General features: G+C 41.8%; 1 long non-coding RNA gene across 1 annotated transcript; it reads right to left on the bottom strand.

Annotated features, from left to right (window-relative positions):
* Positions 1-80313: 80313 nt before the first annotated feature.
* LOC109027664 (uncharacterized) lies at positions 80314-143948 on the bottom strand. Its single transcript, XR_002006693.2, has 3 exons — positions 143863-143948; positions 104380-104480; positions 80314-83756 (listed from the first exon to the last, which is right to left on the bottom strand). It is a non-coding gene; the product is annotated as an uncharacterized lncRNA (long non-coding RNA).
* Positions 143949-144179: the final 231 nt, after the last annotated feature.

The following is a 144179-nucleotide window of genomic DNA, read 5'->3' as shown; positions in this document are numbered from 1 at the left end:
TTTCCAAGATGTTCATTTGAACTGATATTCATCTTGTCAACATTGCTCAACTAGAGTGACAGATTCTTTCTGACCTGGGGCCTGGGTATGGATCAGGGAACCCGAAGTGACATGCAAGCCCAAGATATACTGCACCCTGACAGCTACTGGGTTGTGACCACTTCCAGGGCATCAGTGTAGGAATGGAGGACCTGGCCTTGCCTGAGAGGCCACACCATGGAATTCAGCCTCAGGGACTTCAGGACATCTTAAACATACAAGGCACATGGAAGGGGGAAAAGGCTGAAAAAACAGGGTAAAGGTGAACATAAGAAAAAAAAAAAACAACGGGAGAAGAGACTGGAGTCTAAACTTTTACTGGCATCTTGACCTTGTTTCTAGTCTTGCCATTACGAACTGACCTTAGAAGAGTCACCTCACCTTTCTGAGTCTCTTTTCTCCCAGCACAGTTAATCATCTGAATCTTTTGCATCAAACAATCCATGCTTTGCATGCATGAAGGTTTGGCTTTAAGCACAAAGGAGAAATAAATTTGAGTCTTGAGTCTGATAAAGACCTAACATGCCTCAGAGGTTCTGCCTCTGACCTGGTCCTGGAGACCCCTGATCCTTCCTGTGGTTGCTTGTCAGCTGCAAGCATAGACCCACGTTACTAGAGAGTGGATATCAAACCATTTCCCTCTTAGTGGCTGGCTCAGGTGGGCCTCCCAGCATGCTGGTGTCTCAGAGATTCTCAGGCATAAAAATAGTCATGACCCTGGGAGAAGATACTTTGCTACATACATTTCTTTAGGAAGATAAAAATCCAAATCTGCATGTGATTTTCATCCTTTCTAAAACAATACAACCTTAAAGTACTTGCTCTAATTGGGTTCCTACTGAGTAACAAGCCCTAGAAAATAGCGAATATATACAATAAATCACAATACATCTCATATAGCAACTCCGGAGTTTTAGTATTTTGCCCAAATTCACCTTACTAGGATGGAAAGGTCTGATTCACCCAACCTGAAAACTGAAAAAGCGTTCTTCTGGAGATACCCTATATTCAAACTCTGTAAAGTATCCGTCCCTTGAGGAGAGAAGGAAAACACATTTCTAGTCATGCCCTCTGGCTGTCAGTCTGAAATCCTAATCACACCTGGCCTTAGAGAAACATTGGTTGACATTTAATAACTGTTGACTTGGGTGGAATCTAAAACTCACTGACAAGCAAGACAAAGGCCTTCTAGGTAATGCTTGTATTAATGGGCCAAATGAAGAGAGGACCACTCTTTGGGCCTGTGGCCCATGGGGTGATTCGAGGTGGTTGCCCAGGCACTTTGAAACGTTGTTTGAAAACCTATGGCCTGGAGAGTGTCTGAGGCCTCTCCCAATACTGATATGCATCCGGTTCTATGAGAATGGAACTAAATGACCTTGAAAAAGCTGTGTATTCCAGGAGAGTTGTGGTGTAGTGGGCCACTGAGCAGGCCTCCAAAGCTGCCAGGCCAAGACCCCAGAGACACTTGTGGTTCCATTGCCAACTGGCTCAGGGAACCAGCTCAGACTCCTCCCTCAACTCTCTTTCTTGTGGGTCTCTTCTTCCAGCTGATGGCCCCAGTTTTATTCTGTGGCCCCACACCTGGTCCTGCCCAGCCCTTCAGGGAGGCCTCTTAGTTGGATAAGATGCTGGCTGTGTGGCCTCCATGTGGTTCTTGGTCATTGACCCTCAGCTTTCTGTATACTCCTCAATATGCTTCCCAGTCCAATTCCACACATCTCCTCACCCTCATACTCCCAGTCTTCTATGGAGGGCTTGGGAAGTCTCTGCCATAGGACTGTGGACAGAATTTCAAAATTAAAAAAGAGATTGGGTTTGATACCTAAAAGCAGTAGGGTTTTGTCATATTCTTAAGTGATGGCTAAAACTCAATCTTGGTTGACTCTACACGAAGAGAATATAGAGTGGAGATTAAAAATCTGTGCCATACACTCAGATGGCCAAGGCTCATTTCCTGGCTCAGCCACTTACTCACTCTGTGGCCCTGAGTAGGCTGTTTCTCCTCTCTGAGCTTCAGTTTTTCATCTCAAAACGGGAAATACTAATTCCTACCTTGAGCTCTCCTGAGTGGTAGTGAGAGGAAGCAAGCCTAGTGCCTGCCCTATAGAAGAAATTCCGTGAATGTTCCTTTTCTTCCCTTTGTTAGACCAACATCAAGAGATGGTCTCCATAATTAGTGTTTGAGGAGCCATCGTTGAAGAAACAGTAATAACTTTCTTCATTCCCATTAAGCATATTGAGCATAGGAGGCCTGATGAGTACAGGAGCTAGCAGTTTGAAATAATTGATTAGGTTTATTTTAACTTTGTAGAGGTTTTCAGATTTCAGTGACTTAACTGGCTTAAGGTGTCAAGTGTTGGGCCTCCTCCCTTATGATAAAAACCCCAGAGCGTTGTCCATGGGACCATGTAATACCACAACAGATGTATTATCATGAGGCTGCACTTAGTATCCTGATTGCACTGCCTTTAAAACAAAACAAAACAACTTCTTAATAGGAGAAATTTTAAGCATTGACAATAGTTGAGTAATAGTGTGATGAACCCCACGTAGCCATCGCGGGGACAGTCTGGTTTTATCCATATTCTTACCTACTTGCCCCAACACCCAAATATTTTAAAGCAAATCTCGGGCTTCATATTATTACATAAATATTTCCATATGTAGATGTAAAATAGGACTGCTTTTCAAACATAACCACAATACATTTTCACCTCTAAAATTATTACAATAATTCCTTAAAGTCTAGTGAATTCTTCTCCTTTTCCCTCTCCCTCACTTTCTACCTTGCATATATAGTTTGTTCAAGTTGGAAGCCAAGTAAGGTTTATACATTGTATTATAATTGCTTGGTTTTTCACATGGGCTGCTTTTTTTTGTATTAAAAAAAGACTGTTTTTTAGAAGAGTTTTAGGGTCACAGCAAAGTGGAGCAGGAAGTACAGAGAGTTTCCATATTGTCCCCTGCCCCCACATGTGCACAGCCTCCCCAACTGTCAACATCTCATGCTAGAGTGGAACATTTGTTGCAGTCGATGATCCTATATTGGGACATCATTATCATCCAAAGTCCATAGTTTACGTTAGAATTCACTCTTGGTGCTGTTCATTCCATGAGTTTGGGCAAACATTTGCTTAACATGTATCTACCATTCTAGTATTATCCAGAGTAGTTTCACTGTCCTAAAAATATGCTGTGCTGTGCCTAGTCATCCTTCTCTCCCCACACATAATACCCGACAGCCACTGATCGTTTTACTCTCTCCATAGTTTTACCTTTCCCAAATGTCATAGAGTTGCAATATAATGTGTAGCCTTTTCAGATTGGTGTCTTTCACTTAGTAATGTGCACTTAAGGCTCCTCCATGTCTTTACATGGCTTGATAGCTCATTACTTTTTAAGAAGTGAGTAATATCCCATTGTATGAGTGTACCAGAGTTTAATCATTCACCTATTAAAGGACATCTTGGTTGCTTCCAAGTTTTGGTAATTATAAATAAAGCTTCTATAAACATCCATGTGCACGTTTTTGTGTGGACATTATTTTTACAACTGATTTGGGTAAACACCAAGAAATGTGATTGCTGGATTGTATTGTAAGAGTGTGTTTAGTTTTATAACAACCCGTCAAACTGTCTACCAAAGTGCCTGTGCCATTTTACATTTTCACCTGCAGTGAACGAGAGTCCCTGTTGTTCTGTGTCCTCACCGGCATTTGGTGTTGTCAGTATGGGTTGCTTTGTAATTTATAGGTTTCTTCTTCATCTTGCTCTTTTTACCTTTCAGTTTATTTGTTGAAGAAACCAATCATTTGTCCTGTAGCATTTCCCAGAGTCTAGGGTTTACTTATTTTATCCCCATGGTGTCATTTAGCATGTTTTTCTGTCTCTGGATTGCCTGAAAATCAGCATTTAGATCTAGAGCTTGATCAGATTAAAATGTGATATTTTAGGCAAGACCATTTCATAGATGGTGGTGTGCACTTCCATCAGGAGGCACTAAATGATTGTCTCTATTTTTATGCTATTAGTAGCCATTGATCATAGATGCTTAGATATATTAATTTACGCAGATTATAACATAGTGATACCGTATCATCACTTCTTCATTCTTTAGCTGGAAACTCTATAAAGAGAAATCACCCCTCATCAACTATTTGGTTACCCTAAAGTATAGGGTCATACTGAAAAGGTGAGATAAATGTTTCATTCTTTCTTTTTTACTTACCAGTGTTAAAAATAATGAATTGGTTTCCTAGAATACATTTGGTATGTTTCAGTCCATTGCAGCAGTTATCATTCCAATTGATATTCAGATTGCCCCATCTTTGGCCAGTGGGAACCTCTTCAAGACAGCTCCTGAGTCCTTTTGACATGACCCTAGTAGACTCTGCTAACTTCCTTACTATCTGGTATGTCAAGAAGCTCCAGGTTTATCCTGTATATTTCCTGTCCCAGACCTTGAAGCGTCTTTTTTCCAAGGTTACTCGTAGTGGGTGACTGCTGCTTTTTGCCTCATGTTCTTTAATGTTGATAAAAATGCAAGCTGGGACGATTAGCTAAGCATAGAATTATATTAGTGTTGTGGATGTTTTACATCTGAGGCAGCCTAGGGCATCTTGAAACTCTGAGGGGCATTCCCTGTCTTGGCCATGTTCAGGGGCTTCTGTAAAGACTGTTGCTTATTGGCCGGGAGTGGTGGCTCATGCCTATAATCCCAGCACTTTGGGAGGCCGAGGTGGGTGGATCACAAGGTCAGGAGATCAAGACCATCCTGGCTAACACGGTGAAACCCTGTCTCTACTAAAAATACAAAAAAATTAGCTGGGCGTGGTGGTGGGTGCCTATAGTCCCAGCTACTCGGGAGGCTGAGGCAGGAGAATGGCATGAATCCAGGAGGCTGAGCTTGCAGTGAGCCGAGATCACACCACTGCACTCCAGCCCAGGCGATAGAGTGAGACTCTGTCTCAAAAAAAAAAAAAAAAAGACTATTGCTTATTATTTCTTATGAACTCACAGTCAGCTGGGTCTTCTTTTATCATAATATTACAAGTATAATAATAATAACACTCATCAAATTGTAACTATGTTCCAGGTACTTTACATGCATTTTTTAATCCTCCCAACAATCCCATGAGGTAAGTATTATCATTAGTCCTCCCTCTTTACAGATGAAGAAACTAAGAGATTAAATAGCTTACTCAAGATTACAGAGGGGGAGAATTGGTAGTGCTGGGGTTTAAGCTGAGTAGAAATAATTAGGGCAATATACTCTCAGCAGCAAAACAGGCTTGGCCTGGAAGATGTGCCTGTAGGGGAAAGCTGTTTTTCTTAGTGGTTAAGGAGATTTCAAATGGGAGATGTGTATTTAAGACATGGTAGCAGTGGAGAGAGAAAGACCATAGTTTCGGAAGCTGATAAATTGTTGCAGCATCTTTCTAAATCCTCCATGGAAGATTGGCCTAGCTAGTTCTTTGGTCCAGGAACCTTCCTGGCCTTGACTCTGAGCTTGCTGCAGGCCTCTAAAGTGGGGGAAAGGCTAGAAAAGGAGAAAGTGGGCATGTGGGAAGAGATTACACCAGGTTTCCTCCAGCAGATGGGTCATGTTCTAATTTATTGATGGCTGTCCCAGTGGAGCCCATTGCACTGTCAGAATGGCATTTGTTGAGCCTGGCAGAGAGACAAACCATGCCTATGTATACCCCTTAGTCTCTGAAGCCAGCACTTTTTTCTTTAACGGCCCTTTGATGTGTTACAAGATCCTAATTAGGGCATTTCAATAAATCAGTCCCTTGGGCATTGACACTTCAACACAGGCCTAATTTGCTAAGCACTGGTAGACATTAACCAGTTGTTGAAAATTCGCTGTGACATTCCTTAAAGACTCATGTGGGGATCCTAGTCCCATGTGTGGACCTGGATGCCAGATTCCGGCCTTGAGTGTATGTACCCAAAGGTTGATCTCAGATATTCCATGACTAATAATACCGCTCACAGGCCTTTAGTGGATTAAGCTATTGTTTGCCTAACACTCCAGGATAGACAGAGATATGTAAAGTGTTAAGTGGCAGCCTCATGGCTCCAAGTTTCCTGTGGTTACTGCCCAGCCTTCAGGATTAATTTGGGGCCTATGTTTTTAGAGAGTCAATTGTCCTGTGCAATCCTTATTCATAACTTCCTGCTACATCTGGCGAGACACCAGGACACTCATTCTTTGTCCGCTAGGCCCGAAAGAGGGAAAAAAAGGGGGTGGAGAATTGCAGAGGAAGGAAGGGAATTAGCGATGTCTTATCTTCAGAGAGTTAGGCTAGCCTTCCTCTGCATAGGATAAGAATGGTAAGATTTATCCTCATTGGCATCCTGCATGTCCAGCCTGGGATGGCACAGTGCAAGAAGGATGTGACACATGTAAGGATGAGACATTCCCATCTGATACGAGTGGTGCACTAGCACCTGGGCAAGTAAAATTATAACCAAGATTTTTTTTTTAGAACTTGTTCTAAAAGGCCCTGTGCTCATGCCTTTCAATGCAATAGTTTATTTAAACTAAAAGGCTCTACACTCATGACTTTAAATGCAACATTTTAGTTAAACTACCTGCAGTCCTACATGGAGTAGAAATTACTACTATTTACATTCTACAAGGGATGAAATTGAGGCCAGAGAGGTGAACACCCCTACCCACCATGCAACTAGGAAGTGGCTTAGGTGGGCTAATGCTGAACTCCGAATTATGCACATTGAAGGAGCCGTTTCCAACCTGTCCCCGGGAGAGCCCCTGTGAGTGTGATGGCTGGACACTGGACCCTGCACAAGCCCTGGAGGACCAGTTATGAAACTCACTCATCAAAGTCTGGTGCAATAAAGTAGTTTAGGAATGAAGTTATTCCAGAGGGAAAAGCCTGGATCTGCTCTAATTTATATTTAAAAAGCAGATGATTTTCAAACTTCAATTCCTACAAGCCAGACACTACCTGCATTTCATCTCACCACTGATCCTGGTATACCTGTGGATCTCTTCATCGTGTCTCATGCATAGGGTGCTTAGCTTCCATCTGTCTTGTTAGACATTACTTTTGTTCCTGCCATCCTTTCTTACACACATCTCTGTTTGGTGTCGACATACATGTCAGGCCCTGTGCTGGCTGAGAACAGTCCTGAGGGCAACAGGCAGGTTTCTGCTATTGATGTGAGCCCAGGCTAGGACCGAGTCCCAGCGTAGTGTTGTGCTTATGAGCAAGGGCTGGGTCAGATTGTCCAGGTTCAATCCTAGCTCTGCCATGTATCAACGTCTTTGAGTCTTGGTGGTTCTGTCATCTGTAGAATGGGGAAAATAATATGACCTACTTAACTGGGAATAGCAAAGATTAAATGAGATAATTCATTTGAAAACTTGACCCAGTCTCAAGTGTAGAGTAAGCTCAAACAGATATCAACTGTTAGTGTTTTCTGACTTTCTGGGCTTACCCTCTTTTAATGACAACCAGGGGTTCCTGGTTTACTGGCCCTGCCTCTTGAATCTGTGTTTGATTGATGATCCTCTAACAACATGGTCTTGGTGTTAAACTTGCCCAGGTTAACAGTACAGGACTTTGCAGGATCTCACAATACCCAGCTAGTCCACAACTTGGGGCAGCTGACCTGGGTACTCCTGCAGGCTCATCCCCTGCCCATCTTTGTCAGGCACCACAGTTATCTCCACCTCAAATAATATATTTGCAGTTTTCCACAGTATCGGTGACATATTTTTACATTGGCTGGAATCTTCTTGCCATTTCTTTGATTTCCTCTTTTGAAATAGGAAGATCACTGTTTATAACTTGACTGAGAACTGGATGAAATGCCTGTTTCACATAGTCTGTCTCAGGCTCTAATGCTGTTTGGCACTGTGTGAAAAATACAATGTGGGAACATGGGATGACCCATGTTCCTCTGTAGAATATTGCTCTCGCTTCTGTGTCCTCACAAGCTGTGCTCACTCTTGCCTCTGTGCCTTTGTTGGCTGCTTTCCTGGGCTGCCTTCCTGTGTCAGCTGCTTTCTTTCTTCAATGTGCATCTCAAAGTTTTATTCTGGCTGTGGAGCTTGGCACCTTGCACCCATGCTTGACTTCTTTCCTCCCTGTATAAGTGGAGTACTCATTGTGACCCATAATCTGACACTGTTCATGTGCTTGCTTATGTTCAGATTATTCAGCAAACCTCCTAATATTTTCCAAGCCTTGTGCTAAGTATTTTTCACATATATTGCCTCTTTTAATCCTTACAATAACCTTGAGAGTAGATATTATTAATTTACCCACAATGTATATGTGACAATTGAGGTTAGATTCAATAGCTTAAATAACTTATCCATTAAGAAAATGAAGTCCAGGTGTGGTGGCTCAGGCTTATAATCCCAGTGCTTTGGGAGGCCAAGGCAGGAGCATCGCTTGAGACCAGGTGTTTAAGACCAGCCTGGACAACATAGCGAGTCCCCATCTCTACAAAAATAAAAATAAAAGACAATTAGCTAAGCATGGTGGTGTGTGAATGTAGTTTCAGCTACTTGGGAGGCTGAGGTGAAAGGATCATTTAAGCCTAGGAGGTGGCCGCAGTTAGCTGTGATCATGCCACCACATTCTAATCTGGGTGACAGAGACCCCCATCTCTAAAAAGAATAAAAAAAAGAGAAAAGATAAGCCACCAACTGGGGGAAAATATTTGCAAATCTTATTTCTAATGTGGAACTTGTATCCTGAAAATATAAACAACCCTTACAACTCAGCAGTAAGAAGATAGATAGTTCAACTTCAAATGGGCCAGATTTGAATAGGCATTTTTTCCCAAGAAGATGTGTGCATGGCTAGTCAGAGCATGAAAATATGTTCAGTATCATTAGCCATTAGGAAAATGCAAATCAAAACCACAATAAGATACTATTACACCCATTAGAATAGCTATAATTGAAAAGAGAGGCTGGGCACAGTAGCTCATGCCTGTAATCTCAGCACTTTGGGAGGCCAGGCAGGTGGATCACTTGAGGTCAGGAGTTTGAGAACAGCCTGGCCAACATGGTGAAGCCCTGGGAGTCTCTACTAAAAATACAAAAATTAGCTGGGCTTGGTGGCAGGCACCTGTAATCCCAGCTACTCAGGAGGCTGAGGCAAGAGAATAGCTTGAACCTGGGAGGTGGAGGTTGCAGTGAGCTGAGATTGTGCCATTGCACCTGGGCAGCAAGAGTGAAACTCTGTCTCAAAAAAAAAAAAAAAAAAAAAAGAAAAAAATGAAAAAGAAAAGAGAGATAATAACAGATTATAAAGATGTGGAAACTAGAACCTTCATGCATTGCTGATATGAATGTAAAATGGTAGAATCATTTTGGAAAAGAGTTTGGCAGTTTCTTAAAAAGTTGGATATTTAGCTTACAACTCAACAAGCCTACTCCTGGGGATTTACCCAAGATAAATAACATATATCCACACAATAATTTACATGTGAATGTTCATAGAAGCATTATTCATAATGGGCCAAAACTGAAACAATCTAAATACACATCAGCTGGTGAATGGATAAACAAAATGTGGCATATTCATAAAATGGAATACAATTCAGCAATCAAAAGGAATGAATGTATGCTAATACATGCTACAACAGGGATGGCACTCAAAAATGTTATGCTAAGTGAAAGAAGCCAGACACAAATGACTACATGTTGTATGCCTCCATTTATATTAATTTCTAGAAAATATAAATCTATGGAAAGAAAAAGCATTCAGTGGTTGTCCAGAGCTAGGGTGAGAATGAGGATTGCCTACAAGTGGTCATGAGGGAACTTTTGTGGGATAATGGAAATGTTCTAAAACCAGATCGAGGTAATGTTTGCACAACTCAACTCTATAAATTTACTACAAATAACTTTACTAAACTGTATACTTCCAATGGGTAGATTTTATGGTATATAAATTATGCTATTTAGTTAAAAAAGAAATAACTTGTAATGATATTTTGAAAATAACTTGTCCAAGATCTCACAAGTAGCAGAGTAGGGATTTGGGTAGAACCTTCCTTCAGTGCTCTTCTTGGCTCTTCATTGCTCTTCTTGCCAGCCTCTGCCATTTACTGCTCGGGTATGGCTTGTCTCCCAACAGAGGGAAAGCTCTTTGAGAACAAGGAGCATGCCTTTACATCTTCGGGACTTTCTCAAGTGTCCTCAACAAATATGTGGAACCGAGTTGATAGCACATCGTAATATAATGAGATTATTCTATACCAGAAGGAGCTCCATAGGGCTGCTATTTCTCCAAATGCTGCCTGGAGTGTTGAGACAGGAGGGGTAGATAGTCCATCAAAGGCACGCCGCCTGAAGAACAATGTAGTGACAGGGCTGGCTGACAGCAAGAGACAAAGAGCTGTGCTGTTGAACACTGCCCAGAGCAACCTGTCTCTTCCTGCTCAGCCCAGCAGACTGTAAATGGACCACAAAAGGCTGCTGGAAAGAGGACAAGAGCTTAAGAATTTGCTGAATGTGTTACTCTTGATAGCAGGAGTAAACCCGAGTGACCTTCCTGGGACACACAGTAGAGATCATTAGAATATAGGCCAGACCTGAATCCAGGCAGGGAGGTGGAAATAAATATTTGAAGACATTGGAGTAGGCTCACACATATTTGACCAACTCAAATTTTTCCAACTTTGTTGGAAACCAATATTAAAATTAGTTGTTCATAACTTAAGGTGTTACAAGGAAAATTCGTCTACAACTTGAAAACAGGCAAATGAGACTGCTGGGTGTCCTTTCAGTGACTTGCTGGACATTGTCTAGCATAACCTATAAGGAGTGCACTTTTGATTGGCTCTCCATTGATTAGGCTTATTTTACAGCCATAGGGGTAGGAGTTAGCTTGTAGAAAATTTGATAATAATGCCAATGATTCTTGTCCACAGCAAAGCAAGTGATTTAGAAAAGCAGCAGATTTAGAAAAGATAGTCCTAAACATTAGGTCTTATTGCCCTTTCAGATGTTAACCAGTTTTGCATCTGTTATTAACTTTAATTCAGCATTCCTGACTGCCTTTAGATACCTCTGTTCTTCAAGTTCTCCTTTAACCAGTGTTAACATCTTATGGGTTCTCCCATTAATTAGTGAGTCAAATAAAATATTTTATATTGGCACGGGAGTCATATTTTTAACTTTTTGAACATTATATTTGAAGAGTGTGCATGTATATAATTCAGGTTCATTGCTATGGAGACCACAATTTCTAAACCAAACATGGTCGTCTAGCATCTTATCAGACAATTAAAGGAGTCCCCACCTTCCTACAATCTTGAAACTCTCCTGTTGCTTCTCTATCAGTCTAACAGGTGTTACTTTCTTTACCAAGAATCTTTCTCTAACCTTTAGACTGAGCTAGATGTCTTTGTTCTATGTACTCTCTTTACTTGCTTTTCTCGCAGTACTTAGCATAGGCACACCCAACTGAAAAATGGTAAAACTCCAATGAGGGGCAACAGTCAGAACAATTACTGAGGAAACAGTGGGCAGGGCAGGGTCTGCGACCAGTTTAGACCATGGTTAAGTGCCAGGGGTTGGAGAGTTGTCCGAGATCACACAAGTAGCAGAGTAGGGATTTGGACCGGACCTTCCTTCAGTGTTCTTCTTAGATCTAGGAGGTCAAGGCTGCAGTGAGCCATGATCATGCCACTCCATTCCAGCGTGGGCAACAGAGCAAGACCATCTCAAAAAGAAAAAGAAATGATTAATAGTGGAAGTGCGGTTGAATAGCCAAGGTTCAAGGAACAGTAGGGCAATCTTGGATTGGGCACCAGGTGGGAGCCCACCTACTGCTTTTTTTGGAAGATCATTTTCTTCTTCAGTCAAACCATCTGTGGTTTCATTGCCCACAGCTGGTCCAAGGAACACAGAAACCAATGGTGATAACTTTTTCTGTCAAGATTAATAGTGAAAGGTTGGGTGCAGTGGCTCACACCTGTAATCCCAGCACTTCAGGAGGCTGAGGTGGGAGGATTGCTTGAGCCCAGGAGTTTGAGACAAGTCTGAACAACATGGCAAAAACCCTTCTCTACAGGAAAGTTAAAAAATTAGACAGGTGTGGTGGTGCAGGTTTGTAGTCCTGGCTACTCTGGAGGCTGAGGCGGGAGAATTGATTGAGCTCAGGAGGTCAAGGCTGCAGTGAGCCATTATTGAGCCACTGCACTCCAGCCTGGGTGACAGAGTGAGACCGTCTCAAAAAGAAAAAGAAAAATATTAATAGTGGAAATGTGGTTGAATAGCCAAGGATACTTGTCCTAGACAAACGGAGAGAACTCGTTAAACTAGTTCAAAACAATTACAAGCATTTAAATAAGCACATTCTAATTCTTACATATGAACTAGCTCTACAGCACCTGTTTCTCTTCTTTTTTTGCAATCAAAACTGAGTCTCAGAGAGATTATCTTTTATGTGTTTAAAAAAATAAGTTTATAATTGCCTTTTTCTGTTTTTCATATAAGATTTAGGTGAACTTTAGCAATGGCTCCAGCCCTCTTGCGAAGTATCGACACTTCAGTTGGAATTAGTTGGCCAAAATATTTCTTCAAAGTTTAGTAAGGATGGATAATTTCTACATTTGTGGATAGCCATGCCTATCTGCAAATTGTGAAATTTATAACAGACTATATTATTAGTTAAAAGAAATGGAAAAGACTGTGCATGCATACTACACATACATAACAGAAGAACTAACACAATGACAAGGACATTAAATTCACAATACCTAGTCATGATTTAAAAACTCTCATAAAACATAAAAATATTTAGAGATTGCTTGAACCCGGGAGGCGGAGGTTGCGGTGAGCTGAGATCACACCACTGCACTCCAGCCTGGGTGACAGAGCAAGACTCCTTCTCAAAAAAAAAATTTAGAATTCATTAAAAATAATGTACATTTTGTTTACAAGAGACATACTTAAAGTGATACAGAAAGTTTGAAAATAATTTTTAAAAGGAGATAGACATGAATATACATGCTAATACAGGTAAAAAGAGAATAATGTTGGCAGTATTAATATTGGACAAAGGAAAATTCAAGGAGAAAACTTCAGGGGAGCAAGTGTGTTTCGTATAACATTTTTAAGAAAATGATTTGCAATGAAAGAGTGCCTCTTACACATCTGATAGGGGCAAATGCTATCATCACAGTGTAATTACCAATTGTGCTTTAGCCAGTCAACATATTTTTAAAGTCATTTTTTTGACATTCTAACTATTGAGCAAACATCAAATCGTCTGAGAAGAAACTTAGAGGTACAAGGGAAAACTAAGATTTTGATTATAACAAGAGTTTCACACACTCAGCTCAATCACAGACACAGCAAATAGACAAAATAAATAAGGATATAGAGGACTGGGATAATATGATTAATGATATTTGCTTAAAAGATCCATGTGGAAAATTACAGGTTACAAATAGAGAAAATATTCTGTTCAGTGTCAATGGGATTTAACACAAATTAATCATTTATTGACACACTAAAGAAAACTCAAGGCTTTCCAAAAAGTAGAAATCATATGGGCTATGTTTTCCATCTATGAGGCAATAAAACTAGAAATAAAAACAATATTAAAAATTTAGAACAAAAAAGGTCTCAGAACTGAAAAATTTTAAAATGAGTTTCTAAAAATGGGTGAATGAAAAAAATAAAAGTCGCAGTTAAAAAATGACAGTAAGAATATTACCTCTCAAACAAAATACATTACCAAAGTTTTTGGGTTGACTGTGTTCATCTTTCCAGTTATTTGCCGTCCTCCCTGTGACAGCAGTATGCCCTTCTCTTTGAACGTGTGACATTGGTTTGACCACTAGAATGCGAATGGGGGCAATGTTTGCCTTGTCCAAGCAGAAGCTCCAAGAGCCTCTGCATGTTTCAACCACAGGAACAGCATGTCCCAGAGAGGAGGCCGTTTGTTCAGCCTGGATCTCAGAATGAAGACGTTAATCAGAACTGCAGTCAACATGCAAAGGACGTGTAATGTAAAAGATAAATAAACCTGGGCTGTTGTAAGCCAGTGAGGTTTTGATGTTATTTGTTCCTTCAGCATTACCTAGCAAAAATTAACTAATACAGCTATATGCAGTAAAGAAAACTATAGTCTCGAGTATGTTTATTATTAAAGAAAGGAAACAACAAAATAATCTGAGCTTTTAACTCCATTCAGAAAGAGAAATATAAGGGAATCAGGAGGAAGATAGCATGAAATTGAAATTAAAATTAATTACAAGAGTGAAGGAATGATAGTAAATCCAAAATCCATTCTTCGAAAAGAGCCGATTATGTTGGCAAACTCCTCACGAATCTAATCAAAACAAAAAAAGAAAGAAAAAAATACACAAAAATTCCAACGTAAAATATCAATAATGAGAAGTAGACTTAGGCAAAAATACAAAAGAGACTATGAAAAATTTTGTGAAAATACCATGCATATTTTTATGTGGATAAACTCAAAAATCATGATTAAATCAAAGATTTAAAGAATAAAAATGAAAATGATCAAGTCTTATAAAAGAAGTTGAGAATCTTAATAGAGAAAATAAAACAAAAAGCATAGAAAAGGTAGGAAATTTTGTTAAAGATCTATTGTTAAAGGTACTGGATCCAGAGAAACTTAGAGACAAGTTATTTTAAATCATCAAAGAACACATAATTCCTGTGTTATTAAAAGCCAAAAGGAAGGGAAATGGAAATCTTTACCATTTATTTTAGAAAACTTGATAACTCTGATACCAAAACTTGACATATTAGAACCCCAAAGAGAGCCAACTATAGATGAAATATAAAATTATAAGTAATAGTCTGTGATGGTTAATACTGAGTGTCAACTTGATTGGATTGAAGGATGCAAGGTATTGATCCTGGGTTTGTCTGTGAGGGTGTTGCCAAAAGAGATTAACATTTGAGTCAGTGGGCCGGGAAAGGCAGACCCACCCTTAATCTGGTGGGCACAATCTAATCAGCTGCCAGCAAATGTAAAGCAGGCAGAAAAACGTGAAAAGATGAGACTGGCTTAGCCTCCCAGCCTACATCTTTCTCCCATGCTGGATGCTTCCTGCCCTCAAACATCGGACTCCAAGTTCTTCAGTTTTGAGACTTGAACTGGCTCTCCTTGCTTCTTAAGCTTGCAGACAGCCTATTGTTTGAATTTGTGATCATGTAAGTTAATACTTAATAAACTCCCATATATATAATATATATATGATCAATACTATGCATCCTAAAAAATACTATGACAAAGTAAGTTTATTCTAGAAATATAAGAATGATATAATTTCAGGAAATTTATTAATGTAATCAATCATATTACTAGAATGAAGAAAATTACTAGTACTTTAGTATCAAAAACATTTGATGAAATTCAACATCCATTCCTGATTTTAAAAAAAATTCTTAGAGAGAAATAAAGTTTTTTTTAACCTAATTAAGAATACTGGCTGGGTGCAGTGGCTCACACCTGTAATCCCAGCACTTTGGGAGACCAAGGTGGCAGATCACCTGGGGTCAGGAATTCGAGACCAGCCTGGGCAACATGGTGAAACCCCGTCTCTACTGAAAAAACAAAAATCATCTGGGCATGGTGGTGCACACCTGTAGTCCCAGCTACTCAGGAGGCTGAGGCAGGAGAATCACTTGAACCCAGGAGGTGGAGGTTGCAGTGAGCCGATACCATGCCATTGCACTCCAGCTTGGGTGACAGAGTGAGACTCCTAAAAAAAAATAAAAATTTAGTATAACCTGAAATTAATAGTAAAAAAGTAAAAATATTTCTCTTCAAGTTAAAAACAAGGCAAAGGAAGATACTTACTATAACAATTATTATTAAGTATTGCTTTCAAAGTTTAAAGAATGGCAATAAGGTAAGAAAACAAAACGAGAGGTATAAATATTGATACAGAGGAAAAAATAAAAAAGACTTTACAGAAGACAGTCTATCTGGAAAGACTAATAAACTCATATGTAAAGAATATTGAGTAAAGTGGCTTATTAAAAATATGTACAGAATAATAGCTTTTTAATACTAGAGCAATAACCAGTGAGAAAGTAAATACAAATGAAAGAAAAAATTCCATTAAAATGGTAATTAAAATATAAAATACCTAGGAATAAATTCAATAGAGAATGTTCAGGACACATGTAAGGAATCTATAACATGCTTTATTAAATTCTAGACACATGATATCCCTGTATAGGGAATTTTTATAATGATCTATTTTGTCACCAAGTTAATCTATAAATGTTATGCAATATCAATAAAATCTCAATGGGGACTTTTTTTTGAGATTGGCGGTCTCACTATGTTACCCGGGCTGGTCTTGAACTCTTGGGCTCAAGTGAGCCTCCTGCCCTGGCCTCCCAAATTGCTGAGATTATAGGCATGAGCCACCAATACCTGGCCCTCAATGGAGATTTATAAGAAAATGTGAACATATGATTCACATGTGTTCCTGAAATAATAAACATGAGAGAATAAATGAGAATTTTTAGAAAAATGTATAATGAGGAGAGAATTGCCTATGCTGATGTCAAAACAATTTTTAAAGCAGCATGATACTGGTGCAGAGAGGCAAGCCCAATGAAAAAATAGAAAGTTCAGAAAGAGATTCAAGTTTAGATAAGGACAAGGCATTTCACATCAGCGACAATGGCAGTTTGATTTGACTGAGAAATGGCACGTAATTCAACAAATACTTTTGAGACAAATTGCTCACTATATGGAAAAATGAAACACTCTATTTTGCACTCTAAAGAGAGCAAAATAAGGCCCACATGATTTAAAAACAAAAAGTAAAATAGAAAAAAAATGTATACACACACACACACACACACACACACACACACACACACACAGTCTTGGTATATATAATATCACTAATCCTGAGGCAAGGAGAGAGAAAACATGAAGGAAAACATTCATTTGATTTTTTAAAAATTCATAAGTAAAACTGAAGGGCACATGATAAACTAAAAAAGGTAAAACTCATCTAAATGTTAATTCCTTGGATAAAGAAGTCTTACAAGTGTTGGACATCATCCATCCAGTAACTACTGAGCACTTATATTTGTCAGGCACAGTTACAGATGCCCCAGAGACCTAAATGAACAAACAGGCATACGTCCTTCCATCATGGGGCTTAGCTTATCAGGCAACTTATTTAAACAAATTTAAATAAAAATGAAAAAAAAGAAAAAGACCTTCATTAGCAATCAAAGGAATGTGAATGAAAATGTTTTAGTTTTTCACTATTTTAATCAGTAGAGATTTAAAAAAGTCGATTATACTCCATGTCGCCAAGGATATGGGAAAAATGTTTTCATATGCTTCTCGGAGAAATATAAATTGGAAGAACTTTCTGGAAGGCTGTTTGGCAATCTTAAGAAGGTTGACTAGCAATTCCCCTTCTAAGAATTTATATCAGGTAAATAAACAGGTAATTGTAACAACAATTTAACTACAAGAATATTTATTGTTTATAAGACCAAAAAATTTTGAAACACTCTAAATTTGGTGTACACACACAATGAGTAACACACAAAAATTGTATCATGGAAGAATAATGATACAGAAATATTGTTAAAGGAAAATATAGGTTATAGTATATATTGGATTGATTCCATTTTAAATAGAAAATATATTGCTTAAAACTAGAAAGATAGACAATAAAATGTTAATGAAGATTCTGTCTTAGTGTGCAATTTTGGATGCTTTTAATTTTCTTTTTTGTGTTTTATATGGTACAGGTTTTGTAATTTAAAATAGTGTTGTTTCTTTAATGTACAGATTAAAGATATCTACGTGCCTTAGGTATTTTATATTTTATTGGGTCTGATTTAATTATTGCAGATGTAGCTCCTTCAAAACTGCATTAATTCTCTCAGGCTAGAGAAAATGCTGCCAGAAAGAAGGGATCGGCAGGGCCAGGATTAGGTGAAGGGAATGAGGTGAGTTGTGCAAGACAGAGTCAGATACTGCCTTTACTTACAATTATGATATTTTGTTCATTATAGTTTTTTTCATTCATTTTTATTTTTATTTTTATTTATTTATTTATTTATTTTGAGATGGAGTCTTGCTCTGTCCCCCAGGCTGGAGTGCAGTGGCGCAATCTTGGCTCACCGCGAACTCCACTTCCTGGGTTCACGCCGTTCTCCTGCCTCAGCCTCCCAAGTAGCTGGGACTACAGGCGCCCGCCACCACACCCAGCTAATTTTTTGTATTTTTAGTAGAGTTGGGGTTTCACCATGTTAGCCAGGATGGTCTCAATCTCCTGACCTCACGATCCACCTGCCTCGGCCTCTCAAAGTGCTGGGATTACAGGTGTGAGCCACCGCGCCCGGCCTCATTTTGATTTGTAAAATATTGCATTAATATTTTTTCTTGAATACTGAGTTATTTGGCATCCCTTGCACTTTGCACCTGAGGTGTGTACCTCACCCTAGCCTCAGCCCTGCTCACCAGCAGCCCTCTGCACCCTCCATGCTCCCCAAACAGCATCTCTTCATGTCCTACATCTGCCTCCTGTCGAGCAGCTGCAGTGCCTTCCTGACAACACGGAACCAAGCCTGGATGCTCTGGGTAGAGGGGGGATGGCAGCAATCCCAGCCATTCATGGAACATTTCCTTTGGCCTGGGCTCTGTGCAAAGCACTTTACCAGCATTATCTTGTTCAGTCCTCATGATAGCTGGATAGGTTGGGTAGCAGAGAATAATGTGTATCTCCTTATATCATTGTTTCCTCTCCATAGTAGTCTTTCCCAATTGCATCTGGGTATGTGGACATCCAAAATAAAGACTTCATGTCCCCGGCTCTCTTGCAGCCACATGTGGCCATGTGACTAAGCTCCAGTGAAAGAAGATAAATAAGAGTGTTGTACAGTTTGCAGACATGTCTATAAAGGGAAAGGCCATTCCCTTCTTTCCCGTTCTCCTAATTCCTCTGTGTGGAATGTGAGTGTGAAGACTGGAGCTGGAGTTCCATCTGCAACCAGAAGATGAGAGCCACAAACTGAAGATGGTGAAGCAAATAGGTGAAAGAAGACGGAGTCCTTCCTGATGTGGGGTTGCAATTCCCAATCTGGACTGCTATGTTTACATGAGAGAGAAATAAACTATTTTGTTAAAACTACTGTTGTCTTAAATTACCTGCCGTTTGCAAACCAACCTAGTCCTAATTCATTTGCATAAATATTACAGTTAATGTCCATTTTGTAGATGAGAAAACTGGGACTCAGAGAAGTTAAGTACGCTTCACAAGATTACACAGCTATTAAGTGATAGATCAGAATCTGAAACCAGGATGTCTGACTCCAATGTCCTACCTCTTAATCCTGTGCTGTTAAACTTCTGTGCCCCAGGAAGATTTCCAAATCTGAGTAAAGGGTTTGTGGGCCTAGAGTTTGGATACTCATCCCTGTATTTTTCTCCAGCCAAATTCCTAAACCCTTTGGTAGCTTCAGGGGTTGGATCACATGCCATTTTCAGAGCACTGTTGAAAGACTAGGAATACCTTGGAAATGTCTTAGTTACTACCCATATGTATTTTGCTCAGGCCACTCTGTGGTCCCAGCACTGTTGGTTTGCATCAAGACTTGAGGATCATTCATCATTGTTACCTAGGACAAATGTTACTCTGCTCTTCCTACAATGAATGGTGGGAGTGGCGTACTGGGGAGGTCTGCATCTTTGCAGACAGTTCAGTCAGAAATCCCACTGCTTTAAAAGTCTCATGGCAAACCCAGTTCCAGCCTTGCAACACTGGATAGCCCTGTGGCATTTTGACATTGGGTGTCTCTGCATTGTCGAAGTAACTCAGCACATTGCCATGCATTTATCTTCTTAGGTCAATGCTAGGGGAAGTTCCTCACCTCTGCTTCTTCAGTAACTGATGTCTGGTGCATCAGCTGAATGCATTTCAGGCTTATAAGCAGTTCCCCCGGATCTACAGGCAAAAAAGCTTTTCACCATCCCCACCTCCCCCACGAGTGACCAATTTCCCAGCATTAATGCATCTGATGGCACCGAGCCTTAGTGGCCTGAGGGAGGACAGTCGCCAAGCAGAGATTGAAATCACATTTTTATTTACATTATTACTTTTCCACAGCTTGATTTCTTGCAGGGTTTTGATCTATTAGGCCACACTATTTAGTCTGGACTGAATCCTTGAATTACTTTACTTTGTCTTCCAAGACTCTCAAAGAACTTGATAAACTTGTTCTAATTAATCTACATATTCATCCATAGTGTCCATATACCAGATCTAAAAATGAAACATTGCTTAATGCACACAGCATGAAAGACAATCTGGACATTCTCAAGTGTAGACTTTGCTTGTGACTCTTTCGCGAAGAATAATCATTGTTATTTTAGGAAGACCCTAGTTTATCCAACTCTTGTTAGAATTGGGTAAGTGTGAATCTCTGCAATAGAATGGAAATGTGAGATCCAAGCTTATAAAATAAACTCATATTGTCATTTATACATGTCTGGTCATTGTGTTAATAAAATCAGTTTGTCTTGGATGAAACACATGGTTGGCCTTTATAATAGATGTGAAAATGGGATTATAGATCATTGCTCTTTTTATTCTGAACATTACTTTGTATTTATTGCCAAACTCTTTCGACAGCTCCTAAGGAGTAAATTTTAAGTGCCTTTTTGTTGTTCTCCAAGAACAAGCTGCCACTTCAGTTTCACCACATTCCTCTTCCACACACTGATGAAAGATATGGAGACAGCAGGAACTGAAGTAGAACCAGAGGGATTTGTTAGGACAGACATTCGCATTCATTCATTCTGATTCTCACTATGGTCAGACAGTGAGTAAAAGTTCACTGAATTTTTCTTTTGATAAATAAAATGGACAATTTTCTCAGTGCAATGCCTTAGTTTTAGAAGAGCAACCTTAAATGTACTACTGATTAGTAAACTCTAAACTGCTTTCTGTGTATTTTTTTTTTTTTTTTTTCCAGTCTCGCTCTGTCACCCAGGCTGGAGTGCAGTGGCGCCATCTCGGCTCACTGCAAACTCCGCCTCCCGGGTTCATGCCATTCTCCTGCCTCAGCCTCCCGAGTAGCTGGGACTACAGGCGCCTGCCACCACGCGCGGCTATTTTTTTGTATTTTTAGTAGAGACCGGGTTTCACCGTGTTATCCAGGATGGTCTCGATCTCCTGACCTCGTGATCGGCCCGCCTCGGCCTCCCAAAGTGCTGGGATTACAGGCGTGAGCCACTGCGCCCAGCCTCTGTGTATTTTTAAAAAAATTTTCAACTTTTATTTTAGATTGAGGGGTAGATGTGCAGGTTTGTTACAAGGTATATTGTGTGATGCTGACTTTTGGGGTAGGATTGAACCCATCACTAAGGTAGTGAGCATAGTACCCAATAAGTAGCTTTTCAACCCTTTCCTCCCTCCCTCCCCCTTCTTGTAGTCCCCAGTGTCGACCTTTCCGATCTTTATGTCCATGTGTACCCAATGTTTAGCTCCTACTTATAAGTGAAAACATGTGGTATTTGGTTTTCTGTTTTGCACTCATTTGCTTAGGATAATGGCTTCCAGCAGCATCCATGTTGCTGCAAAGGACATGATTTCATTCTTTTTTATGGCTTTTTTATATATAGTATTCATATGTATATACGCCATATTTTCTTTATCCAATCCATAATTGATAGGCACCTAGGTTGATACCACGTATGCTATTGTAAATAGTGTTGTAATGAACACATGAGTGCATGTGTCTTTTAGATAGAATGCTTTATTTTTCTTTGGGAATATACCTAGTTATGAGATTACTGGATCAAATGGTAGTTCTATTTTTAGTTCTTTAGGACATCTCCAAACTGTTCTCCATAGTGGCTGAGCTAATTTATTTTCCCATCAACAGTGTATAAACATTCCCTTTTCTCTGCAACCTTGCCAGCATCTATTGTTTTTTGACTTTTTAATAATAGCCATTCCAACTGGTGTGAGGTGGTATCTCATCGTGGTTTTGATTTGCATTTCTCTGATGATTAGTGATGAGGAACATTTTTCCATATGTTTGTTGGCTCCTTGTATGTCTTCTTTTGAGAAATGTCTGTTCATGTCCTTTAGCTAGTTTTTAGTGGGGTTGTTTTTTGCTTGTTGGTTTATTTAAGTTCCTTATAGATTCTGGATAGTAAACCTTTGTCAGATGCATAGTTTGTGAATATTTTCTCCCATCCTATAGGTTGTCTGTTTACTCTGTTGATAGTTTCTTTTGCTGTGCAGAAGCTCTTTAATTTAACCAGGTCTCACTTGTCAAATTTGGTTTTATTACAATTGCTTTTGAGGACTTAGCCATAAATTATTTGCCATGAATGATGTCCAGAATGATGTTTCCTAGGTATTCTAGAACTTTAATAGTTTTCGGTCTTATATTTAAGTCTTTTATCTATCTTGAGTTTATTTTTGTATATGGTGATAGCTAGGGGTCCAGTTTCATACTTCTGCATATGGATATAAGTCAGTTATCACAGGACCATTTATTAAATAGGAAGTCCTTTCCCCATTTCTTATTTTTGTTAAGTTTGTTGAAGATCAGTTGGTTGTAGATATACAACTTTATTTCTGGGTTCTCTATTCTGTTCCATTGGTTTATGTGTCTGGTTTTGTACAAGTACCATGCTGTTTTGGTTACTGTAGCCTTGCAGTATAGTTAGAAGTCAGGTAGCATGATGGCTCCAACTTTGCTCCTTTTGCTTAGAATTGCTTTAGCTATTTGGGCTCATTTTTGGTTCCATATAAATTTCATAATACTTTTTAAAAATTCTGTGGAAAATGGCATTGGTAAAGTTTAATAGGAATAGCATTAAATCTGTAGATTGCTTTGGCAGTATGGATATTTTAAAAATATTGATTCTTCCAATCAATGAGCATGGAATGTCTTTCCATTTGTTTGTGTCATCTATTATTTATTTGACAACGTTTTGTAGTTCTCCCTGTAGAGATCTTTCACCACCTTGGTTAGATGTATTCCTAGGTTATTTTATTTTATTTTCTTGTGGCTATGGTAAATAGGATTTTGTTATTGACTTGGCTTGTGAGCCTGGAATAACTGACTTATATCCATATGCAGAAGTATGAAACTGGACCCCTAGCTATCACCATATACAAAAATAAACTCAAGATAGATAGAAGACTTAAATATAAGACCAAAAACTATAAAAGTTCTGGAAGAATACCTAGGAAACACCATTCTGGACATCATTCATGGTGAATAATTTATAGCTAAGCCCTCAAAAGCAATTGAATGTTATTGGTGTCTAGAAATGCTACTGATTTTTGTACACTGATTTTGTATCTTGAAACTATAAACTTTCTTCTTAACACTGCTTTTGCTGCTTCCCAGAGATTTTGGTGTGTTGTGTCTGTTTTCATTTATTTCAAATAATTTTTAAAATTTCTGCCTTAATTTCATTGTTTACCCAAAAGTCATTCAGGAGCAAGTTGTGTAGTCCCCATGTAATTGTGTGGTTTGAGAGATCATCTTGGTATTCGTGTTTTTATTTCATTGTGGTCTGAGAATATGTTTGCTATGATTTTGATTTTTAAAAATTTATTGAGATTTGTTTTATGACTGAGCATGTGGCCGATCTTGTTCCATGGTCTAGTGGAACATGGTCAACTGAGCATGGTCGAGTACATTCCATGTGCAGATGAGAATGTATATTCTGTGGTCCTTGGATGGAGAATTCTGTAGATGTGTTTTAGGTCCAGTTGGTCATGTTTTAAGTTTAAGATCAGAATTTCTTTGTTCATTTTCTGCCTTGATCTGTTTTAATGCAGTTAGTGGAGCGTTGAATTTCCCCATATTGTGTGGCTGTCTAAGACGTTTTGTAGGTCTACAAGTACTTGTTCTATGAATCTGGGTGCTCCAGTGTTGGGTGTGAATATATTTAGGATAGTTGAGTCTTCTTGTTGAATTGAGCCCTTTATCATTATGTAATAGCTTTTTTGTTCTTTTTTACTATCGTTAGTTTAAAGTCTGTTTTACCTGATACAAGAATAGCAACACCTGCTCTTTATTGTTTTCTGTTTGTGTGATAAATCTTTCTCCACTCCTTTACTTTGAGCCTATGGATGTCATTGCATGTAAGGTGAGTCTCTTGCAGACAACAGAAGGTTGCGTTTTGGTTTTATATCCAACTTCCCACTCTGTGCCTTTTGAATGGAGCGTTTAGACCATTTACATTAAATATTAGTAGTGATATGTGAGATTTGGATCCTGTTTTGGTGTTATTTGCTGGTTGCTTTGTAGTCTCAATTGTGTAGTTGATTTATGGGGTCCATGGGTTATGAACTTATGTGTGTTTTTAGGGTGGCAGGTATTGTTCTTTCCTTTCCGGGTTTAGAACTCTCTTGGCTGGGCATGGTGGCTCATGCCTGTAATTCCAGCACTTTGGGAGGCCGAGGCGGGCGGATCACGAGGTCAGGAGATCGAGACCATCCTGGCTAACATGATGAAACCCCGTCTCTACTAAAAATAAAAAGAATTAGCCAGTCTGGTGGCGGGCGCCTACATGTATTCCCAGCTACTCAGGAAGCTGAGGCAGGAGAATGGCGTGAACCCAGGAGACGGAGTTTGCTGTGAGCAGAGATCGCACCACTGCACTCCGGCCTGGGCGACAGAGCGAGACTCTGTCTCAAAAAAAAAAAAAAAAAATAGAACTCTCTTAAAGATATCTTGTAAAGCTCATCTAGTGGTAATGAATTACCTTAGCAATTGCTTGTTTGTAAAGGATTTTATTTTTCCTTTGCTTATGAAGCTTAGGTTGGCAGAAAATGAAATCCTTCATTGGAATTTCTTTTCTTTGAGGATGTTCAACATAGGCCCCCAATCTCTTCTGGCTTGTATGGTTTCTGTTGAGAAGTCCACTGTTAGCCTGATGGGGTTCCTTAGTGATACGATCCTTTTCTCTAGCTGCCTTTAAGAATTTTTTCTTTTACACTGACCTTGGAAAGTCTGATGACTATGTGTCTTGGGGATGGTCACCTTATATAGTTTCTTGTAGGGATTCTCTGAATTCCTTGATATTTCATGATGACCTCTCTATTGTAGTTGGGGACATTTTCATGGGTTATTTCCCCAAATATGTTTTCCAAGTTGTTTACTCTCTCTCCTTCTCTCTTAGGAAGGTTAATAAATTGTATGTTTGGTCTCTTTACATAATCCCATATTTGTTGGAGGCTTTGTTGTTTTTTAAAAAATTCTTTTTTCTTTATTTTTGTCTGACTGGGTTGACTCAAAGGACCAGTCTCTGAGCTTTGAAATTATTTCTTCAGCTTGATCTAGTCTGTTGTTAATGCATCCAACTGTATTTTGAAATTCCTGTAGTGGATGTTTCAATTCTAGAGGTTCAATTTGATTCTTTCTTAAAATGGCTATGTAATCTTTAAAGTCTTGGATCATTTTCCTGGCTTCCTTGAATTGGATTTTAACTTTCTCTTGAATGTTGTTGAACTACCTTGCCATTCAGATTCCGAATTCTATGTCTGTCCCTTCAGACATTTCATTCTGATTAGGATTCATTGTGAGGGACTAGTGCAGTCCTTTAGAGGTAAGAAAATACTGACTTTTTGAATTGCTGGAGTCCTGGTGCTGACTCTCATCTGAGGGCTAGTGTTGATTTTTCTTTTTGAAATTGCTGTCATTTGGCTAAAGCTTTTTGTTTTTATATATTTTTTTCCCTTGAGGGTTTGACTATGGTGTATGTTGTGTATAGCAATTGGCTTCATTTCTCGGTGGTTTCAGAGGACCAAGGCTTTGTAGAGGACCTTTGTGTCAGAGAACCTGAGTTTTGAATGGGTTTCATAGCCGTTGCATGCTGAAGATGTTTTTGTTTGGTGGTGTAATGCAGGCTAAGGTGCAGTAGATGGCGCTTAAGAGTAAGGGCCAGAAGATAGGCCCTTACTGAGCTGCAGGCCTCTTGTATTTCAGCGCATATGCAGCAGTGCTCTGAGGAGGGGAGGAGGAGGTGGCAAGGGATGACTCCATCACCAAGTCTGTTCCTGGGCCTTGGTGGAACCCCCTTCAATTACCGGAGCCGAGCTTGTATTTCCTTAACCTCAAGGGGGCTTTGGCAGGCTGTGTTCCCTCCTCCCACAGGAGCAGTCCAAGTCAAAAGTTAGGTCACCAGGAGACCCACAACTCCCTGGGGACCTGCTGGTCCTCTGGACTTGTCAGTGTCAGAGCTGGTTGTGGGGTATGTCTGTGGTTGGACTGGTGATGCAGTGGGTCAGGAGTGGAGGATCCCCAGGCAAGATGGTGGTACTGTGGGTGTGTAATGGGTGTGCCACCCATGGCCTGAGGTTTTTAGCCCAGCAGACTGTTGTGGGACCCATGCAACTCACACTCCCCTGATCAGGTCTCTCTCCGGCATCTGCCTCAAGTGCAGACGCAACCAACTAGACTTGTTCCAGCCTTCTGTGCCCAGATCACTGGACTGTTCCAGGTGTTCTAGGCTGTGAGGCTTTTTGGGACAAAAGCTGTGGCTGGCTAACAGGCTACATCTTTCCTAGACTGGGCTTGCAAGTATAGGGATGCCCAGCTTCTACAGTGGCACATGAACCCACGTCACAATCTTCTTAGTGTTCTGAGAGAGGGGGCCTCCTCCTCCACTTAAGCTCAGGCCACAGATCTCAGCTCAGTACCCCTGGGTGACATGCTCAGATCCTCGGGTGGGTCGGACCAGGCCTGCATTTTTTTTTTCCACTGACCCCTCAGGGTTAAGGGCCAGCCATGCTTGGGGGACTGAACCACTCCCAGGCTGCTGGCAAAACACTCCGGTGGGGCAGTGGAGGCTGTGTTGTAGGTACCCTCCTGTGGGAGTGGCCAGGCAGGTGGTCTTGGGAGGGGTCAGTGGACGAAGGGTGCATGCAGATCAGATGCACTCTGGTCATGCAGGAAAGGTAGTCTTTGTCTTTTGCGGCCTGGCAGTAAGCAGGAGCTACAGGCACTCAGAGAAAGATAGAGTGTCTTGGGGAATGAGCACTTATGGTCGCGTTTTGCTGCAGCTACACTGCAGGCTCTGAAACCTTCTGGGCTCCACTCAGGTTTGAGCTCTGCTTCTGTCTGCTCTCTGTGCAGTTTCCTCTGCCAATTCAAATGTCTATGGAGGTCGTGGGATCTCTTGCAGCTAGGATCTCAGAGGTCTGCAGTGGGAGTGTGGTCCCCTGGAGTTCCTTCACTCACCCCTTCCTTAGGACCTCTTCAAGACCTGGAGACAGCCCTGGTGCTCAGTGACTTCATGCAGGCTTCCCAGCTTCCTCCCTCTTCAAACATGGTGTCTATTTTCTCTCAAAATATCTGTTCAAAGTATGATGGTTTACTTGGTATTTTGGTTTTTCTTGGTTCTAGAGGCGTTTCCTGGCTGCATCTAGTTGGTCATCTTCGATCACACTCCCCAAACACTGGTACTGAGCCCAGCCCAGTACTGTCAGTCACCAGTCACCAGACAGGCCCTGGCCAAATCCAAGATGGCCTGTTTTCTATGTACTTCAAGAGTAAAGGATGAGAGAAGGACAAAGGGTCCAGCCAGGCTACATCCATTGGAATTGAGGAGGGGCCCAAGGAGAGTGGAAGTAAGAGTCGGCATTGTCCCTTTCTGGGCCTTCTGGGATGGTTGGTATTGTACAGAATTGCCCAGAATTTCCTTCCCTGTGTGTTTCTGAGTTAGGGTGGATCCAGGAAACATTCATGGCAGTGACACAGTAGCCATTATACTCCAAAGACAGACCATAAACCTTGTCAGTGATCTGTTGGCTTACCTTGTTAAAGTAGGGCAGAGGCCAAGACTGCAGCTCTTGCTGGATCTCCCCTTCAGCTTCTCTGAGCCTTGAGCAAGGTGCGTGTGCAGTGCTGAGGCAAAGGGCACTGTCTTCTTATGCAGGTCACATCACCAAGATTGAAGGTGCTGAGAGGCAGACATGGGTCGTCATCTCTTCTTGTGGTTTCCAGTTTTTCCTCCCTCTCCTCCACTTCACAGTCAGCTTCTCTTTCCTACTGTTGGCCATGAGCAGACTGTAGACTTCTTCACCAGCCTTGTAATTGGATAAGACCTAATCTTGTGCTGTCCAGTACAGCGGCCACTAGCCATGTGTGACTATTAAAATTAAAATGAATTAGAATGGAATAAAATGCAACATTTTCTCAATTGTACTAGCCACATTTCACATATGTGTCTACTGCCTGTGTTATTGTACAGTGCAGAAGTATAACACTTCCATAATTGCAGAAAGCTCTATGGAATAGTACTGGTGTAATTCCTTTAATAAATTCCTTATTTCATAGCACTCATAGGGATTCTGCTTCCATAATCACACCCTATCAGATACCCTCGCATTTCATAAAGACTGGTCTAGGCCAGTGGTTCTCATTTTTTTGTCCTTCTAAGCCTCTTTCACTGATAACATTGTGAAAGATGTGTGACACATTTCAATGGTCCTACTCAGATTGCGACAAAATCCCTCAAAAATTTTCCAAGGAGGAAAAGCAAATAGGTGAAATAGACACAGCATTAGTTAACCATTACCCCCGCCCCCCATTTTCTTTTTTTTTTTTTTTTACCACTTTAGAAAATATACCAAAATGTGTATAAGATGACATTTTATTGATTTTAGGTGTTTCTTCTTTTTTATTATAGGCATTTATGCCATAAATTTCCCTCTAAACACTGCTTTTATTGCATCCCGTAAGTTTTGGTGTATAGCATGTTCATTTTGATGAATCTCAAAATATTTTCTAATTTCCCCTGTGATTTCTTTGACTCATTGGTTTTGTAGAAATATATTATTTAAGTGCCACATATCTGTAAATTTCCTTCTGTTATTAATATGTTGTCTTTTTGTTGTTATTATTGTTTGTTTATTTAGTGACTTCTCTGGACTAATTCTGTAAAGTCTGTATTTTTGTCATAGGTGGCTGTTGAAGTCTCTACTCAGCTTAGTGGTCATCTGATTATTGGACAATTATTTTCTTAACTCCCTGGAACCAATAAGCCTCCAAATTTTTGCCAATGATTGACTCCCAATGTTTGCATGTTAGGGCACACATTCAATTCTCAGCAAAGTGGTTGGAAACTCTGCCTTAGCCTTCATTTCCTGCTTGTGTAGAGCCTGCAGGTCAGCCAGAGGTGAGAACTTAGGGCCCTTTCTGGTGTTTCCTGAACATGTGTACAGCCTAATATGTGCGTGTAGTCTTCCAGATTCCCTTGAACATGTTGGAGTTTTTCAAATCCCCTATGACCATCTAATTTCCCAGTTTTCCTTTAAAGTTTTTGGTTTGTCTATTCTATTGTTTTTTCCACCTGCTATTCTCTGCCTCAGGCAGCCATGAAGTTAAACAACTGCCTGTAACCGAAGCCCCTTGGAGAAAAGGATTTTTGTTTGTGGGGGATAGGAGTCTGGAGGCTTTTTGCACTGGCTGAGCTCCAAAACAGGTTAAATAAAGACAACTTTGTCAGGGAAGTCTTCCAGGGAACTACCAGACAGGTCAAATTATGGTAATTCTTGAGAAAAGATGCTTTGAAAGAGCTCCAGCCTCCATTTGGTGACTGCTAGCCTGCTTATTTTCACAATGATTATGGGTAGTTATTTTTCAAGGCTACTGCAGGGCAGGGAGAGAAGAGACTAGGACAAGACAAAATGCCACAAAGCTTGCTGTTCTTACCGAGATTCAGACATTTTGTTCTTGAATATATACCCCACTGCTTGTTGTAAACCTTTATTTAATTTTTAGAGCTCTGAAAAAGTTGATTCTGATCATTTCTGTCAGATTCCTTTGATGGAGGAAAGAATTTTCAGAGGTCCTAACTTCACCATTTTTTTCAGACATCACCCAAGGTTGACATTTTATACAGATAATCACAAATTATACTTTTCCAACAGACAAAACAAGACCAAGATAGAAAAGAAAATCACTCAATCATCCAACCTAAGTACTCCAGCCTTGGTCCACAGTAAAATAAGAAATATTACATGGATACTACCTGAACATGGAGGAAGGCTAACTACATGTTTTCTTAATTATTTGAATTTCATGAAGGCTACTTGCCTAGGATCAATGTGGATGGCTATTGAGAAAATATTAAAGACACTGAGATGAGCAAAGAGGGTGAGTCCTCTCTTTGGAAAGAGATGGGAGCCTCACATAATTTGTCATGCCCTCTCCAGTGTTCACTCTTCCTATCAGATGCATACTTCCCTGGGATCAGTCAAAGCCTCAGGGGGTAGGGGGAGGTAGCGGAATACTGTTCTTTCCTCCTCCAGTCTCTCCCCTGCTCTGTGTCATCTCCTCCTCACTCTGTCACCCAAGGACCTAATGCCCCACTTCACCCTTCAACTGAACAAACCTAATTCTAGAAAGGTACTTCTTCTGTATCCCACATTTTAGCCTTAGAAAACCAGCCCCACCTTGTCCTATTGGAATGAAGTTAGCTTTTACAAACCTCAGCAGTTCCTGAGTAATCTACTGCATGTCCCTTGCCCTGACAAAGGATTTCTCAGACATAGCTGAGAGGTGTGTTTTCTTTTATTGGCAAGAAAACTTACTTATTTTTTCTCTGATGCTCTTTGATTTATTTCCATTGAACACCTATAAGCAATTCACCACCTCAATGCTAAGCACATTTATAGACTAATTCAGTATTTCTGAGGCCTTTTGTAGGCATCTCATATCTGCTCCTTGAGTAACAGAGGCAGCTGGGGAAGATTAAATGCAGTAATTCCTGTGAAATAAGTTAGAATTTCTTGGATTCCCTATGAGTACAAATTATTTTGCTCTATCTTGTTATTTTAAAGGAAATAGTAAATGTCCTATTTGTGTGGCACCTGTGGATTTTTTTCTCAAAGGAGAAGGTGCAGATACACCTGAGTGCTGCCTTCTCTGTTTTACTACTCAAAGCATAAACACTGAAGACTTTTTAAAGACAGTCAATAAAGGACAATAGTTCAGTGTGCTGACATATGCTTTTTGCTTGTTTGTTTTGAGACAGGGTCTTGCTCTGTCATCCAGACTGGAGTGCAGTGGTGAGATCTCAGCTCACTGCAACTTCCATCTCCCAGACTCAGTTGATTCTTGTGCCTCCACCACCTAAGTAACTGAGACTACAGGTGTGCACCACCATGCCTGGCTAATTTTTTTGATGTTTTTTGTTGAGACAGGGTCTTACTATGTGTCCCAGACTGGTCTTGGCTTCCCAGGCTCAAGTGATCCATCTGCCTTGGCCTCCCAAAGGCTGAAATTACAGCTATGAGCATGCCCAACTGTAAACTGATATATGTTATTAGAATCTGCACCATATCCAAATGAACTTTAATTTTCTTCCACTCTTCAAGTTTGGAGGAAGAAACACATCATTTTTATTGCTGGTGTTAATTTTTAAGAAAAAAATTTCACTTTAACAAAACCAGGATTTTAAGATGAAAACAAAGTAGAATCAAACAAAAAGAAACAACAATTGCCCCCCCCTCCCCCCACCGCCCCCCAGCTCCCCGCTCAAGGAAAAACACCTGCGCCATTGCTCAGACACAGGAGCAGTCCAGGCCTCCTGTGGCCACTAGCTGAAGTGGTTGGTTGTGTGCACAGCACTGCCCTCTGCTGGGTGGGCCAGCTCACATCTTAATTTTTTTTTTTTTTTTTTTTTTTTATTGTGGTAAGAGTGCTTCACAAGAGATCTACCCTCTTGACAGATATTTAAGTGCACAATACAGTATTGTTAACTATGGGCACAAAATTGTTCAGCAGATCTCTAGAACAAATTCATCTCATATAACTGAAATTTTATACCAGTTGAACAGCAACTCCCTGTTTCCCCCTTCTCCCACCCCCTGACAACCACCACTCTACTTACTGTCTGTTTCTATTAATCTGACTACTTTAGACACCTAATATGAATGAAGTCATGCAGTTTTTTCCCTTCCGTGGCAGGCTTATTTCACTTGGCATAATGTCCTACTGGTTCATCCATGTTGTTGCATATAGCAGAGTTTCCTTCTTTTTTAAAGCTGAATAATATTTCATTGTATGGATATACCACATTGTCTTTGTCCATTTATCTGTCAATGAACATTTAGGTTGTTTCCACATCTTGGCTATTGTGAACAGTACTGCAATGAACACAAAGCCTCACATCTTAATTCCATCTCCTCTGAGGCTTTTATCTGGAGTGGCCCATTTGATCTCTGCATTTTCCACTGTAGAGCCTGGGGCTTTGTAGTGGGACTAGGAGCTCCCATATAACCTATATCCATAAAAGTATGCTGCATTGCTTGTCAGGGCAAGGACCCTCCCTCTACTCTCCACCCAAGGATGAGACAGAAAAGGAGAGGACTTCAGCAATATTCATTATTGCTGATGAAGGTCATGGGGTTGTAAAAGAAGGAGAAAGACTAAGACCAAGAAAGTCTGATGAGGGTTATGCTGGAGGTATTTGGGAGTGACAAGAAGGGAAGTATAATTTCAGAGGCCTGGCCATAAAGCACTGGAGAAAGGATATTTGGAAAATAACATTGGAAAGGGGCCCTTCATATCAAGCCACGAGAACAGGGCAGTAGATATACCCTGCTACCTCCTTGTTGGACAAGTATGTACCACAAATGAATCAGGCAAGTCCTTAAGGAATATCTAATCTACAGGGAAAACGAAACATGTGGACAGAAAACTCTATTTCAAGGTAGAAGTTTGTGTTGCCAGGGAGCCATGATTAATGTGTTCTCAGAGTTTAGAAGAGGAGAAAGCCCATGTGGCTGGGGGAGGATAGGAGAGGCCTCGTGGTGAAAGTAGGATTTTAGTGCAGACTTGATGAGCAAGGAAGACTGGATATGGAGAAGACCAGTCTTTAAAAGCTGTTTAGTTCTCATTTTAGTTCCTTAAAAAGCAAACTTTCAAGGGTAGATAGAGGGTGTGGGGAGGGAGAGGCCTAACCTCACTTTCTGAAATGGAATTTTCATGTAATAACCAATAGATCCTTTCACTGTAAAGATTTATGTCAAAATAAACATATGTAGTGGTAACTTTTGAAATTAGCTTCTCCAAATCAGTCTTAGATTTAAATAATTTAGAGGAACACGGATGTTATGGGCTGATGTGTGTCACTTGCCCCAAATTCCTGTGTTGAAGTCCTAACCCCCAGTACCTCAGAATATGGCTGTATTTGGAGATAGGGTCTTTAAAGAGGTGATTAAGGTAGAATGAGGTTTTATGGGTGGGCTCTAATCCAATATGACAAGTGTCCTCATAAGAACAGGAGATTAGGACACAGACTGAGGGGCAACGATGTTAGGACCGCAAGCTGGGGAGAGAAGCCGCAGAAGCTATCAACCCTGCCAGCACCTCAGTTTTGGACTTCCAGCCTCCAGAACTGTGAGAAAATATATTTCTGTTATTGAAGCCACCCAGTCAGTGGTACTTTGTTATGGCGGCCCTGGCAAACCAATACAATAGGCATTATGGATTCATAAAACACAAAAACTTACTCCTGCGTTAAAGCTGGGAAACAATAGGCTCAGCCCTAGGAACGATCACCTGGATATTCCAAATGAGTATTTTCTTAAATAACAGGGCAATCTGGATTGTCTTCCAAGCTGTTTGATTAAACATAGTAATATGTCCAACCAGAAAACCCCTAGCCATATTACAACAAACTAGTTGCTAATTTGTGTGATTGAAACTCTTTGACTTTTCAACCCATTGTTACTGCACGTAGAGACATACTTAGTGTTCACCCTGGACTGCCAGATGATGTACTCTGTGTGAGTGTCAAGACTATTTTTACTATTGAATGTCACCTTTTGTGGCAGTCCATGTTTCTAGTTGCAAAGCAACCAAAATCCACTCTGACTAGTTTAAGCAGGAAAAGAATTTATTAATGAATATGAAGGAACTCACAGAACTGGGGGAAGGGCTAGAGAGAGGGGCCTGAAGCTCAGCTCCTAGGAGCAACACCCAAACTCTGAACAGAAAATGGCCTGGCAAGAAAATCATTGTCTCTGACACTGCCAAATACCTAGTGCCAGAGATTCAGCTTTACTGCACCAGTTTTTCCATTCCTTTTGAGGACATTTCTGCAATAGGATCTTCCATGTGGAAGTCTTTCCCGGGTACAACTGACTGATGAACACACAGGACAAATGTGTCCTGGGTATGAAGGAGGCAAGTAACTTCATTTCCAACTTCTATATTGGGAGACATGGATATTTCAGCTAATAAAGGGAGGTTATTTTAAAGATGATGGGCACTAGAACTACCATTTGATCCCACAATCCAACTACTGGGTATCTACCAAAAGTAAAAAATTATTACTAAAAGATACCTGCACTTCATTGCAGCACTTCTCACGATAGGAAAGATACAGAGTCAACCTAAGTGTCCCTCGACAGATGAATGGAAAAAGAAAATGTGGTATATATACACAATGGAGTACTATTAAGCCACTAAAAAGAATGAAATCATGTATTTTGCAGCAACATGGATGGGACTGGAGGCCATTATCCTAAGTAAAATAACTGAGACACAGAAAACCAAATACTGCATCCTCTCACTTATAAGTGGGATCTAATTAATGTTTACACATGGACATAGAGTATGGAATGATAGACAATGGAGACTGGAAAGGGTAGGAACTGGGGGGGAGGGGGGTTATGATAAGAAATTACTTAATGAGTACAATGTACCTTATTCAGGTGATGATTACCCTAAAAGCCCAGACTTCACCAGTACTCAATTACAAGTGTAACAGAATTACACATGTACCCCATCAGTTTATACAAATAAAAATAAACAAAAGTTGATGGGCAGGCAAGACTATAACAACTGCCCACTTCAAGTTTGGGGTTCTTTGTTACTACTACGATGCTATGATTTTTTTGATGTTTAAGCCTTGAAAATAACAAAACTCATGTTGGACAAATTGAATGAGGATCCAGGCTGACAAGTCAAATATTGTCAATCAAATCCTCATCAAAATTTTATACAGAATTTCCTGCAGTTGATACACGTTCAGTATTCTCGGAAAATTCAAAAAGCATTTGTTGAGGAGTGAATAAATATTATGTAAAGTGTTCCTTCCGTTAATGAGAACACCAAAAACTATTAGACCCCAAATGGTTGGGCTGCAGTTCAAGCTCCTTATTCTCATGCCCCCTAATGGTGTCTACTTTCTTACCCAAGAATATAGCTTCTCTTTTGCAATGGTGGTCTTGTTTCCCAATAGGACATTTGGGACGCATGATTCTGATAAAGAATCTTAGTAATTGGTTTTGGGCACAAGAAGCTGCTAGCTGGAAGCTCAAATATTAAAATGGTCATCTTGATGGTTGATGAGGACAAGGGAACAGAATGTTTAAAGCTGGGATTATTCCAGAAAAGTATGATAGAGTCATGGTGCAGACCCATGGTATAATGGGTATAAGATTTGCTTTCAAGAGATGTTTTACAGGCATTTGTTGATTCATTCATGCATTCATTTTTTATTTTAACAAATATATATTGAGCACCTACTGTGTGCCAGACACTGAACTAAGCCCTTGTAGCATGTTCCACAAAGATTTTGCAGTCCAATAGCATCAGGCAGACAGCTAAGCAAAACAATGCAACAAAAGTAGCTCTGGGAAGTAAATCTACAAGTCTGATTAACCACACACTGCGTTATAATTTAACAACAAAAAGTGAACTATAATTCTTTCTTAATTTGCTACGGAATATAATCACAAAAAGTCATGTATCAGTATCTCAGTCCCAGTGCATACTAGAGCTCCATTAAGAGTTCTTGGAAGTCCACTGCCTCTGCACTTCCGTTTGAAGACTTTGTTAGTTTCACTTTGCAAGCAATAAAATGTCAATGCATATCTAGAGCCCTGGATAGAAGATTCCACATAAATACAAAGGAAAGTAGCATGATTTCATTAGCTTGTATACAGAACAGACTTTTAATGAGAATTTCTCTTAGTTAAGTCCTTTCCCCCTTCTCTCTCAGGCATCTAATCATTTTCAATGACTTTTTCAAAACAAAACAACTTAGATCTTAAAACCTGTGTGAAATCTTTAAGAAAGATCCCTTTCCAGTATTCCTACTGCATTTTGTTCATCTCTCTATGGGAGCAGGCATCATCTTATTTGATGTGTGTAGTATTTATTTTATTTTTGCCTGTCTACCACTGTACACCATGCATCCTTTTTCTATCCTTGGCACATAGAACCTGTAAGGTGAGCAATCTTTTCAGTATGAATGAGAAGATAATGGAATAAATGAATGAACCCCTTATCAACATCAGAAGAATGAAGAACAGTGTTCTAGTTAGGACTACAAGTTTAGGAGCAGCCTTGGATTTATTAATTTGAGGACCTCGGGCAAATCATATAATCTCTCTGGATCTCAGTGGTTTAATCTGCAGTATGGGAACAATGAGTAGAACATGTCTCACAGGCTTGTCTGTGAAGATGAAGAGGGCTGATGTGTATAACGTTTGGAAGGCAATGCTGCTGCACTGTGCCAAACCTGGGGCAGATCTTCGCAAAGTGTCAATAGTTATCATGGTTATTAACAATGACTGAAGAAGAGCTTTATTGCAGCAAGCACCTAGGATGCAGGGGCACTGATTTTCTGGGTAGAACAGTTGCACTGGCCCTTGGTTGCTATGTCCTTTGCCTCACACCCCTTCCCAATGTGGAAGCAACACCTCTGCTTGTCCCGAATCTCATTGCATTTTTCACCCCTTGGGAAGGTGGCGTTTTTTTCTTACTGCCACAGCTCAAATTTTTCTTTCTCTGCCTCCCACTTCCCTGGAAGGGTATTTGATAGGAAAATGTCCCCAGCCTCATTGGAAAGCCCAACCCACTAATTCATCATAAAACATAGAAACCTAATAGGCTGGCTTCATTAAACTGGGACCCCAACATCACTGCACCACAAAGCCTAGGGAGTGGAGGACGTCGGCTGAATATCCCCTTCTCCCTGCCCCAAACAAAAACACACACACTGTCTTAAAAATAGCCAGAATTCTTTTTTTCTGTTTCTCTTCAACAGGAGGCTCATTCTGAAATTGAACCAAGTGGAAAAACACAAAGCCCTTCAGATGTGTCCAGCTTTGTAGCATTAAATTGGGAAGGAGCATGTGACAGGGGTGGGGGTGGTTTCCTAATATAGTGAGTGGAACCTTTTAGCTTCAGTAAGTGAGTCTGACTCAGGAATGCAGGCGATTGTATCTCCAAAAAAATCAATATTAAGATGCACAATTATTCCCCTGGTATTGAAAGAATTAGTTGATCTACATGCTAAATGACAAGCCTCTTGATAACAGGGATTATGTGACCTGCCTTTCCAGCCAGGGCTGCAAGAGACGGTCCTTTAGGTCCCTAAGGCAGAGATAATCTAATTAGAACAACAGAGACCAGGTCCATTTGAGGAGAAGGCAACCGTGGGGGTGGGCGGGGGTCGGGAGGTGACGGTGGGTGTGCAGGGAGCCCTGCGGGGCCTGTGATGGCTGGGAGGGGCTTGTACAGAGCAACAGCAAGTAGGTGGGGAGTTGCTAAGGGGTGAGGCCGGAGGGGAAGGGACGCCTGCAGAAAGGGGTGGACAGAGGTCACCTCTAAAACATGACTTAATCTCCACTTTGGCTCCACAAACACTGCCCCACTGGCTCCCAGACTGCAGCCAGACTTGACAGAATGAGTGAGCAGGGCTCCAGACATTCAGACACGCAGAGGTCTTCTAGCCGGCCACCGCCACCGCCGCCGCCACCGCCACCGCCGCCGCCGCCGCCGCCGCCGCCGCCGCCGCCACCACCACCACCGCCACCACCACCACCACCACCACCACCACCACCACCACCACCACCACCACCGCCGCCGCCGCCGCCGCCACCACCACCACCACCGCCGCCGCCGCCGCCACCACCACCACCACCACCACCGCCACCAGAGAGAAATAAGAGGCCTGGGAGACACACGTGGGCCACTCCAACCCCAATCTTCTCACTCCTCTGGGAATTCCCCACCATCTAAAGAGCAAAAGACCGGAGTCTGATGGAATTTCCACCTGTCCATAGCAAGACAAGAAAAATACAGACATGGGCTACATTTTCACAAAGCTCAATATGTTTTATTAAAAGATCTGTCCTCTCTTCTGATATTATGTCCTTCTTATGTTTTTGGTGGTAAAGGTTCCCTTTTAAAAGATGGATAATGGGGATTTTTCTTCTGATTGTTTTGGTGTTTTTTTGTTTGTTTGTTTGTTTATTTTGTTTTTGTGATGTTCTTACCTGGTACAATAAAAAGCTTCTGTTGATTCCAAAAACAATTTGTTTCTAAAACTTTGTCTGACTTTAAAAGACAAAAATCTATGAAATTGTCTTGTTAGACTTCTCAGCAAATGTTTTTAAATTTGATACTCATGTTTTTCTTCTTCTTAGGGAAAAAAAATCAGACCAAATAAGCTTTGCTTTTAGTTCCTGTATCCTCCACAACTTTTCATTCCCAGGGTATTTTGAGCAAACGCTTTTTGAAAAAGCTGTTTTCGGCACCATGGAATTCTAAGGCAATGGGGCATTTATTAAGTAAGTCGTTTTTCCATTTTTTAAAAGCAAAGGGGCTTTGTCATGCAATCATTTCACTAAAACCTCACTGTGTACACAGTGTGATCTAAAGCAGAGAGGCTCTGACTTTGGGAAGGCGTTGAGGGGAGCTCAGAGCTCTGCCCTGGTCACCTCAGGAGAGCCTGGGGCCTTCAAACATAGCCTGAAAATGATTGCCAGAGGTGGTCCTCCATGTTTTCCTGAACTGTGGGTGGTGGGTGTGCTAGAGACCAGTTCCCCATCAGCCTGCCCAGCCCTGGGTGGGTAGGAGACCACCCCCTTGCCTCTCTAGCTTTTCATGGTGTTGAGAGACTGGACCCTGAAAAGCCAAGTGGGCATGAGGAAAACCTTCCCAAACTCAGGGCAGTGGAGATGACTTGTTTGAGAGGCCTCCCTACTTGTCTATGAACGCACAGGTGCTAACCATGGAAAGAACTCAAAAATTCTGGTAATATTGGCACTCAAGGTGGGAAATGAAGGAACTTTGTTGGGACAGGGGGTGGATGATGGAGAGGACAAGGTTTCAGTTACCCACCAGGCTGGTCCTGTTGGCAAACACATGCTAATAATCCTATCTATGAATAAAAAGCAGTTGGAAAAATATGTGAGGAGGCCTTAATGATAGTAAAAGATCCTGAATTTTTATTCTTCCTTCCCTCATCCCCTAATACAAATTCTCAACTTTTTTAGAGACAGCCTCTGGGTAAATAATTAATTACTTTGGCATTATTTTTACTCATAATAATATCAGTGATAATAATTATATTTTCTTTCTTTATAAGAAAAGACTTGCAGGTTTTTGCTGAGGGAAGAAATTGTAAAAATTTTTGCATGATTTTTTTCTATTTAAAGAACTGAATGAAATCTTTAAGGATGTTATCTGTATTTGACTTCCTTCCTAAGTTCTGAGGACCAAATCCTAGAATAAATGACAGTTAACATCTGCTTAGCTTAAGATGACACTTGGAAGGCTTAACAATCTCTCTCAACTTATTGAGGTGCCAATAATTTATATTAAATTGATTTGCTTGGGCTTATACTTGAGCTTGATTTTTAGAAAATGATGCCTTCATGTCAATCTCACTATGATTGATTTTGAAAGGCAGTCATGGTTCAATGAATGAAAAGGGAGAAGGTAAGAGGGAGGAAATCTCTAAGCCCTCCTTCTCTTCTAACTGAATCAAAATATACATGTATATTTTAAAAAATTAATTTTAAATTCACTGTTCACATGGACTCTAATGTCAACTATTGAAAACTTATTGTGTCCCTACTATTCTTGAAGATATCAAAAAAACATTCTTCACTGGGGAGAAAAGACTAACAGGAACAAACTCACCCAGTCCCTGAGCAAGGTTGTGTCATTAGGTGGCATATTGTTCAGTACAGTCACAGCTCAGTGGACATCCATGTGGGCTGAAGGCTGGGTGGAGACACAGGCCTTGAGGCTTGACTTGAGAGATGGAGAGAGTCATGCACAGCAGCCCAGGCAGGAAGACACACGGAAGAAGAAAATGCAGAAGCAGAAGAAAGACACCCTTGTGGCTCACTGGGAAGGCTGAGTCAGGTTCAGACTCCAATACAGGACCCCTATTTGGGAGACAGAAAATGAAGCGAGGTGTGTCAGATGAGGCCGGGTTATGGTAGTGTTCACATCCAAGCCTGGAATGGCTGTTGCAGATCACCATTCCTTTGTCCACAAAGACATCCACAATGGATCATGACACTCCATGTCCTCTGTAGCTCTTCAGGTAGCCACTGCCAGCCAATTGAGCAGATTTGGCCTTCAAGATGAAATCTATTCTCTAATCCCATCTCAGGCCAACATATTTAGGAAATGGAGAGACAGCGAGTGAAGAATAGATGAATGAAGAAGACAGGGGTCCCTAAACTTCCCACTTACTGTTGATTTCAACCTTTCCTAACACATTTACGTTTTAAGTGGGAGCTGGACACGATGGAAGATCACTGGACTGGAGATCCTAGGGCTTACATTAAAGCTCCATTTCTGCCACTAACTTCCCCCACTCTGTGCCTCATTTTCGTTATCTGTAAAATGAAAAGATTGAAATAGATGATGGATAAGATGTGTCCTGACATTGCCTTTTGAGAGTCCTACAAATGCCAACAGAAAAGAAGCCAGGCTGAGCTTTGCAGGGGTCTCCTCCAGGAAGAGATGGAGGCTGGTACAAGCACAGCCAAGCCATGGAGGGGAAGAGGAAGCCAAGGTTCTGGCTGACCCACACCCTAAGTTAACAGCTCCTGGATAACTGAGAGCAAGCAGCATCAGTCACTGTTTGTGTTGGATGATCCATATGGCACGGAACATGTGGTTTAGGCGCCTTGAGGTCTCTCAGTAGGAAGTCGATGAAAGGCCTCATCTGGAAACAGCTTCTCTAAGGATCAAGGCAAGTGGGAAAAGTTTGTGTATCCTTGTTTGCCTCCCTCTGGATTACCCTGGCCCTGTCCTCAGCTTCACGTGGCCAGTTTGGCAGATGTCCCCACCCAAAGGCACTTCACAACAAAGCAGCCTTTCTCACCGATGACGTCTCCTACCTCCAGCTTGCCTGCTTCATTGGCCTCTAAGGGATGCATTTTGGAGACATGAGATGAGGCAGGATGAGGTCATGGCTCCATGCAAAAGGACAGGAAGACTGTGCCTTCCTTCATGCATGGAGCTGCACACCCTCATCCATGGAGGTTATTACCCCATTTGCCGACAGCAAAAGATCAGCTCTGGCAGCCAGCTTGCCAGCGGCTCTGTTGAAACTTCAAGAATGCAGATAAGGCTGAGCAGCTTGGAGCCATGGTATTTGAATGTCTAGCTAGGCATTTTGCAGGCCTGGCTTGGCTTAATTTATTAATTTATTTGTATTCCCACCAGGACATGACAGGACTCTGTGCTTCCCTCTTGAAATGTGCCTTTTCTCAAGGTCCCTGCATGTCCATTCAGGGGCTGAGTATGCAAGGTCCCAGATGAAGAGGTCTACATGGCAGGAATAACATCTGTCTTTCAATTTGTTGCTTTTTAGAAATCTCTTTGCATGGATGCTAAACAAAATACTTGTCTACTGTCACTTTTAAAGCACTTCTTGGAAACACATGGCTAGAGACAATGAAGGGGAAAACTAAGTATTATTTACTGATATTTTGCATCTCTTAGCTCTAGGATACACAGAAGTCCATGACTAGAAATGAGGAGCTGGGACTCAAATGAGCCGAACTTGTTTCTGTCCCTCTCTTGAGTTGGGCTTTGTCACATCCATGCACCCATTAATTGATTCTTCCATCCTTCTGTCCACCTGTCTGTTTAGCCATGCATCTGTCCATCCATCCACTTTCTCATTCAACTGTCTGATACTTATTGCCTCCTCTGTGCCCAGCACCGAGGTTGCCATGGTGAATGAGACAACCTTCACCTTCACAAGCCCATGGCTGGAGAAGGCAGGTGTTTATGGGGAACTCTGTTGCTGGAGATTCTTTGGAGTTGTTGAGCTGCAGGTACAGCTGGTTTTCTGCACGCAGGATGGACTCTGCCTGGGTGTGCACTGCTTGCTGCTCAGAACTTCTGATCTTTTAACAAATGAGGAAATGTTTCTTGTGGCCATGGAGCTTTCTATTCTACCTTCAGGATTTTTATATCTAATTTAGGAAAGAGACTAAAAGAGTAGGGAACATAGCTGAAGTCTTACTGACCCCTCTGTCTCTCACTATGGTGGAGAGAGGCATTGATTTGGAGCTGTCCAGCTGGGCACTTGCCCTGATATCTGAGCCTTAGTTTCTCTTTCCCTAAATGCCAAGTGATAACATTCATTCTTCTGTGTCATTGTTGTGAGGACTGCATGAGATGAAGTGCACTGAGTCCTTAGCATAAGGCCTGCAATGTTATAAGCCTTCAGCAGATGGAAGTGCGTATTCTCATTAAACCTGAGAGTGGGTTAGAACAGAGCTCTCTCACTTTCACAAGGGCTGTTAGTGGCTGTCAGTGACTAAGATTTGGACTTTATTTTACATTTCTTCACAAAATTGAGGTCCTCACCATGCTGTCACGCAATAACAAGCAATCAGGCAGGGTTTCAAGCAAAGTAATGATTATCTTTTCCCTAATAACTTTCAGATAAGACCTCAATTACTCTGTAATGAACATTAGTGTTCTTTGTCCCTGTCTGTGTGTCTCTGTGTAGGTATGTTTGTGTGTGTGTATGTGTATGTGTAGGTGGATATGTATTTGCGGGACATAGATATGGCTAGGCTCCCCTAAAATTTTACCTAAAATAGTACTGAATTGTATGTGAATTGTTGAAAGTAGCATCTTTCCTGAGTACAAAGAAGGAAAAAAGGAGGGAAAGAATAGAAAGGCTTTCTTTCCTAGTAGACACGTGGAAGAGAATGGAAGGAGGTCCTGGGACCAGAGGAGAGGAGGCAAAGAAGTAAGCATGGGCTGCCACGGGCAGAACAATGTCTGCTGCTTCAGGGCACTAGTTTTCCTCTCTGCAGTGAAAGAGCATTTCCCTTTGAGGGGCAGACACTCCACCCCACAGGGCAGACACCAGCACAGGTGGCCCCCTTTCCATCTGCACAATGTTTAGGGAGCTTATGAGATGGTCTTTCATTCTGTAACAAGCCCCAAGGCACCCCCAGGAGAAAGTGTGTGGAAAGTGAGTGTATATGGCTTCCTTTGGGCTGGGAGCTTGGCTGCCTGTGGAGCCAGACTTCATCCGTTGCGGAAGCTTTGCTGCTTTTTTTCTTCCTTTCCTCCTACTCCTTGAAACCCCTGAGGATAGTTGTAGTTTTCCTCTGGATGCTTCTCATCAGATGATTGTATTAGTTTCCTATTGCTGCTTTAACAAGTTGCCACAAACTTAGTGGCTTAAAACAAAACAGATTTATTATCTCATAGTTTCCATAGGTCAAAAGTCTGAGGATGGCTTTCTTGGGCCTTCTGCCTGGAGTCTCACAAAGCTGCAGTCAAGGAGTCCACTAGGTTGCATTCTCATCTGGAGGCTCAGTGGGAGAAGAATCCACTTCCAAGCTCATTCAGATTGTTGGCAGAGTTCATTTCCTTGCAGCTGCAGGACTGAGGGTCTGGCTTTTGCTGGCTGTCAGCTGGAGGCCACCTTCAGCTCTGGAGGCTGTCTGCAATGCCCCCACACAGGGACATCCTCATCACAGTGCTTACCTCATCAATCCAGCAAGGAGAGTCTCTAGTGTAGGTCCACAGGCAAGATGGAGTCTTTAAAGTATAACATAATTATGGGAGTGACATCCTTTTATCTTTGCTATATTCTATTGGTTGGAAACAAGTCACAGGTCAGGCCTACCCACAGGTGCTCCTCAGGGGGAGAAGGTTACACAGGTATGAACACCAGGGGTGGAGGTCCTGGGGCCACCTTACATCCTGTCCACCACTGTGACCTACATATTTCAAATTTTCCAACAGGTGTTCTAGTGGCAAAGAACAGTCAGAAGCTCCCACCTCAGAGTGTCTGCTGCAAAGCTAGCCCCTTCGACTTGGAGTCCTCATCTGTTCTCAGCCCTTTTCTCCCAGACCTGAACCCGAGTCCCAGCGCTCATGTCTCGACCTTCGTGGACAGTAGTTGCAGATACCTTTTTGGCACTATCTACGTAGTCACCAGGCAGGCACACAAGACTTCTGACATCACCCTCGAGTCTTCCTTTCTTCCTGACTCATGCAAGCATTTTCCAACTCCCATCAATTTTAGCTCCTAATTGTCCTTCAAATTTGTTCTTGCTTCTCATCAGCACAGAGACCAGCTTAGTCTAACATTTCCTTATCTTTTGCTTAATCTACAGTAGTCCCCAACCAACTTCTCCGCTTCCAAGTTTTACCTCCTCAAATCCATTCCCACGTCTTGTCTCTCCCAGCACCATTCCCTTTCCCACTCTCTCCTCCAGCAAACCCAAACTGTTCATTGTCTTCCTTTGGCACCACGCTAGCTATTTCAGACCTCTGTGGATTTGCACATCGTGGTTTTTTTTCTCCACAGTTCTCTTCTCCAGTGCAATCTCTACCATTTGACTGTCTAGAAAACACCTACTCATCCTTTGGAATCTGACTGAGGTCTTGGGAAGATTTTCTTGACTATAGACAAAATAATTCATTTCCTTAACTGCTTCTTTGAACTTATTTCTGCTTTTTTTAAATTTTGTCCTTGTTTTGCATATTCGTAACTAAATGCACCATCCCTGGTATTTTTTGGCTTGTTGGTCGTTCTCTGTCCTACTTGCTTGAGAAAAGAATGTGTAACTCACCTGTCTTCATCTTCCCAGTACCAAGTACAACACTCCAATGCATAGTAATCAATAAATGTTGCTGAACTCAATTAGCATTTTTGAAATTATTTGGCCAGCTTTGGGGAATTTGTCAAATCCTGTGTGATACCAGGATTATTTTAAACCTGGTTTTACACTCATACTTAACTTCAGCAGTTTGGGGTTCAGTTATGTATTTCATGCAATTTTTAATACCTTGCCCCCAATCTTTCTTCAGTTAGTTTTCATTTATTTCCAGCTCTTTTTGGTAGAGCTCAACAGCAATGAAGAAACGAGCTGTATAAGGAGGTTTTCGTGTTTCTTTTTCCAAGTGTTATCTCAATTCTGTGACCACAGAGAGCATTCCACAACAACATCACACTTTTCAAGTAAGCAGTCAGCCTCGAGTAAGAATTCAATGATCTCCACATCCTGATATTTTTTTTTCCTTCTCCAAACAGCTGGGGCCCAGCAGAAAGAAGAAAGTCTTTGCTTCATTTGCTTTCCTATGATGCCATTGACTCTTGCTTCTTCACAGCAATGTGGCAGCGAGAGCCAGATGCACCATCTTTGAGGGGGGCTGCGTGGCTCAGTGGAAGAATGGGCACCCAGAGCAGTGGCAGAGGGCACACCTTAAGTCACTGTATGTAGTAGCCTGGATCCTCACTTCAAATCCTAGCACCACTATTTACAGCTCATGTGAACTAGAGCAAGTTATTGGGCCTCTCTGTGCCTCAGTTTCCTCATCTGTAAAACAGGGCTAATATAGGACTATCCTCATGGAGTTATTGTGGGAATGAAAGAAGATGAAGCAGGTACACATACAACACTTAGAGGAGAGTCTTTCACATTCTAATGTTATAAGCATTCACTAGCCATTAGCCAGGCAATTCTCATTACCCCAGAACTTAATTTCCACTTTTCTGAAAGGACAACAAATGAGGGACCGTATTTTCTGGAACTGGTCCTCCTCATTTTCAAGATGTAAATTTCCAGAAAAGGCATCAAGATGAAAAAAATGATCAGCTTCTCTAACATCACCTTTTCTAAGGGAACCTTTATCTAATCCACTTCATTTTTCTTATCTAACAGTATGAGTAGTAACTCCTGCTTCTAGTATTTCTTTCTTTTCTTTTTTTTTTTCAAATTCCCTTTCCCAGAATTCTAAAGGTTTATCTGAATTGAGAGATCCTCTCTATCTTTCTTCTGTTAGATTGTTTCTTGGTTTAAATTAATATCCGCAAACATAGACTGAATGCTTCCATCTGCGTGGGAGGCTTGGTGTTTGTTTTTACTTTGTTCTTCTCTGGACAGTGTTAAGAAGGGCTTGAGGGGATGATTTGGGATTCTTCTTCTGCAGAGACCCTTGAAGAGACATCCCTGGGAAGAGGTCAGAGTTGTGGATGTGTGTGTGCGCCTGAGCTAAGGTGTGGGAGTGAAGACACAGTGACAGAGTGCTGTGTCGCAGGAGGATGGATGGAGGAAGATGAAAGGAAACTATCAGGAAAGAGCCCCTCAAGATAGAGCCATTGAACAGCACTGACAGGTCCATGATTGAGCATGCCTGAGCATTTCTCACTCCTTCCCAGGAGAAAGGAGAAGTGGGAAGAGACTCAGTGCTCATGGAGGACCGATCACGTGCCAGGTGAGGGGTAGGACATACTCATAAACCTTATCTCTCTTTTTAAAGCAACCCTGTGAGGTTGGTGGTGGTCCCTGTTTCACCCATGAGAGAGTTACTTCTTCTAAAAAGTCATACTGTATTAGGGGGCAGAAATAGCTTTAAATACAGATATCTCAGATAGCAGAGTGTGTTTTCCTTTGTAATGGATTCATTGTAGCTGAAACTTAAAAGTTTAAAGACCCCATGGTGTTCAGTGCAGGACATGATCAAGTGTGGGAACATACAGACATCACTGTCTTCTTTCTGCAAGTCTTGGACTGTCACTCTCACAAGCCACCAAGATAACTCCCTGAGGACTTGGTAGTTGTTAGAGGAGTTTAAAAAAAAAATCTGTTCCCCAACTTTTTCAAGGAAATGCCTATCAGCTAAAATGATTCAAGATAAGGGTAAGCAGATATCAAAACAGACCACCAAGGAGCTGAGAAGCCTGAGGAAATTTGGGAGAATTGTGACAGGTGATAGAGGGGTACAGGGACACATGGACTCAGATATAGGAAGCCACAGGCAGTACCAACACCTGTTAGAGAGACATCATTGTTAATGCTTCTATTCCATTTATTTAAAGCCCGAGATGCTCAAGATGTTGCATGGAAAACAATTGCTCTGAAACAAAGGAGAGAGGGCATTCTTCCACCACAGATTTGCATTATGCTTCACTTTCACATAATGAAGGGGAGAAACTGGGGAGGGGCAGATGGGGACAGGCTGAGTTCATTCTTCATGGCATGTGCTGCTTGGTCCAGCAGCATGGCCAGTGTGATGACATGGGAGAGGGTGTGTGGAAGAGTCCCCTTCTTCACCTGCCAGTGGATCCACACAGCAGCCTCTGGGTTAAGGTACCCTCAAGCTACCCCTCAGTTGTTGGCACAGAACAGAAAGCCTCAAAGTCCAGAATTTTCCAGCAACTCTCTATCTTTTATTTTAAAAAGCCTGTTATAGCAATTTTAGCAACTAATGATTTCTATTTTACATGGCAGCTTTGAATCATGTATATTTTTCATCTCAGTCTAATTATTGAATATCCAATGACACTGTGTGTCCATTGTGACCAAGAAGTGAATACCTTATAGAAGTGTTGATATTTCTGCTCTCAAACTAACGATTGAGTTACTTCATTGCTTTCCTCAGGGCTCTTAGAAAAATGACAGTGTGTTAAAAAGAATCCATCAATATGTCTCAGGAAAAAATTATCAGCAAACATAATTTTTTTTTTTTGAGACAGAGTTTTGCTCTTGTTGCCCAGGCTGAAGTGCAACAGCATGATCACGGCTCACTGCAGCCTCTGCCTCCAAGGTTCAAGCGATTCTCTTGTCTCAGCCTCCACAGTAGATGGGATTACAGGCGCATGCCACCATGCCCAGCTAATTTTTTTGCATTTTTAGTAGAGATGGGGTTTAACCATGTTGGTCAGGCTGGTCTGGAACTCCTGACCTCAGGTGATCCACCCGCCTTGGCCTCCCAAAGTGCTGGGATTACAGGCATGATCCACCGCTCCTGGCCAACAAACATAATTTTGAAGGACTAACTATCCACAATTCAGATGACAATCATAAGCTAAACTTCAGTAGCATTGTTAATAGAGGTGTCCACAGTCTATGCTTTAATCAGCTTTAGTCAACTAATGAACATTAACTGTAACAGTCATTCATTCCTTTAACACACATTTATTGAAATATTTAAAATGTTTAACAATTTAAAAATCTTAGAAAATACCTTTTCCTAAATTGCATGAGCATTGCAACCTAGCATGAATTATTGCCTTGGATTTTAAATAGATTTTCAGTTTAATTTATTGGAAAACTGGGATAATTTCATGGGTAATATTTTGGCATCTAGCACAACTTGGATATTCAATAAATGTGTTAAATTAAACTGCATTACTAAATAATAGGAGATCTTGAAACAGAAGCGTAGTTTTTGAGTCCATTCCAATTTAAGCAGTATTCATTATATGTATAAATTTATGTGCATAGGACTGAAAATAGAGCCGATAATTTAAAACTTTTAAACTTTGTGTAAATGTCTGAAAAAGCCACATTTAATTTCCAATTGATACTATGGGAGAGGAGAAGCAATTTGTCTAATGAAACTCAGAGTGCCACAGCTTGTCTTTGGTTGATTAGCAGATTGTGACTTTTATCAAATTTTCTCTGCTGTATTATCCTGGAAAAGCCTACTATTTTATAACTTACACAGACTAGACTATTACAGGCATATGTTGGAGATATTGTGGGTTTGATTCCAGACCACTGTAGTAAAGTGATTATCACAATAAAGTGAGTCACCCAAGCTTTTTGGTTTTCCAGTGCATATAAGTTATGTTTATACTATTCTGTAGTCTAAGTGTGCAATAGCATTATTTTTTTTAAAAAAGCCAATGTACATACCTTAATTTAAAAATACTTATTTTATTGCTAAAAAATGCTAATGATCATCTGAGCCTTTAGCAAATTATAATCTTTTTGCTGGTGGAAGTTCTTGCCTAAGTATTGCTAGCTACTGACTGATCACAGTGGTGGTTGCTAAAGGCTGCAGTCTATGGGGGACATTACTTAAAATGAGACAACAATGAAATTGGCCCCAGGGATTGACTCTTCCTTTTATAAAAGATTTTTCACAGTATGGGATACCATTTGATAGCATTTTACCCATAGCAGAACTTCTTTCAAAATTGTAGTCAATCTTCTCAAACATTGCTGCTGTTTTATCAACTCAGTTTTGGGAATATTCCAAATCTTTGTTGTAATTTCAACAGTGTTCACAGCATCTTCACCAGGAATAGATTCCATCTTAAGAAACTACTTTGTTTGCTCATCCATATGAAGCAACTCCTTGTCTATTCAAGTTTTATCCTGAGACTGCAGCAATTCAGTCACATCTTCAAGCTCCCTTTTGTCTCTAGTTCTCTTGTTATTTCCATCACATCTGCAGTTCCTTCCTCCATTGATGTCTTAAACCCTTCAAAATCATCCAAGAGAGTTGGAAGCAGCTTCCCCCAAACTCCTGTTAATGTTTATATTTTGACTTTCTCCCATAAATCACAAATGTTCTTAATGGCATCTAGAATGGTGACTCCTTTCCAGAAGGTTTTCAATTTATTTTGCACAGCCCATCAGAGGAATCACAATCTAAGGCAGCTATAGCCTTAAAACATGCATGTCTTAAATACTATGAGTTGAAAATCAAAATGAATCTTTGATCCATGGGCTACAGAATGGGTGCTATATTAGCAGACATGAAAACAACTTTCATCTCCTTGTACATCTCCATTAGAGTTCTTGGGTGACCAGGTGCATTGTCAATGAGCTGTAATGTTTTCAAAGGAATCTTTTTTTCTGAGCAGTAGGTCTCAACTGTGGCTTAAAATATTCAATAAACCATGCTGTGAACCGATGTACTATTATCTAGGCTATTTTGTTCCACTTACAGAGGACAGGCAGAGTAGATTTAGCATACTCTTAAGGGCCGTAGGATTTTCAGAATGATAAATGAGTGCGGGCTTTAACTTACAGTCACCAGCCACATTAGACCCTAATAAGAGTCAGCCTGTCCTTTGAAGCTTTGAAGCCAGGCATTGACTTCTCTCTAGCTAGGAAAGTCCTAGATATCATCTTCTTCCAATATGAAGATGCTTTATCTACATTGAAAATCTGCCGTTTAGTGTATTCACCTTCATCAATAGTGTTAGCTAGATTTTCTGGATAACTTATTGCAGCTTCTCTGTCAGCATTTGCTACTTCACCTTGCACTCTTGTTATGGAGATGGCGTCTTTCCTTAAACCTGTGAAACAACATCTGTTAGCTTCCAACTTTTCTTCTGCAGCTTCTTCACTTCTTCCAGTCTTCATAGAATTGAAGAAAGTTAGAGCCTTGCTCTGGATTAGACTTTGGCTTAAGGGAATGGCTGGTTTGATCTTCTATCCAGACCACTGAAACTTTCTCCGTATCACCAATAAGGCTGTTTTGCTTTCTTATCATTCATGCGTTCACAAGAGTAGCACTTTTAATTCTCTTCAAGAACTTTTTCTTTGCATTCACAACTTGGCCGTCTGGCACAAGAGGCCTAGCTTTGGGCCTATCTTGGTTTTCAATATGCCTTCCTCATTGCTAGCTTTTCATTCAAAGTGGGAGACATGCAATTCTTCCTTTCATGTGAGTGCTCAGAGACCTTTGTAGGGTTATGAATTGGCCTAATTTCAATATTGTTGTGTCTCAGGAAATAGGGAGGCCCCAGGAGAGAAAGAGAAGCGGGAAGCAGTCAGAACACACACAGCATTTATTAAGTTTGCCTTCTGAAATGGGTGTGGTTTGTGGTGCCCCAAAATAATTATAATAGTAACATCAAAGATCACTGGTCACAATCATAGCAGATATAATAATGATTAACATTTCAATATTGTGAGAATTATCAAAATGTGACAGAGACAGGAAGTGAGCAATCCTGTTGGAAAAGGGGTGCCGATAGACTTGCTCAACACAGGGTTGCCACAGACCTTCAATTTGTAAAAAACTCAGTATCTGCGAAGTGCAATAAAATGAGGTGTGTCTATGCTGGGCCAAGGGGTTGGGTCGTGTGGAAAGAGCTGATAGAGACAAAGTACAATATTTAACCTCGAATACATTTTTTAAATGTGATGGCATTGATAGTCCTTTCTGTTAAGTTTTGGCCCCACATCTTTTCTTTCTTTATTTATTTTATAAACTTTATTTATTTTGAAGACAGGAATAGCCAAGTGATGATGGCTCTTCATCAAAAACGCAGATTCTGCTGGCATCACACTTGTAGATTGCATTGTGAGCACTTCATCTGGTTCCAAATAGCATACATTAAGCAGTTTGTTGTCAGGCTTCCAGAGGAAGGGAGATGGGAGGACGCGCGTGTGTTTTAATTTGATTGATTTGTGACCTACATTCTAAATGGCATACCTCTCAAAATGCAGAAAATCATACCTCCTCAGGTTAGAGATTACATAAAATAGCTATGTTAGAGGAACGTGAATAATTATAGCTGATATTAGTTGGGCTCTTACCACATTCAACCCATCACCGAACACGTCATGCACGTGTCTCAAGAGATCCTCCCAGCCACGCTCTGAGGTGGGCATGGTTCTGTTATATTTTCTGTGTAACGAGTTGCCCTCAACCTAATGTCTTCAGAGAATGCCCGTGTCACTTTTGGTTTGTTTTGTTTAAGGCCATTTAAAATGAGTTTTCATTGACCTGTCACTGAAAAAATCATGGGTAGAGACATGAACACACCCTGGGTTCTGTGTAGCTTCCTTTGTTCCTCTTGAATGCCTTCACTGAGTGATTTCCAGAGTAGGGGTGGTTTGAAAGGCCCCAGTGCCACAGGATCCACACGGAGGACGATCATGCAGCTCAGAACTCAAGCTAGAGCATGCAGTCAGCTCCTGGTAGAAACCATGTCCTCTCCTCCCTTGGGAAGCTTTGCCGCAAGGAGTGAACCAGACCTGTGGGCTGCGGCTGTTCTCAGGAGATCTGGTTTGTGCCTCATCATCCAAGGTCTCCAGCTGCCCTTGACCTGTTCATGTGAGGCACAGTCATAGATGGGAGGGAGGTAGCATGGTAAAGGATAGGGTTGGTGGCCTATGGGGATCAATGGGGTTTCCCATTACAAATATAGACTTGTTATCCCTGAAACTAAAGGAATACAATCCCTTTTGTTAAATACTAAAATACACATTGTCCAGTTCATGTTCATGTTCATGTCTTCCTTTGTGGCATGGGAAAATTCTTTTTCTCTTTCTTTCTTTCTTCTTTCTCCCTCCCCTGATCCCTCATCTTTCTCTCTCTTCCCCTCTTCTTCTCTCTCTTCCTCCTCCTCTACCTCTTTCTCTGTCTTTTTCATTCTCTCCTGTCCAGGAGACTGGATTTTGTTATCTGATTTCTCCCCTCTAAAAGAAAAAATAAATAACAGTAGTGGAAGGGAAAAGAATGTGGCCCTTCTGACTGTGTCTTCTGCTCCCCACTCCCAGTTCCTGGATCCGCAGCTGCAGAGTAATTCTCAGGTGCTTCACTGTGACCCACCTTTGTCACTGGCCACCACTTGCAAAGAGGCCTGGAAGATCTGACAAACAGATAGAGCCTCCACTGGGCTACAAGTCTGCACAAGTAAACCAAGCTCTGGCTCCGAGTGACTTCTCCCTGAAAGTAAAGTGGCTTGGAAAATGGAAGCAAATCCTGTCACCTTCTGCTTCTTTCAAAACACTTATTCCAACTCTCAACAGGCAAGTGAAACGGGGTGGTTTCAGTTCAAAGTCATTCACTGCCACCCTGTGCTTAATTGCTGCTTCAGCATGGAACTGATGCTTTTCTCACTCAGGGAAGGTCCCTGGGTGTCTCATTGCGTTTGAGCTGCTCTAACCAAGCACCATAGACTGGGTGGCTTAGAAACAGCAGAAACCTCTTTTTTAGAGTTCTGGGGGCTGGAAGTTAGACATTAGGGTGCCAGCCAGGTTGGGTTCTGGCGAGGGCCATCTTTGGGTTGCAGACTGCCGACTTCTCTGTGTAACCTCATTTGGGGGGAAAAAAAGAGCAAGAGAGCTCTCTGGGATCCCTTTTATTTATACTTTAAGTTCTGGGGTATATGTGCAGAATGTGCAGGTTTGTTACATAGGTATAGACATGCCATGGTGGTTTGCTGAACCTATCAACCCGTCACCTACATTAGGTATTTCTTCTAATGCTATCCCTCCCCTAGCCCCTTACCCCACAACAGGCCCTTGTGTGTGATATTCCCCTCCCTCTGTCCATCTGTTCTCATCGTTCAACACCCACTTATGAGTGAGAACATGTGGTGTTTGGTTTTCTGTTCTTGTGTTAGTTTGCTGAGAATGATGGTTTCCAGCTTCATCCATGTCCCTGCAAAGGACATGAACTCATCTTTTTTATGGCTGCATAGTATTCCATGGTGTATATGTGACACATTTTCTTTTTCCAGTCTATCATTGATGAACATTTGGGTTGGTTCCAAGTCTTTGCTATTGTGAATAGTGCTGCAATAAACATATGTATGCATGTGTCTTTATAGTAGAATGATTTATAATCCTTTGGGTATATACCCAGTAATGGGATTGCTGGGTCAAATGGTATTTCTAGTTCTAGATCCTTGAGGAATCGCCACATTGCCTTCCACAATGGTTGAACTAATTTACACTCCCACCAACAGTGTAAAAGCATTCCTATTTCTCCACATCCTCTCTAGCATCTGTTGTTTCCTGACTTTTTAATGATCGCCATTCTAACTGACGTGAGATGGTATTTCATTGTGGTTTTGATTTGCATTTCTCTAATGACCAGTAACGATGAGATTTTTTCATATGTCTGTTGGCTGCATAAATGTCTTTTTTTTTAGAAGTGTCTGTTCATATCCTTCACCCAGTTTTTGATGGGGTTGTTTGTTTTTTTCTTGTAAATTTCTTTAAGTTCTTTGAAGACTCTGGATATTGGCACTTTGTCAGATAGATAGATTGCAAAAATTTTCTCCCATTCTGTAGGTTACCTATTCACTCTGATGACAGTTTCTTTTGCTGTGCAGAAGCTCTTTAGTTTAATTAGATTATGGGATCCCTTTCATAAGGGCACTAATCCTGTTCAAGAGGGCTCTACCCTCCCAAAGGCCCCACCTCCTAATACCATCACATTCGGGGTTAGGGTTTCAATGTGTGAATATGGGGTAGGGGCACTAACATTCATCCCATGGCCCTGGTGTTGTTTGAAGCCTCTTGGAGATTTTGTTCTGACATCTGCACTGCTCTCCATGTTCATGTGGCAGCTGTGCTATGAATCTAGTGGGGTGCAGAGAGGAGAAAACCCTGAGCTCAAATCCTAGGCACAGCTCAGAGCCAGCCTTTCCTCTCTCCACTACCTGGTTCTCCAGCTTTGTAAACGTCTTCCTGGCTTTAGACTGAAAGGCAAACCTGAGGGCTTCTGGCTCACAAAGTGGCCCTGTCACTTCCTACTGTGTGATCACTGGCAGGGCACTTTAACCTCTCTGGGCCTCAGCTTTCTCATCTGGACAATGGGGACATTGGACTGAATCAGTGGTTTTCAAATTCTTTTCCGTGACCATAGGAATCTCTATCTTGAGGAGGGAGAAGAGAAAGAGCTGGAGGTGGGGGTGGGGCTGCAGCCCCTTCCCTGCTTTACCAGGTGCAGCCTGGGTTCTGCAAATGTTTCCTTCTTGGAAAAGTTCCACGGCTAAAAAGAATTCTGAAAATCACTGTCCTTGGTCAGGACATCCCAAGCTCCCCTGCTCATAAAATCTTCCCTGGTTGGTATAGGGTGCATCCCCTCCCAGAATCTAAGCAGTTCTCACTCTGCCCAAAAGCCTACCATAGCCTCAGGCCCCTACACAGAAAGGCTGAGAAGGGACGCCCACTCAGGCCCAGGGAACAAAGGCCAGAGGACACTGCAGCTACCTGAGGACATGCTGCATGGTGACGTGGTTGCCCGGCCCTGACCTCTCTGCCTGGCTGCCAGGGCTGGCATTTGTTCCCACCTCCCTTGCCTGGACTGTGACTCAGCTTATGACACAGGCTCCCACCTGGGTAACCCTCAAACAGTGTCTGTAGGGGCCTCTCCTGCTCACATCTGTAAAGGGCCTCAGGACAGGTTTTCATTCCCTGTCCTCATGTGTTCCTCTCTCATTGTGGGGGAGTCTCCAGGTCCAACATTCAATGCCACGGAACCAAAGTACACGCACCCAGCTCAGCCCAAGCTGGAGTCACCACAACCATGCACAATTGAACAGGCTGTGTCACCCTGCCACAAGGTTTCCATCCAAATGAGGCACTTTTTTCTAATTAGGGCACAGAGGATAACCTATTAAAGAGAAATCGCCAACTCCCAGATTATGTGGAGATTTTCTTCTATTTTTCAAGTTTATAACTAGTTCTTTTAGGCAGAAAGTGAGGCCAGATGGCAAAAACAGACCACATACCTGAGCAAAAGCAGGGCCAGTCTTCAGAAAACCAAGCAGGGCGTATAAGCCGGGAAAGTTGTGTGTCTCAAAGACATAGACTGTGAGCCAATGGTCCTTCCTTGTGTTATTTGGAAGAAATTTGATGGCAATATTAGTTCTGGTAAAATATGAAAAATATTTTCAAAAATAGGTGCTTCCTATTTTCAAATGATCTTTCAAAATTGTATTCCATGACTGTACAGATGTGATCAGAGGTGAGGGGTAGAAGGTGGGGAATGTCCTTATTTAAAAAGATGAGTGAGGGCAAGTACTTTGGCCAAAGCCTGATGGATGGTACAGTCAGTTCTGGAATAGCACATGTTTTAAAAATGCGAATTTGTTCCAATGCAATTGATATATTAGAGAATAATTTGAGTATAATATGCATGATGTTGTCCAGGAGAAACACTAGGCAAATGCAGAAAAGTGCACCTAGCTGAAGTGAGCTGTGTGGGACTATGCAACCACACAAACATCTCAAATATCTACCAACTACTTTGGTTCACTGTGTAAATTATGAGCTATACACATCAACATCTCATATTACAACTCTGCCCATTTCCAGAATGGTGAATGGGAACTATGGATGCCATGACTCCATTTCCTCCTCTGGAGCACCCTCTTGGATGTTCTCTGGTGTAGGCTGATCTGGCATTCTGGTCATATGAGATGTCCTGGCCCCCTCCCTGCTGCCACACCAGCCTTCTGTGACATTCTGTACCATGCACCACAGTAAGAAAGAAAGGAAGGAAGGGAAGAAAGAAAAATATTTTCATCCCTCCTTTCCCCAGGGTTTTCCCTTGGAGAAAAAGAAGACAAAACATCCTGATCATGCTCATTCTTCTTCACTAACATCTTTTCTCTCCTTTGACAGGGACTTCTTGTCTCTGGGTCACGTTTGTGTATATCTCTGTAGCTTCCTTCTCATGCAAAGGGTCCCACTGGGTCTCTCCACCAGCCCTTGACAACTGTCTGGACGTTTCCAAGCTGCAGGGCGAGCACATGCAGGCCTCTATGTGGGACTCCACCACAATGAGCACAGTGCGAGTTTTCCTTATTGCACACTCCAGCATCTGCTTTCAGACTAGCAGCCTAATATTTCCCTAAAAGGAGAGTAGCTGTGTGCTGGTACTATTTGCACCACTTCACAGTAACCTCACAAACTGTAACCCTTCCCATTCCCTCGAGCAGATTTTTAAGTTCCTTTCAAGGTAAAGCACCCTATTTATTATGATATTTCTGTATATTTTTAACCCTTCATCATGTGTAATCATTTGTCATATTTTTACCAGGTTCCTGTCATTTTTTGTTTTTTGTTTTTCTAAATGTGTCACTAGTGAAGTTTTGGATTGCTGTGCCCTAACTTTGTTTTTCCCATGAGCCCTGTTTTTCTTGTGTGATTCTGCATAGCCTGGTGAATTTTAAAAACACTTATGTCATGTTGCAGCAGAATTGACTACATCAAAATGTTAAATCCCACAATGACAGTTTAAATGTTCACAAACAGCATTAGATACACATTCATAAATGAGATCCCACTGCAACTATAAAAACCATGTACAATTCCATCCCAGCTGTGCCTCCAATGTGGGTCCACTCTTTCCTTTTGGAGAAGATTGGGCTGCTAGTCTGAAAGCAGATGCTGGAGTTTGCAATAAGGAAAACCTGCACTGTGCTCATTGTGGTGGGGATCCCACATAGAGGCCTGGATGTGCTCAGCCTGCAGCTTGGACACATCCAGGCAGCTGTCAAAGGCTGGTGGAGAGACCTGATGGAACTGTTTGAGAAACTGAGATCCTCATGAGAAAGAAGCTATTGGAGGTGCACATAAACTTGGCCCAGGGAAAAGAAGTTCCTATCAGAGGGGTGAAAAGATGTTAGTAGAGAAGAATGGATGTATTCAGAATGCGTTGTCTTCCTTTTTCTCCAAGAGAACACCCTGGTGAGAGGAAGGATGAAAACGTTTCTTTCTTCCCTCCCTTTTTTCCTTCCTTACTGTGGTCCATGGTGCAGAATGTCACAGAAGGCTGGTGTGGCAGCAGGGAGGGGGCCAGGACATCTCATATGACCAGAATGCCAGATCAGCCTACACTAGAGAACACCTGAGAGGGTGCTCCAGAGGAAGAAGCAGAGTTATGGTACCCATGGTTTCCATTTGCAAGTCAATTCTCCCTTAGACAGTGAGACAGATGTCCACGCAAAATCTATAAGAGGCATGCCCCCAGTCCTGTGGAAGGGCAGAAGAGAATGGGACTAACTCCTCCTGGGTGAGTCAAGAAGGGGACAATATTGAACTGTGCTGCAAAGTGTAAGTAGCAGTTCACCAAATTCCAGGAAGAAGGACTCAAATATGCAAAGGCACAGAGGACAGAAAGAGGCAGTTGTCTGGGGCTGCCAAGGTAAACGGTGGGAAGAAGGGCTGCAAAGTACACCAGGGTTACCCATGCCAGAGCTGTCATGCCAGACACCAGTGATGTCTGGAAAAAATGGGCGAGCTCAGGCAGTGGTTTGACGGAGAAGGAAGGTGGAGTGGAGGCTTTGAGGAAAGGGATTTTTTTTGAGCCCAAGGTAGGAAGTCTGATAAGAAGCAGTGCTTAAAGTCCAGGAGATGGTGGGGGTATGTGAGGGGAAGGGTTCTGGATAAAGGGACATAGGGTCCAGGTGGGAGGGACAGTGCTTTAAGAATGAAAGCTGAGCCCTGGGTGGAAGGGGCCACCTGCAGAGGTGAGAGGCGACTGGACTGTGATGATGGACTAGGTGTGACAAGAATAACCAGCTGGCTCAGTACTAAGCTTGGACTTGAAGACAAATAAGGCAGGGACCCTGCAGAGGAAGCTCACAAGTAGATTTTTCTCTAAGTTTCAGAATCTAAGACAACTGTAACTAACACATTTAAAATACTTCTTACCTGGAAAGACAGCCAATCAGATTTTACCTTGCCTTTGGTAAGCTAGTTGGCAATAGATTCTGGAAGTGTGACTTTTTACTGCTCACCAAGCCAGGTACTGTGCTAGGCACTCTGTGTGTGTTATTTCTGATCCTCACAACAAGCTCTGAAAGAGACACTACCATTTCCATTTACAAATCAGTAGACTGAGGCTCTTACGGACAAAGTGACAAGCCCAGGAGCATATAGCAATTAAGATGTGGAGGTGGGAGTCAAACTACCCTGGCCTGTCTCCAGTGTCCACACGTTTTCTCCCTTAGAGTGCACTGAGAAGAAACTGGTTTGGGTCAGTTTCCTTTTGATCTTCCCTGATTGGCTACTGGCTTATAAATACAACTTCCTTATAGTAGGGTTTCCTCCAGTGTCTGATGCACTAAAGTTTCTGGGCCCCTTTTCTCCTATTTACTAACCTCAAAACATTTTGCATGTCCTCTCATTTATCCAAACTCAGTTTCTTCATCTGTAAAATAGACAAAGCCAGCCTATCTACAAGAGGAAGCCATTGCAAAGCTCCAATGAGAACACAGAATTCCTTTGTACATTGTGAACTACCGTGCATGTGTTAAAGAAAACAAACAAAAACATCTTCCTGAGTATTCTCCCATAAAGCAGCACTAACGCCAAGTCAGTGGGGAAGGACAGGCCTTTCTCCTAACCCACACACATGTGCACACACACAGACACATATGCATACCCCAAGATGAGTGTTTCCCTTTTGAGTTGCATTTTTTTCCTTTCAAAGTCATTCCTGATGCTTATTGAAGTCTGACCTTGCCCATAGGGAATGCTGGGGAGAAAACCATATGTAAAATAAGAGCTATGAAAACTAATAAAACAGGGTGAGGGGACAGAGGATGGTGGGGGCAGTGCTAGTCCACGTAGGATGGTCCCAGAGGCCTTTCTGAAGAGTTGCCGTTTGAGCCCAAACTGTCAGGAAGTGAAGGAGTCTGCCGTATGATTTTCTGGGGAAAGTGTTAGGCAGGGGGAAGAGAAAGCTCTGGGTGTCATGAGGATTAAACAGGGTTGTGCATACACAGCTTGACACATAGCAAGTTCTCACTAAGAGATTTACTCAACTAGAAGTCTATACCAACATAGGCCAGTGATATAGTTTTGAATAAGAATTTATGTATGGAGTTCATTAATGTGGAATAAGAGACGGGTTACATTTTGTCATATTGACTTCCTCCTCAGATGGCATGTCTCATTATCTATATAGCTGGTCCAGTGTCACAATTTTATTCATGTCTCTGGACTGCTGATGAGTTTACCTAGTTCTTCCAGAATGTACCAACTGTTTTTAGGTATGATCAGAACATCTTTGAAACATTTGGGGCCTCCTTTTTTCCTGGCCTTCAACCCTTGACTGTGAGAGTAATGTTGTCAACTAAAGTTCCCCTCCTGACCATGATCCATATATTTATCTTTTTAACCCCGCCTATCCGTTGGTTCTATGTGGCCATTCTACTGAGAGTTCCAAATTGAATTTGTATGGATCGCTCACGCAAAAAGCCTTTTAGAGAGAGTGGAGGGCAGACTTGTGGGGGTGGAAGGGAGGTTTGGCCCAATACAGGTCTGACTTTGAACACTCTCTCTCTCTCATTCTCCCACTCTCTCTCCCTTCTCTTCACCCCATTCCGTGAATGCTAGAGGTGAAATGAAAGTAGATTCTTTCTGAAGAAGCAGGCTAGATAATCAAGGACTTAAAGTCAGAGACGCTAAAGGACACAGCCTTCTGCTTTTAGTTGGCAAATTCAACAGATATCGGAAAAGTACCGGGAAACTCCACACCTCTTACTTCTGTGCCCACTGACACACACTTGAGATTATCTCAGTTTGCTCCCTTACAGAGCTCTCTCACCAAACATCCATGGTTTAGGCACGATTGTCCTCATTTCCTTGTGACTGCTGGGGGCTCTGGAGGGAGAAGAGCAGTGGAGTGGAAGAGTGAGGCTGCGAGTTGAGTGCCCCACAGGATGGGCTCCTGGGAAGTGAGGGAGAATGAAACTCCATGGGGAGATGTCAACAGCTTCAACCCAGCCCAAGAAGGTGGAAGTTTCATTTAATTAGATTGGTCCCCAAAGGGAAATTCTAGTGCCTGGGGCAAGATCGCATTTGTCATCTTGACACCTTTCCATTGCTTGTCACATCTTAACAGCCCTCCTGGGCCTCTTCACATGTCCTCCAACTTCAGGGTCTCTTTGTCTCTGGTGCAAGTCTCATTGCTGGAAGTTGTTAAGAAATATTGCAAAAGCAACTAAGGTCCAATTTCTGGAAAATGCACATTTGCTCATTTTGGAGCTTAATGGCAAAGGGCACAGTGTGGTCTGCATGAGTTTAATCCCCAGCTCTCACACTTGATCTGTTCGGGCCTCCATTTCATGGGCTGTATGATGGAGAAGGTCACAGCTGACCCTCAGGCAATGTTATGAGGGTTGAGGAGGATGGACGTATCTGTAAAGCTCAAGTCAGCATTTGCGCATGGCAGCTGACAGTCTCATTGACATTCGTTCGTCTGCTTTTTGGGTTGCCTGCCTGCTTTATCGAATCAGAACACTCCTTTAAAGAAGGCAGCAAACTTCAGATGACAAGAATTGAAGCAGCTCCCAAAACCACCTTCTTGGGAGAAATTGACACTTCGGCTCCAAAAGAGTGCATGACAAGGGCCCTAGGCACAAAATTTATAACTTCCCAGTGGATCCCAGAAAGCATTGCCAAATTGCCAAATTTAACAACAACAACAATCACCCAAACCAGAAAATAAAACAAAGCTAAAGAAATAAAGAAAAGGGCAATATTATTTGGGACATATCTGGAATTTAAATGTAACTGGACTTCCTGTGACCCTGTGTTTTATTTGGTGGCCCTAACAGGTGCTGTTCTATCCTCACATTTGGCCTTTTATGGTCTATATGTTAGCATATTTGTCTTCTGCTCCATCATATGCAACACTAAGAAAAATCTATTCCTGAAAAACTTCATGACATGGCATGACTTGGTGCCAAGTCTGGCTGCATCACTCACCAGCTGTGGGTTCGTAGGCACAGTACCTAACTTCTCTGAATGTCAGTTTCCTCATCTGCAGAACACCTGCCCTGTCTATTTAACAGAGTTAGACAAGCAGATGAGATGTAAGTCTTGACCCATTTCATGGTGTGTGTTGATGCATTCATTAAGCACAGATGTTCTCTGTGCACAAGCACACGTGGTATGTCTTCATTTATTGAGGGCTATAACATGTGAGACACACTAGAATACTTTCAAAGTCAAGAAAGATTGCAGCAATGAATTCGAACCCAACTTTCCAGGCTGTCATATGAAGGTTAATTAGATTGATCTGATAGAAAGCTTAATTTTATGACACTATGTTTGTTGTCATTGCATTTAGGACAGTGTCTTGCACACAGCAGGTTCTCAACAAATGTTTGTTGAATGAATAAATAAATGAGTGAATAAATATTACTCCATTCCCTGGTTACTTCTAAATGCTGCCAAAGTGGTTTAGCATTATATCTTTCCTTGGCAGGAATTTTCTGGCATAGGGACTGAGTTTAAAGATGTTCATGTCAAATTACTCCACAGACTCACCATGGTTTGCTATGCTTCCCACCCAGCTAGTCCCTGGGCAATTCCCTTGGTAGCCCGGATCACACGCCCTCAGATTGTGCAAATCATACTCTGCCTCTATGACTGAAACAGGTGTAAGCATCCAATCTGCTGGTCCTTTCTACTCCCTTTGCTTTCCCCACCTTCCAGATCTTTCCATTGACTTTCAAGGTGACACAAGAGTGCTCCAAAAAGTGTAAAACATTGCATACTTTTAAGGAAAGCTCATTCTTATTTTTCATTTTCTGTTTACATTCACAGGCGAAATAACTCTTCCTTACCCCTCTAGAGAGAGGGTAGTGTTTATCTGTGATTCCTTCTCTCCTCCTTACATCGCGTCCTCCAGTACTAAAGGGACAGCATTTCCCTTTACTCTCCTTTTGTGCCCCTTGAAAAGCTATATCTTGTCTCCTGCTTCAGATTTCCTGAATTCCTTTGAACATTTTTTTTTCTGATTTTTCTGTCATCTTCCTTGGGAATGAGTCAATCTTACAATTTTATGGCCACTCTGATGTGCGTCTCTGTTCCTGTGGAGCTGGGGTTTGCTCACTGGATGGCCTTTCAGTGCCTGCATCCTTTTTGGGGGAATGGTAGCAATGTAAGAGTTTTGTGAAAAAGTTTTTCTACAAGAGCACCTGGCTGTCTTGGGGCCCCTATCTGACCCTTGATCTCCTTTCTCTGGAGGCTTTTCAATGAACCCCTTAAGCCTGTTGAAATTTTCTTTCTTAAAAGCCATTTACTTAAATTGACCACTTTTCCCTCTTCTCTGATAGTTCTCACCCTGGTAACCAAGACACCCTTTCAATTGTATATTTCTTGTTGACCAAGCCCCTATGCCCTGCATGAAAGTCTCAGAATAAAAGAAACACAGCCTTAAATGCTCCCTTTCCATAGACTTGAAAATGTCATCACCCTCACTGCCTGTTAAGGGACTAGGAATGGAAAGTCCGCATGCTTTCTGGTCAGATCACACCTCTCACATGTTGGGGCCAGATGTCTATATGTTGGTATAGATGTTTGGGTTCAAGGAAACCCATAGCATCATTTCCTAAATGACTTAATTTTGTTCCTAAAAGTCACAAGTACACCAAGAGATGTTGCTCCTGTGTTTTAGACTTTTGGATTTCCATAAAGAGGACATGCCTGAAATAGATTGCCTTCTTCCTTGAAGAAAAGAAGACATGAGCAAAAACCCAAGCAGCTCCGGTTTGGTGCAAAATAGCAAATTCATAATTCATCATCAGTTCCTGCCCTGCCAGTGAGCTTCCTTTCTCTCCCTGTTACATTCTCTACACACTCACCGCCATAGGTTCACATGAGATGCCCATAGAATGAAGCTGACACTGGGTAGCAGAAGCTCACACACTGATCTGCTCTTCCTGCACCCAACACTTGGCTTTCTTGGGACATGTCACCTGGCTTAAAACTCCTGCCTCTGGAATGCCAGGAGACTATTCAAATAAAAGTCTCATTCTGAAAGCTGTGCAAATGTCACATACAGCAATACCTAGGAAGTTTATCGGAGACTTGTCCTCACCAGAAGCAACCAATTTGTACAGTGTGCAGCAAAGTCCCACCTTGAGAAGCAAGTCCCACCTACATTTGCATAACGCTCTATCAATTTTGACCCCCAGTGGCTGATTGCCAGGATGGCCTGTGGAAAGCACATGAGTTAAGCTGGGGCAGTCATCCAACGCTTCATTAATACCAACAGGAATTTAGGGAGTTTTGTTTATTGAGATTTTCCCATTTGGATAAAACAATCACACTGGAATTTGAGGGAAGGATAGTAAGAACATGTTAAAATTTTCTGCAAGTGTTTAGAAATGAAGCATGTATCTGTGTCTTCATCATTTTCTACCCTTCAGTTAGGGACATCGTAGCTACAGTGACTATGTCTTCTCCCTGCTCCCCGTCTGCCCCTCCTCCAGTCTTTCCTCATGCCCTTCCCTGCAATAAATTACTATTTCTTCACAAGGTAAGTTAGGTATTGTGGGTCACTTTAGCACTTTCATGACTCAGGAGTACTATTTAGTTCTTGGTCCACTAGTACATTGTGGATAGTTTTATAGTGCAATAACATCTACCACTATACATGTACATGTACAACTCCTCTCTGCCTGAGGAGTCAGTGTGCTTCTTTATTTATATTTTTATCTCGTTCCTCCTAACTATACCCAGAGGTGGCAGGACAGTTATTTCTCTTGATTTTCCAAGTCAGGAAAGAGAATGCGAAGAAATGAGATATTTTATCTAAAATCACCTGGGAAGTCAAAGCACAAATGCTTGTTTTATGCTTGGTAAGAGCTTGTAATTGTGTCCTTTTCTCTGCCACATTTGCCTTAAGTGAGTATCCTGGACTATGCACACAGAGGAATAAATGACAAGAGCCCGTGAGCCCTGGGTGGGAATGAGCTGTCCTGGCTTCTAGCCTGACTTTGGTACCACCAAGCTGCGTGGTTTTGGGCAAAGCCTTTTAAGCTCTCTGACCTAAGCATCTTCAGTAAAGTAAGAAGAGTTGAAGAAAATGACTCTAGAGTTGTTTCCACGTGAGCCATTTACTTTCCTGTGATTAATGTGTGACAGCCTCAGATTACGTGGGTTCTGAGACAGATAGCTGAATATTCCACCTCTCAGGGACAATGTCTGTTTACCTGTCACCTCAGTGTCATTATTAATAGAATCCCCTTTCACTCTCAAAGGTGTTTTAGTTTGAATGATGGTTATAAGTAAATCAAAATATAGCAGGTGGACCCAAACTTTCTGTTAGTCTAATATCAGCAGAACTGCTGATCCTGCCATCCAGGGCAGTAGACTTTCTTTTCATAGCAGTGTATTTCGGGACCCACCTTTCTGAGAAGTTAAAAGCCGTATGATTACTCCTTCTCCAAAGGTCTCAGATCTGTTGTGTCAGTAATTCCTACAGCTTAGAGAGAAATCTATGTCATTCACTCCATGGTGTTTATTGAGCATCTATTACATGCATATCTATGTTGAAATACACGTCAGTAGAATATTGGTACTATGAATCAGGAATTAATTTTGTTAAAAAAAAATAACAACAACTGGAGAGAAAGTTCTGTCATCTCCAAAAAGTCAATGAGGGGGCAGCCCAGCGCTGTAGCTGATTGTTCTCCTGTCACAGCTTTGCACAGACCCTTTCCTTTTTGACTGCAGCTTCCTTCCTGCAGAACCAGATTGTTTTGATTTTTCACAAATGAGAAGGTGGGCAGTGCATGAGTGAGGCAGTGATCTTGCTGCAGCATTACCCAAGAACTGCGGCATATGGGAATGACATCTAGTCCAATCCTACATGGAGGGGTTTACTATGTCTTTGTTTTTAACCTGAGGCATTAGAACAAACCCAGCAAATGACTACACAGGTGGCCTGCAGCAACCATATCACCTTCCCTCTCCCTACAGTGGCTCCTTGGCAAATATGTGTGGAATTGGGTTGCTCACCTGGTGCAGAAACTCCCTCTTTAGAATCTCTGCCGTCTCTGCCAGTTTCTTGCCAGTGACAAGAAACTCAGTACCTCAATCTCTGCCGTTTCTTGCCAGTGACAAGAAACTCAGTACCTCAAAAGGCAGCCCAGTTCCGTTTTGAATGTCTCTAATTCTTGGGCTAGATAATGCTAGGTCCTAGGCCCCAAGGCCTGAGAAAGTCACCTCGCAAACACCAAAGTCTGTGTGGCTCTCCAGAATGGCATGAGGAGTCAGGACTCCCCCCGGCTCCTTCAGTCCCCACAGCGCAAGAGGGTGTGGCGGTCTCTGTTCTGTGAAGACACAGCCATCCATGTTCTCAAAAGCAAAAAAAAAAAAAAAAAATGGCCTGTTCATAAATCCAAAGCTAGAACAGATGAGTTTCCAAACAAGCTGATATTTCCTCAAACTAATATTTGAGGCTTTAAGTTAAAGAGTGGGGACTCAACCAGGACTCCTGAGGGAAGTTCTGGCAGTAGCAATTCCTTTTATTTTAATCCTATTTTCTTCCTGATGAATGTGTCCTCTTCAGGCGCTCTAGGTGCTGAGCGGCCTGGCCTTGCAGTGTGTCATCCTCAGATGTTGCCATGGATTGGCTCACAAGGTGGTTTGTGTCCTGAAAGCACCTGTCCCTGTCCCAGGTTCTAACCCACACTCCCAGGTTGTTTGGAAAGTTCTTCAGGAAACATTTAACAACTGTGACTAATGTGCTGATTTACAAGTTGTAAGCAACCCCTAACCAAGGAGAAAGGCTGGCGGGAGTCTCTGTGGAGCAGCAGCACTGTGCTGTGCCTCAGGATGCCCGAAAGCCATTAACAAGCCGAGGTGACAGACACATGGTTAAAAGGTGAAAAGAGAACCTTGGGGGAGATGAGCCATTAACATCAGAGAGGAGAGAAAGCAAAAGTGTGAAGTGTCATAGTCGAGCAGGGTTCAGTGGCTCAGCCTCTGTCTGAGTTCCCTTGCTGAGCCTCCAGGTCCAGGCAAGTGGGGTCCACTGTGATGGCCGACTCAACTTCTTGGCACATTAAGTTCCTTGGGTGTCATGGCCAATGAGATGGAGAAGCCTAGAAATTCTTAATTCGGTTATAACTTGGCCAATGGGTTCAGAACTTTATAGATTTTAAAATATTAACTTCTAGAAATTATCATCCAACTCCACAATTGCCATCCACCACAGACAAGCAGGACAGGTCACCTGAGATCTGCCTGAGGTCACCCCACAAGGCCCCTCCTTATTTTCCAATGTGCAACATCATTGGCTCTTGGGGAATTCCTTCTTGTGTGAACCCTAAATCTCCCTAATGCTGTCTCAGTCTGATTCATTTTATTAGAGAAACAGTGAGGGGTGTGGAGAAAGAACAGTCAACCTGGATAGACTTGTTTTCCCAGGGTTTCCAACTGTGTAGTTTGGGGCAAAATAATTAACTTTGCTGGGGCACAGTTTCCTCATCTAAAAAACATGGGTAATGATGACCATCCCTCTGGGATGTTGTGAGAATTAAATAAGATAAAGTCCCGGGGAATCGCCAGTGCCATGATTGACACAGAGAAGGCACTCAATAAATAGCAGAATCTCCTTTTGATTCATCTTCTTCTTCTTCTTCTTCTTTTTTTGAGACAGAATTTCACTCTTGTCACCAGGCTGGAGTACAATGGCACGATCTCACCTCACTGCAACCTCCACCTCCCTGGTTGAAGCTATTCTCCTGCCTCAGACTCCCGAATAGCTAGGATTAAAGGTGCCAGCCGCCATGCCCAGCTAATTTTTGTATTTTTATAGAGATGGAGTTTCACCACATTGGCCAGGGTGGTCTCGAACTCCTCACCTCAAGTGATATGCCTCCCAAAGTGCTCGGATTACAGGTGTGAGCTACCTTGCCCAGCCATCCTTTTGACTCCTCAATATGAATATGTATTATTTAGACATGAGGTGTGCTGGATGGTGGGAGGAGGAGGTGATGTTCTCGGAGTGTGTGGCTGAGAAAAGGTAAGGGGACTCAGGGCATACTGACCCCAGTGCTTGCTAGATGGACCCCTCACTCGCCCACTCACTTCCCTGTGACTCTCAGAGATGGGAGCGCCCAGTGCTCCCAGCTCCACCTTTCTGTGGTGACCCCATCGTCCTTGTGTTGCCACCCTGTCGGTCAAAGCGGAGGCACCTGTGTGTCTCTAAAGGTGGTCAAGTTTCATATCTCCGTTTTCTTTAGGCTGATCCTGAGCTGAAAAAAGACACTTGGTGTCAATATTAGGCCACCACGTCTGTGGAAACAGAGCACATAACTCGGGTCTGGGGCAAGTGTCATTTATGAGCCATAACAGAATTTTTACATTTCACCCCAGGAAATGAAATGGGCAAACTACTTATCTTCCTGCCTTTTCTTAGGCCTCCTATACTCTGGCACATAGAAAATATATGCACATTATTTTCTCTGAAACTTCCTGCTACACTGAAATGAATAATCCCACAGTGTTTTTATTAGAAATAGTTTTTTTTAATAAAAAGAAGATCTAAGAATTCTCACCTGATGTTACTTCAATGGTATGTAAGAAGTTGAATTTGAAAGTAACCTTCCTGAGCAATATTATTGTGTGAAGGCAGAAGCCGAAAAATAAAAAAAAAAAAATTAAATAAGCATGGAAAACTCAGTCCTTATGAGATTTTGTCAATAAAAGAGCAAAGGAGGTAAGCAACTGGTCACGTAGGATCTAACACAAAATTTGGGGTTCATGGTAAGGAGGAGCACTCAACGCTGAACATTCCTACCACAAGCATCAGTTTCATAAATTATGATTTTATTTTTATAGCCGTATCTTTCCTCCTGAAGCAATCGGGTCTCTGACAACGTAATTTCTATTTGCACAGGACATTATATCATGTCCTGTCATGATATCGTGTGTCTTCAAGGACATGATGTCACACTTCAGAATCAATTTTTCTTAATGGGCATTTCAACAGCTCTTCCGTGAGGCTGGGATATCTTCTGATGGGCAGCGCACAGCAGAGGAATTGGAAGGGATCTGTACCTCATGGGGGTAAATATCTGCTTCTCTTTGGATTCAGTCACGTTGAGAACATTCTTTAAATCCCATTCCCTCTCGGATTTCCAGTTCCTCCATCTATGGAACTGTACGAAAAAATAGATTTGTAAAAAAAAGAAAGATTTATGAAAATCAACAAACATTTCCTGTAAAGGTCTAGGTAGTAGACATTTTTTGCTTACAGGCTCAACCCCACCTTTGTAGCATGAAAAACAGTCACCGATGATGAATAAATGAATGAGGAAGGCTGTGTTCCAATAAAACTTTATTTATGAACACTGAAATTTGAATCCCATGTAATTTTCCTGTGTTGGGAAATATTCTTCCTTTGATTTTTGCAACCATTTAAAAATGGGAATGTAAATTTGTAGCTCACACAGGTCATACGAATACAGGCTATGGGCCAGATTTGGCCGGCAGTCTGTAGTTTGCTGACTGCTGCTCTAAGAAAAGAAATCTTTGTGTATTGAAAAATGCATAAGCTATTTTTACTTCAGCTTAATTCTTGTGCGGTATGAATCATTCAGACTTTGATTTCTCTTTCATGATGTCACTAACAACCCAGTGAGGGAATCATAAAATGAGGGTGGAATTTTCTTTCTCTCTAGAGGCACAGACACCCTCCCAAAGGAAAGAAGTCCAATTTGCACATATGCACACACGTTGGTAGACACATGAGCTCAACATGTGTATAAGCCACCGTGCAACATGAGAAGAAGTTAGATTCAGGTAAGAGAGAGGGTTTTTTAAAAAACGACCAGAAGCAGCAGGATTACCCTCCCTATTTAATAATCACAAAACGGGGCTTACAACGCTTATCAAGCCATTTCAGCGGGGCCTGCACCATTTCACCAATTTCAACAAACTGTCCCAGCAAGGAGAAAGATTAGACTGCGTATGTTTATTCTCTGTGGAGTTATGACTGTGTTCTCTTCAAGAGAATGAGATATGGAAATAAAAGTTTACTTAGTTCAGTCTCCGATGGATTCTCATGACAGAGAAAAGTCACGTCATTTGCGCCCATGTGCTCAGGTGACTGGAGGTGGAGCTCTGCACAGCATCCTTCTCTCTGGAGATGCAGATTCTTAAGTGGAGCGGGAATGGATAGTGAGAAGGGGCCCCATGCTCTCTGCTCCAGTTGTAACTGGGGCTGGAGAGAGGCCTACGGCAGCATCTTGCAAAACAAGGAGGGACCTGGAGATCAGCACCACAAGAATCCCATGAGGTTGGAACTGGAAGAGGTCCTTACAATCATTCCTTCCCACCTAGAAGGAAAGAGACAGTACTCCTGAGGGAGGAGGGTGAATGCCAAAGGCCTCCCAGGATTAGGAGACCCTGCAGGGTCAGACAGAAAAGCTGAAACAAGGCAGACCAGCCCAGGGCCCCTCTGCACTTTACAGGGGGTGGGGGATGGTGGGGGGTCAGAAACCAGCATGGTCTCCCTTGGCCACTAACGGTGACGGAGGTGGCCCCTGACCCCACCCAGTGACCAGGCCCCGTAGTGGTGAAGGTATGGAATATGGCTGTTGAACCCATTCACCAGCCAGGACCCAAAGCCTGCCAGTGTGCAGCCACCCAGCTACAAGTCAAAGGTCATGGGGGCTTCTTTCAGACCCATGGCGTCTTTCCACAGAGGGCTATTTTAGCAAAAATCTTAGGCTCAACACTCCAGTGGAGGCCAAACTTTGATGAGAACAGGAAACTAGGGAAATATGGAGAAATTTTTTTGAATCCTCAAGAGGCCAAGTGTGAATGCTCTACAGCCTAGGCAGGATGGGGGCTGATTTGACACTGTGGCGTCCCTCTCATGGAGGAAAGCTGAGAGCAGGCCCATGCCCAGTTACCCAACTCCACCAACATGGGGTGCAGCCAGGGATACATAGCAAATGATGAGGCTTGGGGCCAAGACTCTGAGCATCCAGTTGTACCCTCACTGTCCCTCTATAGGCCTCAAGCTCCTCACCTGTGAGAAGCCTATTGCTGGGTGAGATGACACTGGGCGCCGTTTGCATTGCTTTGGATTTCAGACAGCTCTGCTAATAACCACACAGAATGGGAAGGTAACACCAATGAAGGGGGAAAACTGGCCATCTAGACGTATATATCTATACATCTTCATGCACATTGATTTTTTTTAAAAAGCTTGCACTTACCAAGAACCTACTCCAGACTGGGGATTTATGTAGGTTTTCTTATTGGATCCTCACAAAGGCCACATGAGAAAATAGAAGCTGAGAGAGACAAATTTGCCCAAAGTTATAAAGCCAGCAGGGGCAGAGCCAGTGTTTGAAGCTGGGTCTATTTGTCCAAATTCCCCATTATGCTCTAAGACAAAGATAAGATAAATCAACCTTTCATTTATTAAGAAAAAGGCTCACAGACCACAAACTTCTGTGTTCTCTCGCCTACTGATTAGGTGTCTTTCCTCTAATCTCAGGGGCTAGGGACCAATTTGGTAGCAAAAATTTCCTTTGCAATCATATTTGCAGGGCATGCCAAGGAAACTCAACACCTATTGGGTGGGTCAGTGGGCACTGGACGAGGCAGGAGATGGGCTTGCCTAGAGCCTCCTTTCAGGCTCTTTCCTGTCATCTGGGCTCTTCCTGTGCATCTGTCCGCACCTTGGCCTGAGCTGGCCATCAGTGGCCAGGGTCCTTTGCTTCCTGGGTTCACAGGCCATCTCCAAGCACTGTTAATGAAATATGTTATCACAAGGAGCCTATTGCCAGGAAAGACCAGATGGACAATTTCAATGTTGATGTACAGTTTTGTAGGGGGAGTCACAAGAGAATAGAGAGGGAGAGATGATCCCAGCCTCAGCGGTTCATGTGTGCACGTCCATTGACACCAAATGCCTGGTGCTTCCAATCTGTTTCCCGCTGTCACAGGGAGCTGGTGAAGAGCTACAGCTGCACTGCCGTCAACCTCAGCAAGGCCTGAGGAGCGGCCACATGGCTGGAATCAAGCACTCTGGGGACTGAGGAGGTGGGAGTTTGTGGGAGAATGTGGCTGTGGGGACCCTAGGGGAATGCTTCTAGCCCCAGATTCCAGTTTATCTTGGGTGGAAAAGGAGTTCCCCTCCAATGGCTCAGCCAAGAATGTTGATGTCACAGGGAAAGGGAATAGAGTTTGATTGTGTGTCACATAGAACTGGGAACAGGCTGCTTAGAAGGACGCCCTTATCAATTAGGTAATGTCTGCTAATGATTGAGAAACTGTGTTATGCAGTGCTCCAGCTGTTGATGTGTTAGCAAATATCTGCGAAGGGCAGGATACCTTGTGGGAAAATGTTTTCTTAGACAGGATCTTACTGGCTGGAGCCCTAAAACACTGTTGTATCCGACAGCATTACCAGGCATCCGAAACAGAGCAACACGGCAGACATGTGGACTGGGCATTGGAGGCAGCTGTGGTTGGGATTTTGGTTTCAATTCCAGGAAATAAAAATGTATTTGTGCAGAAATGATGCCTATAAGCAAATTTTCTTCCCCCCTTGCCTTTCTTCCTTTTCCCTTTATTTACTCTTCTTTTCTCTCCCTGACTTCCTTCCTCTTTTCCTCTTTCTTCTCTCTTCCCTCCTTCTCTTTCTCCATCCCTCCATCTCTCTCTCTGCCTCTCTTCCTCCTTTTCTTCCTCCCTCCTTTCCTCTTCCTCCCTTCCACTCTGTCTCCCCTTCATTTCTTCTCTCCCCTTTCCTCCCTCCCTGCCTTCATTTTTTTTCCTGTTAACATACCAACATTTAATGATGTTCACAATGTATAAAACACTAGGTGAGGTGCTAGGCATACAAAGATAGTAACAGCGCTTGTCCTCAAGGGAATTATAGCTAGAGAGACAAAAGGAACATGTAAATTGATATACGTAAAACATGTGTAATAGAATACAATGGTAGAAGTATGTAGCTCTACCGTAGCCAATGCCTATACTTTAAAAAATGTTGTAATAGGTTTTATTTAATGTTTTCTGTCTTCTCTCCTATAAAAAATAACACATCATATTTCAGGGTGGAAAACTTAAAAGACAAACAAAGTGCTTCTAATCTTACCAATCAGTAATGGAAATGTCTGAAAGAAAATACATATGTACATGTCTACACATGTGTAGACATACACATATTTTTCAAAAATGAGTTATTGCTCTTTAGAGTGTAGTGTGCTGTTTTCACTGAACATATTGATGGCATCTTTCAAGGTTAACAAATACAGATGTACCACATAAGTTTTATTGATTATATAGCAGTCCATCAAATAGAGGATTCATAATTAAGTTTACCAATCTCCTGTTGCCAAAAATCAGTGTTCTGTTCCCAATTTGGGGATATCATTTTTACAAAAACATGGCAAGCATCTTTGTAACTAAATATTTACATGTTTCTCAGATTATCTCCTTAGGATAATTCCTAGAAGTGTAATTCTAGTAGAATTATGTATACGTCTTATGACTTTTTGATACATAACCCCACTACACTCCAGAGAGTTTATATTAAAGAGTGATGTTATTCTTTTAATGTTTTCCAATTCAATAGCTGAAAAAATATGTCATATATATGATATATATTTAAATAGGTATACATTGAATGAATATATCTGCTACAACTAAGCCTCAAATATTTTAAATTTTTGCATTTGACTTTTGAGATGACAGTTTTATCAATTTTACTATTTATTGTTTTAGTCATATATTTTATATATTAGTCTTTAATATTTTATCACATATATTAGAAATATTTTCTTAATTTGTCATTTACCTTTTAGGGTTTTTCCCCCTGTATAGAAGTTTTAATGTGAGGCAATCGATCAATTATTTTCTTTATGGTTGCTGCTTTTGATACCAGATTTATAGACTATTTTCTACTGTAAGGTAATATAAATGTTTACATATGCTTTATTCTTATACTTTATCTGAAATTAATTTAGAATTTGTTATCACTAAGGATGTAGCATTGATCTTTCCAAATCATTAACCAGTTGGGAGGTATTATGATCAAGTGTATACTTAAAATTTGAAAAATCTATAATTATATTATGTTTCCCATTTTTAATGTCATTTGTTTAATTTTTTAAAAAATAGGTTTTTAAATATTTGTTGGTCTTTTCAAATAATCAGCTCAGAATTATTTCTCAACTTTATTATTCTAAAATTATTAATTTCTGCCTTGATCTTTATTAAATTTTCCTTTCTTTTATTCTATTTTTAAATTTGTATAGCTTAATTATTTGAATTCACTATTGTTTTATTTTAATCGTTTGGTTAATAATTTAAAAACTTCAGCTAAGAATATTCCTTTCATGTAGCTTTGACCAAATTCCAAACATTTCATATGGCATATTTTTACCGACATTACGCTTTGAATAACTTGTATCACCATTTTTTTTGCTCTTTGAAGAATTTTAGAAAAAAAATTTTTACCCTTTTTTTGGGTAATAAGTAGTTTGAGATTTAATTTAAATTTTTGGGTAATAAGTAGTTTGAGATTTAATTTAAATAGTTGTTTTTAATTTGTGGTTTACTACATTGTGGCCAAGTGCATGGCCTATAGATTTTATTTTTTAATTTTTGGAAAATCATGAGGTTCTTTGAGAAATTCTAGTTCCTAATTGGTGTTTCATTTACAAAAGAAAGTTTACAGTTCTAATTTTTACTTGTTTCTCTCTCTAATATTTAAAGGAGACATTGGAATCTATTTTTTAGAATTCTCAAATAGTCATTCTCCTATTTTAAAAGAACTCTCTCAGCAACACTGTCCTGTTTCTTTTATCTTTTTTAATTAAAAATTTTAATTAAAAAATTAACATATCCTAGAGTACTTTGAGGAAGCATATATTTAATAGAGATGTAAGAAGATATTGTGAAATCACAAAGCGTCAAATGATTAACAACTGCAAAATCATTAGATTCTAGGGAGATTCCAATTCCAAGTTCTAGAACAAAGATTCTGGTGATGCCCCAGAGGGTTACTGCAGCTTACACTATGGGGTGATCTGGGAGGCTCTGAGCCATCCTAAAGCGGTGATGTGTGCACCAACAGACAATTTTATTTCCATGTGTTTGCATACTTTTCAAACACAAGTATCCTCTTGTCATTGATTTCTTTTTCTTTTTTCTTTTTTTTTTTTTTGAGACGGAGTCTCGTTCTGTCCCCCACGCTGGAGTGCAGTGGCACGATCTCGGCTCGCTGCAACCTCCGCCTCCCAGGTTCAAGCAATTCTCCTGCCTTGGCCTCCCGAGTAGCTGGGATTACAGGCACCTGCCATCACACCTGGCAATTTTTTTTGTATTTTCAGTAGAGACAGGGTTTTGCCATGTTGGCCAGGCTGGTCTCAAACTCCTGACCTCAGGTGATCCATCTGCCTCAGCCTCCCAAAGTGCTGGGATTACAGGCATGATTTCTAATTTTATTCCACTGTGGTCAGAAAAGGTACTTGATCTTATTCCTACTTTTTTGAATTTATCGAGACTTATTTTGTGCCCTAAGCTATGCTAAGCTATGGTCTATTCTGGAGAATGTTTGTTCTGTGTGCCGATGAAAACAATGTGTATTCTGCTGCAGTTGGGTGAAACATTCTGTGAAAGTCAGTTAGGCCTGTTCCTTTTATCTTGTTGCTTTTCTTCTCCTTCTTCTTTCTTTTTTATTGTGGTAAAAAATAACATAAAATTTACCTTCTTAAATATTTTTTTTTTTTTTTTAGACGGAGTTTCGCCCTTGTTGCCCAGGCTGGTGTGCAGTGGCCTTATCCCAGCTCACTGCAACCTCCACCTCCCAGGTTCAAGCGATTCTCCTGCCTCAGCCTCACGAGTAGCTGAGATTACAGGCATGTGCCACCACGCCAAGCTAATTTTGTATTTTTAGTAGAGACGGGGGTTTCTCCATGTTGATCAGGCTGGTCTGGAACTCCTGACCTCAGGTGATCTGCCCGCCTTGGTCTCCCAAAGTGTTGGGATTATAGGCGTGAGCCACCACGCCCGGCCTCTTAAACATTTTTAAGTGTTCAGTTGAGTAGTGTTAAGTACACTCACATCGTTGTGCAATAGATCTCTAGAACCTTTTAATCTTGCAACACTGAAACTCCAGACCTACTAAATACTAAATCCCCCCAGCCCTTGGTAACCACCTTTCTACTTTCTATTTCTATGATTCTCACTGATTTCCATACTTCATATGAATAGAATCATATGGTGTTTGTCATTTTGTGACTAGCTTGTTTCTCAGCATAATGTCCTCGAGGTTCAACCATGTTGTTGCAAGAATTTCCTTCCTTTTTTCAAGGTTGCGTAATATTGTCTGTATATCCCACAATTTCTTTAGCCTTTATTCTTCTGGCCTCATATAATGTGGTGACATGTCATGTCTTACCAAGTTCCAACCCTTTGACCCCACATTCCCACTATGTAGAATATAGTGCTTTTTTGTCCTCAACTCTGTCCTTGAAGCTGATCTCCATCTTCAGAAGGTGGAGGGAAAGGAAACTAAGTGGATGAAAGAGGAAGGGAAAGACTGCGTACCTCATCCACTGGTAATTTTTGACACCTCATATTAAAATCAGGATTGCCATTTTCTGTTTGTTGGTAATTGTATGCTATACTTTTGATTAAAGTTTTATTTTAATGTATTTATGTGTCTGTGTCTGAGGTTGAAATTGATTTTTCCATGCTATATGAAACTCTTATCAGATAAGTTTAATCTATTTATATTTGTTGTTATAATTCATATATTTTAATCTGAAATCTGTTTTATTCTTTTGTGGTTTCTAATTTTCATACTTCCTTGATTTTCCTTTATTTTTTATTTTTAAATAAAGAATATATATTTTTTTCTTTTATTATTCTTGGTACGTATTCCCTTTTAAATTCCAATACCAAGTACCATTAAATTGTTCAGAAGCATTACTCGTTTTCAAAAAGGTGAATGCAGTTTAAGCCTAGTGTTATCAACACATAGCTTATGTGGATTGCCCCTGGCTATAGGCTTTATTTACCAGTGATAGTTGATTCCTATTCTCAGTTCTATGGCTGAAAGTTACATTAATATTCAGAGCTTTAAATCCAATTTCCAGTAATTCCCATGTTTTCACCAATGTATTATTGCCTGGTTGAGGGGGCATTCTTTCCTATTTGGTTCTATAATACTCTGAAACAGTGGAATATGAAAAAGCCGCAACTTCATCAATGCATTGTCTTCAAGATTCTTGCCACCATCATCCCAGCCCTCCCTGTTTCTAGAGATTGTCACCTTCCAGAATGTCATAAGCCATCACCAGTCCTCTTTTTTTGCTTTCTGCTATCTTCTTTCTAAGAGTTGGTGGAGGAAGGGACATTGGTTGAGAACACAACTCTGGCTGCTTCCCAGGTCAACAGTCAAATGGAAAGAGGAAGGTGCAGCCAAGGGTTTGCGAATGTGGGAACTCAGAAGCTAGGATGGCCCTTCGGAGTCATCTAGAGTGGGGCACAGGGTGAAATGACATGGGATGTGGACTGCCCTGGGAAGGGGCCATGACCCTGGATGAGGCAGCTGTCTTCAGGTGAGGCAGTCCCCAAGAGGGTCCAGTGGAGGCTGTGTTCTGGTGGAAATCCCAGCAGCTGCAGGATGATTTCTCCTGTGCTAAATGGGGATCTAGGTGGCACACCACAGCATCACCTCTTAATTACATCCTCAGTCATGTAAGTTGACATATTTTCTGTCTCCTCACTAGACTGTGAGCTTCTTAAGAGCTAAAACCATGTCTGTCTTGTTCAGTATACATCCCCAGTTCCTAACATGACTTCTAATACACTCTTACTGAACATTCATTGAATAAATAAATGAATTAATGACACACATCTTTAGGTATGGGAAGGGGCTGAGGCTGAGAGTAGAGAAAAAGCTATAAAGAGAGAAAGAATCCCCCATCTCACATAATAAAGATGTTATAAGACGCAAGAAAACTATTAAGTGATCTTCAAAACCACAGAAAAAGACAGGTTAAAGAACATAGAGTAATTCTCTACCTCCCATTTGTGAAATACAGCTGGAAATTGTGGGAAGAATATTTATGACCTTCAAGTCCAAAGAGGGACATAAAATAGTTGTCTGGTGCGATGATTTCCACCTCTCTGGGGTTGCAGCACACTCTCATCATTTTCTGACAGACCCTGCAACCAAATAAACCCTATAGCTTAGCATGTGTGAGTGTGTTTATTATTATGAATCAAAGTGAATTTTGTATATATTGAACTCTGTCTCAGTATATCCCAACGTTTTGTGCTATTGAAATATTTGGAAACACCTTGGAGCATCTAGAAAATCAGACTTTGGGAGACTGTCCTAGAATTTTAATCAGATGAGCCTGTTTGATTAAGGTCCAAAGGGACTGTGTTTGGCTTTGCTGTCTTTTATTCCATAAGCAGAGCTGCTCTCTCTGCTGTGAGGGACTATGGTATGCTCAGTTGCTGTTGGAACCTGGGTCCAAACACATTTGCTTCTTGCGTTCTCTGCTCCCAAACCTAGTCCTTTCTCCTGAAAGACAAATTCAATAAGCAAAACAAAAAGGCCATAAAACTGATAAAGATGGCAAAAGCCCAAGGAGATTCCCACCGTTCAGGGTGAGCTCTGGGCAGATCGCCCCTGCCTTACCAGCTGGGGACTGAGCTGTGAAATGCAGCACACACTCCATCTGAGCCTTCTGCAGAGGGAAGATTGCACTGTGCTCCCCCCACCCCCACAGTGGGCCAAGGATGGAATGGCTTTTCCTGACTGGGAGTGTCCTCATCACAGACTTTTGCTCAGGCATCATTCTTCCTGGCTCCATGGCAAAGTGCAAAGTCCACAGATGCTCATCCTAAAGAGAAAGTCCCTTGCTTGCACTTCCCTGGGGTCCCCGCCACTTCTGAGAGGAAAGCCACTATTGTGCATCGAGTCTCTGGTTTGGTTTAACAACTAGTCCCCATGCACACCTGTGGGTAGTTATGATTATCTCCATTTTATGCAGGAGGGAGTTAAGGTAAAGAAATGGTATGGACTTACCCAGGGGTATTAGCCAATAAGTTGCTGAGCTGGGATTTATTGTTATTTTTTGGTCATTTGTTCAGCAACTCTTTATTGGGCAGTCATTCTGTACCAGGCCAGGGAACTTTGGCATTGCTACGTAGTCTTTCTGGAGGAGCAGCCATCACTACCTGCCCCCATGTGTTGATATAATAGCAGCAGCTGGGACCCTCCAGCCTGAGAACTTTAATACTAGCCTGTAGAATCCCCTGAAACTTCTTCTGGGGGAGGGAGAGAGGGGAAAGGCTGGCATTCTCAGAGGTCTTTGCAGCATCCTAAGCTAGGACTCTGAAGAAAATACCATTCACCCATAGGGCCCCTCTGTGAGCTGGCCTTCTGCAGACCCAGTAGAGACCTGGCACTGGCACATCTCACAGTTTGTACCATGGCATCTTGGTATCTAGGCCAGGCATCAGTTGGATGATAGCTAAGCCAAGTAAAGTCTGTCATCTCCCATGGAACCTTGATTGGAGATTCTGCCCCAGACTGTTCCTGAAGTTACGCATGTATGTACATGTGTGTGCATATGGCGGCATGGATCAGTTCGTGTGTACACGTGTGTGTATACCTATGTGTGCTTGGCACTTTCATGTGTGTGTTGTGTGTGCCTACCGTGCCTACTGTACCTTAGGAGTTCCCTAACATGGCAACTGAGCATCAGATCTGGAAGGCCATTTGGAAAGCAATAAACATTTCTGGGGCTCTACCACCCATTGACTCTCAAGCCATTTGGAAATAATAATCATAATAATAGTTAACCAAATAATAGCTAAGCTAATCGACCACTTAATCTTTTAAGTACTACTCTAAGCAACTTCACAAGTGTAATCCTTAATTCTCAGGACAACCCTATGAGGCTTGAACTATTGTTACTACCCTCTCTTTAAAAATGAGGAAACTGAGGCCAGCAGATCCCATGCTCAAAGGGCCCGCTGTGTGTAAGCTGCAGAGCTGCATTGGAATTCAAGCCATCTGGACTCGGAACTTGACCTCCTCATCAAGACTGCAGCCCCAAGCTTTACTGAGTTACCAAAGCCGTCTTCCTTTATTTGTTATGGCTCCAAGATGTGAGTTGAATGTTTGAGCTCAGAGATATTTTCCAGGTAAAGGAAAGGTGCCTGAGTAACCGTGGAAGACAATGCATGACAGTGGGTCCAGCCAGAGCCTCCAAGGCCACTGCTGCCTGCTTTGCTGCTGTCACTGGAGGAAGCAGACAGCATTGGCTTCAGTGGGGGAGCTGAAGCATCTACAGGAGGTAGGAGACCACAGAGGTGAGATGAAAACTGATCAAGAATGGCGGCATGGGAAACCCGGAGAACCGAAGACTCTGCAGAGGCCTGGGCACCCGCTGGTGCAAACCAAGTCAGGTGTCAGGCAGGCTGGGAGGCAGCACTGTGGTCTCTGCAGAGCCAGGACTTCTGGAGCCTCCGTCTTCCCTCATGGCCACACCTTTCTTCCTCTTGTAGTGGAATGTTGCTTCTGGAAGCTTCCTTTGGTCAGTTTGCAAGGAAAATCAGGTCCTAAGAGAGGACCTCGGCTGCTGAGGGAATTGAAAAGGGGAAACTGCATAAACATTTTTGTACTTTAGTTTTAGAGAAAATCATACTGAGACTGAAAAAAAAATCTGGAATTTTTATTTCAGTAAATAGGAACACTTTTTCCGTGAGCTCTGCTCAGTTCCCCTCACAATAGTAAAATGTAAATCTCTAAAAAGCACACACACATAGCCCCTAGCTCTAACAAAATATACAAAAGGGCTTTTTGCTCAGAATGAACAGTGACTCCTTCTTCTGTCCCTCTGTGAGCCAGGTGGCTGGGGTGTCTTTTCCAGGCCCCTCTACCAGGCACTCTGGTACAGGCCACAGCCTGTGCAACTGTCCACAGCAGCCCCTCCTTATGCTCACTCTCTCAGGCAGTCTGCAAGTAGAAAACACACATCCTGTCCATGTGGATTTATTCATGTTTCCTGTATCAGTAAGGAGATGGAGCTATAACACATTAAATATTTACAATTATCAGAGAAAAGACAGTACACAGCACTGAACTGAGATAAGAATACAGTTTCAAAATATTTACAATGAACACGTCTTGCTTTTTCTGGTTCTTCTCTTTGGTCTGGCACTTTAGGTCTCTGATCTCTTTATTGTATTTTCTTTCCAGGTTCCCTGTAATTTTGAAAATGTTTGACAGAGCCTCCTAAGGCTGAGGAGGATTGCTGTGTAAGTGAGAGACATTTGGGGAGTCTGGTTCCTGTGTCTCCAAGCAAGAGGGCCTTTTTTGGAGCCTCCTTTATGCTGATGTGTGTGTCTCCTGCTTATGCCTGAATCAAGTTTGTGGCTGGTTCTATCTGTGGCTCTACCAAAGACAGCACCAGCGAGAGGAAAGTGGCAGGCCCCTGAGCTTGTGCTAACCAAAATAACTTATTTACACTGGTCTCTTGAATATCTCAAGGTCTTTTAGACAGCCGCAGTTAACATGGAGCCAGGAATGCATTGGTTTATGTTTCCTTTAATTAATTCGACTTTAAAGTGTTCCACATTATTACATTCAAAAGTAGCTCCTTCGTTGTGTTTGATTTTAATCTCCATTCTTTGAAAGATCTCACTCTTTCCTTTTAGGCCTTGAAACAGCCAGTGACCAAAACCAACAGAGATTTGACCTGAATGTGTTACATTAGCAACACCAGGGAGAGAAAGACAGGAAAGGTATTAAAAATTTGGCGCCTTGTTTAATTATAAAGAATGCAAAAGAAGCATCAACTGTGAAATATTTGGCTATTCAGAGAGATTAAAGACCTCCAGCTTTTGGAATAGGGTGCCAGAGAATTATCAGGATCACAGGCGTTTTATTTGATGGGTGCCATATTTGACCTTGAAGCGTTGAGGCTGGCACTCCTTTGTGTCCTGGGGATCTCCTGATGTCCTTGCTCCCCGGCGGTATCTGCCCTGGGGCCTCTGGAGGCCTCACCGTGGAGTATGAGGTTGCGCACGTTGCTGGTGTATATTTATATCGAGGTGGCTGTGTTGCCAAGGAGCTCTGAGAGAAAGCAGAGCGGAGATAACTTCTAATCCACCTTTCTGTGATAATGTGGCGCAAAGTGAAGAGACCCAGGGCTCCATCCTCTGGTCTGGCATCACCCTGGGAGGGGTGGGCCCTCGGGATGTTTTTAGCAGCCCCAGTGCACTGGCGTGAGCTTCTGCATTGGAAACAATGCATTGCTGAACTCTGTGCAGCAAATAGGGAAGACTGGGATTGAAGAGGAAAATGAAAGCAAACCGTAATTCGTAGGTAACAAGAAATGTATTTGAGTGTCCATTCCCAAGATTTGGACAGTGGGAGAATTAGAATCTGGGAGCATTGGAACTGGCAAGGAGCCAAGAGGGAATTGGGAGTAGAAGGAGAAAGTCACTTGCCCAAGATCACAGCGGGAGCTGGCAACAGGGGGGCTGTGGAGGCCAGCTGTATTAGTCTGTTTTCATGCTGCTGATAAAGACATACCGAGACTGGGTAATTTATAAAGGAGAGGGGTTTAATGGACTCACAGTTCCACGTGGTTGGGGAGGACTCACAATCATGGCTGAAGGCGAAAGGCACTTCTTACATGGCAGCAGGCAAAGAGAGAGCGAGAACCAAGTGAAGGGGGTTTCCCCTTATAAAACCATCAGATATCATGAGACTTATTCACTACCATGAGACAAATATGGGGGAAATCGCCCCCATGATTGAAATATCTCCCACTGGGTCTTTCCTACAACATGTGGGAATCATGGGAGCTACAATTCAAGATGAGATTTGGGTGGAGACACAGCCAAACGGCATCACCAGCCTGGGGCTCTTTGCACCACATTCTGCATATTTAGGGGGCTCCTAAACAGGAGTGAGTTTCTTTCCCTGACACTTTGAAGCTGACCCACAAGGAGCCACTCCCTGAGGATCCTTTCTTGATGGGTCATGAGTTCCACCATTTTAGGATGGGTAGAAGGGTCTAGAGATCTGCATAGGAGTGAAGACAGAGGAGAAGGAAGAGGGGTTCAGTCCATCTTATGCACATAGGTTATGTACTAAGATGAAATGTGGTGGAGTCCATACAGCCATGTATCTGGTGTCAGATAGACTTGGCCTTGCATCCTAGGCTCACCCATGCCTGAACTTGGGTAACTCATTTAAGTTTGCAGTACCTCTGCTTCCTCATCTTTAAGATGAGAATCAGGATACTGTTGTGATTTGAATGTTGTATGCCCCTGAAATTCATAGGGTGATACATAATCACCAATGTGATGATATTAGGAGGCGGGGCCTTTGGGAAGTGATTAGGTCATGAGGGTGGAGCCCTCATAAATGGGACTAGTGACTTTATAAAAAGAGGCCCCAGAGAGCTGCCTTGTCTCTTCTGCCATGTGAAGGCACAGCAAGAAGATGCCTTATTTGAACCAGAAGTGGGTCTTCACCAGACACCAAATCTGCTAGTGCCTTGATCTTGAACTTCCCAGCCTCCAGAACTATGAAAAATAAATGTCTGCTGTTTATAAGCTGCCAGTTTCCGGTATTTTGTTATAGCACAGTTCTATGCTACAGCAAAGCTAAGACAGTCACCTTCTTCACAGACTTGTGTAAACTCATATAAGAAAGTAGACATGAAAATCCATCGTGATAAAAAAATGTGCTTTATAACTGATTCCTGAGGAATTGGTCTTCCATTAACAAGCATCATGTAGTGATCACTGGTCATTTTGTATCCTTGCCATTCTTATCTTTTTCGACTTCCTCCAGATCATTTCTCCACTTCAGAAGTTGCCTGAGGTATGAACAAGGGACATGGGTTGGGGTTTATTAAGGCAGAATCAACTGGTGAGACTGGCTGATCATGTGTGTTTTCCCACCATAGATGCTGCCTCTTGCGTTCATACAAAGTGCTGTGAGACAGTATCTTCCAGGGACAGACCTTCCTTATTGGGACCTAAACAGATGCCCTTCGAGGTGGAGTGGAGAAGAGCCAAGGAAACCCCAGGCCTTTGGCTTGAATTTCTGGTGTCTTCATTTCTTCGTGGCACAAAAATCCCCTGGAACAGAATATCTTTTCACAAGGAATGTTAATCAAAGTAGGTGGAATAAGAAAAAAGAATACAGGAATTATTCACAACATAAAAGCAGCCACACCAGCAAATTGGCCCTGACTGGCACTGTCTCCTTCTACAGCATTGGGCCTGTAGGGACCTGTGGGGATAGGATTGATAACTCAGTTTAGTGCAGGCCAAGCAATTAGACAGGATCCTTCACAGGCCATGAAGTGGTTTTGTGTTTTGTATGGAGAATATACTCTGAGAGTTCCAGCTATGACATGCCCCTATACTTAATCTGGCTGATGGCCAAGGTCAGACTGTGGTGTGAGCAGAATAACCCTCTTGATCTATGGAAATCAGCAGTATCTTCCCATGAGCAGGCAGACTAGGGGGTCTATCACTAGGGCCTCCTGAGTGACCAAGGGCCTCCTGGGCTACCAAGGGCCCTGATGAGCTGTCCTGGAGACTGTTGGGCAATGGCGGTCTAAACTTGGCCATCAAGAGTGAAAGAAGAGAAACTGTTGTCCTCTGAACAATAAACAACAAGATGCTGACTCTGAGCTTTTGCCTTTAGGGAGAATGCCTTTGCACTTCTAGCCATTTGTCTAAAAGTCCCACGCTCAAGCCTCAATCAAGTTTTTCCTCCTCCATGGACCCAATTTAGCCAATAAATATTTAATGGTGCATATTAGGTGCCCAGAAGGGTTTTAACTTAAGCTGACCTGCTCCGAGGCTGAGTAAAAGCCTTGGTTTGGGTGGATTCCCATGTAACAGGGAAATACTGGAAGAGCAGCAATGTCATGATCCCTGGTTATCGGTCCATTAGGAACAAGGCTTCAGGCAGTGTCAGGGGGGCGGGGGGACAAGAGACAAAGTATGTGTGTCCCACCTCTTGCTATTCAGAGAAGAACTTAGATATCTAGGCAACTCGAGATACCAGGACCACAGCCGGGCTCTAGTGCAGGATTTTCACACCAATGGAGGATGCAAGTGTGGGACCAGAAGCTGGGCAGGAGCTTTGCTGTGCAAATGGACCATCTCTGACGAGCTCTAAGAAGGCGCAGTGAACAAATCAGTACTCAGAGGACAAGATTCAGGCCTAGGGTCCAGGACCATCGTAGTCCCCACCAGGAATGACCCTGGACCAAGGTATGGCTGGGCTTACTAGTAGAAGCACTGAGGTCTTTAGCCACAAAGGAAATGTCTGGGTCTCTTCTCTTGGCCTTCCTAGATACCACCCTAGTCCAAGTTACAGCTCAAGGCCACCTCCTAAAAACGAAGTTTTCTTGGTGTCTCCCAATCACAGAGACCTCTTCCTCTCTTGATTCCCTAAAGATATGTCCATCTATCTCACTCACATTGACCCAGAAGAATATCCTACTCAATTTCCTGTATCTCTGCATCTGACCTGAAGCTACTCAGGGAGGAGTCAGTATTTACTCCCAGTTATGGTGCCAAACACAGGCAGGTGCTAACTAGAACACCCATGAAAAATGTCTGCACATCACACCTCACCCCAAAGTTACTCCACATCAAGTGAAATACTTTCCAGCTGCTCACCACCACCTGCAACACAGTGCATGCATTGGAGGTCCTGGCTTGTCCAGACTCCAGCTCATGGGAGCTACCCTGGTGGGAGATTCACAGGCCTGCTTGGCCAAGAGATGTGCTGGACTGAGCTATTCCAGGCTAAAGAGCAGTGGAAATCTTGCTCTTTTATTAGAAAAATTCTTGCGAGTTGGCCTATTTTAAGAAATATAGTTTGCTTAATGACTTTTCAAAAGCCAGTTAAAAGGGATGGAAAATAATTCAGAAGCATTACAAAAAAAAGACAGAGATTCTACTGGCAATATTGCTTATGATTGGCACTTGCCTTTCTTGCAGATTCGTTCTTGACTTTGCATCCTGTCCTCAGAGTGATATTCTGCCAACCAGACATTGTCACCTGCTAGGCGACTCACTCAGGGCTCCTTGGCTCTGTCTGGAAAATCTCTCCTTCTTTTGCCCATCCTTGCTTCCCATCCCCCTCTCCCAGCTCAGAGCCTTTGTTGATGTTGACAGCTCATCCCTGGGCCATCATTCATCCTGCCCATGGCAAACTTTGGAGAAAATAAAAAACCCTGCTCCCCTAATCTCATTAGAAGGGCTGCAAATTGAATTTAGCCCCTCTCAGTGTCCCCTCAGCTGGCTGTCATTAGGAGCAGAGGCTGGGCCTTGGCTGATACCCAAAGACCAGCTAACTGAATTTGAGATGCTGTGGTCTTGACAGGCCAAGAGAGGTAATTGAAGAGCCGTGGGGCTCCTGGTAACATTTCAGGCTGGGATTACACTGGGGATCCAAAACCCCCATCTGCATTGGTGTCGGGGGCACTAAAAAGTCACCCATTGGGCTTCCAGGGTCGGATTATTGATAAAGAGATCATTCCCAGTGGAAGGTAGGGGGTGGTGGTGGGGGAGACTGCATTGGTTACAATGCAAAATGGGTGTCAGAGGTGGAGGGAAAGGGACAGTGTATCCAGTGAGAGTCAGCAAATTACTCAAAGTTAGAAACAATTTGCAGGAAGTGTTGTCTAATGAAAAGAAAAAGCAGTCTGGGGAGAGTAGGTGATGAATCTACAAAATACGAGGAAAAGAAATACTCAGTTTTAATCTGTGGGCATTATTGGTCTGTTTGTATAAATCTTAATTTTTAAATTCTTGAATCATCATAGCTTTATTTCTCAAGTCAACATTAAACCCCAAGCAGAGAGGGGCTTTTTGTGATCAAAAAACTATATTTTTATTTTTGAAAAATGTACCAAAAAACTGCATATAACATATATGCAAATAAGAAAGTATTTATATCCATATAACAAAAGTATATCCATATAACAAAGTATTTAACAGAGGTTCATGTGGAAGACATGTCTCTACTGATTTGGAGTTCTGAGGTTTCTTTAGTTCCCAGACCTATCGTAAGTGTCTCAGTGAGGCTGAAAATTCCATGAAATCCTGTTTTAAAGAGGAGGAAATGAGCAATAATTAACCACCTACTACGTGCAAGGCATGGTTCTAAGCCTATTATGCACATCGTCTAACTCAGCGTTCACAGCAACGGAACAAGACAGGCATTATCCTAGTAGGGTTCCCCACCTTACTGACGAGGAGAGTGATTCTCACAAAGGTTAGTCAGTCTCTTGCCTAGCATCACAAGGATAGGAAGGGCTGGGGCTGGGACTGGAACCTGGGACTGCCTGGTTCCATCACTCCCTAGGCCTTCCTGGCTTATAAGAGTGGTAGGTTTCCTATGCAGTGTTGTTCCCCTAAAAAAGCCAAAATGAGAAAATCTGTCACTCAGATGTAGTGTAGTTGGGAACACAGGCTCTGGGGCCAGACGGGCTCAATTCCACTGCCTACTAGCTGTGTGATGTTGGACATTTCCAAATATCTCCGTGCCCTCCTGGAAAATGGTGATCATAGTAGGACTTGTCCCATCAGTTTACTGTGAGGATTAAAGAAATCAATGCACATCCAGAGTGCATGCATTGCATGGTGCCTGGCACATTGTAAGCATTCCTTATGTAATACTGGATAATAATCAGTGTTGTAGTGGTGCAATGAAGAATGCCCATCCATTTGCATATTTGATGGTCTAAATTTGAGAGGTCACCATCCAAATATGAGGCCACAACATCATCAGACTCCGGTTTTCCTCGCCTGACATTGCCAGATTTATAGTCAGAATGCCTCACATTTACATTCTTAGAACTTACTCATAGATGCAATTTCTGCTGAAGAGTAAAAGATGAACTTAAGGTTTTTCCTATGTTGATTCTATTCATGGATTTTTTTCTCTCCAGCTTATATTCTTTGATGTGAGGTGAGGGAAGGGTGATGTGGCTGCAGCTCCCTGCCACAGAGGCCCTTGATGACCAAGTTCTCACTATATGCTAGGTGTTTTACAAATTTTACGTCATTGAATGTCCACTTTTACACATCTTTTGTAGGCAGGTATTATTCTCATTTTTTCAGATGAGAAGAGTGTATTTATTTTATATTTTCCATATTCTATCATGTCAACAGCATTCACTACAACCTTAAAGTTCCTCTAAAATGTCACAGACTATTAAAACATGGGCTCTGCTACCTTCAGCAGAAATTAGTTACATACCTAAAGGCCTTTCTGCCTGGCATTGTGTATCCCAAAGGACTGTAGGTTTCAGATTTAATGAACATTGTTGATCCTAACTGCGTGCCTGGCTCTGGGTTGACAGGCTTGTCTATGTCATCTCATTTAAGTCACCCATCAATTCTATGAAGAAAAGCCTTATGATTTTTACTTTGCAGATGAAAAGGCCATAAATGGAGTTTCAAAGATCACAAAATTACTGAGTAGAGGATTTGGGATTTGAACCCAGGTGCCTCTCACTAACTCCATCTCCAGGGAGCTTCCTATCACATTGCATAGTTTCAGCACAGTCTGCAGACCCTGTGCACAGGCCTCTGGGAAGCCACTTGCAATCAGTTAAAGTTGGCACCAATGATGAAGCCCATTTTTCCTCCCACGTTTAGTCAAATTCTTTAATTTGCGGGTGAAGAAATTGGGCCTCAGGGAGGTTAAATGGCTTGCCTGAGGTCACATAGGCACTTTTTGCTGTGTGAGCCAGACTGTGTTCCAATTCTTGTCCTAGTCCCATCCACAAAACTACCAGCCCCTACAACTTCACTCCCCAGGGGCCTGATCCGCATGGGATTTTTGGCAGCCTAAAGCTGTCAAGACAATTTCTCCTTTGCAGAAAGGTTCCCTTTAGTGCTGGTTCCTTCTCTTAATCAGATGCTGGAAAAGTCCATGGGTAGAGTCCCACTCTGGAGACGTTTCAAGGTTGTAAATAAAGGCCTGATAGAGGCTGGGGAGCAGCCTCTGGCAGTGCATTCACTGCCCCTGAATTTATTCCAAAGGCCCAGACACCCCCTTACCATTGACTCCGGTTCTTACAAACTGGCTTCCTCTTGATTTGACTTTTCTGAGGAATCTCTGGACACTTAAAAGGGACTTTTGAGAGAATATGGCCCAACCCCTTCACTTTATAGGAGCCAAAGCCTAAGGAGAGGAGTGAGTTACTCGAGGTCATAGAGTAGATCTGTGGCAATTAAGGGCTCAAGAGCCAGACTGTCAGGGACCAAATCCTGGTACCACTTAGCTGCGTGACCTTGGGCAAGTTAGTTACTCTCTCCCTGGGCCTTGGTTTCTTCGTCTGTATTTGGAAATGATCATAGTATTTAGGGAGAATTAGAAATGGCCTCAAATTCTTTGATACCTCTCCATTCAAGAGGTGTCACCTTTTCCCACTCTCGTTAAATCTGACCTGGCTGGTGATTGTGCTGGTTCCAGGGGTAGCTTTAAAAGAATTGTCAGATTCACCTTGGTCTCATGGAGTCCCGAATTATCACAGAAGAGGTACAACTACCCTGAGGCCAGCATGCGTGAGGAAGTCCAAGCTAGCCATTTGAAGAAGCTGTGTGTTTAGGGAGAGAGAGAGAGGCCCAGGCAGCCTCCAGCTATACCAACCTCCAGTCCTTCAAGTCATCCTGAGGCCTCAGACATAATAAAGCAGAGATAAGCCTCATCCAAATTCCTAGCCCGTGGAATAGTGAGACATAATAACAATAAGTTGTTGCTTTCAGACAGTAAGAGTGGTTAGTTGTACACAACAGATAACCAGAACAATACCTCTCAGAAGGTTGTGAGAATTAAATGAGTTGATACAGTTGTGATGTAGAGCAGTGTCTGGCACAGTGTTCAATAAAAAAGTGAGTTATTACTCATTCAACAAATATTTATTAACACCAAGTTGTTCTATACCTTGAACTAGCTGGAAGGGTCACAGTGGAAAGAGTGACCCAAAGAATTTGACCCTTGTGGAAATTAGGAGAACTGTAACCTAGTCATACACTTCCTATTGAGTGAAGAACATATTTTCCCCTACTTGGGCCCCCCACATCTTATCTGTCCCTAGCAGAGGTAGAAGTTACAGCCTCTCCTTCTAATGGGATGCCCAAGACTGGGTGGGTCTGGAGGGGTTAAGCCCAGGGATGTTGTCCCAGGGCTGCTAATGAAAACTCAGCTGCTATTGATTCCAGCAAGCACTCCCTTTCCCAGGTCGGAAGAGAAACTCAAACCATTGTTGAGTAAATACAGTATTCTGTTCACTACATCAATTAGCCTGACCCCAGGGGCTCTAGGAGCCCCCTGGCTCCCCCATTTGCAATGACAGCTGCCTTGCTAATGAATCCACATTGACATGATAATTAAACCATTACACAAAGTGGGGCTTTCCTAGTCACAGCAAATTCAGCAGGGGAGCCCGGGTGGCTGTGGCCCGGACAAGGCAATGAGGACCGTTCCAGGGCCAGGAGCTAACATGCAGTGCCTGGGTCATTCCCAGACTTGTCCACAGGGGCAGCTGGACTGGAGCACTGCAGCTGCTGCCTGTGGCGCTGGAGGCAGGGATGGAGCAGGCAGGCCAGGAGAAAGATGTCACCCGAATGATGCTCCTGCTCTCTCTTCAGAAATCCTTAATTGGGTGAAGCCTGAAAGGAAGGAATCCCTTGCCCCTTTGTGGAAGATGTAGGGCACCCTGTCAACTCTGGCCTAGCCCTTCCCCTCCAGAAGGCTTAGCCACACCCAAGGGAGAGTTGGACAATGGGGATTTCGAGAGCCAAGGAGCCTTGCATTCCTGGCATCATCAGGAAGAGCCATGTGACCATCTTTCTCACTATCTTTGGAGAAAATGACTCTTTCTGCAAGCAGATGATTTTAAACTGCAGAAATGTCTGATTTCTTGGTACAACCTTACCAATAACTCATTTCTGAGACTCCAACCAACCACAGTCCTCTTTGCAAGAGCACAGACTTGGGAGTCAAGGGGACTGGACTTACCTCTCGGCTCTGTAACTTATTAATTATATGATCTCAAGAAATCACGTGGTGTTCTGAGCCTCTATTTCTTCAACTGTAAAATGGACTCAGAAAAACTGCTTGGCCTCTCTGTGCTTGGGATTAAACAAGACAGTTTATGTAAAAGGTTTAAGACAGAATTTTACTTAAATAGATGACAGAACCTTACTGGCCACAGTAACACTCTCCATAAAGATGAGTTCCATTGACAGAAATAATCATTGTGATTGATTGGGTGGGAGCCTAGAAGGAACAGATTAAGACATTCCTAGAAAAACCTCTAGACAAAGTGAATGTGTTTTCCTCTTGACGACTGCATGCAGGTAAAGCTGCATGTAGCGTGTGCTCAGTATAAATATGGGGAAAAAGAGGAACAGAAAATGACATGCTTGTGGCAGAGAAAGAGGCAAAAGGGGAGGGCTGTCCTGGCTCAGGATTATTAGGCATCACCCCATAAGAGGTGACTAATCAAATATTTTCCCACCCATCCATCCATCTCCATTATTCATACAAGCACAAACACACATATTAGGGGGGCTTATCATGTAGAATTAAACACAGGACAAACCAGTGCCTGTTTCTTATAAAAATCTGGTCAATAAATGAATGAATGTATAAGATGCAATCCCTACTCTCATAGTACCCTGTAAAACGGAGTGTACTGTTCATCTCACCTCTTTTTCCCTTAACATAATTCAATTCTAGCTGAGCTATGATTTATGGGCAGCAAAGAAAACACAGGTATGCAGTTTTACAAGAGAACTACAAGCAGGTGATAACCTGGCAAGAACATACTCAGACAAATTACGCTCAGAAACATAGGAGTTCAGCAGTGGGCAGGTGAAGAAACAACCAATGTTGGATTCAAAACTGAGGATTTTGAGATTATATCCATATTTAGCTGGGAAAGTGCTGTGATTGATTAGTAATGTCTGCCATGGGCATGGGAACGGAGAGAGACGGGTCTTTCTTCATGGCAGGTGTTTGTCATCTCAGGTCTAGGCAAGATCTAAGATACCTACCATTGTGAAACTCTGTGTGTGTGTGTGTGTGTGTGTGTGTGTGTGTATCATATAGGATAAGCCAATTCTCTTCTCCTCATACTATGAGCAATTAGTATTACAGTTTGCTACATGAACCAGTTTTGGTATTTTTCTTCTTCCTGCCTCCCTGCCAGTTACCTTAAGTAAATCCACTCAAGCTCTCAAAACCTGTGCCGTCATGCAAAAGAAATTTGGCTGCCTTAAAAGAATCTAATTCGATTTGTCAAAGTAGCCAAAGAAAGTCAAACTTTTTATTAACTAATTCAACAAACATTTACCAAACATCTATGTCAAAAGCCTTGGGAATAAATAAAGAAAGAACCCACAGTTTCCTCGGTGCTCAATGTCTAGTGTTTATGTGCTGGGGGGTGGGGTGGGAAGAAAGAGGCAAAAACACCTGTAGACACTTTCTTGCATCCCTTGTTTAGAAGGCACAATAGCCAATGAAATTTAATTTGATGTGGCTTAAGCGTTCTTTGGACAGAAGCCACCCCCATTTATGCTGTGGGAGCTGATGCAGCTCTGGGGAGCAAGTGAGAGGTTTGAAATTGAGCTCTTTGGATTTCCAACCCCCTTCAGTTTGGGCTTCCTGGAGGAGGCTGCCCTGTGTCTGGGAGAGTCTAGGCAGAGGGTGGAAGGTGAAAGGAGGGAATGTGGGACCAGAGGACCCCTTTGAACCCTGGGATGTTCAGAGTCCTTCCATTATTGTCAGGGTGACCCATTCACATCTTTTAAAAGATGAGATAAAACATGAGCAGAAGCTTTTTTGTTGCTTTCTCCACTAAACCCTTGCTACCCAAAGTGGGTTTCCCAACCAGAAGCATCAGCACCCCCTGGGAACTTATTAGAAAATGCAACATCTCAGGCCCTTCCCCAGACCCACCAAAACAGAATGCAAATTGAAACAAGAACCCCAGGTGATTCCTGTGCACATTGCAGTTTGAGAAGCCCTGTTTTATGTTACAGAAATGCCATTCACGCCCCTTACCTCATTGGGTAGTCATAGTGGACTCTACAATAATACCATTTCTCTCTATGGCTTTTTTTTTTCTTTTAATTTTAACTTTCCTAAATGCTCTTGCGAGTAGGCTCTACCCTTCACTTCCAGGCTCACATCTGATGTGCACCCTCTGATGCCACTCAGCTCCTCTGTTCCTTTGGTGTTAAGGAGGGCCTTCCATTGCCATGACCCAGGCTCGGTGATGTAAGGGCACCACATTTACCCAGCAGAGTTACCCATGACCAGCGGGCTCCATTCCCCTTCCCTTCTCTTTGTAGGCTTTCTAAGAGAAAAGAGATAAAGAAAAATCCATGCTATCATGGAAGGGTGGGAGATGGAGTGGGGGAGAACAAAGGGATGTGACGGGCAAGGTGTGTGCATGGAGGGAAGCCTGGTTGGGGAGCCAGGAAAGCTACAAAAAGGAGAGAAGGTGTTGTGGATTGAGATACTGAAGAGTAGGCAGCAGTTACAGTTGACTGTGGGGTCATAATTTTTTTCCCTTCACTGTTTCTCTGTTTTCTGCCATTCATTCTTTCAATCAATCACTCATTCAGCAGATATTAATTGAGATGCAGCTTTGTGCCCAGCTCTGTTCTGGGTGCTGAGGATACTGACAGAAGACAAACCCAAGGCATGAAGTGGGTGGGGAAGACATCAACTGAGAAGCCGGCTGCCAGGCCAAGCAGAAGCCCTGGCCCTACACTGGCATGGCTGCCAGGCACCATAACTGGACTGGGCCTTCCTCTCCTCATGACTATGGCATCAAAGGATTCTACGGCTACCTGAGGCATGAGGATACATTATGTAAAGCAGATAAAATGACTCCAGAGTCTTCTGCCTCACCAGATCTTTTCCTTAGGATGAGTTTAATGAGGCACACACAGTCCTGGATGTTTTACATGCACCATCTGATTGATCCATCACAATCAGAATCCTGTGAAACTGGTAGCAGAATGAGGTGAAGACTGGGGTGACACAGTGCGTGAGTGGCCTGAACCCAGATCTTTCCTGGCAAAGCCTGTGATCCTGACCACTTAGTGAACAGAAGACAAAAGGGCAGCAGGTGGTCAGAGGGATACAGATTGGACATTTCTGCTCTGAGGTAAATTTCTGGAACCAGATTGAATTTATTTGAAACAGAAATACTTTGCTGGCCACTAAAGAGGAAATCTGCCCTGATGTCATCCCTTCCAGAAGGCATTCAACAAACACTGGCTGAAATGAATGGAGAGAGCCTGGAGACAGCCAGGATGTTGAGAGGTTCAACCAAGTCCTGGGGCCCCAAGAACAGCAAACTCCACACTTGAGGCTACTGGGAACACTCTGCTGGGGGCTTGGCTTTATTTGTCCCTCCCCCTCTGTGAAATCCTGGGGACTGTCAAATAAATGACAAGACTCATTTTACAAGTAGACTAGAAGTCTGCAGTGGCGAGTCGGAGCTGATTGCCTATCTTATCTTGAGTCATCAGTCTCTCATTCCGCCTTCCACAAACAACTCTCAGTTGTGAGATCTGTGCATGGGCCTGATGCAGTGGGCATTTCCCAGGGCCTTGGTCCATCATGAGCCGTAGGGAATGAGAAATCCACTTAGCCCCTTGCTGAGGGGACCTTGACCAGCTGGACCAGAGCAGCAGGAAGACCGAAGCCTTGAGGTGCTGGGGGTGGTGTCTAGGCACTAAAGTATGATGGTGACAGTGACCACAACACCCAGCACTTTGGGAGGCTGAGGTGGGTGGACTCAAAAGGGATTCAAAACCAGCCTGGCCAATATGGTGAAAACCCATCTTTGCTAAAAATACAAAATTAGCTGTGCATGGTGGCACACGCCTGTAATCTCAGCTACTTGGGAGGCTGAGGCAGGAGAATTGCTTGAACCCCAAGAAGCGGAGGTTGTGGTGAGCCAAGTTTGTGCCACTGCACTCCAGCCTGGGCAACAGTGCGAGACCCCATCTCAAAAAAAAAAAAAAAAACAAAATCAATGACCATGACAGTGATGATAATTGGTAAGTGATAACTCAGGCTTACCACCTGCTAAATTCTGTTATGTACTATTCATGCATTACCTCATATAACCTCAACAACCTTTTTTTTTGGATAAAGAAACTGAGGTCCAGGGAGGCTGAATAACTTTCCTAAGTTCATACACCTAATAAGTGGGAAAGCTGAGATTTGAACCTCAGTGTGTTGGAGTCTAGAGTTTCTTACCCCCTTGTTTGGGGCAGAATATCACCTGTCAATCAAAACTAAATCACAGGCCAGGCGTGATGATTCATGCCTGTAATCCTAGCACTTAGAAAGGCCGAGGCGGGAGGATCACTTGAGCCCAGGAGTTCGAAACCAGCCTGGACAATATAATGAGACCCTGTCTCTATAAAACATTTGAAAGTTAGCTGGGCATAGTGATGTGAGCCTGTGGTCCCAACTACTCAGGAGTCTGAAGCGGGAGGATCCCTTGAGCCCAGGAAGCGAAGGTTGCAGTGAGCCATGATGGCACCACTGCACTCCAGCATGGGCAGCAGAGCAAGATCCTGTCCTCCCCCACCAAGAAAATCCCACAAAACCCCCAAATCAAACAAACAAATCACAGAGCCTTCAAGGATTTTCTCCAGTAGCCGATTTTCCTGATCAAGCATGGAGCACCCTCACTTTTTTTGCCCCAGACATATCTTCCCTCTTGGGGTCGTCTCACCTTGTTTCTGCCACCCCTATGTTGCTTAACTCCAAAAACACAGAATGGATCTTTAAAATTAGATGAAAGCAGAACAGTAGACAGAACAGAATGTGAGAAACACTGAATTAGTGAAGTTTATATTTGGCTGTATCTCCAGGACCTCACCTCACTTAAATGACAGAGGTTTTGCAGCACAGCAAAGATCCTTGGTTCTGGGGCCAGGCATTCCTGTGTTAGAATCTGACTCCATGACTTCCTAATTCTCTGCTTCTGAACAGAGTTCTCAACCTTCCATGGTGTTCGCATATGCAAAGCAGGAATGATGGTAATCCCTGCTTCACTGGATTATTGGAAGATTAAATGAGACAACGTGCATGAAGTACTTTGCTGGATGTCTGGCATAAGTAAGTGCTTGATAAATGGAGTCTGTTATCCATTAGCACAACAAATATTAGCATCTATTCTATATATTGGGCTTTAGCATAAGATTTCATTTTAACTATCCTCTTTTAAGCTCTTCAGTAAGTGTTCTGGTTTTTTTCATAGCGATCTTACACATTTCTTATAAAGGTTATCTCTTGGTTTTTGAAGTCTCTGGCTGCTATTTCAAATGTAAGTTTTTCTGTTATAACTTCTTTAAAACTTTATCAATTATAAAATGTTTCAAATGTACTGAAAAAACTAAAAATCAGCATTTTAGCCCCAACTAAGTTGGTTAAGTCCACCTCTTTCTCCATGCAAAGCACATCTGCTGTGTAAGAGACCTCCTCAGTGTCAAACCAAGGGAATCATTCTCCCTGCACAATTGATTGAGGTGCAGCCCACCCATTTCATTGACTGAGAGAGATAGGTAACCTCTTCCCAGTGGGGGAAAGGTTGTTGTGGTTGATAGGAGCTTGAGTTTTCATGGTTGACACCCTAAAATTCCTCATCCTGCAATCCTATACCCACACAAGCAAAGGCCCACCATAAATACACAAACTTGCAATAGATTGATTATTGCCTTGTAGGCTTTCTTTTAAAAAATAGAAATAAACTTACTGATGTCAATAAATATCAATACTGAATAGTTTCCCATTTTAGGATGCACCAATACCTATTTAGATAAAAATATTCTGACATCTTTGTTTCTGATGTGTCTGCCATTAAAAATTGCACAGTGGGCCAGGTGCGGTGGCTCACGCCTGTAATTCCAGCACTTTGAGAGGCAGAGGTGGATGGATCACGAGGTCAGGAGTTCAGGACCAGACTGGCCAAGATGGTGAAACCCAGTCTCAGTTCACCAGATGACTCCCAGCCTTCAATAAAGTCTGAATGACACAATGGACTTTGGGGACTTGGGGGAAAGAGTGGGAAGGGGGTGAGGGATAAGAGATTACAAATTGGGTACAGTGTATACAGCTCAGGTGATAGGGGCACGAAAATCTCACAGATAACCACTAAAGAACTTACTCATGTAACCAAGCACCACCTGTTCCCCCAGAAACCTATGGAAATAAAAATAAAATAAAATAATAAAATAAATAAAAAGAAAGTATGCACGCTTCTAACCTTCCAACATTATTATACAATTCAAAATGTATGTTATACAAATTCAATAAACTTGCTTTAATGTCAAAAAAAAAAAAGTCTGCATTCCGGCCTACAAGAAGGGGGTGGGGAGAGTCCAAGTGCTGTGCAAACAGTGCCTTTTTCAAAATACCTGACTGGGAAATGCCCACGTTACTTCCACTAACATCTGATTGGCCCAGATGTAGTCGTGTGGACACACCTAGCTACAAGGAAGCTGGAAAATGTAGTCTTTGGCAGGGCAGCCATTTGTAAGCAAAAACTCCAGGTGTTCTATTATCACATGGAATAAGAGGAAAAGGATACTAGAAGAAAGTTCACCATCTATGCCACAATATTTTTTTGCCTACTTTTCTATAGAGTTTTTGTCTTGCATTTGTTAATAAGGAGTTCTTTATGATTTACATACTAATATTTTGAAGGTTGTGTGCATACAAATATCATCACGTTTCTAATTCCCTATATAAATAAAATATCATTCATTATATTCATGGTATCATTATAACAATATTTTAATTTAACACATTTTCAAGATTTATCAAACTTTTTATAGTTTCTGCTAACTGTATTTTATTTAAGAAATTCTTTTCTGTACCTGTATTAATATTTTTTCTTCATTTTTCCCTCAATGTTTTACTTTTCATGTTTAGATCTCTAATTCATTTGGAATTTATTTTTGTGTATTCTTTTTTTTTTTTTCTTTTGAGATGGAGTATTGCTCTGTTGCCCAGGCTGGAGTGCAGTGGCGTGATCTCAGCTCACTGCAAGCTCTGCCTCCCAGGTTCACACCATTCTCCTGCCTCAGCCTCCTGAGAAGCTGGGACTACAGGCGACCGCCACCATGCCCGGCTAATTGTTTTGTATTTTTAGTAGAGATGGGGTTTCACCATGTTAGCCAGGATAGTCTCCATCTCCTGACCCCGTGATCTGCCCACCTCAGCCTCCCAAGGTGCTGGGATTACAGGCATTTTTGTGTATTCTTTAAGATAAAGATCCAAGTTCTATTGGTACAGATAATCAACTGGCCTGGCACATTCAATAAACAGAAAACCCTTTCCCCAGTGACTGGTGATGCCATATCTTTCACAGGCAATGCTTCCATGCATTTGTGGGGGTCTGTTTATAGCTCTCTAGTGTCATCCCTACCAATGCCACATTGTCTTTATTATGAGAGCTTTATAATAAGCCTTGATCACTCTTTAGGGAAAATTTCCACACTTTCTTCTTCAGAAGTGCCTGGCAATTCTAGGCCATTCTTTTTTCCATGTTACTTTTAGGATCAACTGGCATGTCACGGGAAAAATGTGTGGGTTTTTTACTTGTGATTTCATTGAATTCATAGACGAACTTGAGGAGAATTTACATCTTTATGAGATTTATTAATATTCTCTCTGTCCATGAAAATGGTATACCTCTTTATCTATTTATCTTCCATGTCATCCAGTACCATTTTATATTTTCTTCATAGATGATTTTCATGTCTTTTGTTAGATATACTTCTAGTCAACTTATAGTTTTGTGGGTATAAAGCCTATTTCTAGTCTATTTTCTAATTTGTTGTTTCATGTAAACATGGATACTGCTGATCGTTGTATATTGATCTTGCATCAATTGATCTTATTAAGATCTTAAAAGTGCTAATAGTTTATAATCCTCTTGGGTTTTCTGTTTAATCTATGAATAGTAGTAATTTACCTCTTCCTACTGTTTTTTATATCTAAAATTTTTCCTTTGTTCTATTGCATTGGTGAGAAAATCCAGTATAATGTGGAACAGAATAGGTAACAACAGGCCTCCTTGTTTTTGCTGACTTTAATACAAATATGCCTACAGTTTCACCATCAAGTATAATATTTGCCCTTGGTTTGTGACAGGTTAAGGAAGTTCTCTTGAATTTATGGCTTGCTAAGGATTTCATATCATAAATAGCTGTGAAATTTTATTACATTCTTTTTCTGTATTTACAGGGGAAATTATATGATTTTCTTCCATTACTCCATGAATTTTTGTTAAACCATATTTACATTCCTGAGATATTTTAAATTCATTACTCAATTTAATTTACTAATATTTTATGTAGAATTTTTTTCATATATGTTCATCATGATATCATTCTAAAATTATTTATTGGTATTTTCTTTGTTCAGTGTTGTTAAGAAGACTATAAAATTAGTTGTCTATTTCCCCCTTTGCTTTAAATTATCAGTTTGTATACCAGTCCCACCATCTGATGTTCTTTTTGCCAAGGAGACTTTTATCTATTAATTATTCATGATGTATCCAGATTTGCTATTTCTTTGTCAATTTCATGTCTATTTTTCTAGAAAACTGAGTACTTCATTTCATTTTCTCTTAAGATTTTTAAAGTCTCTACTCTCTGTAGTTATGGCCTCTTTTTCATTTTTTACATCTGCATAGTTGTCCACTTATTGTTTAAGCCTATTTGAGTTGGCTATTCTATAACTCAAAATTAAAGGCATTCTGATTGACAGAGACAAAGACACAGGGAAATGTGGTGTACGTTCATACCATAGCAGTGAACTCACGACCTGTCTTCCACACCACCATGACGTCTTCATGTTCTCCTCTGCTCCTCACCTCTTGTCCTTCAGGACTCGACCAAGCTGATGCCTCCTCCAAGAAGCCTTCCCCAACCAACCCCACCCAACTGAGCCCGGATGTTTTTCTTTTGCTTCCCTCCATAACACCACTTATCAGTCTGAATGGAAATGATCTGTCTCTCCTATTAACTTGGGCACTCATCCAGAGCAAGGAAACCATATTCATCGTTCATCCCCAGAGGCAGGCAAGTGCCTTGCACATAACAAGTGCTCAACAAATACTTTCTCAACAAAGCTGTAAATGGAGCAGTGTGGTGCGTGTCAGGAAGAGTAGACCAAGGCCAGGCCTGGAGAGAGGACTTTGCCCAGAACATAACATTCTCAAGCTATAAAAAGATAGCAGCCATAAAAGTACATGCACAGGGGGCTGCATGTGTAAAACCAAAGAGCTCACCCCCTTGGGTAGGCAGCTTGCCTTCTGCCTGTCTGTTGCCTGTTCCTCTGTGTCAGCCTTATTTATACTGGGGACATGGCAGGGTGCCTCCTGGCCAGGAGCCCCTGGCTGGCAAGCTGGGGCGGCCACTGCTTACTCCAGTTTCTGTCTTCATCCACTCCCCTCCACTTCTCCACCCACCCTCACCCCTGCCATGAGGCAGAGAAATCATGGCAACCATGGAGGATGCTGGGCTTTGGAGCCAAATAGTCTTCAGTGAAGTCTTGCTTCTGCCCCTTCCAGGCCACGCACTCCTGGGCAATTTGCTTCTCCTCTCTGCACCTCAGCTTCTCTCTTCCCCATCCTCAGTCCCAAGATTCTAACTTTTGAGCATGCAAGAAGCTGTATGAACTCATTTCTGAGTCCCACTGTAGTCAGCAACTGTATATTCGGCAGTGGGATATGGGCCTTTGTCATTCAGGTCCAATTATCCTTTCTGCTCCTCACATCTCCCTCCACAATCTTATCTGCTATTCGATCTCCCCCTCCCCCCATTTTTTCTTAAATTCTCTTTTTACTAGGCGGAGGAGGCTCCTGGTTAGGAAAAGCCCAGAAGCAATTTAATGGTACACTTAATCCTTTTGTTGTTGTCTAGCCCTTGGAGGGCAGAAAGCCAGGTGCTCCCATTGCTCCTCCTGGGTAACTCAATTAAAGGAATTAAAAGGCTTCGGTTACATTACTAATTTTGAAGCTGTGTGCTTCTCACTCAATAAGGACCCAGGAGAGCTTCCAATGCAGATGTTCTGCAGACACTCTACCCCAGACAGTCACATGGCAGATCATCCCTAGAACCCCTCGCCTATTTGCTTAGCATGGAGCAAGACTCTCACACAACTCTCCCACTCATGTGACATTCACAACAACCCTGTGACTTGGGAAAGACAGATTTCTTTATGTTTCAGGTGCTTCCCCAAGGCACCAAGGACACCAAGCACCTTTGCTTATGGGGCACACCTAACTGAGGGTAGCACACAGATAGGGAGGAGCTGTCTCATTTTACAAAACTGCTGGTGACCAAAGTGAATGGTCAGTACCCCAGGGTTAGGGGTACTGGGGGGCTCAGGGCCCCAGGGTCAGTAGGAGCCTGATGTGCAGAGTTGGCAGGATTGTGGCTGTAGATGGCACTGGAGGCATCAATGGATTTGAAGCTTCACTGGTGGTGAAAAGGCAGTGCTATGACAAACGAGGGGACAGCCAGCTCTGAGAAACAGCCTGCCAGACCACAGGGGCCTGGATCTGTAGCCTTGGCAGCCAATGTAAGAGCTTCATCCCCAAGCAGTCTGCATAGGATGGTTTATGTTTGGTCTCAAAAGGCCCCCAAATCAAAGTGGCTTAAAACAATACAGATGTTCTTGTGAGTCAGTAGGGAGCTGGGATGGGGCAGGGGAATGCTTTGCCCCATATAGTGGTCACTCAGAGACCCAGGCTGATGCAATTTCCATCTTCTCGTGCTGCCCTCTCTACATGAGGCCCAGGACTCACAGTCTCAGCCGAGGAGAGAGCATGTAGAATTGTGCACCTGCTCTTAAATGCCTCCACCAGGAAGCAGCACATAACCTCTCATTTCATCGGCCAAAACAAGTCAAACGGCCGTGTGTTATGTTACATTATGGTGGAGGCCAGAGTGTAATCCTCTCATATGCCTGAAAGGAAGGGCAGGCTGGATATATTGTTCTTAACTGCCACCATAGTACTACTTGGATGAGCTTGGGCCACCTTGCTGGAAGATCCCTTTTGAATGGGACAAAGATGGTACACTCATCACAAGTTTTCTTTATAAGCTTGGCACACAGCCCACCTGATGGGGCCTGACCACAGCTACAGATACCTCTGCCCACACAGAGCTCTTTAAGCTTTTGGGGGCCAGCCCTCTGCCATGCTGTTTTAGTCTTGTGTAGGAGAAAGAGCTGAGAAACAAGCCATGTGACATTTCTCCCGACCTGTGTTCCTGAGCAAGGCATTTCCTGTTCTGTTCTTTTTCAATACTTCCGATTATTTCCAGGAGGAAAATTGTAGACTGGGGCCACTAGATCTCCTGTGTCTTTCTAACACTTATTAACCTCTCTTTGTAACAAGGAAGAAAAAGATCTGTATCTCAAATATAGGTAATCCTATTTTTTTCTTATAATATTCATTTTCATCAACACCATCTATTTGAAACAAGACATATTAGTTTTCAATCTACTTTTTGATGTGTTTCTTTTGAAATACAGTTATTTAAACTTTCAAAAACAGTTAGCTCACAGAAAGCTTTAAGAAAATCATAGTACTTGTTGAATGAGAGTTGGCCCAAGAATGTGAAGGTGTTAAGAAATGACTGAGGTTTGGCAGAGAGGCATCTAGTAACACCTCGTTTTTCCAGTGAGAAAACCACGGCAGAGCAGGATTTGAACTCAGGCAGTCTGGGTCCCAAGTCTGTCTTCTGGATGTTTAACCAGTACTTGCCAGCAGTGTAACCTTAAGCACAAATGATGTGAAGCATATGGGCCTCAGTTTTATCATCTGGAAAATGGGGATAATAATTGTGCTTATCTCAGAGGGTTTATGTGAAGATTAAATGGGTTCAAATATGCACAACTCTTAGAATAGCGCTGATAACTTGATACTGATTATTTCTGTTATTACTGTTTCCACTGTCAGTCTCCACCTCAAGTGCACTTCTCTCCAGCTGCTTTCCTTTTGCAAATCAGGCCTGGGACTGAAGCTCACTAAAAGGAGGCAGTTAAGTCTTGTGGTTTATTCTGTTTTTATTTATTGGAGCAAATGTTTTCCTTGAAAATTAAGTAATTGAGTTAGCGATCACCAAACTAGGCCAAACTGGGTCTGGCCTTTCCTGCCATCAGTGACTTCAAAAGCAGTTGTTGCTTAAAAACAGGCAATGTAGCTATTGGCCCCCTCTTCACTCCCCAATTCTCTCAATTCATTTCTTTGTTCAGTAATCTATTCAGGTGGGAGTGGCTGACTGCCTGGCTGCAGCAGCTCCTCTCTATTAATCTGGGGGAGCTGGAGGCAAGCGGGAGGATGAAGTACAACAAGCTAATTGCTGAGTCAGACATGTGATATCCCAGACCCTAGAGCAGCCCACGCAGGAGCAGAGACAGATACTGGAGCTGGTGATGAGGAGCATGTCAATCACAAGAGGATTGGCAATCCACAAGAACAGCTCACAGGCTGGCCTCCCTCATCCTCTCCTAGGACTCCAGGCTGAGATCAGGCACAGTCTTTTAGGGGCCCAGCCTTCCACTGTTTTCTGCAAAAAATCGTGTAATGGCTAAAGGGCCTGGACTCCTGAGTCACAAAGTGTGGGGTTGAGTTCTGGCTCATTAGCTGCACAAGTCTTAACAAATGACCAAATCTTCCTGAGTCCCTGTTTCTTCATCTATAAAATGAGGATACTAATATCTACCTTGAAGATTTGCTGTAGAAATAAAATGAGATCACTAATGCAAACTAGTCAGTAGAAAACAGCCTCTGATCCCATTTTATGCTGCTTTGTGTTCATGAGTGTAAGGCTATGAGAAATTGCAATAGGTTAATGAAACAACTATTCTTCCATCCACTTTCCTCTTGGTCAAACACTCCTGCCCAAACCAAATTATGACCCTTTCTTTCCCCTCACAGATTGCTTTTGTTTTCCCTTTTTGAGTGCTTTTTTTTTTTCGTTTTATAATATTGGTGCCCTTAAAATGGCAGTGCTGCTGTCACCTTAAGGGAATGATAAATAATTGATTACTAGATCAATCTTTGTTGCACTTCTTTCCATTATTTTTAGTGCACACACAAGCAGGGTTTCATCTGGCTAGTCTATGACCACATGTCAAACTTTTTTGTTAAACAGTAAATCCGTGGGATATGAGTAAATGCTATTCATACAGAATCCAGAGTCTATGTACAAGCAAATTTGGAAAACATCCTGTTGAGCAAAGTTTAAAAAATTTCCTTTAGGGCCCTTCCAAGCCTTTACTATGCTGATGTGTAAAAGAACAGGATAGGATTCAGTGTTTCCCAAACTTGTTTGCCTGTAGAACTCTTTCTGCCAGGTTGGAACACTTGGAAGGGCTGGTGCCTTGTCAAGCTTCTCAAACTTCACTGTGCACATGGATCCTAGGGCGTCTCGTTTAAATGCAGATGCAGATTTGGGAGCTCTGGGATTGGGCTGGACACTCTGTATTTGTGCCAAGCGCTCATGGGATGCTGATGCTACTAATCTGAAGACACACTTGGAGACTTAAGACCCTAAGGGGCTATCACATGGCACAGACGTTTGGGGAAATTCTCTTTACTGGGAAACAGCAGAAGAATCTAGTCTCAAATCAAAATATGTTTGGGGCAGTGGAAAGAATACTTACCAGGAGTTGGAACATCCAATTCTAGATGAAACAGAAGAACTGGCCCCAGCTGGGTGAACTTGGATAGGTCATTTCTCTTCTTCAGATCTCGGTTCCCTCATCTGTAAACATGAGTAGGAGATGCTGCACTCGTAATAGTAGCTAGCCCCATAGAGCTGCTGTGAAGATGAAATGAAATTTTGTGAACCAGCACTTAGCAGAGTCTCCAGCAGTAGGCCAGCACTGGTTAGAATGTTAAGCCACCTTCACACTGAAGCTAAAACTTTGTGTTGGAATCACACTTATGGTTGCCACAACCCTCTTAGTTTTCCACAAAATACATGGCTCAGCCATGTTGACCCAGACTTACCTGCCTTCCCTGCCATCCATTGCCTAGATCGGGTTGAGCAGATGTAGGTTGTTCCATGTACTGACAGACTGTCAGAGGCTGCCCAGAGCCCTGTGCTGAGAAGGATGCTGTCAGGGCTCTATGGGAAAGAGCTCCTTGACCGATTAGCCATGTCTGCTATGGGTGTTGAGAGGAAGAGCATATGCCACCCACTCTTGCTCCCCTGGCCCAGCTCCCCACTTTGCTTATAATCACACAACTTTTATAAAATGATGGCAGCCTCCCTCCTCATGCTCAGCCCACACTTAAAATCTCCTCTTTCTTCAGGGCACAAAGCCAACAGGTAGCCATGCAAGCAGCTATTGACCCCACGCTGCCCTGCCTTCCCCACATTTAAGTCTGGTCGGTGGGCTCAGGCCTATGTTCTAGGACCAAAAGGGGCGACTCTCCTGTAGGGAGGCTTTAAGAGGTTCCCTGAGCCTTAGGTTTTTGCTAATCTCACAGATGTCTCATTGTTCCCAAACTGGCCTTATCACCATTCTCTATTTTACTGGGGTTGAAAGGATCTTCAGGCCACTTCAAACATGGGTAAAGCCATCGATGCCATGCTCAGTGACCTCTGTCTTCAACTGCTTCTGCCCCAGCCCATATTGCTCTAGTTCCAAAGGCTCCCACTTCAGTCTAGGCAACTTACCCCTGCATCCAGAGAAGTGGTGCTGCATCCTCTTCCTCAGACCAGAAGCCTCTGCATCATCATGGATTCTTTCCTCTCCCTTGCCAACTCATGTCTGGCAAACCCACATCCCGTTGCACAATGTTTGGAAACAACAGGCACCCACAAGGCTAATGTACCTCACATCACCATTCTCAGATTCATAGAGGTGAGCCTGGGTGCCTGTGAACTGCCCCCGTCCCTCCTCCTGGGACCTGATTGATTGGCTCAGGGGTCAGCCTGAACCCCAGTTGGACCATGCAGCATCCCTTCCATGGGAGTGAGAGAGAAGGCTATACAAACTCAAGAGCTGTCATGGCCTTGCTTCCACCCCCGACCTCTCCACTCCCCACACCCCACCTTCCCCGCCCCCTAGGCACATGGGGAGGCAGAGGAAGCCAATCTGTAGATAAAAAGGAGAATGCAGAAGGTGAAGAAAAGAAAGGAAAGAGGAGAGACAGAGAGCTCTGGCAGTAATGCTCCTCTGCCCAGGGTTCTGTCAAACACCACTGTGCCTTAGTGATAAAGCCCCCGTTCTGCTTAAATCAGTATATGGGTATTTCTGATTTAAGCAACTACAAAAATTCTAACCACAGGGTCCCCCAACTCTATCATAGTGATATGGCTCAATCTGAGAGTTTGTTTCCTTCTCAACTGGCCCCATCCAGGATACGACCCTTCACACTTAGATGGTTGCAGTAGTCATCTAGTCATCTGATTTGTCACTTTTATAAGATTATTGTTTTTCTAAAATTAATACAAAGGAAATAAACATGAAACATGGATGTATTTTTCCTACTCAAAGACAGTCCCAATTCCCCATAGTTACATTCTTAACTCGTTTGCTCACTATTCGAAGTTCTTGTAGATTTCAAAAACATGATGAATAGTCACTACTCTTAAAGTAACAAAGAAGGTGATACAGCAGATGCTGCAAACTGGCTCATTCAATGCTCATTTCAGCCCCTTCTAGCACCTTCCAATCCCGAACAGGCTGGAAAGTCAAAGACTGCATTTCCCAGCTTCTAGGGTTCTGGGTGCATTTAGTTTCCACCGATCAGTACATATATGAGGATGATAAGGAACTGAGTCAGATAGAGGGAGAGAGGCAAGGAGCACGTTTCCTCTCCTGCATTCAGAAAGAAAAAGAATGACGGTTCTGGAAGTTCTCTCAGAGAAGTAAGGAAACCCTTAGCCCATATCTTCTCCCTTCTCATTGGCCCACATTAGACCATGTAACCATAACTGCATCCATTGCTGGGGTGAGTGGATGATATTATGTCGATTAGTGTAGGCCTGAGGCAGAGGTGTCCCCGCTCCTAGAGCCAAGAGTGGGGACATTTCCCTCACCACACATGTGAGGCGTATGGAAGAGGTGGACACTGAGATAAAATCCCAGATGATGACAAATAAAATAAAAATGTTGGAATGGGAAATACAAAGACTACTTCTTCTCTGCTATAGTCTAGGTCCCTCCAGGGCAAGAATCTAGTCCAGTAGTTCTTCCAAAATGCCCTCAGTAATCATTCATGCACACATTTCTATTTCCACTGGGCTTAAAGTGACATTGGCTAGCAGGTATCTGTCACTTTGTTTTCCTCTTTAGTTCAAATTGCCTCTCATCTGTGGGGGCTATGAAAAGTGGACAGGGGCAATCTATGAAAGTGTTAATTAGAACCCAAGTTTGTGAATTCCTTTTGGTGAGTAAAGCATCATCCATATTTTCTAAGTTGGTGACAGTCTTGGAGTTGCTGTCTTCAGTGGAGTTAATGTTGCAAGCATATCTTATTATGATGCCAGCCATGTGCCCTCACTGGAAAATAGAAGTGAATAGCCTCCAGCAGCCCCTACCCTGGGTAAGCTTATACTTTGATGAGGAAGAGAGTCATTTACCAAATAAACACATGTCATTACTTATATGCTAATTACAAGTGATCTGAGTGCCAGAAAGGAAAAGCATGGTCACTGGAAACACCTTATGCCTCAGTCCTTCCCTGTGAATATCACACTTCACTTCCTTGGCCCAGCTGCCCCCAACACATAGCTACCTTGGGCATCATTTCTGAGGCTGCATGGCCAAAGCCATAAATCTGTGCCCTTGTTTAGCGTGGCATGTCCTCTCCCTCTAATCCAATCTCCCCTCTGTGTGTTCTCGGTGCTCGCTGATTCGGTTTGACAGCTATTTAATAAACCGATCTGCTTGCCTTTGACATGAGGCAGAAGTAGTGGGTGTTGAAGAGCTGCGAGGCCCTCGTGGACAAGGAAGCCCTTTCCCACTCAACACTCTTCCAGCTCAGTACAGATAAATTGTGGAGAACTGGAAATTAACCCAAGCTATCTTCTTTTCTTAAGAAAAAAAAATCACTGGAGACCCAAGAAGCAAAGCAAGTACCATAAGTGAAAGAGATGGCAGAAGAAATCACATTTCCTGGCTCTCAGGGCAGGGGTGAACCCAGATCAGGAGCCTGGGAGCCTTCCTTCAATCTAGCTTTTATCACTTCAAAGCAGAAGGTCTTAAAGGAATGCCCTTTATGATGGATTCTGTCTTTAAAAACATGAAAGAAAAGGCATATTTTCTTAAGCCCAGTTGCTGGAAGCCAAGCAATTTCTCCGAGGTGCTTGGGCTGCAAATCTCCGTAATCAGGATGCAGTTCAGTGTGGCAGAAACAGCACTGGTTCCACAATCAGCAAACCATACTGGGATTCTGGCTGCCTCTCACAAGCTTTATGACTTTGGGTCATTTTTCTCAGCTCTCTGACCCTCAGTTTCCTTCTTTATAAAATGGGCATGCCATTCACCTCACAGGGTGGTCATTAGGATTAGATGAGAAGGCATACGGGAACATTCGTGGTACATAGTAGGTGCTCAAAGAATGGTAGCTAATTTTATTGTTTATTGATAGTACTTAAAAAAAAAAGCACATCTGCTACCCATTCCATCTCCAAGTAACTATGTATCCCTGTTTTTTATTGGCGTATCATACAGAATATATTTACTTGCATTGCACTTGCATTGGTGGAGCCCAGGATCTATTTACTCTATGTTTTCAGCTTTGATCTTAGGGTGTAATATCATTTCTCACATTCTAATATCTCTTTAAACAAAAAATGGAAGATGTACAAGCCAGGTCTGGGTTATTTTTGAATAGGAAGTTTAGACCATTGGCTTAAGAGTATGCAATCTCCCCTGAGAGTGGATATGTCTATCTGGCTGGGCCAGTCAGAGCAGATGTGGTTTCAAGACTAAATCTAGGTGTGTTCAACAGCTAAGACTGAGAAGAGCCAAGGGGTTTGAGTCCAAGCTGTTCTTCATGGACCAACAACGGTTCAAGGTAGAAAGTGAAGTTTGGGTGGCAAAATCCAGGAGCAATGGTTATGCCAACTACCAAGTATGACAATTCCAATTACATGTTCAGGAACTGGGAAAATGATACTGGGTGGTTCCAGGAGGCCAGTGAGCCTGCGGCAAGCTGGACTAGGTTCAGGGCTCCAATTATTATCTGTTCCTCATACACTCTAATTCTAAAAGGTAGGCCATGGTTGCTTTGGAGGCTCCTGGGCATCAATGTCAACTCCCTAGGTCAAGACCTTATGTTATCCAACAATTTCTGAAATACCTATATATATTCTTCTTTCTTCATTGCATGGTTATCTGTAGCCAAAAGGAAGGACTGGAAAAATTCCTACTGAGTGACTGGGAGAATTACTACCGAGTGACTGGGAAAATTGCTGCTGAGTATGCATGCTGTGGCTTTGCAGAATTGTTCCTTCAAGGGACTTGGCCTATACTTCGGTCAATGGTTTCCATGTCTGAGAACAGCCAGGAATCTTGAATTTTCACTGGGGCTGCTGTCCACAGGCATCTGACCATTCATCCTTGTCTTCTTTTGATTGCACATATTAAGCAATGCTTTTGTTTGTTGCCCAACTCTCTCAGCCCTAGGAGTACAAAATTCTGTCAACCACCTTCATCTCTCCGTTGGTCTGTCCTCAAGGCCACCACTCTGCCTTTGCTGCTTATTGTAATAATTGTGCCCACATTGCTTCTGACAGTTAAGCGCTGCCACCTGCCCCCTACGATTTTGGGATCCAGCCATCCCCATTGCTCTCAGGAGCTCAGTTTCGTATTCACATCTCCCGTTGGTAGCCCTAGTCTATGAAGACAGTCACCGCTGAGCTGCATGACAATTTTAGCACATTCTTTGGGCCCTCCTCCCAAACTTGGTCAGTTGGTAAGTTTCCTGGCCTTATGAAATATACCTGTTCTAGCATACCCAATTCTTCTAGGCTTTTGATTCTTTCCTCCCTATCTGCCACAGCAGTTCTGCAGGTGCTCCTTCACTTAGTGGAGGCCATCACTTTTCTCAAGCTTCCAATAGCCATCCTAGCAACCCATTAGCCTGACTTCGGGATCCTTGCCAAGGAGTTAAATCCTAGGTACTGGAGAGTTCCCCATACCAATACACTCTTCTTTTTTTTTGTTTGTTTGTTTTTTTTTTTTGTTTTTGTTTTTTTTTTTTTTTTGGTAACTAAAGCTGCCCAAGCAGCCAATTTTATTGATAGTACATTACAAACAATCTAACACAATGATGTTTTTACAGAAAGCCAGTATCTGAATAACCTTCCATCATTCAAATTGTATTTTGTAAGTTTAAAACGCTTTTAGTTTCTAACCTATTATTTACATCAAAAAGCTTTCAAAAAGTTAGAGCATAACTGTTAAGACATAGGATTTTGTTCATTTTCTCAGTGGAGAGTACAGAGTACAGCTGACATTCTAGTGGGTCTTTGGAAGTACAGTAATCCTGCAAACATTTAAACTCCAATTCACAAACATGAATCACCGGAAATCCTTTGATAGTCATACCCAACAATATAGGTAGTCTTTATCCTTTCATTAACACTGAGGGAAAAAAACAGTTGCTGTTCAACTACAACAACATAAATCTAGAAACAAAATGAAACCTGTTCTAAATGTTTCTGTTTTTATAACAAGGTGAACACTACAGGTGCTTTGGGGTTCCTTTTCTGCTATCAGTAAATGTTTGACAATTTCCAAAAGAGCACCAAGAACTATATACTACCATGAACAGAATCCCTTGAAGTAGATTCACTTATAGTCTTTCTCCAAGCATTAAAATGCCCTATAAGGTAAAATAAAACACTGCTATAATCTAGGCAAAAATTAAAGGTTGAATCATTTCACATAAGATAAAAATAATTACTAAAGAAATAAAGTTCACAAATCTACTTGGTTATCACATTTACTCTAAAGTCCGGTTTTTTCATTGACCATAATATATTTAGTGAAACATTTCCTCAGTTTTTGTCTACCAGCAAAAGGTCTCAAAATAATCTGCTTAACATAACTCAGCATAAATATCTTCACCTTTTTCCGACTAAAACTTACTCCCAAACAAATTGCTTTAAGACTATGACCAATACACTCCTCTTTATCCAACTTTATTTCCTCCTCTTTTGATCCTGCACATGCAGGGACCCATCAGTACATACTAGCTAGATCCTAGCTTTAACACTTGTTATTGGTCTTATTGCCAGTAAGTAAGTGGGATGGTGTGAGAGGCAGTGAGATCCTCAGTGAGGACAAACATTGTTTTGTAATTATTTCACTTGTGCTTTTTGCATGTTCTTCAAGCAAGGGGAGGGCTACTATTTTCTAACAGGTAAGAGTGAGCCACTTACACCAAGTGGGTTCAGGGTTATTTAGGCACTCAAGATTTTCATAGCAGATATTTCACACCCAATTATCAGGGTCTCCTTCCTTCTGAAACAGAGTTCTGGCCTTTGGGAGGGAGACCTGCTAGGCTGAGAAGTCAAACTTCTCTTAAACCCACTGCTTATGAACTGGTGATTAATCATCCTGAGCTGGTTATAGTCCTCAAAGAATCCACCCATGCAGCAATGGCCACTTGGTGCCACAGTCTTTGTGGTTACAACTTTTCTCGTTCCACTCAAGTTCACCAACTAACGTATTCCCATCCACTGATGTCCTAACCACATCCACTGGCAGTACAGGTTGTAACCATCACACCACGCAGTCTGCTAAGGACCATTCATGCTCCACATCCCACTAAAAATGGGATCTCGTTGACAGCCCTAGCTGTTTATCCAGCTTTAAAATCCCATTTTAAATTTCACGTTCTAGGACCAATTGTAGTTCCATCTTCTAGAAACAAATGCTGAAGTGGAAAATTATGTGCAGAAAGTTTACTGGTATATACTCTCAATAATAAACCTGTAAATAAATGAAGAAAGCTGGATTGGAAAGAGGGAGAAGCTAATCCACAATGAAGCTGCAGCGAAGGCTTAAGCTAATTCTATGGGGAGCTTTGGAGAAGGAATGGCTCTTCAGAGTGTCTTAAAGTGAGGCAAGCAGGGCAGGTCTAGGAATCTCTGCACTGGACAGTCATTTGTTATGGCTCAGCCCTTGCAAGGGAAATGTCTGGGCAAGGCAGTTCCCTGTGACCAGGGGCAATGCTCAGTCGGAAATGCAGGTGTGGGTTATCCTAGCAGCTAGGGAATGGGCATGTCGGCCTTGAAGAGGGCAGCTGAGCAGAGCACCACAGTATCCACTTCATCATGTAACCAATATCTCACTTAAGATATAACACATTTCTGTCACCCTAGAAAGTTTCTCAGACCATTTGTCATCAACCTCCAGCCACTCAACCTTCCCCCTCCCCACCACCAAGAGAAAACCACTGTTCTGATTCTATCACCATAGATGAGTTTTGCAAGTTCTTCAACTTCATATAAATGAAATCACAAAGAAAGTAATCTTTTGTATTTGGGACATATCTTTTTTAGATTTAATCAAACTTTTGTGAATGTCAGTTTTTGAAATGGTTAGTAATATTCCATTATACAATGCACCACAAACTGTTTATCTATTTACCTGTTGATTGACATGTTAGTTATTTTCAGTTTCTTGCTAGTAAGAATAAAACTGTCATAAACTGTCTTGAACAAATCTTTGTATGAACAAATGCCTTCATTTCTTTCAGATAAATATCTAGGAATGAATTTGTGGCTCATGGAGAACATGTGTTCTCATTTTTGTTGTTGTTTTATTTTGAGTCACTTTAAACAAAGTGACTATTTTAAAAAAATATTAAATGTATTATATACCCTCTATATAATAGACCAATAAACTATTTTATTGAGGTATAGTTGACATGCAACAAATGGCTCATATTTAAAATGAGCATTTTCGTCATCCTCTCAAAGTTCCCTGTATTCTTTGTAATCACTCCCGTGTATATCCCCATCCCCATCCCCCAAGCAACCACTGATCTGTTTTCCCTTACTATAGTTTGGATTTTCTAGAGTCTTAAATAAATGGAATCATATAATATGTACTCTTTTGGGGGGATGTTTGTCTTTTTCACTCAACATAATTGTTCTGAGATTCATCGATGTTGTTGTATGTATCAATAGTTCCTTCCTTGGGAATGTGGTGTTTTTTTTGTTTGTTTGTTTTTTGACAGAGTTTTGCTCTTTTGCCCAGGCTGGAGTGCAATGGCGTGATCTCAGCTCACTGCAATCTCCATCTCCCAGGTTCAAGTGATTCTCCTGCTTCAGCCTCCCAAGTAGCTGGAACTATAGGCACCCACCACCACGCCCAGCTAATTTTTGTATTTTTAGTAGAGACAGGGTTTCACCATGCTGGGCAGGCTGGTCTCGAACTCCTGACCTCAGGTGATCCACCCACCACGGCCTCCCAGGGAATGTGTATTCTTAACAGTTAAAGAACTGATCAACAGTCATCCAAAGTAGTTGTCCCCTTTTGCCCTCCCACCAGCAATATATGAGAGCTCAATTTTTCCACATCCAGTCGATATACTTTTGGTATTGCCAGTCTTTGTAATTATAGCCATCTTAGTGATTGTAAAGTGATAACACACTGTAATTTCTCATTTGTATTTTCCTGATGAATAATGAGCAGTTTGCACGTGTTCCTAGACCATTTGTGTGTTTGGAAAATGTCTACTCAAGTCTTTAGCTTTTTTATTGTATTGTTTGTCTTTTTATTATGATTTGTAGGTGTTCTCAATACACAAGCATACCTCAGAGATAGTGGGTTTGGTTCCAGATCACCACAATAAAGCAAATATCATAATAAAGCAAGTCACACAAATTTCTTGGTTTTCCAGTGCATATAAAAGTTACGTTTACATTGTAGTCTACTAAGTGTACAACAGCATTCTCTAACAAAACAATTTACATACCTTAATTTAAAAATACCTTATTGCTAAGAAAAGTTAACAATCATCTGAGGCTTCAGTTAGTTGTAATCTTTTTTATTTTTGCTTTTATTATTTTAAATTGACATGAAATAATTGTACATACTTATAGGGTACAGTGTGGTATTTTAGTACATATATACAATGTATTATGATCAATCGAGTAATTAGCTTACCAATCACCTCAAAAATTTGAGTCATAATTTTTCTGCTGGTGGAAGGTCTTGCCTCAATATTGATAGCTACTGACTGATCAACTGACTGTGGCAACTTCTGAAAATAAGACAATAAAGTTTGCTGCATTGATTTACTCTCCCGTTCATGAAAAATTTCTCTGTAACATGAGATGCTGTTTGGTAGCACTTTACCCAGAGTAGAACTTCCATCTAAACTACAGTTAATCCTTTCAAAGCCTGCTGCTGCCTTACCAACTTAGTTTTGCATTTTAAATTCTTTCTTGTCATTTTAACAATGTTCACAGAATCTTCATCAGGAATGGATTCCACATCAAGAAACTACTTTATTTGCTCATCTGTAAGAAGCAGCTCCTCATCCATTCAAGTTTTATCCTGGGACTGCAGCAATTCAGTCACATCTTCAGGCTCCATTTCTAGTTCTAGTTCTCTCGCTAGTTCCACATCTGCAGTTCCTTCCTCCATTTAAGTCTTGATCCCCTCAAAATCATCCATGAAGGCTGGAATCAACTTCTTCCAAACTCCTGTTAATGTTTGTGATAGTTAATATTAGGTGTCAACTTGATTGGATTGAAGGATGCCTAGATAGCTGGTAAGGTATTGTTTCTGGGTGTGTCTGTGAGGGTGTTGACAGAGGAGACTGACATTTGAGTCAGTGGACTGCGAGAGGAAGACCCACCCTCAATGTGGGTGGGCCCCATCCAATCAGCTGCCATTGCAGCTAGAACAAAACAGGCAGAAGGTGGGATGAGCTGGCTTGGTGAGTTCTGGCTTTCATCTTTCTCCCATGCTGGATGCCTCTTCCCATTCCTCCTGTCCTTGGACATCAGACTCCAGGTTCTTTGGCCTTTGGACTCTTGGACTTACACGAGTGGTTTGCTGGGGGCTGTCAAACCTTCAGCCACAGACTGAAGGCTGCACTGTTGGCTTCCCTGCTTTTGAGGCTTTGGGACTCAGACTGAGACACTACTGGCTTCTCTCTTCCCCAGCTTGCAGATGACCTATCATGGGCCTTCACTTTGCGATCGTGTGACCTAACTCTCCTTAATAAGCTCCCTTTTATATATACATATATCCTATCAGTTCTATCCCTCTGGAGAACCCTGACTAATACGATGTTGATATTTTGACCTCTTCCCCATGAATCACAAATATTCATGAATCACAAATGTTCTTAATGGCATCTAGAATGGTCAATCTTTTCCAGAAGGTTTTCAATTTACTTTGCCCAGATCCATCAGAAGAAATCACTCTCTATGGCAATTATAGCCTTACAAAATGTATTTCTTAAATAATAAAACTTGAAAGTCAAAATATTTCCTTGGTCCATGGGTTCATTGGTTGCAGATGAATGTTGTGTTAGCAGGTGTGAAAACAACCTTAAAGTCCTTGTACATCTCCGTCAGAATTCTTGGGTGGCCAAGTACATTGTCAATGAGCAGTAAGATTTTGAAAAGAATCTTTTTTTCTGTACCATAGGTTTCAACAGTGGGCCTAAAATATTCAATAAACTATGAAGAGATGTGCTGTGAACAGATGTGCTGTCATCCAGACTTTGCTATGCCATTTCTGGAGCCCAGACACAACAGACTTAGCATCATTCTTAAGGGCTCTAGGATTTTCAGCATGATAAATGAGCATCGGCTTGAACTTAAAATCACCAGCTGCATTAGCTTCTAACAGGAGAGTCAGCCTGTCCTTTGCAGCTTTGAAGCCAGGCAATGACTTCTCCTTTCTAGCTATGAAAGTCCTAGCTGGCATCTTCTTCTAATATAAAGCTGTTTTGTCTATAGCAAGAACCTGTTGTTTAGTGTATTTATCTTCATCAATGATCTTAGCTAGATCTTCTGGATAACTTGTTACAAATTCTACATTAGTACTTGCTGCTTCATCTTGCACTTTTATGTAACAGAGATGGCTCCTTTCCTTAAACCTCAGGAACCAATCAACTTCTGCTAGCTTCCAACTTCAGCAGGTTCCTCACCTGTCTCAGCCTTCATAGAAGTGATGAGAGTTAGGGCCTTGCTCTGGATCAGGCTTTGGCTAAAGGGAATGTTGTGGCTGGTTTGATCTGCTATCCAAATCACTCAAATGTTCTCTATGTCAGCAATAAGGCTGTTTCACTTCCTTTTCATGTATTCACTAGAGTAGCACTTTTAATTTCCTTCAATAGCTTTTCCTTTGTATTCAGAACTTGGCTAACTGTTTGGCACAGGAGGCCTAGCTTTGAGCCTATCTTGGCTTTTGAGATGCCTTTCTTCCCAAGTTTAACCTTTTCTAGCTTTTGATTGAAAGTGAGAGACGTGCAACTCTTCACTTGAACACTTAGAGGCCATTGTAGAGTTATTAATTGACCTAATTTCAATATTTTGTGTCTCAGGCAATAGAGAGGTCAGAAGAGAGGGAGGGAGAGAGAGAGAGAGAGAGAGAGAGAGAGAGATGGGGAAACATCTGGTTGGTGGAGAAGTCAAAACACACACAACATTTATCAATTAAGTTTGCCATCTTATATGGGCACAGTTTGTGGCACCCCAAGGCAATTAGAATGGTGACATCAAACATGATTGATCACATAGCACCAAACAGATATAATAATAACAATAACAATGAAGAAGTGTGAGATACTGCAAGAATTACCAAAATATGACAGAGACGCAAAATGAGCACATGCTGTTGGAAGCATGGTGCCAACAGACTTGCTCGATTCAGGGTTGCCAGAAACTTTCAATTTGTAAAAATCACAATATCTGTGAAAGGCAATACAGCAAAGTGCACTAAAACAAGGTATGCCTGTATTCTGGATGCAAGTCCTTTATTAAGCATACACATTGGGATATTCCTCTCAGTCTTTGGCTTTAATTTCATGTTTTCAATGGTGTCTTTCAATGAGCAAAATCTTTTAATTTTGATAAAGTCCAAATTATTATTTTTATTCTTTTATGGTTAGTGTTTTAGTGACCTTTTTGTGGAATCCCTGCTCATCCCCAGGTTGTGCAAGTATTCTTTATTTTCTTCCAGAAGCTTTATTGAATTAGCTTTTAAGTCAAGTCACTCTTAATGCCACATATGGCTATTCAAACATAAGAAATCTTTGGTAAAAGTGACCAACCAGTGGCGTACAGAAAATGCGAAGGAGGTAGCAATGGGCAGGGGGCTTGAGGACCACAAAAGCAATGGGGTACCCAGCCCAGACAATCAAAGTCTCCCGATGCCAGGGAAACGTCCTCCTCTCTGGCTGTAAACTTGAAGCTGCTCTTCTCCATTAGAGCCAGGAAGGCCAGCTTTGCCTTTTAAAAAGGGGACCTGCAAATGGAATTCACACAGTGCCATGACCCTTGATGTGCAGTGTGGCAGGCTGTGGCCCGATTTACTTCCACAAGCACAGCGCACATTCACAGCTGAGAGCTTTCCTCTCCTGCCCTTTCACACCCGCCGCTTCCAGCAAGGCCTCAGCCTCCTCTCCCTGACAATGTTTTGATATGTTGGGCTGAGCCCCTACAAGGACTCCAGCTCATTTTTGGCTTCTGAACACACTTCTTTGGTCTTGTTTTCAAGGAGGTCAGCTTCATTTCTCGGGGACTCTGGCTTCACTCATTCTCACGTTTCAAGATTGAATCCAGCAGGCGGGCTGTACTTACTCTGTAGCTCCGTGTCCTGTGGCCTCCAATCCCCTGAAGCTCCTCATTTGGTTTTTATATCTAGATCCCTGTCAGGGTAAGATGAGGAAAGCCTGTACCCGGGAAATTGCCAGCCCCGTCTAAACTCTCTTCACAAGGAACCCGCCCAGCCCTCAGTCCTTTGCCGCCTGGGCCATGATTTGTACCTTGTGGTACCTGAGTCACAGATGATTGGGTCCATGAAAGTCACGTGACAAAGATCACATGATCTGGGAGCACCAATAAGAGGCTACACAGCAATCTTCCATTGGTCCAATGAAAAGGTAAGGTACTCATATGATCAAATTCTTTCCGTTGAGAATTTGAACTAAAATACATGGAAAGAATTTGCCAAAATGCAGTTGGATGGAAGGCTACATATAGCAAGAAACAGGTTAGGTGGCTGGAAAGTGCCACGTGTAAGTCTAAGCAACAGAGGAGCAGAGACACTGAGCAAACAGAGGAAGCTGCAAGGTAGAAAGAGCAGAGCACGGAGCAGATAGAGCCAGAGGTACCAGGAGAAGACGCTGGTCCTACTTGTGCCTCCGTCCCCAGATCCTACAAGCAGACTCCTGCCCTGTTGTGTTCCTACTATCAGCCTTCACAGCTATTAGGTATTTTGTGAGGATCACTGTTTTCGTCACCGAACAAGTTTGACAGAAACAGGAAGAGAAGAGGCAGTGAAGAAAAACAAAATGAATCAAAGTAAAGTGAAGATGGTGGTTACTGATCACTCCGCAGCATAAACATTTGGGGACATGTTTAACATGACTTCACTCCATTTCCAGCAACACCCTTCCATTCCAACTTGCCTGTGAAGGTCAGTGAGGAGGTGCCTGCTAGACCTGTGAGGAAGGTAAATGCATTTTCGATGGGCTGGAAAATCTGTGTCATTGACGAGTGGCTCCTGCCTTATGCATTTTTTGGATATTTTGAAACCAAATCTTTTAAGTGCTTACTTCAAGGAGTGGAGTGTGGTTGGGCAATAAGAACAGAGGAACTGAATTGTGGCTTTTGAAAATGGCTGTCCGGCTGGGATTATTGGACATTGTATAGCATCTTTGCAAAATTCTGCAGTGTCAATCCTGAGAGTAAAGTGCTTTTTGTAAAAAGCACGTATTAAGGGAGTGACATTCTGATAAAGACAGTGGTCACTTTATGCCCACAGAGCAACACCCACAGAAGATGGGTATTTTCTGCATTGTGCTAAAGGAACGCAGATTACAGCTACATGGTCTGGATGTAGTCAGCATTCCCACTCAGTTATGTGCACGAGCCAACCACAGGGATGAAGTCAGTGAAGTTTATTACACACACACACACACACACACACACACACACACAACTTCTTGAAAATAGAGGACAGATCAGAAAGACAACTAGTTCATGGGAATTAGCTATTCAGCAGAAAGCTTACCACTCATTGTGGCTACCTCAGCTGACTAGTAAGAAAAATCACAGCAGCAATGAGCAAGGAGTATTCTATCCCATCTAGGATACTTTATTTCCTTAGTGTAGGACAAAATGATGAGAAAGGCTTCAAGGTTAAAGTAAAGGATGGTGTTTGAAGGCACAGGTAGTTATCTGAGACCCACAGAATCTTCTTTCTGGGTGTGAAAAGTATCCCATACTCAAAGAAAGTTTGAGCTGGAAGAAACTTAAGCAAAGCTAGTCCAAGTCCCTTGTTTAACAGGTAAGGAAGATGAGACACAGAGACCTTTGTGCAAAAGTAATTATTGGTTCTAAGTTTTGGGGCGGAGATCATAGATAATGGCATTCTATGTAGCACTGAACACATCAGGACAACTACTGTGATAAAAACCACAAATAAGGGAAAAGAGCACAGAGGCCCAAGTCAAAATTGAATGTTAGCCAGTGGCTCCAAGCCGAACATAATTAAAATGTTCATTTGTTCTGCTTCTGTTTGAAAGTCGATTTCTCAAACTAGTTTTTGTGTGTTCAAAGCGTGTGGAACAGTCAGCAACATTTGTGTCATGGGAAATGTCTCAGCAATGTAGAATCTTAGACCCCAGCCTTGACCTGCTGTCTCACAGACAGGTCCCCAGGTGATGTGTGCACAGGAGAGTTCGAGCATCCCTGTGTATTCAGTTTTTAGAGCTGCTCTAACAAATTACCACAAGCTTCAGTGGCTTCAAACAACAGAAATTTATTCCTTTAGTCTGAAATCAGGTGTCAGCTTCATCACACTCACTCTGAAGGCTCTAGGGTAGGGGTCCCCAACCCCAAAGCCACAAACTGGTCTGTGGCCTGTTAGGAACCGGGCCACACAATAGGAGATGAGCAGCAGGTGAAGGAGCATTACTGCCTGAGGTCTGCTTCCTATCAGATCAGCAGGGACATTAGATTCTCACAGGAGTGCAAACCCTATTGTGAACTGAGCATGCGAGGGATCTAGGCGGCATGCTCCTTATGAGAATCTCATGCCTCATGATATGTCACTGTCTCCCATTCCCCAAAGAGATAAGACTGTCTAGTTGCAGGAAAACAAACTCAGGACTCCCACTGATTCTACATTATGGTGAGTTGTATAATTATTTCATTATATATTACAATTTAATAATAATAGAAATAAAGTTCACAATAAATGTAATGCATCTGAATCATCCAAAAACCATCCCCCTCCATCTCCCTGGTGTGTGGAAAAATTGTCTTCCCTGAAACCAGTGCCTGGTGCCAAAATGGTTGGGGACTACTGCTCTAAGCAACAATTCTTCCTTACCTCTTCCAGCTTCTGGTGGCTCCAGCAGTTCCTCAGTTTGGGCTGCATTTTTCCAATCTCTGTATCCATTCTCACTTGGCCTTCTCCGTGCCTCAAATCTCCCTCTGCCTTTCTTTTATATGGACTCTTGTCATTGGATTTAAGGCCTGCCTGGATTATCCAGGATGATCTTATTTTGAGATCCTTAATCACATCTGCAAAGACCCTTTTTCCAAATTAGGGAATACGCACAGGTTCTAGGTGGACATATGTTTTGGGGTGCCACCATTGAATTCACTACAGTATTATAGGGGTCAGTGAGGTACACAGTCTCTAAGATTCAAGGGCCTGTCACAGGGAAAGAGAAAGGGCTAGATGTCACATTGTGGGAGATGAAGTTCTGCTCTTAAGATTCCCCTACTTGTTATAAATCATTCAGCAAAGTCTTCGTGGGTTTTAATTATGGGAGAAAAAGAGAGGAGACAGAAAAGGACAGAGAAATTCTTTCGCAGAAGCCTCCCTGGGTCCTCATTGGAAGAAGTGCACAGAAGACAGTAAATTAAGTCAGCTTATCCTGAAAAGCACTGCTCTCTCTGACCACGAGATTAAAACCACACAAGCATTAGAAGTTGGTCTAAAACATATCTCTTTTCTGTCAGCAAAACATTCTCCTCTTGCCCTCCCTATCTAGGGCCCCCCTTTTCCTTCCAGCCCTTGCCTCCCCACAGCTGGGTGCTCAGCCACTCCTAGCTGGGGTCAGCTTCAGCCTGGGAGCATATCCTGCAGAAGAGCCTCCTCTGGCCTCCTCCCCATCCCCACGTCTAAGGGCCCGGCCTGTCAGGCTGTCTGGACGCAGGTCTCTGTGCTAATTAGGAGCATTATCACTTTGCCAAGAACATAGACCCAGGAAAAAGCCTCTGTGAAATGTCCTGGACATCAGCGATCCTGACTGCAGGTGGCTGAACTCTGGCATCTGCCTGACAGCACGCCGCCTTGGTGCTAGCAAGACCTGAAAGCTACGGAGTTGTCCCAGTGCTGGGGAAAGGACAGCATCTCCCTTCAGAATCACATGAACCAGTCAAAGGATGATAAAACCCATATAACATAGTATATAGTTTTTTAATTGTGGTAACGTATGCATAAAATAAAATTTACCATCTTAACCATCTTTCTTTCTCTTTCTTTCTTTCTTTCTTTCTTTCTTTCTTTCTTTCTTTCTTTCTTTCTTTCTTTCTTCTTTCTTTCTTTCTTTTTGAGATGGAGTTTCGCTCTTCTTGCCCAGGCTGGAGTGCAATGGTGCAATCTCAGCTCACTGCAACATCCACCTCCCAGCTACAAGCGATTCTTCTGCCTCAGCCTCCCAAGTAGCTGGGATTATAGGTGCCTGCCACCATGCCCAACTTAATTTTTTTGTATTTTTGATAGAGATGGGGTTTCTCCATGTTGGCCAGTCTGGTCTCAAACTCCTGACCTCAGGTGATCTGCTCGCCTCTGCTTCCCAAAGTGCTGGGATTACAGGCTTGAGCCACCTTGCCCGGCCCCATCTTAACCATTTTTAAGTGTGCAGTGGCATGAAGTATATACCTACATTCTGTTGTGCAACCACCACCAGCATCCATTGCCAGAACTTTGTCACCTTCCCTAATGGACACGCCATACCTACTAAACATAACTTCCCATTCCCTTCTACCCCCAGCCCCTGGCAACCACCATTCAATTTTCTATCTCTATGAGTTTGACTAAGTACCTCATGTAAGTGCAATCATGTAGTATTTGTCTTTTTTGTGTCTGGCTTATTTTACTTAGCATGATGTCCTCAAGGTTTATGTTCTAGCGTGTGTCAGAATTTCTCTCTTTTTTAAGGCTGAATAATACTCAGTTATACGTATAGGCCACATTTTGTTTATCCATTCATCCATTGATGGACACTTAGGTTGCTTAAGGCAAGGATTTTGTAAAATAAATATTTACTTTAAATTCTGAAGTCCCTTCAGCAGGAGGAAGGAAAAGTCTAAAAGGCCTAAAACTGAGCATTGAACAAAAATAAGCACATCTTTGACATCCACTGAAAACAACTTGGCAAATTTGGAAAAGGAAAAAAGAAATCACCTCCTTTTTAATTCTTGCAGAAAGCCCCTGGCTTTTCTAGAATGAAAGGAAATCTGAGAGCTCTAGGAAACTCAGTAGTTTGGTTGGCTGAGTTATGCCATTTGTCCAAAGAGTTACATGATTCTCAGAGTTAAAAGGCAATAAACTGCATTTGCCATTCAAATGAGACTGAATTATTTGGATGGATTTTTGAGAATTCTGAAGTGTGCCTCAAGGTCTTGGTACAGTTCTGTAGAGATGACAGGGGCAGGGTAGGGCAGGGGTTTTCTAGAGTTTCCGATTTAGTGAAGTTGGGTCCTCCCTGAAGGGACCTCTGATGCCTGGTTGTCCCAGGTACTCAAATACTAATTTGAGTATTAAGTGGAAAGTATACTGCCCCTGCTATTGTATATCTTGAAAGTTGCTCTAAAATTATTTTCCTAATAAAGTCTTACTTACTTTACTATTTTTCTTGCTTTTGTTAAAACAATCAATACGTTTTGAAAATATTGGGTTACTGAAATTCTCGTTGATTAGATAATGGATGAAAGGGACGCTATTGTGAAAAGAGAACAAGAGATGTCTTTCACTTAAGGAAAAAGAAAATTATACATTGTATTAATTTTTCCAATGGATACTTTCTATTGCTTAATTTTACTATTAAAAAATACGTAAAAAGGAAGACTCATAAATGCTAGGACAAATAGTAACTCAAGTATGGGGATTCCCCAGGGGACGACTGGCTGCATTCCATCTTGGTGAGAGAGAGACCTGTGGGATAATGTACCATTAGCAAGGGAGGCGTGACTTCCAAGTGGCCAGTATGAGTGGTCAGGAGGGTACTGAGTCTCATACTGATGGGCCCTGGGAATACTAAAACCAGTGCCTTAGCGTGTCCATGAGCCTAACTACCCACTGTGGAGCATAAAGCTGGGAAATACAGCCTCCCCACCCCATCCATCATGCTGTGCTAAATGCACAACCAGACAAACTTAGGCAGTGTAGTTTGCAGGATCCAGAACCTTCTAGGATTTAGATTCCTACAGCTCCATGTAACCTTCTCTCTTCTTCTATTTCCTCACCTATAAATAGACATACATAAGCTTACCACCCACCCTGGTAAATGAACCCAGATTTGCCAAGGGCTTGGCACTTTCTACAAACACCGAAGTACCTAATGACTCTGCCAGCTCTGTACTGAAAAGAAAAACCATTGATGTTATGAAATGATTCCTGAGGCCCCTTTAGTGGCAGAGTCTGTCTGCAAAGTTCAAAGGGCACATGGGGCCTCCAAACAACATTATGACCATTTCAGCTGGGCCCAAATTGCCTCTTTCAAAGTGAGCTGCCTGGGACCCAGCAGTATCCAGTGGCTAACAGCGCTGACACCAGGAGCTGAGGCTGTTAGCACCTATTTTCCGCCTTCACAATAAACCAGAAAACTCATGTTCCAGCGTGGAATTTTACATAGAGGGTGAATAGTTGGTGGTCTTGCTGGTGGTCGCCTTGAGTTATCAAGTTCCAAAATAAAGGAAGCAGGACAGGAAGATAAATATTAATCTTGGGAACCTAATCTGAAGACCGCTTATTCTTTCTTCCAAGCGGAATGGAAAGGCATTTCTACCTATGCCTGTCTCCCCAGGGTTCAGGATTCTCAAGAAAAATAAAAACCAGAAAGAAGAGTGTCCAAGCTTCAGCCATGGAGGAATGGAACTGCTGTCCTGCAATTGTATTTACACAGTGGGCTCACCGGCTACCAGTGTTTTTCTCTCTGTGACTGGTAGAGAGGCTTAAATAAGGCCCCATCATTTGTATTTGTCATTTTTACTTTGCTTATGTGTTCCTTTCATAGTAATGGCCCCAGTCCATTTTCACATCATTGCTACTTGCTAGAAATAATAATGATAATAATGACATTTACAGCTACCACTTATAGCCCTATTCCTGTCACCTTCCTACAGGCCGTACAAGCATCATCTTGCCAAAGTACATGAGCTAGACCCAGACTGCCTGCTGCACACCGTGGAATCTGAGCCACCTTAGCAAGATTATCATGTGAGTCAACATTGGAAAAAACATGCCAGCGTGTTTAACAGCATTGATAATAGTCTGAGTGTTAACTCTTGGAAAACTTCAATCCACAAAGGGAGTGGCCTTTTGGATGGCATATTATAAAATAACTCCACACTAGAGTAGCCAATCTGACACTGCTGCCAGCCTCTGTCACCCACCCACCAACACACACACCATTGTATTCTCGCCAAACCTCATGCTTTACTCTCAAATTTTCCCTAGCAGGCTACATTCTGTATCTGCTCTTAGGGGTAATGACCAAAACAAAACTAACAGTTAAAAAACTGAAAGCAACATGGGCTAGGTGCAGTGGCTCACACCTATGATCCCAACATTTTGGGGAGGCCAAGGTGGGTGGATTGCTTGAGTCCAGGAGCTTGAGACCAGCCTGGGTAAATAGCAAAACCCTGTCTCTACCAAAAATACAAAAATGTGCCGGGGCGTGGTGGTGCACGCCTGTAGTCCCAGCTACTCGGGAAGCTGAGGTGGGAAGATGGCATAAGCCCAGGAGTTTGAGGCTGCAGTGAGCTGTAATTGCACCACTGCACTCCAGTCTGGGAGACAGAGCAAGACCTTATTTCAAATTAAAAAAAAAAAAAAAGGTGTCCAGAAAAGAGAAGTTTTCTGAGTCCTAGAAATAGGACCCTGTCTCGCGTTTTCCAGCCAAGCACCTGACCCATCTCTTTGTGTTACTCTCTGCTCTTGCCCCACATAGTTGGCAGGAAGACTCCGTCAAAGGGTCAGTCTGTGGTAGAATCTATAAACCATAGCCTGACGGATCTGAGTGACTGGGCTTTACACTGGAATTTTCTGTGGCAGCCCCTTCGCCCCTATCACCACAGCCTTCCTGCCTGGCAGCTGCAGACAGAATATTCGCAATAGTCAAAGCCCAATAAGACTCCGTGCTCTGAGGCTCTGGGCCTGCCCTGTCCGATTGCTTTAGGGCCAACCAGGAAGGGTTTACTTGGCCGGCTAGGGAGGAACTTTTACAATTAAAAAAAAAAAAAAAGTTGTCAGTGACAAAGCCTTTAGAATTCTGGAGGATTCCTAAGGGTAGCTAATTGGAAAAACCATTTGCCCCCTTTAATGACTCCCCCGCCCTTCCCGGCCCCCAGCCTTATCCGAGAGCAGCCACCCTATCTGTAAATGGCGACCATGGAAAATGTACCCTGGCGACTTGGTGTGAAAGATAGGCAAGGCTCCTAAAAAATCTTCTCGGAGGCTTATCACCTTCTTCTGGCTCCACAGCGGGCTCGGGCTCTGGGGCTGGAGGAAACTGCCTGTCTGTGAGCCTAGACAGGGTCTCATCAACAACTGATAAGGCCCTCTGTGAACAAGCAGGCTCTGTGGGGCTTACTCTCCTCTCGAATGCCAGAGACATTTGTAGGAAAATCTACAGGGTCCAACGACCTCCGAGAAGGAGGCCGGGCAAGCCTGCAGTGTCAGCCGTGACGCAGGACCGCCCTGCCCCCACCTGGGAAGAGAGGAATACCTAGAGGTCATGCCACAGGCCAGGACACAAATGTCTGATGGCCAGCTGGACCATCCAGGCACTGACAATGCTGGTTTACCAGATGAATTAATCACAAAATAAATTCCAATCTACTCAGACACAAAATAACCAAAAAGCTCCTATTATCAGAATTTCTACAATGAAAATGAATATTAAAATGATGCCCCTCATACTGCAAGATCTTGAGGTTCCTTCTAAATCAAACCAGTTAGTTCAACAAAAGGCACAGCATTGGGAAGGAAGAAATCAGATTTCATACTTCAGCTCTGCCCACTGAATATCCATGTAGCATTAGATAAATCAGTTTCCCAGGAAACTGCAAATAAAAATATTTGCCTAGTCTGGCTCTCATTATGTGAAAGAGATTTATAAATAAATGGTAGAATGCTATATAAATAAAGTATTCTTCTGTTAAAAAATACAATATTTAGACTATTTTGTGGCCAGTGCACTTATACACTCTCATTCTTTGAAAATTGTTAATTCCATACTATGCAGACATAAAAAAGGATGAGTTCATATCCTTTGTAGGGATATAGATTAAGCTGGAAACCATCATTCTGAGCAAACTATCACAAGGACAGAAAACCAAACACCGCATGTTCTCACTCATAGGTGGGAATTGAACAATGAGAACACATGGACACAGGAAGGGGAACATCACACACCAAGGCCTCTCGTGCGGTGAAAGGAGGGGGATAGCATTAGGAGATACGCCTAATGCAAATGACGAGCTAATGGGTGCAGCACACCAACATGGCACATGTATACATATGTAACAAACCTGCATGTTGTGCACATGTACCCTAGAACTTAAAGTCTGATAATAAAAATAAATAAATAAATAAAAGAAAACTGCTAATTCTAATTTAGCATGGTGAATTCTGTGGGGAAAATGTGCACTGGGTTCCTGTGTACTCTGAGGACACAAAGAAAAGATACAGCTCTCATACAAAGAACTGTAATGTCAGGCAGAGACATGTGCCATAATACAGGTACAAACATATGCTAATGGGGAAACCTGGCAGGAAGACTGCTGAAAAAGTCTTGTGGCGAAAGTATGGTCTGAGCAGATGCCAACGAAGGGATTGCTTTGACCAGGCAGAGCATGAGCAAAACCACAGCACAGGGCAGGCCAGTGGGGCAGGCAGTGGTTGGGTTGGACTGCACTGAAAGGTGTAGGGAAGATAACGAAGGGTGGTAGGCCGGGACCAGGCAGATGGGCTCTGAATGCCAGGCTGAAGATCTTGGATTGTATTAGGTAGCGTGGAGAGCATGAGACATAGGACAGATTGGAGGTGGGAAAACCAGCCTCAGGGAACCAGGTGGAAAGCGGCAGTGCGAGTAGACAGAAGGAGATGCTCAAAAGAAGCTTGGGCTGTGAGTTAAATCTCTGATAATCCAAATAGGTACCATTCTCCTTCCTTTCTGATAAATAGGAGGTTACTCTACTCAGCATGCATTTCTTTGCCTGCAAAGTTCCTCAGCCTCATTGTCTGTCTTGGGCCACTTTACTATTTCAGGTGAAATTGATTTCCTATTCTGGTTCTACATCAAGATATCACACTGGGAGAGAGGGGAAATGGTTAAAGAATGTAAAAAGAAAAGGAGAGTAAAACAGGCAAATGATTTAAAAAATTAAGATTTGTATTCCTACAGAAGGAAATAAGTTTACTGTACAAAATTTAGAAATCATAATTAAAGTGTAAGAAATGAAAATCACATGTATTCAGAGATATCTACTATTAATACTTTAGTGGATAGCCTTCCAGTATTTTTTTCTGTGTGTATGTGTTGTAATATATATTTCTGTGTGCATATAGTTTAAAAAATAGGTCAGGGACTGTTATAGTACTACTTATGTGATCACTGCCATGGCACATATTGAAACTTAACAAATATTTATTAAAGTAATTGATTACATGAATAACTGAAGACATTGTTTTATAAATTGATTTTTCACTTAATTACATTTTATATTGTGGACACCTTTCCATGTATTAAAATGCTCTTTTAATGGCTACATGATACTCCATGTCTGCATTTACCATGCTTTAATTACCCAAACATGATATGGTTGGGTACTTATTTTAAACAACACTGCATTAAAAATTCTTATAGTTAAAGATGAACATTTATAATAATTTTCTTAGAAAAAGATACTAAGGGGAGATTTGCTATAGCAAATGATGTGCACATTTTCAAGACTTTTGATATCTGGTGCTGGCTTTCGATATTTTACCCTTGCTGAATTGCCCTTTAAACACATGTATCACGTTGCTTCCCATGTCAGTAGATGTAGACTTCTTTCTCCGACAGACTGACAGATGACAGATGTTATTTTTGCCTTCATCTTTGCCCATTTGATGGGTTAAAAAAAGTATATCATTCTAATTCTCAGTTATTTGGTTACTGTGATCTCAAATTTATTTTATTTCTTTTTTTTCCTGGTCTTTAGTTATACTTTGGAGAGGGGTAGATTTGTTTGCTGTCTTATTCAGTTCAGGCTGCTATAACAAGTATACCAAAGACTAGGTGGTTTGAACAACAGACATTTATTTCTCACAGTTCTGAGGACTGGGAAGTCCAAGATCAAGGTGCCAGCAGACCTGAAGTCTAGTGAGGGCCATTTCCTGTCTGCAGGTGGCTATCTTCTTGCTGTGTCTTCGCATGATGGAGGGGAGAGAGAGAAAGGCAAGCTCTTTCATGTCTCTTCTTACAAGAGAACTAATCCCACATGAGGGCTCCACCCTCAGGACCTAATTACCTCCTAAAGGCCTCATCTCCAAATGCCATCACACTGGGGATTAGGATGTCAACATATGAATTTTGGGGACACAAATATTCAGTCCATAGCACTTGCTTGTACCTTTTAATTATCTTTCTATGTTCTTGTTTATTTGTAAAGAATTATGTACATTAAGAATATTAATCCTTATTCAAAAATACTGTAAATGCTTTTTTCCAGTTTGTCATTTTGCTTGTAGGTTGTTGTTTGTTTCTTTGCTATACAGCTTTAAATTTTTATTCATTGAATTCATTGATCTTTCCTTTACGATTTCTGCCTGTGACATCATGCTTTAAAAGGCCTTCCCCACCCTAAGATTCAGTGTTTGCAGCAACTTCACAGGATATAAATACGGCAAATGAAGAGAATTGACAATACAATGCAAAAAAACTTAAGACTAGATATCAAACAATTCAGATATTAAAAGTATCTCCATCATACCCACCATGGGGAACTTCTGGGAGACTGCTTTCTCTTCTGCTTTCAACCTCCAGCCACTCTTCTGGGCTGTCTCCCTCCACTCCGCCATCCTAGTCCTCTCTTTCCTATTCCAGGGCCAGCTCTCTTCCTTCTGGGAATTGCCCTGGGAGCCCAAGCTTCAGCTTGTGAGGCAGAGCAGTTCATCACTCTCTGCCTTACTCGGCCCTTGGGCCATGCTCTTTGGGTTCTTTCTTCACTAAGGTGATCTCATAAGTCATTGCACAAGACAATGAGAGATATCCCCCCACAAATTCTTCTGCCAATTTTGAAATTAACCTTTGTTTCCCAAATGCACAGCCAGATGTATTTTCTGGTGCTTATTTGATGAGCCAACAGATGGTCCTGTGGGCACAACTGTGCCTTGGGTTTAGCTAGGAAATAAACTTTTCAGAAACACATTTGGCCAACTTTGTACTTTTTCCAGTGAGGGTAGTAAGAACTGAAGAGTATTGATTTGTACATCAACACCTATTTTCAAAGGAGGCAGAGGAAGGCTGTGGAGGTGATTTAGACAAGCCTCAACTCCATTTCTGCAAGTGGAGGAGGGGAGGAGTAGAGAGCTGATTGTATCGTTCTTTGCTTGTTTGTTTGTTTTTCTGAACTGGTCTTGTCACCTAAGCAAAAGTTGACAGTTTCCTCTCAGGGGCCTTCTATGTCATCACCAACTCACCCCTACCTCCATTAGAAAAACGTTAACAGAACTCCAAAATGCTGTGCAGACGTGACCTCACAGGCTCTCAGATATAGGGCCTCATTTTAGGTTCAACGATTTTTTTTTTTCCTTTCTTGTCTTGCCACATGAGAAAGCTGCTTTTAGAATGCATGGGACAGAGCTGTCTGCTACTTACTAGTGTAACTTCTAAGAGACCTGAGAAAACATGATTACAGCCATTGTTCAAACAAAGAAAAACAGGGATCTAAAAACAGTAAAAACAGTGGTTTGGACCATGTTAACTGCCTTTTAAAAAACACATGCCAATAGAGGGCGAAGAAAATCAATCAGCAAGATGGCTGCTAAAAATGTTTTAAATGAAAAATGCATAACTATATACAGCCCATGTCTTCCTAGCTTTTTAAATTGAGCATTTTCCTGCCTTTGGTTCCATAGTTAATGCCATTCCCCAGCTATGCTTTTGCAATTAGGAAGGAAAGAAGTGTCGGACTAGTTGAGGCCAATGTGGAAAGCAGGATTATTGTAGATGATAAATCAGAGGTCTATGAGTTTTTCCTATATTTTGCAGTAATCTTTCTTGGGAGAAAAACACACATTTTTCTGCAATTTGTTTATCAGTTTTTCTTTTGAAAATAAATGATTTGACATTTAAGAATTGCAAAAGAATTCCTATGGGAAGAACCACAGGCTAGAAATAGATAATGTTGGATGTGGAACTCTGCAAGACACTATAAAAAACTGTTTAATGGGATACATAAGGATTTGCTAATTGGACTGGTAATTTGTGAGAGAGAGGAGTTGATAACTCTGAAGTGATTTGGAAAAGAATATTATGTCAGCATTATAATAAAATGAAAAAAATAGGTCAACATAAAATGATTTTGAAGACCCTCAGTTGTGCATATACTTAAGTGGATGCTATTTTTGACAATGGTTGCTATTATTTTACTTTAATAGATATTTATAAATTATCTCAAAAGTCCTTTATCAAGTGTCTGGAGTCAGTGTACAGTGTGAGTATTTAATTTTGGCATATTTACATATAAGAGTGTGTAGGAGGAGGTGTATATGATAAGACAAACAGCAGTGTGTCTTCATTCAAAATAAATGCCTTAGATTTTGGCTGGATTTTACAACAAAACCTAATACTTTAAAAATATACTAGAAGTAGACTTCTGGCACAAAATGATGTTGGCTCATAGCTCTGTATTTAGTATCTTCTAACTTCACAATAAATGGGCATACAAAAAAAGAGATAAAATGTAGAATGATACTGTATTTACTGTATTTTGTACCACCACTGACTCAGAGATTCCAGTTTTATCACCCAGAACACTGGGCATAAGTCTTTCCTTCAACGACCAGACACAGCTGAACTACTGTTCCCATCTGCCTATAAACCTCTCTGATCTAATGACATCTTCTTACAGTCAAAGAGCGAATGCCAGGTAGAAAACTTTCATTTGAGCATTGTACATGGGGTTAGTAACCACCAAGAGAAACTTATTATAGGCATGTGCAGACATAGGAAGAAAGTTGATAGCCATGGGAATTATGCTTGTTCATGCATTCCATCACTATCAGACAGGTGGACATCAGATGTAGGAATAGATGCCATCTTAATAGAAAGACAGATTAGTTGAAAGCCTGGGTGTTAGATTGGAAACTGTGTAAATCAGTTAGCCTGCAGCTACAGATCTGAAAAGTGAATTCAACCATTACATAAGTAGAGTCAAAGAGGAGCCAAAGGTAATTCACATACCCAATATCTGGAAAAGATTTCACCTTTCTTACCCCTCTTATTCATTAAACAAACGTCCATTTAACCTCTGTTGCCTTTTAGGTAATAAAAAAAAAGAAAAAGAACAATGTAACAAAGACTCAGAAGAAAAGTATAAGATTAGGAAATATTTACTCCAAGATCTAGAAAACAATTTCAGAAAACTAATTGGTATATTTAGAAGAGTGCAAATAGAAATAATCTCAATAAATAGGTGCAAAAATCTGAAAATAAGAGAATAAAATGAGATTAAAAGGTAACAAAATAAGAACTGACTACAGAGAAAAACATACAATGAAAATTGAAAGTCAGTAGACATACAGAATAGGGAATGGCAAATCATTCTGATTTACAAAGGAGAGGCCTGAATTGTACATAACCAGAAATGCTACACAAAGAAATAATGAAATATATCATCTAATACAACTTTTCTGAGCTGAAGAAAGACCTGGAGACTTGATGAACTCACTACATTCCAGATAAAAATTATTGAAAATTGACCCACACTTGTGAACCTCTTGGCAAAACACTTGAATTGCAAAAATAAAGAAAATATTCTCATTTGCAGGAAGGAAAACCAGTTTCCTATGATGGAACAAGAACCAGGGTAGCCTCAGACATCTCTATATGTTGAATTTGCATCTCTATATGCTAGATGTCAGTGAAGCTACACCTACATTAAAAAAAAAAAATGTGTTGTCTTTGACACTGTGGTTCAAGGTTTTTTTTTCTTTTCTTTTTTTTTTTTTTTCCAGAAAACAGGCAAGTATTCAAACTGTCATGAGAATAAGATGTGGCCAAAATTCAATGTGGTTCTATCTCTCATAAAAAGTCTTAGAATGATGCATCACACCAGCTGTCTGGGAACAAATGTATTTTGTTGGCATGGGAACAAAATAATTAGTCTGAATTTTGTAAATAAACTGCGGTTATTAAAATTACTCAAAACAAACCAGAATAGTAACCATTAAACATGAAAAGTCAATAGAAGTCTTTGAATTAGAAAAAAAGATGTGTTATAACCTAAGAATTTTATACCTAGCTAAGTTGGCTTTCATGTATGACCACCAAAGGTAAATTTTCAGAGTCAAGGATTCAAAATATTATATGACACATATTTTTAAAGAATAATTGGTTGAAGACATACTACAACCATTTAAGAGTTGAAAGAAAATTAGGTGATTAAGTATTTAGATGTGATAGCATAATTAAAATAGAGATGCACAAGCAGAGGAAAGAAAAAAAATAAAGACAAGAGCTGAAATCAATGAAATTGAAAAGAAGAAAACAATAGAGAATATTAATAAAACCAAAAGTTGGTTCTTTGAAATAATGATTATATTGGAAAATCCATAGACAGACTGACAAAGGAAAAAATAGAAATGATGTTAATTACCACCATCAGAAATGAAAGAGGGAGTAACAATACAAACATATATGTTAAAGAAATAATATGGGAATACTGCAATAATCCTATGAATAAAAGTTCAGCAACTTAGATAAAATGGCCTAATTCCTTGAAAGCTACAAACTGTCAAAACTCACCCACAAAGAGATAGATAATATGACTAGTCCTATACGTAGTAATGAAATTGGGTAGTTTAAACCCTTCCTCAAATGAAAGCTCCAGGCTTATGTAATTTCACTGGTAAATTCTAACATTTAAAGAAGTAATAATAGCAATTCTACACATTTTTTTCCACAAGATAGAAGAGAATAAAAACCTTCCCAAGTCACTTCATGCAGCCAACAGTAACCTGATATCAAACCAGGCAAAGATAATACAAAAAAAAAAAGAAAACTAAGGACATGTATCCCTAATGAATATAGGCCAAAAAAGCCCTCAACAAAGCACTCTTGAATCAATTCCAGCAAATTATTAAGGGACTAATACATTACCAGGGTAATGTATTACCATAGGGTTTTTTTTTCTTGTATGTTCCTCCAATGAAACAAGTGAGTTTTATTTTAGAAATACAAAGCTAGTTTAACATTCAAAAATCAATCAATGTAATCTACCATACAAACCTACTAAAGAATGAAAATTACATGATCATACATAAACTGCTGCAGAAAAAGCATTTGATAAAATTAAACACACAAAAAAACCTAAGACTAATAAGTGAGTTTAGTAAGATCACAGGATAAAAGGTTAACATACACAAATCAATTGTATTTCCATATATTAGCAATCAACAATTGGAGACTGAAAAAAAAATTAAATGCCATTTAAATAGTTCAAATGAAAGAGAAATACTTAGGTATAAAACTAACAAAACATGTGCAGGACCTGTATATTGAAAACTGCCAAATCCTTCTGAAATATTGAGGAAGACCTGTATAAATGGAGACACCTACCATATTCATGAATTGGAACACTCAACACAGTCAAGATGCCCATTCTCTCCAAATTGATCTGTAAGTTTAGCTCCATTGCAATCAAAATCTCTGGGGGATTTTTGTAGATATAGATGGGCTGACTCTAAAATTAATATAGAAAGGCAAATGAACTAGAAAAACCAAAGCAATTTTGAAAAAGAAGAACAAAGTTGGAGGACTCACACAGAAAAATAGACCCATATAAACATGGTCAATTTATTTATTTTTATTTTTTGAAATGGGGTCTTGCTCTGTCACCCAGGCTGCAGTGCAGTGGCACAATCTCGACTCACTGGAACCTCCAACTCCTGGGTTCAAGCAATTCTCCCACAATTTACACAGATTTATACATGTGTTAAAATTCATAGATTTTCTCAAAAAATGTTAATTTTACAGTACTATTAATCTTATTCAATGTTAAAAATTAAAACACTAGCAGGTACTATGCAAGTGAATTAATAAATAAAATTCATACATCGTTTTCTAAGTTTAGAATGCAGGCATGTTTCAATGTTAGGATATCTCTAAGTGTAATCCATTTACATTAATTTAAAAATAAAAAATGCTTAAAATATATATGATAGAATGTAAAACCCATTCTTCATAAAATTCTTAATAAATATAATCACTCTTAAAAATAGTAATAAACTTATTTAAAGAGACAAGGAATATCCACTTAAAATCAACAAGTATTTTATATAGCAATGAACAAGAGTCATGTCTCTCCAAGTTAGAAATAAGATGATAGAGCCTACGTGAGAGAGTGAGACCCTGTCTCAAAAAAGAAAAGAAGAAAGAAAAAGAAAGAGAGAAAGAGAAGAAAGAAAGAAAGAAAGAAAGAAAGAAAGAAAGAAAGAAAGAAAGAAAGAAAGAAAAAAAAAAGAAAGAAAGGAAGGAAGGAAGGAAGGAAGGAAGGAAGGAAGGAAGGAAGGAAAGAAGGAAAGGAAGAAAGGAAGGAAGGAGATAGGTTTGTTGTTATCATGATTATTAATATTGTTCTCAACAGCACAGCCTGCCAAAGGTTGGTTTTCCGAAAGCAGATGTCAAGGAAGGGCTTGGGGTAGAAGATGTTCATTATGGATCAAAACCTGTGAAGGGCAGGAGTGGGAAGCAGGACTTCTTAAAGAAAGAAGTTCGACCGTGACTCAGCCCAGCAAAGCCTTGGCCAAGCTGATGGTAGCTCTGGAGCAAGTGCTCCTTGCCTGGCCTTTCTACCCCATCTTACTTGGAGAGCCATTACGAGATGCCTAGGAGGGTTTCCTCTGAGTGAGCTGGCCCACCTGGAGGAGTCCTCACCAGCTGGAGACACTTTACTGACCGCACTCTCTGCAGCTGCACAGCACGGGGGTTCTGGGTGGTAACTTTCTTAGTCTACAACAGGAACCATCCCACTTTTTTAGTAAGGAGCCATATAGCAAATATTTTAGGCTTTGCTGGCCAAGAGACAGCATGGAAGATATAAAGAAAGTTCTTCATAAAAACCATTTTGAAATGTGAAAATGATTCATGGGTCATACAAAAAGAGTAGACAGATGGATTTGGACTGTGCCTCATAGTTTACCAATCCCTGATCTACTTACTACACAGCCATTGCAATAAGAAGAAATAACAATCATAGAAACTGAAAAGAGGAGGAAAAATGATTACTTCTGATGACATAACTGTCTTTCAGAAAAACCCAAGGAATTTATTCAACTATTAAAATTCAGAAATATGGATAACTACAGAATAATGCAATACCACTAAACATGAACCTTAATTCATTTAAAGCTAGTGGTTCTCAAATTTTTAATTTTAAATCAAATTTTAAAGTACATCTTCTGGGAAGATTTTCAAATGCAGATTCTGGGATCCCACCCCAGATTTTCTAATTCAAGAGTTGTGTGCTAGAGGTCCCAGGAATCTGCAAGAAGCCCCAGTTGATCCTAACGTCAGTGGTCCATAATTTAAGAAGTTCTGTTTTAATTCTTTATAGTAATCTCCTCTAAATGGATGTTTCTTAAACTTTGAGAATTTTAAATACCTGTGAGAATTATATAAAAGTTATGAATTCCCCCAAATTTACCTATTTATCAGGGAAACAAATCTTCTTACTGCAATGTAATCTTTAGAGGATAGGTGTTAGCATAGCTTCTCTTGAATAGAGGACTTAGGCTAAATAAAAATACTGAATTATATTTGCTCAAATTTTGAAAATCAGTTGGGAGAAGCTGGGGTAGGAGCAGTAAAATAAAATAGAGAATTAATGCCCAGTGGTTGAGTTCAAGTCTTTTTGTGTAGACAAGTTTGGGTTTTCTGGAGGCAGCTTCCCCTACTTTTTCTCCTCAACACCCCCTGTCATGCCACCACCATTCATAACCACATTCATATCTCCATCCCATCTTATGCCTTGTAATTACTTTCCCAGGATTATTTGCATTTTAAAAGAAATCTCTTGAAAAAGCTAATGAACTACTGAAAAGGATTAAGTTCCAATGGTAGAGCTTGGAAGAGAGAGATGGGTGCATATCTCACGGGCAAGGGCAGCTTGTCAATGCTTTTTAAATTCCAGCGTACAGGAGGGTCTACATTCTCCCTGTTCTACCTATTTTTAAGGCCAAGCATGATCCAGTTTGCAAAATTTTTCTCCTTGGACTAAATGGAATCCCATTTGAAACTTCAATGATCCAGCTCATGGATGTTGACTTCCAATGAGATAATGCATGTAGAGCAGAAAATGTGATTTTAAGCAGTTAGGACATATTCAATAAATGTTAGGTACTATTATTGTGGATGTTGTTGATTCAACTGAACATCAATTCAGCACCCCACATTTAGATGTAGATCATATTCTTGGTGGTTACCCAATTTTGATGGAGACAGGTATTCTGGTGTTAGGGCACAGAATTCATACTCCGTGGAACTCGTGGTCTAGAAGGGGAGAGGGCCAGTAAACACATAGGAGCTGGGCAGTGACAGGTGCTCTACTGGGGGATTATTCTACTGACAGGGTGGCCCAACGAGAGAATGGACAACTCAGCCTACAAGGAGTCCTGGGGGAATTTGTCATCAGAATAATAGAGCTGGTTTTCTGACATAATACAGAGTTACATTTAATTGTCAAATAAATTATACAATAATTTACCATAACTTATTTCCACTACTTTAGTAAAAATAAATTACATTTTAATTCTAAAAGTATAATGTTAGAATAAAAGAGAGTCTAGTAAATTGACTAGATTAAGCTTTTTGAAGAATTCATCATGTTTTTCTCACTTTTCCCCAGACAGAAAAACCTCCTTGGGAGCTGGCACAGGCTTTGAGCCACCACCTGGGAAGGCTAGTCAATGATGCGACAAGAGAGGCAAGGGCTGCAGTCTGAGTTCTAGGCTCCAGCCCTGGCTCTTCACCTGGTGTCTGTGTGGCTTTGGACAATGACACTGAATTCTCTCTCGGTCTCGGTGCATTTATCTTTCCCCACAGCTAACTCTTAAAGCTGTAGGGAGGTGTAGAAGAGATTATATAAGTGAAATTGTGTTGTTAACTGGTATTTTAATTCAACGGATGATTAAGAAGAGGTAGCATGTTGCTAAGTCTGAATAGGTAGCTCATATTTGGACAGCCCAAGGGGAGGCTGGAGTATAGTTCAGCCTGAGCTCCATGTACCTGGGGTCATGTTTGACCAGTGGGCAGGTGCTCCAGGGCAAGGAGTAAGTGACAAATACAACTGGAAATTTTCATTGGGGGCAGAAAGTCAGGGGAAAGGCTTTGGATTTTATCCTAAAAATAATGGGAAACATTGAAATGATGGGAAGATTGAGGAGAGTAAAATGACAAAAAGAGAGTTTTAATGTCAGTATAATGTATTTTTAAATATGTAAAGGTACATTTGGATTTTTTATGATTATTACTTGGGACTGTGTTCACATAATCTCACAGCTGACTGAACACTCCCCTTCGACCTCTCCCTCCTTGGGGACCAACTCAGGTTTAATTGAAGCTTTTGTCTCTATCTCTGCCTTTGACAGCTGGGAGAGTAGCAGGGGTTTGGCTAATTAGTATTTAACTGTTTGCTAGTGTTCCCATGGGTTTGTCAATCACAATCTAGTTTAAAATGGATTCAGACTTTTTGAAATCTTAAAAAAGGATGCTGTGTTAGAGCTGATTCCATTTTTTGAAAGGAATAAGGCAAGAATCAAATCCACCTTTATAATCTTTTCAGTCACATCTCCCAACAAAATGATATTTTGAATTGGAAATATGCTGCAATCATCTTTAGATGCAGGGGCTATGGAATGAGAGTTAAAAATGAGCTGAAAGGTCTCCATCCATGGAGACCTGAGATCTTAGATCTTCATTTAAAGTAACCCACCAGGGACATACTTCTCTTTGCTTCCCAGGTGGCTTTAGAGATATGAAGAGATAAACCTCAATATGCTAGAGTAAGCCCCTGAAGTTTACTACTAATAAAAGGTATCATTGAACATAATTGCCTACTTTTATTCATTCAGGCAGTTAGTCATTCAATGAATATTTACTTTTTTGGTGTCAAGCAGTGAACTAATGCTGAGAATAGAGGTGGAAAGATCTTGCCTCTAAGGAAGCTGGCGTTTTATTACCTACTGGGCACAATGTCCAATATTTGGGAGATAGGTACATGAAACCCAGTCCCCACCATTATTCATGTAATATCCATGTAATGAAAAAGCACATGTATCCCCTGAATCTAAAATTTTAACAAAGAAGAAGCTGGCCAGGCACGGTGGCTCACGCCTCTAATCCCAACACTTTGGGAGGCCCAGGTGGGGGGATCACCTGAGGTCAGGAGTTCGAGGCCAGCCTGGTCAATGGTGAAACCCCATCTCTACTAAAAATACAAAAATTAGCTGGGCGTGGTGGTGGGTGCCTGTAATCCCAGCTACTCGGGTGGCTGAGGCAGGAGAATCGCTTGAACCTGGGAGGCAGAGGTTGCAGCGAGCTGAGATCAAGCCACTGCACTCCAGCCTGGGCGACAGAGCAAGACTCCATCTCAAAAAAAAAAAAAAGAAGAAGAAGAAGAAGAAGCTGACATTTTAGAGAGGAGACAGGCATCTAAACAATTATCATACTGTGCAATATAATGTACGTGTCTTATGCAACGCAACGTCTTAATAAGGTTCAGCATGCGGCAACAGGAGCACAGAAGAAAGATGTGTCCTGAGACAGCTGTTTAGCAAAGACTGCAAAGAGGAGGTAGCACTTCGACTGGGTCATGAAGGATGACTGGGAGTTTTCCAGATGAAAAGTAGAGGCAGAGAATTCTAGGCAGAGGGAAGAGCATTTTCAAAAGCCTAAAACAAAATGGAAGACCACAGGTATTTTACATGTCATGTTCAGGAATTTAGATTTATATTATACTAGAGCAATATGTCAAATCATGCCACTTAACTGGCTGTGTGATGTTAAATTAATTACCTGAGCTTTCTGAAACAGGATTCTCATCTGGAATAGGGGCAACGAAACATCAAAGTGCTAGCATACTGTCTGACACAGAGAAGGTGCTTGAGTCCTATTGCATATAAAAGTAGCTTAAACAAAATAGGCATTTATATCTCTTCCACATACAACAGTACAGAAGCAGGGAGCCCAGAGCCAATATGGCAGCATTGAAGACCTCAGGGACCCTGTCTCCATTATTCTAGACTATGGATGCTCTCTTCAGGATATCCTCATATCCAAAGTGGTCATTAGAGCGCTCTAGCAGCAAGAAGAAAGGGCACAGGAGAGAACTTATCAACTAGAGCAACTATAAGCTCTTAGCAGCCTTTCTGGAGCCTCCCTCCCACCACCACCACGCCTTAACCCTTCCATCTCATCATACCAGCTTTGCATGGGCATACTTTGCTTCAGAAAGCCTGGGGTATAGAGTCTTTTAGGGGGGTACATTTCCATACCAAAACAAACCAGGGCTTTGCAATTAAGAAAAAAGGAGAACATGAACATTGGGGGACAACTTAAAGTCACTGTCATAGTGCTCAACAAATGTTGGTTTATTTAATCCCTTGGCAAGTCAGCACAGTTTAAAAGTGAAAGATGAGTTTTGAAGTCAAATCCACCTGGGTTCATACCCCAGATCTGGCACTCATTCACTGTATAAACTTAGGTAAGTTACTTTTAGCTCTCTGAGCTTCAGGTTTATCAACTATAAAATGAAGGCAAGAATGCTGATCTCCCAAGTCATAGAACACCTGGCACATGGATGGTATGCAGTAGAGAAGGGTTCTCTCTAGGCTTCCACCCCTCTCTCCCAACCCAGCAGAAGACTAGGGCATCAGGCCCAAGTCCAGCTCATCTATCAGCTGTGCTTCATTGTCTGTGGGAGAGAGATACCAGTCAGGATCTTATGAGTGAACCAAACCAAAGTCAGATGGAGAGTTCCAGTTAGGCATCTGAAGGAGGCAGGCAGAGAAGGATCAAGGTGTAAGTCACGAGGATGCAAACCAGAGAAACAAGATCATAGCAAGAGGGTGTGGGAGACACAATCTAGAGACATTCCCACAACTAGAGGAGCAGGATGTGATGTCCCATTGGGGGAGGGAACTCTAATTTGGAAATACTAATGGGGAATTATTAAGTACTAGATTATGTTAAGTAAAGCTTGGACCCTGTGAGAAATGGACATGGTCTTAAATAAAATTCTTAGGCTTGTGGTCTGTCTGGGAGAGGGCTGAAGGACCCAAGCACAAATGCATCTAATAGTGGTATCTAGGGTCTAGTGACCTTTGAAGAAGTCTGCAAAAAGCATGGAAAATGAGCAATTTACTTCACGAACATCTTAGTCCCTCGTATTTCACTGTGAGAAACAGAAACCCATACATACTAAGTAATTCAAATAAAAGGGAAGTTTATGGAGTAGATACAACTGGCAAGCTCATGGACATACAAGACCAGAACAGACATGGATGGGTCTCTGGGAACACAAGGGGCCTGGACATTGTCAGGCGGGATGAAGGCTGGCTCTTACTCATTCTGCTTCTCTCTACCCACCTGCTTCCTCTGCTGTTTCTCTTGGCACATTGGCCTTTTCTGGTTACTCATGGCTTGTGAGCTATTTCTTAACCCTGACTCTATGCACCATTCCATTGTCATGGTGATGACTGAAGCTCTGACTCCACAAGTCTCTTAAGTTTAAATGTTCACATCTTACAATATAATTTCCAAGCCTTTAGCTAAATCCTAGAGGTTGAAATTCTTCTTAACTTGGCCAGGCATCGTGGCTCATACCTGTAGTCCTAGCACTTTGGGAGGCTGAGGCGGGCGGATCACCTGAGGTCAGGAGTTCGAGACCAGCCTGACCAACATGGAGAAACCCCATCTCTACTAAAAATACAAAATTAGCCAGGCATGGTGGCACATGCCTGTAATCACAGCTACTCGGGAGGCTGAGGAAGGAGAATCGCTTGAACCCGGGAGGTGGAGGTTGCAGTGAGCCGAGATCACGCGTTTGCACTCCAGCCTGGGCAACAAGAGCAAAACTCCATCTCAAAAAAAAAAAAAAAAAAATTGACTGAGGCTGGGTGCAGTGGCTCATGCCTGTAACCCCAGCACTTTGGGAGGCCTTGTCCCTAAAAAAAAAAAAAAAAAGAAAAAAGAAAATCTTCTTAACTCGGATTAAAGATTGGCTCCCCTGCGTCAGCTTTCCACTCCTCATCTAATCACCTGGGGCTAGAGAATAGAGCAGGGTCTCATAGTTCTGTGGAGAGCCACATTCCTTTTCGTCCTAAAGACCTTATATATATAAAGAGTAAGATCCTATTCCTATTCCTTTTTCTCCCAAAGTCCTTATATGTAGAAAGAGTAAGATCCTACTCCTTTTTCTCCTAAAGTCCCTATGTGTATAAAGAGTAAGATCAAGACTTAAAGTTACAGTTGCATAGCTAAGATGTGCCCAATAGCAGCACCACACCCAACCACAATCACAAGGACTATTACCATCACCACCACCCACAGAGTCACCAGTGTGATTCCCTCCATCACTACAACACCCACAGCACAATCACTATTACAGCAACCAGTACTACCATCACCACCACCTCCATCATCATTACCACCATTATCAATATCACCACTTATAATCACCACAATCACTCTCACTACTACCCTGCCCACCACCATCCCCACCACAATCATCTGTCACTATTATCATCACCAGCACCATTATCACCACTAATACCACTTCCTCCATTTCTGAAATCATCCACACCTCTAACATCGCCACCACTACCCCTACCAACACCATCCCCTACCAACGCAATTACCACCACCACCTCCATCATCATCACTACCGCCATCCAACTATCTCTGCTACCATCACCATTATCACTACTACCAAGATCATCTCCGTCACTACTGTCATCACCATCACCACCTTCCTCATAACCATCACAAGCCCCCTTTATAATTACCATCATTGTCACCACCACCACCATCAATCTCAATTACCTCCATTAGTACCATCACCACCACAATCACCTCCACTATTTCACCTCACATTCCTCATAATTATCACCACTCTTACCATTACTACCACCACTACCACCACCTTGAACATTAACGTCATTACTGTTAACACCACCTTTGCCATCACTATTGCCATATCTACCACCACCTCCATTATCACTACCTCCATCATCACTACTATCTCCACCATCATCACTACCACCAAGCATCTCTGCTACCACTACCTATGAAATGTAGGCTGGAAAACAAGATTTCTACTATGGGTAAAATAATCTTGAAGAGAGAGGAGGTGGAAGTCAGATGGGTGCCTGTGAATTTTCTGAGTACATCAATGTCAATAATTCTTTACAGTTATCTAGTCCTGAAAACTTAGCATCATGTTGTCCTCCATATCTAATCAGTCACTGAGTACCATACATAGTCATTTCTGATTTGCCTACATGCTTCCTACTTTTCTATTTCTGCTGCCACCATCCCTCATTTCACAAATGGATGATCACAATTTTTTCCTAGCTGGCTCTCTGCCTCCAGTCTACCTACTCTCAAAGCATTTTTCATGTCCTGCCAAATTAATCTTTCTAAAATCTTGATTTCATTGCTTTTTTGCTTTGCTCAAAATCTATTGGCCAAATTTTCCCATCTAGAACGAAAAGCTCTAGATCCAGATTCCTTTGCCAGCCCTATTTCCTGTGACTCTCCTCCTGGAACTTTGGGCTCCTACTAGGTTGGTGACCTCATTAGTCTTTCAAACCTAGCATGGTCAAACCTATCTTCACACCACGGCTCAAACATGTCCTCTGTTTGGTCTGTCTTCTACAATCCTCTGTTTCTATACACATTCTACTTATTTCTCAAAGCTTGACTTAAAATGGGGAGATATATGTTAAAGAATCCAAAGTAGCAGATTTGTAAGATGAACAACTCTAGAGATCTAATATACAGCATGAAGATTATGGTTAATAAAATTGTATTGTATTTGGGAATTTTGTTAAATAAGTAGATTTTAGCTGCTCTTGTCACAGATGTGCACACATACGAGTAACTATGTGAGATGATAAATACATTAATTTGCTTCACTGTAAGTGAACATTTTACTATCTAAATGTATTCCATACCGTCATATTGTAAACCTCAAATATAAACAATAAAATGTGTTTAAAAACAACCAAACAAACAAATCTGGGCTTAAATCATATATGTATGAAATTTACGGGATTCCTCTTAAGCATATTAGGGGACTCAGCTTCAAGATTACAGACAAAGTCCCCACGTTAGACTGTATCTCTTGAGTCCTAAGATGATTAAAAATCAATAAAGACATAAGCACGTAGCAGCCAAGAGAATGGGAGGATACTCACCAACATACAAGAAGTTTTAATGAATTTTCAGAAGACAGGAAGTAAATGGAGAAGCATTAGTGGCTTGCAGCAGAACAGAAGAAAGAGCAGCCTTGAAAAAGCTGCAGGAATTTGAAAGCAGCAGAACCATGTAACCCCTGGACACAGAGTCAATGCACTCAAGAATGGAAACAAGGAGCAGGGCCAAAAACCAGGGAGAGTGAGAGGACTGTCAACGAAATAGTAAACACCTCCACTCTTGCACAAAGCTCAGGCCAACAGGCATTTATTCCCAGTCAAAACACAAGGGCATTTTTCTAAAAAAAAAAAAAAAAGAA

Source organism: Gorilla gorilla, chromosome 6 (assembly GCF_029281585.2).
Source record: "Gorilla gorilla gorilla isolate KB3781 chromosome 6, NHGRI_mGorGor1-v2.1_pri, whole genome shotgun sequence".
NCBI classification, from domain to species: Eukaryota; Metazoa; Chordata; class Mammalia; order Primates; family Hominidae; genus Gorilla; species Gorilla gorilla.
This window is presented reverse-complemented; position numbering and strand designations above follow the sequence as displayed.